This window comes from Thalassophryne amazonica, chromosome 8 (assembly GCF_902500255.1).
Source record: "Thalassophryne amazonica chromosome 8, fThaAma1.1, whole genome shotgun sequence".
In the NCBI taxonomy this organism is placed as follows: Eukaryota; Metazoa; Chordata; class Actinopteri; order Batrachoidiformes; family Batrachoididae; genus Thalassophryne; species Thalassophryne amazonica.
Window position 1 is genome coordinate 2,279,982 of NC_047110.1, and position 144,179 is coordinate 2,424,160.

Sequence of the window (144,179 nt, forward strand, 5' to 3'; positions counted from 1 at the left end):
TCTAAAACCTGACTGAAACTCTTCAAATAGACCATTCCTCTGCAGATGATCAGTTAGCTGTTTTACAACTACCCTTTCAAGAATTTTTGAGAGAAAAGGAAGGTTGGAGATTGGCCTATAATTAGCTAAGATAGCTGGGTCAAGTGATGGCTTTTTAAGTAATGGTTTAATTACTGCCACCTTAAAAGCCTGTGGTACATAGCCAACTAACAAAGATAGATTGATCATATTTAAGATCGAAGCATTAAATAATGGTAGGGCTTCCTTGAGCAGCCTGGTAGGAATGGGGTCTAATAAACATGTTGATGGTTTGGAAGAAGTAACTAATGAAAATAACTCAGACAGAACAATCGGAGAGAAAGAATCTAACCAAATACCGGCATCACTGAAAGCAGCCAAAGATAACGATACGTCTTTGGGATGGTTATGAGTAATTTTTTCTCTAATAGTTAAAATTTTATTAGCAAAGAAAGTCATGAAGTCATTACTAGTTAACGTTAAAGGAATACTCGGCTCAATAGAGCTCTGACTCTTTGTCAGCCTGGCTACAGTGCTGAAAAGAAACCTGGGGTTGTTCTTATTTTCTTCAATTAGTGATGAGTAGTAAGATGTCCTAGCTTTACGGAGGGCTTTTTTTATAGAGCAACAGACTCTTTTTCCAGGCTAAGTGAAGATCTTCTAAATTAGTGAGACGCCATTTCCTCTCCAACTTACGGGTTATCTGCTTTAAGCTGCGAGTTTGTGAGTTATACCACAGAGTCAGGCACTTCTGATTTAAAGCTCTATTTTTCAGAGGAGCTACAGCATCCAAAGTTGTCTTCAATGAGGATGTAAAACTATTGACGAGATACTCTATCTCACTTGCAGAGTTTAGGTAGCTACTCTGCACTGTGTTGGTATATGGCATTAGAGAACATAAAGAAGGAATCATATCCTTAATCCTAGTTACAGCGCTTTCTGAAAGACTTCTAGTGTAATGAAACTTATTCCCCACTGCTGGGTAGTCCATCAGAGTAAATGTAAATGTTATTAAGAAATGATCAGACAGAAGGGAGTTTTCAGGGAATACTGTTAAGTCTTCAATTTCCATACCATAAGTCAGAACAAGATCTAAGATATGATTAAAGTGGTGGGTGGACTCATTTACTTTTTGAGCAAAGCCAATAGAGTCTAATAATAGATTAAATGCAGTGTTGAGGCTGTCATTCTCAGCATCTGTGTGGATGTTAAAATCGCCCACTATAATTATCTTATCTGAGCTAAGCACTAAGTCAGACAAAAGGTCTGAAAATTCACAGAGAAACTCACAGTAACGACCAGGTGGACGATAGATAATAACAAATAAAACTGGTTTTTGGGACTTCCAATTTGGATGGACAAGACTAAGAGTCAAGCTTTCAAATGAATTAAAGCTCTGTCTGGGTTTTTGATTAATTAATAAGCTGGAATGGAAAATTGCTGATAATCCTCCGCCTCGGCCCGTGCTACGAGCATTCTGACAGTTAGTGTGACTCGGGGGTGTTGACTCATTTAAACTAACATATTCATCCTGCTGTAACCAGGTTTCTGTAAGGCAGAATAAATTAATATGTTGATCAATTATTATATCATTTACTAACAGGGACTTAGAAGAGAGAGACCTAATGTTTAATAGAGCACATTTAACTGTTTTAGTCTGTGGTGCAGTTGAAGGTGCTATATTATTTTTTCTTTTTGAATTTTTATGCTTAAATAGATTTTTGCTGGTTATTGGTGGTCTAGGAGCAGGCACCGTCTCTACGGGGATGGGGTAATGAGGGGATGGCATGGGGAGAGAAGCTGCAGAGAGGTGTGTAAGACTACAACTCTGCTTCCTGGTCCCAACCCTGGATAGTCACGGTTTGGAGGATTTAAGAAAACTGGCCAGATTTCTAGAAATCAGAGCTGCTCCATCCAAAGTGGGATGGATGCCATCTCTCCTAAGAAGACCAGGTTTTCCCCAGAAGCTTTGCCAATTATCTATGAAGCCCACCTCATTTTTTGGACACCACTCAGACAGCCAGCAATTCAAGGAGAACATGCGGCTAAACATGTCACCAGAGTTTGATCCTCGGCGGGTGTGTCGTCGAGTGGGGAAAAATGGTTAGAAATGTGAACGGGTTGGCGGTGTACACGGGGCTTCTGTTTAGAACTACGCTTCCTCCTCACAGTCACCCAGTCGGCCTGCTTTCCCGGCTGCTTGGGATCTGCCAGAGGGAAACTAACGGCGGCTAAGCTACCTTGGTCCGCACCGACTACAGGGGCCTGGCTAGCTGTAGAATTTTCCACGGTGCGGAGCCGAGTCTCCAATTCGCCCAGCCTGGCCTCCAAAGCTACGAATAAGCTACACTTATTACAAGTACCATTACTGCTAAAGGAGGCAGAGGAATAACTAAACATTTCACACCCAGAGCAGAAAAGTGCGGGAGAGACAGGAGAAGCCGCCATGCTAAATCGGCTAAGAGCTAGTAGCTGCGATAAGCTAGCGGATTGCTAAAAACACACAAAGTGAATAATGTGTAAATAATTTAGAGGTGATTCAGCAGAGGGAGTGCTTTAGTTAAGGCACGTGAAGATAACACTGTGAAACAAATCGTTATCTAGTTAACTAGATCAATCTAACTGTGAAGATTAAACAGCTAACAGATACAGAAAAACACCGCTGTGCTCCGGAACAGGAAGTGATACAATACCGCAGTGAGAGCCAACCACCAGTAGAGGCAAGCCATTTGTCACCGCATGTGATTGCTTCCACTGCTGTGTGAGTGAGATGTGGTCTCACACCTCTCACGTGCTCACACCATGTTCGCAAGCTCACACAAGTGTGCATGAAACTGTTGCTGTGGGATCCTCATGCCTGTCTGATCGTGTGTCCATCCCGACAGTGGCTGGAATTTTTTTGCGGTTTGCTAATTCATTCTTTTCTTACCCTGTTTTTGGCTGGTTTCTGCTTCTTTCACCCAACTTCGTGTTATGTGTGAAGGGGCCATTAAAGGTGGACAAATTAATTACTATCTGTGTCATTGCGAGTTTTCTCGACAGCACGTGCACGTTGTGACCACAGCCTGTGAAAAACAGCCTCATGTGTGTGAAGCTTTCCTGCAAAGGTCACATTGATAAATGAGGCTGTCCACCCTGCTAATGAAGAGATCCAAACTCTGATCAAATCCCACAAGAATCCATCCGATACATGTTTTTTGATTAGTCAGTTGATTTGCTTAAGAAGGTGCATATGTTTTGGCTCCAAGGGGGTTTTCTTTCTTTTTAATACATCAACACACTGCTTGACCTTAAACACATAAGTCCAAGGTGAATTTTGAATAAGTAAGCGCAGCTAAAAGACCTAGACTTTTTGTCTGGTGTCCAAGGACTTTGTCCTGAAAACTTCACCACTGTGTGGCTCTGTCACAGTGTTCCTTCACAGCTGTGTCTCATTGTAATCACCCCACCCATCTCTCATGTTCTCTGTGGCGCTATGGCCTCGATTAGACCTGATTAAATAGAATATATTAATCCTCTCTCAACCACAAAAACCCACTGGGACAAAGACTGCATTTCCACCTCAGTGGAGAAATTTCTAAGACATCTGGAGATCTTCAGATAAGGTTCGGAGACATCACCCCCTGGTCCAACACCACCTTCCAGAGAAAAACAAGGTTGTAATTCGTGAACTACATGACATGATAATGGCTTAATGTCAGAATATGAGCTTCTCCAGGACAGGAGAAACCCAAACCTTTATGGTCAAGATAAGACAGGACCTCTCCTCATCCAGGGGGGGACCCTTCCCCCACAACCAGATGGGCCATAAATCCTAGATTCTTCACACAACTAACTTTTATCTTGAGTAAAACAAAGAGAAGCCCTTTGGTTTGAAATAAGAATTTACATCAGTATGGCTCTCATTTATACCTAAAGACTTATAATGTTGTTGCATTTATTATTCAAACGAAATGCTTTGCATGTAGTCATTCCATTTATTGATGTGCTCATGTTAACTGATGTGTGTGTGAGACCTTTCTGCAGAATATAATATGCTGATGTTGAAGTACTCTGTTTATCCAAAGGATGTGCTTAAATGTCTCGTAATAATGTGTTCATTTGGGTGCCTTAGAACAAATAGTATTTCAAATTAATTCATGTGTTTAAATCGTTGAATCATTTCTGCCTGCTCTAAGACATGAAGTGTCTGTGAGATCACACACCCTCAATGGGCAGAGTTTAGTGACGAAAGTCCCCCTTTAAAAGTTAGAACAGTCTTTCTCTGCCCCTCTCTCTTTCTCTTCCCTTCTCCCCCGCTCAGCATGCTGCTTTTCCTCTGCTCTTTCTCTTTTCTTTGCAAACGCTTAATTCTGTTGTTTCTGTGTAGGCTCTCAGTTGTCCAGGTGGTTTCCATAGTAGAGAAGCTTGAATCTTCTGGGTTGCTTTACGCGAGGACGTTTCGCTTCAAATCACAGAAGCTTCATCAGCTAAAATTCTTGCTCTGGTAGTCTGGCTTCTGTCTTGACTCTTGTAGAGAAGAATAAAACAGAAGCCAACAAAAGCTGGAGTTTTAAACCTAACCAGACCCCTCCTACTGAGAGGCAGACTGCTATAGGCTGGTGACTAAACAATAGCTCTAATTAGCAACTATTGTGCTGTAGTTAGCACCCTCCTAATGGCAGGACAGCTGTCCCTCTAATGATGGGATTGACGCCTTTCTGATGTCTCCCTTGATGTCTCTGCATTCCAACATCAAGCATCCTGCGATCCTGCCAAGAGACAGTCATGTTTCAGCATCAAGCATTATCATGAGAAGGCATACCATCAAGGATGAGCAATATCCATGAATGAGCTTCATGGATATTTGTCGTGCTGTCATCCGGTTGTGGGGTTTGTTCATGTTTGCCCTCCCGAGTCTAGGATGTGTTTGAGTTCTGTCTGTATGTTACGTCTTTGTCAGCTGTTGTGAGTGTGTTTGTCTCATCATTTAAACCACAAGCATTTGTCTCCACAGTGAAAACTAAAAGTGTGTATTTTGTTTTGTCTGTTTGTATTGTTGGAACTGTTTCTTAAATTATTACTAAGTTAGTTGTAATGGCTGTCGTTTAACATTTGTATTTGCAGAGTTACACTTTAAGCAGCAGTTTCATCCTGTCTGAAGTGAAGTACGTCTAAAGTAAAACTCATTTTATTCTCAGATTCTGGTTTATCTGTGTTGTGCATCTGGTTGTTGTTTTTATTATGCATCTAGTGTCTTGGGTTATTCTTTGTTGACTGTCACAGTTATTTCCTTGGAGTTTCCTGCATTGTGTTTAACGCATCCTTTGTGGTGCTATTATGCAGTCTGCTGTCTTTGTACATGTGTGATTTTTGGGTCCTGAGTTATGGCTCTTGTGTTTTCTCTTATGGTCTATGTTTATGCATTGTTGTTCCTTTCTAGTGTCTTTAGTTCTCTTTGATTATTCTGTTAAATGTTTGTTTTCTTTTAGGTGTTTCATTGGTTATGGTTGGTTCTCTTATGTTAGATTCAGTCTTTTGAGGATGCCTTGGTTTTACTGCCTCTGTGTGTTCATTCTAAGTTCTTCACATGTCTTGATTGGCTTTGAATACTTGCACCTGCATTTCTTGAGGCTGCTTATTTAAACCATGCCTTGGTTGTCTTTCCTTTGTGGGTCCGTTGCTTGACTGTTACGTGGTTAGAGAGTCTTGCTGCTTCCTCTCAGTCTGGTTTGTAAGTACTGTGTTTTGTTCATTCCCTCTGTGAAGAATTGTATTTGTGTTAATTTTGGTATTTTTGGCTACCTCACCGTTATTCCAAATTATTGTGTATGGTTTTGTTAGTTGCCACCTTGGACTGTAATAAATCATCTGGGTTTTTTGACACACATCCTTCTGAGTCAGTCTGCTTGCTTTTGGGGTTCTCAATCTGCTTCATTCCTGGTTCCCAACCCTGACAGTGTTGGATTTTCAGATGCAGAAAGGTTGTTTCACCTCACATCTATGAATGTACAAAATGCACAAAGTTCAGAAGATGCACCAAGCAGCAAAGGATGGCATACCTCCTGGAAGAGCAGATGGAAACTACCCCACTATTCACCTACTGCAGAATGGACTGCTTTGTTCCTTTTTATGTCAAGGAAGGCAGAAAGGAGTTAAAGCACTACAGCTTGTTAATCACCTGCATGTGTTCCAGAGCAGTACACATTGAGATGCTTGATGATCTCACCACCGATGGCTTGATCCACACCCTACGTGCATTCACTGCCATCAGAGGTGCAGTTTGCCAGATAAGATGTGATCAAGGCACAAACTTCGTTGGTGCCAGAAATGAGTTTGTTGAAGGACTCAAAGAAATGGATCAAGGCAAACTCAGAAAACACCTCAGCATCAAGACATATGGGCAATGTCTGGGAAAGACAAAGCCACACTACAAGAAGTGTATTAGAATCTTAGAACAATCAGCCAAACAACTTGACAGCTCCTCTCTAAAAACATTCCTGTATGAAGTCATGGCAGTGAGGAACAGTAGGCCACTGACCACCAAACCATATAGTGACCATGAAGTCCACAGTCATCTCCCCACCTCCAGGAAAGTTTGTTAAGGAAGATCTTTATCTCTGCAAAAGGTGGCATCGTGTTCAGCTCCTTGCTAACACATTCTGGACAAATCAAATCAAATCAATTTTATTTATATAGCGCCAAATCACAACAAACAGTTGCCCCAAGGTGCTTTATATTGTAAGGCAAGGCCATACAATAATTATGGAAAAACCCCAACGGTCAAAGCGACCCCCTGTGAGCAAGCACTTGGCAACAGTGGGAAAGAAAAACTCACTCTTAACAGGAAGAAACCTCCAGCAGAACCAGGCTCAGGGAGGGGCAGTCTTCTGCTGGGACTGGTTGGGGCTGAGGGAGAGAACCAGGAAAAAGACATGCTGTGGAGGGGAGCAGAGATCGATCACTAATGATTAAATGCAGAGTGGTGCATACAGAGCAAAAAGAGAAATAAACACTCAATGCATCATGGGAACCCCCCAGCAGTCTAAGTCTATAGCAGCATAACTAAGGGATGGTTCAGGGTCACCTGATCCAGCCCTAACTATAAGCTTTAGCAAAAAGGAAAGTTTTAAGCCTAATCTTAAAAGTAGAGAGGGTGTCTGTCTCCCTGATCTGAATTGGGAGCTGGTTCCACAGGAGAGGAGCCTGAAAGCTGAAGGCTCTGCCTCCCATTCTACTCTTACAAACCCTAGGAACTACAAGTAAGCCTGCAGTCTGAGAGCGAAGCGCTCTATTGGGGTGATATGGTACTATGAGGTCCCTAAGATAAGATGGGACCTGATTATTCAAAACCTTATAAGTAAGAAGAAGAATTTTAAATTCTATTCTAGAATTAACAGGAAGCCAATGAAGAGAGGCCAATATGGGTGAGATATGCTCTCTCCTTCTAGTCCCCGTCAGTACTCTAGCTGCAGCATTTTGAATTAACTGAAGGCTTTTCAGGGAACTTTTAGGACAACCTGATAATAATGAATTACAATAGTCCAGCCTAGAGGAAATAAATGCATGAATTAGTTTTTCAGCATCACTCTGAGACAAGACCTTTCTAATTTTAGAGATATTGCACAAATGCAAAAAAGCAGTCCTACATATTTGTTTAATATGCGCATTGAATGACATATCCTGATCAAAAATGACTCCAAAATTTCTCACAGTATTACTAGAGGTCAGGGTAATGCCATCCAGAGTAAGGATCTGGTTAGACACCATGTTTCCAAGATTTGTGGGGCCAAGTACAATAACTTCAGTTTTATCTGAGTTTAAAAGCAGGAAATTAGAGGTCATCCAAGTCTTTATGTCTGTAAGACAATCCTGCAGTTTAGATAATTGGTGTGTGTCCTCTGGCTTCATGGATAGATAAAGCTGGGTATCATCTGCGTAACAATGAAAATTTAAGCAATGCCGTCTAATAATACTGCCTAAAAGAAGCATGTATAAAGTGAATAAAATTGGTCCTAGCACAGAACCTTATGGAACTCCATAATTAACCTTAGTCTGTGAAGAAGATTCCCCATTTACATGAACAAATTGTAATCTATTAGAAAAATATGTGTTGTGAAAGTGTAGGAACACGGACCCACAACAGGGGGCGCAATGAACGGACAATGGAGAGAGTAAATAACAAGATTTACTACAGAAACCAGCACGAGTAATACAACAAACACAATTTGGGGTCGAATCCGTTGGTGTCGTGTGGGCAGGCTCGAAGGTAGGAGACGTCTGTCTCAGTCGAACCGGAACCACCCAGATCTCCTCTGCCACCGAACCCTGGAAATACTGGAACCGCCAAGTCCCGAATTCCCAGGTGGCCACTGCCTCCGCTCGTCGGATCCGGTACTGCTGGCAGGAGAGAGCAACAACACACAGGAGTGGATGAACGCACCCCGTAACAGAGAGGGGAGAAGCCGCCTCCACCTCTTGGCAAGAATAGCAGGAAGGTGAGTACTTATCCCAAAATGAGGTGTTTAGTAGTCACCAGTCCTGAAAACAAGGTTTTAGTTGATAATGCAATGTGTACCTGCAGAGAATACTACCTTGGTCTTAGGCGATATCTCGGCACTGAGGTGGAGACGCCGTCCTCCTGATATACCTTGGTGCTGAGTAGAACAGCTGTGTCTGGTGATGGGTGACAGCTGTCACCCAGGCTACTCCCATGATGCGGCAGCGCCCTCTGGTGCCTGGAGCCCGCACTCCAGGCAGGGCGCCCTCTGGTGGTGGTGGGCCAGCAGTACCTCCTCTTCAGCGGCCCACACAACAATATGATTCAAACCACCACAGTGCAGTGCCTTTAATACCTATGGCATGCTCTAATCTCTGTAATAAAATTTTATGGTCAACAGTATCAAAAGCAGCACTGAGGTCTAACAGGACAAGCACAGAGATGAGTCCACTGTCTGAGGCCATAAGAAGATCATTTGTAACCTTCACTAATGCTGTTTCTGTACTATGATGAATTCTAAAACCTGACTGAAACTCTTCAAATAGACCATTCCTCTGCAGATGATCAGTTAGCTGTTTTACAACTACCCTTTCAAGAATTTTTGAGAGAAAAGGAAGGTTGGAGATTGGCCTATAATTAGCTAAGATAGCTGGGTCAAGTGATGGCTTTTATAAGTAATGGTTTAATTACTACCACCTTAAAAGCCTGTGGTACATAGCCAACTAATAAAGACAGATTGATCATATTTAAGATCGAAGCATTAATTAATGGTAGGGCTTCCTTGAGCAGCCTGGTAGGAATGGGGTCTAATAGACATGTTGATGGTTTAGAGGAAGTAACTAATGAAAATAACTCAGACAGAACAATCGGAGAGAAAGAGTCTAACCAAATACCGGCATCACTGAAAGCAGCCAAAGATAACGATATGTCTTTGGGATGGTTGTGAGTAATTTTTTTTCTAATAGTTAAAATTTTATTAGCAAAGAAAGTCATGACGTCATTACTAGTTAAAGTTAAAGGAATACTCGGCTCAATAGAGCTCTGACTCTTTGTCAGCCTGGCTACAGTGCTGAAAAGAAACCTGGGGTTGTTCTTATTTTCTTCAATTAGTGATGAGTAGTAAGATGTCCTAGCTTTACGGAGGGCTTTTTTATAGAGCAACAGACTCTTTTTCCAGGCTAAGTGAAGATCTTCTAAATTAGTGAGACGCCATTTCCTCTTCAACTTACGGGTTATCTGCTTTAAGCTACGAGTTTGTGAGTTATACCACGGAGTCAGGCACTTCTGATTTAAAGCTCTCTTTTTCAGAGGAGCTACAGCATCCAAAGTTGTCCTCAATGAGGATATAAAACTATTGACGAGGTAATCTATCTCACTCACAGAGTTTAGGTAGCTACTCTGCCCTGTGTTGGTATATGGCATTGGAGAACATAAAAAATGAATCATATCCTTAAACCTAGTTACAGCGCTTTCTGAAAGACTTCTACTGTAATGAAACTTATTCCCCACTGCTGGGTAGTCCATCAGAGTAAATGTAAATGTTATTAAGAAATGATCAGACAGAAGGGAGTTTTCAGGGAATACTGTTAAGTCTTCAATTTCCATACCATAAGTCAGAACAAGATCTAAGGTATGATTAAAGTGGTGGGTGGACTCATTTACATTTTGAGCAAAGCCAATCGAGTCTAACAATAGATTAAATGCAGTGTTGAGGCTGTCATTCTCAGCATCTGTGTGGATGTTAAAATCGCCCAATATAATTATCTTATCTGAGCTAAGCACTAAGTCAGACAAAAGGTCTGAAAATTCACAGAGAAACTCACAGTAACGACCAGGTGGATGATAGATAACAACAAATAAAACTGGTTTTGGGGACTTCCAGTTTGGATGGACAAGACTAAGAGTCAAGCTTTCAAATGAATTAAAGCTCTGTCTGGGTTTTTGATTAATTAATAAGCTGGAGTGGAAGATTGCTGCTAATCCTCCCCCTCGGCCCGTGCTACGAGCATTCTGACAGTTAGTGTGACTCGGGGGTGTTGACTCATTTAAACTAACATATTCATCCTGCTCTAACCAGGTTTCTGTAAGGCAGAATAAATTAATATGTTGATCAATTATTATATCATTTACTAACAGGGACTTAGAAGAGAGAGATCTAATGTTTAATAGACCACATTTAACTGTTTTAGTCTGTGGTGCAGTTGAAGGTGCTATATTATTTTTTCTTTTTGAATTTTTATGCTTAAATAGATTTTTGCTGGTTATTGGTGGTCTGGGAGCAGGCATCGTCTCTACGGGGATGGGGTAATGAGGGGATGGCAGGGGGAGAGAAGCTGCAGAGAGGTGTGTAAGACTACAACTCTGCTTCCTGGTCCCAACCCTGGATAGTCACGGTTTGGAGGATTTAAGAAAACTGGCCAGATTTCTAGAAATGAGAGCTGCTCCATCCAAAGTGGGATGGATGCCATCTCTCCTAACAAGACCAGGTTTTCCCCAGAAGCTTTGCCAATTATCTATGAAGCCCTTCTCATTTTTTGGACACCACTCAGACAGCCAGCAATTCAAGGAGAACATGCGACTAAACATGTCACTCCCGGTCCGATTGGGGAGGGGCCCAGAGAAAACTACAGAGTCCGACATTGTTTTTGCAAAGTTACACACCGATTCAATATTAATTTTAGTGACCTCCGATTGGCGTAACCGGGTGTCATTACTGCCGACGTGAATTACAATGTTACCAAATTTACGCTTAGCCTTAGCCAGCAGTTTCAAATTTCCTTCAATGTCGCCTGCTCTGGCCCCCGGAAGACAATTGACTAAGTCAATGACTAAGTGACTAAGATTGACAAAGTGGAAAAAGGAGTATTTGTTGAACCAACAAGGTAGACAGAAGTGGACGAAATAAATCAGAAATCCCAAGATCAGTGATATTGTCTTCCTGAAAGATGAGATAACTCCACGAAACCAGTGGAAACAGGCAAAGATTAGAGAGATGTATCCTGGAAAGGATGAAAGGGTGAGGAAAGTTAAATAACTTATGAGTGATCCAAACCTGTCCATGTGGAGAGTCCCATTCGTAAGACAGTTGTCCTGTTGGAAGTGTACTGAAAACACCCAACCTCACTGCCAAAGATATTAATAAATAGTTCATAATTCATACGAGCAAAGTGCCATGCAGCGGCACAAAGCTCGCTCTTATGGTAGACGAAGGCACAAACCAGAAATGGCACAAAAAAATCGCCCCAGTGGAGAAAAAGCCGGACAACATTGTTGTAAAAAGCCACAAACCGATTGTAGACAAGGCCGCAATCTGGAAATGGCACATAATGATTTGATCCACCCACATCAATAGCCTTTTTGCTTAATGATTTCCTTACTGGTCCTTCAGAGCGGCCATTGTTTTTGAGGGTCTTTTATTGGGAAAATGATCATTTCTCTACATTGATTGCAAATGCTGCAGCGGGTCTGTAATCAACCACTTCTGCAGCGGCTGTTCTTGAAGCGTGAACCAACGAAGCAATGCTCCGACCCACTGCTTCATTGGTTCATTGCTTCGCTGCTTTTCAGAAGCAACAAGCCCGCTTCTTAACTCCTTTAGGAGTTAACCCTCTGGGGCCGACACCGTCATATACAACAGCTAAGACCAAGCTTTACTAAATTATAAATAACTTTTTAATGATATGAGATAGAAACTTACTTTTTTTTTGCTGAAAAGTTAATTCTGCGCACTTTCAATCCACCGTCAGCCAACTTTGTACTCCTCATAGAAGCTGTGTGATGATGTGCACAATGTGAGTGTCCAATTGGAATTGGTTCACTGTCACATGGTTTTCCAAAATCCAATCGTAAGGCAGATTCACCTCACGTGAAAAGCCAAAGATCGTTTTCAGGATATGTTACTAGTTGGCCCATTTGAATAGCCCCCTGGGTGCTCCAATGAGTACATATTATTGGGCTCCAAATGCGCCCTGTGCCATTATGCACAGCGATCACTGAAAGCAGACAGAGAGACTCTGATTACAATCTCACATGCTCAAACAAAGAGTGTGTAACTATCAGGATTGCGCCACTAGTTTGCATGTGAATGTTACTGGATAACTCTGTTGCTTTTACCATGAAGACAAAAAAATGCATAGACCATTTTGTATATATTGTTCAAAATGTGCATTTATTGTTTGAGCCATTTTGTTGTACAGTCTTTCACACAAGACCTCAAATTACCTTTATAAGTGTCAAAACAGTTGTTTATTATAGTTTGCTATGTGTTTTGAATAAATGTGTGTGGAAAATTATTTCCGCTTTACTTTTTCCTTTCTTATTTCTGATTATAAACCTTTATTACACTTATAATTCACAACAAAAGTATATATTATGAAAGCACAGGTTGTCCTGAAAAAAAGAGACATAAAACTTGATTGTGGGATGCAGGGAGAGCTATTAACAGTAATAATAAAACATGTATGCCAGGCGAGTGAACTGTCCAAAAAATGCCCTCGGACCCCAGAGGGTTAACTTATGGTTCAAATTTTAACCAAACAAATTTTGGACAAGTTATTTAAATTATCGTCACGTCTGAAGTTTTATGAAGTGAAAATATCAGATATACGAGGGCTGTCCATAAAGTATAGGTCCTTTGTATTTTTTTCAAAAACTATATGGATTTCATTCATATGTTTTTACGTCAGACATGCTTGAACCCTCGTGCGCATGCGTGAGTTTTTCCACGCCTGTCGGTGACGTCATTCGCCTGTGAGCAGTCCTTGTGGGAGGAGTCGTCCAGCCCCTTGTCGGAATTCCTTTGTCTGAGAAGTTGCTGAGAGACTGGCGCTTTGTTTGATCAAAATTTTTTCTAAACCTGTGAGACACATCGAAGTGGACACGGTTAGAAAAATTAAGCTGGTTTTCGGTGAAAATTTTAACGGCTGATGAGAGATTTTGAGGTGATACTGTCGTTTTAAGGACTTCCCACGGAGCGAGACGTCGCACAGCGGTCCCAGGCGCAGTCATCAGCCTGTTTCAAGCTGAAAACCTCCACATTTCAGGCTCTATTGATCCAGGACATCGTGAGAGAACAGAGAAGTTTCAGAAGAAGTCGGTTTCAGCATTTTATCCGGATATTCCACTGTTAAAGGAGATTTTTTTAATGAAAGACGTGCGGGCGGATTGCAGATTGCTTGCAGCCGCCGCGATGCTCCGCCACAAGAAAAACACCTCCGTTGGAAGCCTTAAGGACAAGTTGGAACATGTCCAGCTGTTAAACAATTTCTCATATACGCACTCCACTGAAAGCCATCAAAAGCCGCCTGGATTTTACAAATGGTTATCAACACGGAGGTGTTTTTCCTGTGCCGCCGCACCGCGCCGGCTGCGTCCCGACGCGCGGACCCGTCCGCACGTCTTTCATTAAAAAAATCTCCTTTAACAGTGGAATATCTGGATAAAATGCTGAAACCGACTTCTTCTGAAACTTTTTCGAACCGTGTCCACTTCGATGTGTCTCACAGGTTTAGAAAAAATTTTGATCAAACAAAGCGCCAGTCTCTCAGCAACTTCTCAGACAAAGGAATTCTGACGAGGGGCTGGACGACTCCTCCCACAAGCAGTGCTCACAGGCGAATGACGTCACCGACAGGCGTGGAAAAACTCACGCATGCGCACGAGGGTTCAAGCATGTCTGACGTAAAAACATATGAATGAAATCCATATAGTTTTTGAAAAAAATAAAAAGGACCTATACTTTATGGACAGCCCTCGTATGTTTTAGTTTTAAAGTAATGCGCTAATTTTTAAGGTTTTAGTGTGGAGATGCTGTGCCCAGTACATTATAGGTAGGGTAATCTCAGTACGTTCACGACAGGAGAAATGCATTTGAGACGCTCTCATCAGGTGCCACATGGACAACAGCATTAAACTCTTTGTATATTGTGCCCAAAACTCTCATGAATATATTCTAAGTTTTCACGGTCTCTGCTGCCATTTACTGGCCAGTAGTCAACTTCAATCAATCAACTTTTTTCTTGTATAGCGCCAAATCACAACAAACAGTTGCCCCAAGGCGCTCCACATTGCAAGGCAAGGCCATACAATAATTATGAAACACAGTCTACGTCTAAAGCAACATAACCAAGGGATGGTCCAGGGTCACCCGATCCAGCCCTAACTATAAGCCTTAGCGAAAAGGAAAGTTTTAAGCCTAATCTTAAAAGTAGAGAGGGTATCTGTCTCCCTGATCTGACACCCAGTAGTGTTCATAACAGTATTTGCCCTGAAGCTGGGCAGACACTGGATGATATTTTCAATCACTGTACTCGGTTCCAGCTCAAACTGTACGACAGAACCGCATGGTGTAAAAGTTCGGAGCGCACAATTTATGTTCTCACACACATTGTATGTTCAAAAACCACACGTCAGATTCCTGTTTCCAGAAGCAAAACATAAACAGAAGCTTTTTTTTTCAAACTTAATTTACATTTCTTATTTTTTACAAAAACTCTCAATGGGAGACATCAAAGTTTAAAAAACAAAAACATTATAAGACTTTACATGAGTTGAAAATTAAGGGGGAAAGAAACAGAAGCTGCTCTGCCAAAGAGATGATCGCTATTATGCTCTCTCCGGTGTTTGCACATGCACAGTGTTGGTTTACATATACTCAACAAAAATATAAACGCAACATTTTTGGTTTTGCTCCCATTTTGTATGAGATTAACTCAACGATCTAAAACGTTTTCCACATACACAATATCACCATGTCCCTCAAATATTGTTCACAAACCAGTCTAAATCTGTGATAGTGAGCACTTCTCCTTTGCTGAGATAATCCATCCCACCTCACAGGTGTGCCATATCAAGATGCTGATTAGACACCATGATTAGTGCACAGGTGTGCCTTAGACTGCCCACAATAAAAGGCCACTCTGAAAGGTGCAGTTTTGTTTTATTGGGGGGGGGATACCAGTCAGTATCTGGTGTGACCACCATTTGCCTCATGCAGTGCAACACATCTCCTTCGCATCATCCGTGAAGAGAACACCTCTCCAACGTGCCAAACGGCAGCGAATGTGAGCATTTGCCCACTCAAGTCGGTTACGACGAGGAACTGGAGTCAGGTCGAGACCCCGATGAGGACGACGAGCATGCAGATGAGCTTCCCTGAGACGGTTTCTGACAGTTTGTGCAGAAATTCTTTGGTTATGCAAACCGATTGTTTCAGCAGCTGTCCGAGTGGCTGGTCTCAGACGATCTTGGAGGTGAACATGCTGGATGTGGAGGTCCTGGGCTGGTGTGGTTACACGTGGTCTGCGGTTGTGAGGCTGGTTGGATGTACTGCCAAATTCTCTGAAACGACTTTGGAGACGGCTTATGGTAGAGAAATGAACATTCAATACACGAGCAACAGCTCTGGTTGACATTCCTGCTGTCAGCATGCCAATTGCACGCTCCCTCAAATCTTGCGACATCTGTGGCATTGTGCTGTGTGATAAAACTGCACCTTTCAGAGTGGCCTTTTATTGTGGGCAGTCTAAGGCACACCTGTGCACTAATCATGGTGTCTAATCAGCATCTTGATATGGCACACCTGTGAGGTGGGATGGATTATCTCAGCAAAGGAGAAGTGCTCACTATCACAGATTTAGACTGGTTTGTGAACAATATTTGAGGGAAATGGTGATATTGTGTATGTGGAAAAAGTTTTAGATCTTTGAGTTCATCTCATACAAAATGGGAGCAAAACCAAAAGTGTTGCGTTTATATTTTTGTTGAGTGTAGATTGCTGTGTCAAGTAAAGTGTATAAAGATTAAAAAATAATAATAATAAAGTATTGCGCTTGTAAACCATGTTGAAAGGATGAAGGTCACACTCGGGGCAGTTCAGTTTTATTATTCAAACACAAATCACACCATAGGTCATGTCAAGTTGTGACACAAGAACAAGGTTTAAACTTTACCCAGCCCATGAGCAAGCAGACTGGATACAGTGGTAAGAAAAAATATTTGAACATACATAGGAAGAAACCAGAGGCAGACCAGAGTCAGATGGCTGTTACATGCTGTCTGTGTGTGCTGTCACACGGCCCGGTTAACACATCCTCACTGAATCCACCCTGTCCTTATCAATTCTGAGCCAAGTGCCGCACAGTTTATCAGGTGGCTGTCATGAACTTGGACCCATAAAGACTGGACACAAATGCAGGACTCAGACAGAAGTGTGGAATGAGTAAAAGATTTTACTTAGTAAGCTGGCGGAGGTCGGTACACAAATAGGCAGGCAAGGATCAGCAGCAGTATCCAAATCATGACACAAACACAGGAAACACAAATACCAGACATGTACATAGTGCCACATGACCGTGGGTTCAGCAATAAACTACAGCCAGAAAAACAGCCAAAAGTGTCCATGGATGTTTAAACACAGACTCACATATGCTCCCGCTGTGCGTGTGGGCGGGTCCACGCTTTGAAGTGAACCTCAATTTGTATAAGTTGGGAGAGAATTTGTTTCCTCTTTGTTTCTTGGTGTCAGGTTTCAGAACCATGGACAGCGACTTTTACATTGCATTCCCACACCAACGTATGCAGACAGCAGCAGCGCTGGTGTCACTGTCCAGCGTTCAAATTCTCAGTGGAAGCAAGTGTGGTGATTAGTGTTGTACAGTAACACTACCTCTAACCTTAGTGACATGAAATTTGGGGTTCCACAGGGGTCTGTCTTAGGCCCCCTGCTTTTCTCCCTTTATATAGCACCCCTTGGGCACATGTTGCGGCGTTTTGGGATCACCTTTCACTGGTATGCAGATGATACTCAGTTATATATGCTGATTGCTGGTAATCTAGTTCACATAAAATCCTTGGAAGATTGCCTTGCAGCAGTGAGAAGTTGGATGTCTAGAAACTTCCTACTTTTAAACTCTGATAAGATTGAAATGATGGTTCTTGGTCCAGTGAGACATCGGCATCAATTTGACCAGTTAACACTCAGCCTCGGCTCGTGTGTCATACATCACACTGACAAAGTGAGGAACCTTGGGGTAATTTTTGATCCTTCGTTGTACTTTGACCCCCACAGTAGAAATATTACTAGGACTGCTTTCTTCCACCTGCGAAATATAGTGAAGATTCGTCCCATCCTGTCTATGGCTGATGCTGAGACCCTGATCCATGCGTTTATCTCTTCTAGATTGGACTACTGCAATGTTCTATTTTCTGGTTTACCTCTTTCCAGCATTAGGGGTCTCCAATTGGTTCAAAATGCTGCAGCCAGACTTTTGACAGGAAGCAGAAAGTTTGACCACATTACACCCATTTTGGCATCTTTTCACTGGCTTCCTGTCCCAGTGAGATCAGATTTTAAGGTTCTGCTACTAGTCTAGAAAATTATTCATGGACTGGGACCTCCCTACCTAGCTGACCTAATTAAACCTTACGTACCGGCCCGGGCTTTACGTTCTCAGGGTGCAGGACTACTTTGTGTCCCTAAGGTGAATAAGAAGTCTGTGGGTCACAGAGCTTTCTCTTATCGTGCCCCTGTTCTGTGGAATGATCTCCCTGCATCAATAAAACAGTAAGATTCTGTGGAGATTTTCAAGTCTAAGACACTTATTTTCCCTTTCATATGGCTAGCATACTGGTACAGTTTTGTTTTATGCTTTTTACTCTTTTAATTCATTTTATTAGTAATTGGAGTGGGCTGCGACCTCAACTTTACATAAATTCTGGGTCTTTTACTGAAGTTTAGGGCTAGTGGCTGGCGATCACCTTAGTATTTCTCTGCTTTTCTTGTTGTTTAATGCTGACAAATTATACAGTATTTTTTGTCTTTCTGATGCCTGATTCTGTTTTTTTTTTTTTTCTCTGTTTAAGGTGCAGCTCCATCCAGAGATGGGAGTTGTGTTTGTGTTGGCGATCCTCCTGTTCTGTTGGTCAATAGCATTTCTTGTATATTCGTTTTGTGAATTGTTCTGTAATTTATGTCTGTATCATGGCCCAAGCAGAGGGTCACCCCTTTGAGTCTGGTTTGCTTGAGGTTTCTTCCTCAGAGGGAGTTTTTTCTTACCACTGTTGCTCTGGGGGTTGGTAAGGTTAGACCTTACCTGTGTGAAGCACTTTGAGGCAACTCTGTTGTGATTTGGTGCGATATAAATGAAAATAAATGAAAATAAATTGAATTGAAATTGTGATGATCTGAGTGTAACAGTGGTTTCAGATGATGTGAGAGCTGATCACCGGTCATACAGTTTGCAAGAGGTTGCAGGCTGACTCCAGTTGATTGTAACATGGGCAAAGGGCCTGGTGAGTGCACTCAGTCCGAGTTGGACCCTGGACATCTGGGGACAGGGCACCTCCCACCAGGTGGCTCTTACGATCGAATGTGGTCACATGGAGATTGATGGTGCTGCGCACTTAACCTTCACGTGACCAGCTGGTTGCTGCAACTCCTTGCAATCAATCACCAGCAGTGAGCCACTGTGATCACCAGCCAACCACCATGTTTTCCCTTGTTGTGAGGAGGTTGCCATCGTATTTTTACGCTTGTGTGACTGGGACATAAAAGCTGGAAGTTTCCAAAAGATGCTGAACATTATGCAGATGTCACCTGGTCACGCCGAGCCAATCTGTCCCACAGCAGACACATTTGTTTTGAGTGATCATTTTGTTTGTGGTGTGAAAAACTGAAAACTTAGTGGAGTGTGAGCTCACAGTCTCAGAGGTAAAAGAAAAGCTTTACTCGCTACAGGCTGAAACGGGTCAATACAAAAGCAATAATGATGTCTTCAGTAGACTCAGCACAGTCATCGTCCAGTCACTCATCAGACGTCCTCAGCCTGCAGCAGATCCAAGGCATTCTCAGGACCATGAAAACCTTCAAAATCAAACACCTTGATGGAGCCGTGCAGTCAACAACAATAAACAACTATCAGCTGCCAGAGACACGAACGCAAGAGAAATCTACATTTACACACCAGCCAGCAACTGTAGAGCAGCTGGGATCAGCTGGGATCAGCTGGGATCAAGCTGCCAGCCCCCCCCCCGTGCCTTGTCTCCAGTCCCATCACTGAGACCTTCCCCTGGGAACATCTTAGCCCCCCCCAGAAAAACCTGGAGCACCTTAAAAGAAAAGACAAGCAGCAGCTTTGGCGTCTACATCACAGTCAGCAGGAGCCCCCACCTGCTGAAAGAGAAGAGGTCAGGCCTTTTCAATAATCCAGTTAACTGAAATTTTTGGGGTCAGTGCTGCTGCAGTGATGAAGTCAGCAGTGCATGTTTTCAAACCAAGCTTGGATCCTGTGTGTGGGTAATCTCTTCCACACCGGTGATTCTCAGAAAGACAGCAGGGAGTGCACGTCAGACAACGTGCATGTGCCCACATGTAAGCCACAGCTTTTGGCCCAAATGGTGCAAAGTGACTGAGAACTCTGAGAAACAAATCTCATTCAGTTCATGATTTTAGGACAGCTGATGGGCTTGAACAGAAACTTGGTTAAATGACAGCAATGTGACACCTCCACCAACTTTCAATATACAGTTCAGTCCAAAAGTATTTGGCCACTTGGTATTTTTTGCATTTTAATTTGGTTATGCCATTTCCAATACAGAAAATAAAATAAAAAAAAATATATACAAATTTCTAAAATTCTAAAAGTCAAACGCAAAGCAAATCTCCACAACTTGATATAAATTAATTAAAAATATAAAAGCCATGATGATGGGCTGCATAAGGAATGGGTCCCTTTGGTATAATCAGGGGTGTCAGACTGGGGGGGTAAAGAGCCCAGAGCATGGGGGAGAGGGGCACAAAAAACTGGCATTAAATACATTTTTGTGTTACATGTTATCAATGTCCATACAATTCATGTTGTAAAAGAATATAATTAGAATGAATGTATAAATGTTGCAAAACATAATTCTGCTCTAACAATAATATTGAAAGATCTGTGAGGGCCCCTCCCACCCCTGCACAGTTGTACAATGGTTTAGTCCAGGCGCACAGGCGGCACTCTGCCACACACACACAGACACACACACACACACACGTCCCAAACGGGATCTGACAGAAAGAGGAGAGGTATTTTGTGGAGCTGACACAACTCATCGAGTTAAAAAAATAAAACTAATTTAGTCATCGATTACGTGCTAAATAACTTTGTTTTACCACAAATGTTTTGTTTCTTCTATATAACGCGGCTTTTCTTTGAATCTTGAACCAACGAAGCAGCAGATCAAAGCACTGCTTCGATCTGCTGCTGTGTGTCAGCTGGAATTTGGCACAAGTGAATGTTGGCAAACATTAACGACTATTAGCAAATGTTAGTGACAGTTTTTGCGATGATTAGCAACTGTTTGGCACTCACTGTTTGGGACCTTTTGCCAACTCCTGTCGAATCTTGGAATTGAAGCACTGCTTCTGTTTTACTTTGCTTTATCTTAATTTTTTCCTGCTAAAACCTAAATAGCATATGTCTGAGTAATATTTACCTTTTTTATGTTAAACCAACCTGTTGTGGTCTTCTGAAACAGTTGATAGATGCATTTTATAACTTAAAAACGGGGCCGATGCTAATGCTTTAGCATGTCTATGGCGTTTTCAATGTTAAAGTTAGCATTAAGCTGTTCACATCTCAGCACGTTTTTGTGCATTTGTTTTCTGTATAATAATTAATGGCTCAGCGTTTGTTGTCGTAAAAGTATCGTCAAAGTCGTCAAATGTATTATGAATTGTAGTATTTTTTATTTATTCTTATTTATATATTAAAAATAACAAGAAGAATAACAACAACAATAATAGTAATAATAACTAATAATGCTACAATACAATTTTAGAGAAAGAAACAAAACCTGATAAAACAAAACAACAGAAAAGATAAACCAACTAACAATAAACATAAATAAATAAATATAGAAATAAGTGTTTCCTGTGAACACCTAGTGACTCTTAAACCTCCACTTCATTCCTGTTTTATTTAAGTTTAATGACAATTTGTTTCAAACCACATCTAAGCTGTTTTAAACAAGAAAAAAATAAAATGAATTAAACTGCACATTTGTGTCTTTTTTCATGAAAATATCTTATTAAAGATCACATATTACACTTTAGTCAGGCCTTTAAAATACTTTTGTGGACTCTTGCTGTAATATGTTGTCAGTGGTTCAGATAGTTGCTGTAGGCATCTAAAAATGCTCATAATCGGGTGAAACCTGATGGAAATCTCTCTGTGGTGTGTCGGTGATGTATGTATGTGCAAAATAAAACAAAACACTACTCCAGGTATGTTTTTGACAAGAATATAACATCATAACTTTATTACAAGCTCAAACGATGTTGTGTGACAAAGGCCTTTTAATTCTTGCCATTACGTTTTGCCATTATTTCAAAGAAATAATGGCAAAACTCACATGTAAGTAAAAAAACAAACAAACAAAACGATTAATCAAAAAAATAATTGACCGATTAATCGATTACTAAAATAATCGTTAGTTGCAGCCCTAGTGTTTAGGCTGAAATAAGACATGTCTTATAAAAAAAAAAATCAAAGTCCAGAATTCAAAAAAGAAGAGAAAAAAGGACAAGGAAAGAAAACTGAGGGAAAACAGCTGCTAACCAAATTCTTTGAAAAGAGACGTGAGCTTGAAAGCTACCTATATTGAGTTAGGGGGTCTGGGGGACCAAATTGCACCATTTCTCTCGAAAGTACAATTTGGTGCATTCCTGGGCATTTTAACATTTTAAATCATGTATAGCTTAGATCACACCTGGGAGTCAGAACCCTTTTTAAAGTTGGGGGAGCAATATTGAGTTGGGGGGTCTGGGGCACCAAATTGCAATTGAAAAATTGTGCAATTTGGTGCATTCCCATGCATTTTAACAGACTGGAATGCACCAAATTGCACCATCAATTTGGTGCAGAACCTCACTTCCTGTCTCCTTCCTAACCCGTACACCCCCCAAGTAGTGACATACACACATTACAGGTACAGAGTAAAATAAAAACAAAGGGCGAAAACCAGGACGAAAACCACACTGCTCCTCCTGAAGCCAAGGTTCAACGATCGGTTGCATTCTCCTTTCCAGTACTCTGGAATAGACCTTACCGGGGAGGTTGAGGAGTGTGATCCCCCTATAGTTGTAACACACCCTCCAGTTCCCCTTCTTAAACAGAGGGACCACCACCCCGGTCTGCCAATCCAGAGGCACTGTTCCCGACCACCACGCAATGTTGCAGAGGCGTATCAACCAAGACAGTCCCACAACATCCAGAGACTTAAGGTACTCAGGACGGATTTCATCCACCCCAGGAGCCTTGCCACTGAGGAGCTTTCTGACCACCCGCACCATAGACAGTGCCGGTGGAGAGCTGCTTCCGCCTCCTGAGGCATCAAACAGTTTGCCAGAATTTCTTTGAGACCGACCAATAGTCCTCCTCCATGGCCTCCCTGAACTCCTCCCAGACCCAAGGTTTTGCCTCTGTGACCGCACGGGCTGCAGCACGCTTGGCCTGCTGGTACCTGTCAGCTGCCTCTGGGGTCCCACTTGCCAACAAAGACAAGTAGGACTCCTTCTTCAGCTTGACGGCATCCCTTACTTCCGGCGTCCACCACTGGGTTCGGGGATTGCCACCGCAACAGGCATCAGAGACCTTGCAACCACAGCTATGCGCGGCCGCATAAACAATGGAGGTGGAGAACATGGTCCACTCGGACTCCATGTCTCCAACCTCCCCCGGGATGTGGGAGAAGCTCTCCCGGAGGTGGGAGTTGAAGACCTCGCTGACAGAGGGTTCCACCAGTAGTTCCCAGCAGACCCTCATGATACGTTTGGGCCTGCCAGGTCTGGCCAGCTTCCTCCTCTCCCAGCGGATCCAACTCACCACCAGGTGGTGATCGGTCGACAGCTCAGCCCCTCTCTTCACCCGAGTGTCCGAGACATGTGGCCGAAGGTCAGATGATACAACTATGAGTTCTGGTGTCATGTGCACTTATGGACACGCTTGTGCTCGAACATGGTGTTTGTGATGGACAAACTGTGACTAGCACAGAAGTCCAACAACTGAACACCACTCGCATTCAGATCGGGGAGGCCGTGCTTCCCGGTCAGCCCCCCAGGTCTTACAGTCGCTGCCCATGTGGGCGTTGAAATGCCCCAGGAGAACAATGGAGTCCCCAGTCAGAGCACTATCTAGTACCCCTCCCAGGGACTCCAAGAAGGTCGGGTACTCTGCACTGCCGGCCCGTAGGCCAAGACAACAGTGAGAGACCTGTCCCCGACACGAAGGCGTAGGGACGCGACCCTCTCATCCACTGGGGTGAACTCCAACACATGGCGACTGAGCTGGGGAGCAATAAGCAATGCTACCCCAGCTCTCCACCTCTCCCAGTGGGCAACGTCAGAAAAGTGGAGCATCCAGCCCCTCTTCAGGAGTTGGGTACCAGAGCCCAAGCTGTGCGTGAAGGTGAGCCCAAGTATCTCTAGTCGGTATCTCTCAACCTCCCACACAAGCTGAGGCTCCTTCCCCCCCAGCCAGGTGACGTTCCACGTCCCAACAGCCAGGAACGCGGACTGGGCAGCCGGGCCACCCACCCTCGACCGCCACTCAATCCTCTCTGCACCCGACCCCCATGGCCCCCTCTGCAGGTGGTGAACCCACAGGAGGGCGGGCCCACATCACTCTTTCGGGCTGAGCTTGGCCGGGCCCCGTGATATTCATAAGTTTCTCTGATGAATATTGATTCTGAAAGGTTATTACTTGTTGCCCTGTTAACCCAAAAGCTCGTATTAGAAAATACAATTCAATTTGCTAAATTTTTCCTCACATTGGCAAAATAATCATTAAAATGATCTACTATAGCTTTCTTTTCCTTAACCACTGTATCAATATTTGAGTAAAGGTACACATATAATGGATAATCTTTGACAACTTCTTTTATTTTTGATTAATTTGTTTAAGAGCTTCTAAGTACCCTTGATGTTTGTTTTGTTTTTCCCAACAAATCACTATAATACTGCCTTTTGCAAGATCGCATAATATTAGTTTTTGTTTTTATATATGTCATATATTTAATCTCAGCTTCAATTGTTCTATGCTTTAAAAATTGCTTACACAATTTTTTTTGACATGCATTCAGTAGTCCTTTAGTGATCCAAGGTTTGTCAGTATTTCACTTGTTTACAACATTTAACATCAATGGACAATGTTTATCATCCAACTTGGAGATAATGGAGATAAATGATTCATATGATTGCTCAATGTCTTCAGTGTAGATGTCACACCAATCTTGGTGTGATAAATCTGTTCTAAGATTTGCCATATATTGCTCAGTTATTTTCTTTTGAAATTTGGAGTGTCAATATGATCAACTTTATCAAATAAAAATTGTACACAACAAAAACTGGTAAGTGTTCACTGAATTCACTAATAAGTAATCCACCCATTAAATTCCCAGCAATTACGTTTGTTAATATATTGTCAATGAGTGTTGATGTGTAGTGATCCTGGTTGGGTGCGTTATCGCTGGACATAATCCCATACAGATTTACTACTTCTGCTCACCTTGAAAACTGTTCTTTATGGATTAGAAAGTCATCTGAATATACCCACATAATAGGCATGTGAATCTCATCACTGACAACGATTCAATACGCTCCTTGATACACTACCAGTGACATTATACATATAGTGATACATGACGATACTGGACATAGGTATTAAAGGCATTGCGCTGCGGTGGTTTGAATCATATTTGTCTAATAGATTACAGTTTGTTCATGTAAATGGGGAATCTTCTTCACAGACTAAAGTTAATTATGGAGTTCCACAAGGTTCTGTGCTAGGACCAATTTTATTCACTTTATACATGCTTCCCTTGGGCAGTATTATTAGACGGTATTGCTTAAATTTTCATTGTTACGCAGATGATACCCAGCTTTATCTATCCATGAAGCCAGAGGATACGCACCAATTAGCTAAACTGCAGGATTGTCTTACAGACATAAAGACATGGATGACCTCTAATTTCCTGCTTTTAAACTCAGATAAAACTGAAGTTATTGTACTTGGCCCCACAAATCTTAGAAGCATGGTGTCTAACCAGATCGTTACTCTGGATGGCATTTCCCTGATCTCTAGTAATACTGTGAGAAATCTTGGAGTTATTTTTGATCAGGATATGTCATTCAAAGCGCATATTAAACAAATATGTAGGACTGCCTTTTTGCATTTACGCAATATCTCTAAAATCAGAAAGGTCTTGTCTCAGAGTGATGCTGAAAAACTAATTCATGCATTTGTTTCCTCTAGGCTGGACTATTGTAATTCATTATTATCAGGTTGTCCTAAAAGTTCCCTAAAAAGCCTTCAGTTGGTTCAGAATGCTGCAGCTAGAGTACTGACGGGGACTAGCAGGAGAGAGCATATCTCACCCGTGTTGGCCTCCCTTCATTGGCTTCCTGTTAATGCTAGAATAGAATTTAAAATTCTTCTTCTTACTTATAAGGTTTTGAATAATCAGGTCCCATCTTATCTTAGGGACCTCATAGTACCATATTACCCCATTAGAGCGCTTCGCTCTCAGACTGCGGGCTTACTTGTAGTTCCTAGGGTTTGTAAGAGTAGAATGGGAGGCAGAGCCTTCAGCTTTCAGGCTCCTCTCCTGTGGAACCAGCTCCCAATTCAGATCAGGGAGACAGATACCCTCTCTACTTTTAAGATTAGGCTTAAAACTTTCCTTTTCGCTAAGGCTTATAGTTAGGGCTGGATCGGGTGACCCTGGACCATCCCTTGGTTATGTTGCTTTAGACGTAGACTGTGTTTCATAATTATTGTATGGCCTTGCCTTGCAATGTGGAGCGCCTTGGGGCAACTGTTTGTTGTGATTTGGCGCTATACAAGAAAAAAGTTGATTGATTGATTGAGTTGACTTTGAGAAGTATCTGTTCACTGCATCGACTGGACCAAAGTCAGGTTCCTTAAATTCCACCTCCTGTGAAAAACCTCGTCACTCAGGTTCAGATGGGTCTCTGCAGAGTGAGTTCTTGTACCACAGCAGTGATATGTCCTGGTGCCTTCTTGTTGGCTCTGAGTGGATCTAATAGCTTTGGCAGTTTTATTGGCACGGTGCCTCACATTAATGAGGTGGAAATCATCAACATGTCCTTCACACACACTAGTGGATTTTTTTAAAGCTGTAAATGGGTGATTCTTAGACTACGGGCACTTATTATGTCCTTTGATCATATTGTATGAAAAACAGAAAAAAGGGGAAATTTCACACTTTTATAGTTATCTTTACAATGAAAGTGTGTTAAGAAATTTGTTCTAGTAGTCTATGATGACCTTTTCACCTTTTTTCAGCATCATTATATGCAAATATTGCCGTTTTGTGCTTGTCCCACACCCAGACTTTTGATCTTCAATGATAAAAATGAATGGTAAATTATCAGTAAAATATCAGTAAAATAATCAAAACATAATTGGGGTATTCAATGTCATACAACTGTTGTGACTTTTTTAAACAAAATGTAGTTGTCCCACACTATTGCCGTAATTTCCACAACACTGTAATGTCCCTTTAAACAGTTTGTATGAAAGATTGTTTGGGTAGTTTCTATGGAGATAAACAGTGACATCAGAGCACATGTATATAGCGCCAAATCACAACAAACAGTTGCCCCAAGGCGCTTTATATTGTAAGGCAATGGTGTGGTGGAAATTACATTTACAAGGCCAATAGTGCCCGTAGTTAAAGAATCACCCAAATGAGCAATTCCCTTATCCACAAACACTTTGTCTGTCTGTCTATTAGCATGATTACGTGAAAACTACTTGACAGCTTTTGACGAAATTTGCATCACAGATAGCTATTAGGCCATGGAAGACTCCATTAAATTTTGGAGGTGATCTGGATCTGGATTATAGATCAAGTTTCACTTAGAATAGATTAGACAGAAATTTAATGATCCCTTGGAAAGACTCCCTCAGGGAAACTGAGGTTCCAGCAGCATTGTATAGCAGCACAGAGTATCAAAAGTGAAAGTATTAAAAACAGTTTGTAAATATAAATACAAATACACAATATACTGTAAATACCAGACATACTGATTGCTACTGTCTTACTGGCTCCTACTGTTCCTCTCCTTCCCGTCCTCTGTCTTCCTGTTACTCCTCCTCCCCCTGAGTGAAGAGTTGTACAGCTTGATGGCCTGTGGGACAAAGGAGGTTTTCAGTCTGTTGGTCCTGTACTTGGGAAGGAGCAGTCTGTGGCTGAAGAGGCTCCTCTGGTTGCTGATGACGGTGTGCAGAGGCTGACTGGCATCGTCCAGAAACGCGGCAGAGGTGATGGTCTTGTGGTTAAAGGATTGGGCTTGAGACCAGAGGATCCCAGCCTGTTTGGAAAATCACTAAGGGCCCTTGGGCAAGGTCCTTAATCCCCCAGTTGCTCCCAATGTGTAGTGGGCGCCTTGCATGGCAGCAGCCTCACATCAGGGTGAATGTGAGGCACTGATGTGTAAAGTGCTTTGAGCGTCTGATGCAGATAGAAAAGTGCTATATAAATGCAGTCCATATAATATAATAATGTAATATAATAATGCAATCCATTTAACATTTATTATCCATAATGTCCAGCAGTTTGTCCAATGTTCTCTTCTCTGCCACTGTCACCAGAGAGTCCAGCTTCATGCCAGCCACAGAGCCAGCCTGCCTGAGCAGTTTGTCCAGCCTGGATGTGTCCTTCTTGGATGTGCCACCCCAGCACACCACGGTGTAAAAGAGGATGCTGGCTATTATGGACTGGCAGAACATCCACAGGAAGTTTCCTGCAGATGTTAAACGACCGCAGCCTCTTCAGAAAGTCCAGCCTGCTCTGTCCCTTCCTGTACAGGTGGTAGGTGTGGGTTGTCCAGTCCAGTTTGCTGTCCAGCCACAGCCCGAGGTACCTGTAGGAATCCACAGCCTCCACCTCAGCTCTCTGGATCAGATCTGGTCGTAGTGTTGGTCTGGACTTCCCAAAGTCGATGACCAGCTTGTACGTCTTTGAGGTTTTTATAGGCTTTTAAGGATTACATCAAAACTACTTCATGGATTCTCACCAAATTTGCACCACAGATAGATATTAGGCCATGGAAGAATCCACTGAATTTTGGAGGTGATCTAGATCTGGATTGGGGGACGTCAGAAATCTGTGATCGCTCTTGTTGTATTTATCATATTAATCAGATGATCCATGCTGCTTTGAAAAGCTGCATCCTGCTGCAAAACAATACAGCCGAAACCCGAATGATTAACACTGATGTGTTGTGGAAAAACAGAAAAGTATTGCAGGGAAATTTCCAGCTCGAGACCTTCTGGGTGTCTGCCGGATGTTTAGGAATGGACATGTTGGGGGATGGGGGTCCCTGGACCTGACTAGAGGTGATCTATGAACTACTGAAGTTCCAGGGTCTTCATTTATTAACCGTTCAGACTCACAGCTCTGACCATGTGTACAGACAGAACCTAGTGGTAGAACATGGTAACTGCAACTAGAAAGTATCACAGCAAGCAACTTCATTGTCATTCGTTCTTTATTCCCTCAAACGAATAAGTGCACAGTAAGTAATTATGTGGCTGGAAACATGTATCACCTCACTGGGGTCAAAACCTGCAAAACGCACCTGTGTGAACAGAACAGCAGCTTTTAAATAAAAAATAATGAAGACCTTTACTTTTACCTGCAACTAGAAGACAGAACGCAAACAGTTCCCTCACTGCAGTTTAAAATGTTAAAAATGGACCCACATTATTTTCATTACTCAGATTGTGGAGATAATGTCGTAATAAAAATGGCAGTGCAGTGACGCACCAAGGATTCTGACACAACCATAACGATAAATAATTGCCTACTTATTCTGTTAATTGAAATGTTTCATGGTCGCTACTGTGGTGAGCTTGTTAAAGCTTCTGAAAGTTTGCTAAAATTATGTCTGTAAATAATTTTGATGTCTAAATTAAGAAACATGTGACACAGTGACTGTAAAGTCGTGAGGAATGGTGGGGTTCAAAACTAATTTTGGACTCACCGTCGCCACCTAGAGTTGCCAATCACCACATTTATTTTGTCATCTCAGTGCTGTGACATCACACAAACACCTCGATCTCATTTCACAAATGTCTCTTACCTTTGCTCTGTTAATTGTTACAATGTGAGCAACACGAGCAACAGACAGATGTTTTGTGACTATTTGGGTAATTGAGGGTGTTTCTGAATGCAAATGACCATGAGCGTGCACGAGCATGTGCTTTAGGACGTGTGTTTTATCAGTAGCTGATATTTACTGATGTGTGTAAGAACAATGTGCATCTTTTTGATAAATACTGATTTTTTTTTTTTTTTGATACTTACACACATACTAACATTCTTCTTTGTCTGACATCATGCAGAACCTTTTCTGTGCACGGTTTGATAAATGAGGGTCCAGGGGTCTTGTGTACAAAGTGCGTGGACACACGAAAACATGGCACATGTCCATCTCTACGCCAACATTCAGATGTATCAAACGTGAAATGATTGTAGAAATGTGCGGTGCATCACACAAAAATCCTGGTTGCCGTACGCACGTTTCTACAGCTAGAGTTCTACTGGCGACACGCAGAGGTGATGCTGGGAACCGTTAATAGTGTGAAAACAAGAAGTCACCAGAGTGACGTGCACATCAGAGACACACTGATGAACAATTAACACACCCACGTGTTTGCAGTTATATGGGTGAATATAAAAACATGCGCGATGTGATGCGGAAAATGGCGCTAAGAGGGGCTGCGTTAAGCCCTGGTCCCACCAAATAATGAAGGATGAATAATGAGCCACGCAACATGTTTTTCTGGTACAAGTCCAGTTATTCAACAATCGTGGGAGAATAGTGGCTCTTAGAGGCAGAATATTTGGTTAATGAGGCTCATCTCGTGGCGCTAATTTCAAGAAGTTCAAAATTTAGCAACAACAGCGTGGAGCAGTTTGTGTGCGAGTTACTAACGAGGACTAACGAGGATTTTAAAGGCATGTTTGTGGTGAGGACGAGGCTGTTAGAAGCCCATTATCTGAGCACCTGGCAGCTACGAGGACAGGCAGGCTATTTGATGTGAATTGAAAACTCATACTTTAAAGGGACCAAGTATGGGAGGCTTGGACTAAACCCATGCATAAACATGCACCACCGTCACGTTACATGGCGCTACATGGGCCATATGTGGCTTGACGTGGATCATATGCAGCAACACGAGCCATTCGAGGCTGGATGGGCTCAAATGACAGGTCAGTCGTGGCTCATTAGAGGCTGATACCTGGCATATGCGAGGTACAGAGAGACACATAGAGGCTTCTTCATAGCGATACGTGATAGATTACAACGTGGATCATTAGTCAACTAATCACTGACAAATCCATACGTGGCTCATTATTCATGACTTTATTATTTGGTGGGACTGAGGCTTTAGTGTTGTTGGAGGACCTTTGCAAATGGTGCAATCTGATGTGAGCATGTATTCAGGGAACGCAAGGATTTACAATGTCAATTACCAAGGTCGCTGTTACTGGAGTTGTGCACAGAACTGCAGCCGGCCCAGCGTGCAATACGGCGAGGAGCCAGGGGTCGTCTGTGCCCACACAGGTGCTGACCACGCTGGGCTTCCTGGCATCAGGGGCATTCCAGGCCGATCAGTCAGGAGTGTGCCAGTCAACCTTGAGCCGAGCCGTGGCAGCAATGTGGAACACAATCATCCGAGTGTCATCCAGGTACATCACATTCCAACATTAAAGCACAATTTGCAGCGAGAGGCGGTTTCCCTTTAATGTGATCAGAGCTGTTGACTGCACACATGTTGCTATAAAGGCACCATCACATGATGAATTTGTTTTTGTTCATATGAAACAGTTTCATTCCATCAATGTTCAAATTATATGTGATTATATGTGCGATGGGGGGGGGGGGGGGGGGGGGGGGCTGCTTGGTGGTTAAACAGTTTGTCCATGTAATTGTTCCTAATGATAACCAGCGTGGGCACATTTGAGCGTGGGCACATTCAAATATGTTTTTTTGTTGTTATTATTATGAATGTGTTTTCTTCTTCTTGATGGTGGAACTGGAGCTGCAGAGCTTCTTAATGAGCCCCCGACTGTGTTCAGTGTTTGTCAGTAAAAGTGTGTGTCATGTTGATGTCACACAGTCAGCTGCTGTGCACCTAATATCTTTTTACTTCAGTGTGTGTGTGTGTGTGTGTGTGTGTGTGTGTGTGTTGCTCTGAGCCTCAGCATTTACACACACAGACACACTCATTTAATTTCCGTTTTACATCGCAGTAAGCCGCGTGACAGAATGGCGAGCGAGCCACAGCTTCTGTGTTTTTGCACGTTGTCTCCAAAAGTCCTTTAATTTTTACACAACAACACAGAGACAACGGCGGACGTCATCAAACACATGACACCTCACACTTATGGTGCCGTCAGCACGACACAACCACACCATATGAATACATTTGCATATTCAGATGAAGGCGTGGCCAGGGAGGAGTTTGGTGTGTGCGCTCATGTCACACACACACTTTGATACATCTGAATTTTTTGTGCTTGCGCCAGTTTCTGGGTTTTGGCGTACGCCATGTTTCAGTGGGAAATCCACACGTCTTTGTACACGAGGGTCGTGGAGTTCATAAACTGGCCTTTGGTGGTTGGTGATGTTCTTGTGAACAAGTTCTGCCTTTGTGTCAGTACTGTAAGATTCCCCCCCCCCCCCCCCCCCCCCCCACACACACACACACACACACACAATACATTAAATTAAGTCCACATTGACAGGAAATGATATTTGTTGTGTTTGGGGAAAAAAAGAGAAATCCACTGTCCTGTAGCAGTACGGTGACCCACCAACAGGGGGAGTCAGTGTCTGTGTCATCAACGCTTTGCATAGGAAGTAGTCACTGCTTTAGCAAAGTGCTCACAGTGGACCCGCCCATCAGGTCCAACACCCGCCTCCTTCAGCAGCTCATCCACTGAAAGCAAAGTGACACAGCTGTCAGTCATCATTGTGTCCGCTCTCTTCCAGAAGTGTCTCTGCTGAACATGGATCACACTGAGTTAGATGACATCAGAACAGAGCCTAACCAGGGACAGGACCCACAAACATGACTCACTACTGTTAGTGTCTGAATGAGTTTTTACAGGGCTCACAGCTCAGTGGGATATGAGCTGGACTACCAACATGTACACCTGGATTTGAGTCCTAGTCACACCAACCATCTGTGTCCTTGGACACTTTACCTGAATGGTCTCAGTACAGACCGCAGCTGGGGACCTAACAGTGATGGACCAGTAGCTTCTCATTTGCTTCCTGCTACAGGATCAAGGGACAAGCACCAGCACCAGCAGGCATCAGGACCTATACAGCTCTTTGGACAGACTTCAATATTTGCCCACAATGACTTTCCAAAAGCTGATAATTATATAATGCTGAGGTCTTGTTACTCCACACAGATATTATAAGTAACATCATCTACATAAAGGTAAGAGCTGTCATGGGTCACTATTTTGTGTTTTGGTTTGATGTCCACATTATTCTGTATTCTGGTGTTTATTCTCCATGTTATCCTGTATTCTGGTGTTTATTCTCCATGTTATCCTGTATTCTGGTGTTTATTCTCCATGTTATCCTGTATTCTGGTGTTTATTCTCCATGTTATCCTGTATTCTGGTGTTTATTCTCCATGTTATTCTGTATTCTGGTGTTTATTCTCCATGTTATCCTGTATTCTGGTGTTTATTCTCCATGTTATTCTGTATTCTGGTGTTTATTCTCCATGTTATTCTGTATTCTGGTGTTTATTCTCCATGTTATTCTGTATTCTGGTGTTTATTCTCCATGTTATTCTGTATTCTGGTGTTTATTCTCCATGTTATCCTGTATTCTGGTGTTTATTCTCCATGTTATCCTGTTATTCTGGTGTTTATTCTCCATGTTATTCTGTATTCTGGTGTTTATTCTCTGAGTTATACAGATCTGGCTGTATCCACTGTGGCGACCCCAAACAAAATGGGAGCAGCTGAATGGACAACAACATTCTATATTCCGTTTCATTTAATGTCTGACTCTACTGCAGTGATGTTATCTACTGTCGGTATATGTTTAGGGGTCACTGAGAAATTTAGTCCTTTTGCGAGCACCCTTTTCTGTCTGTGTAAGAACCCTGTTGGAGAGATTCTTTACCCAATTTTAACCCACCACAGAGAGGGTGCCCAGTGGACCTCAGTCTGCAGTTCATCTCCACCTTAAAGACACTAACCACAAGTTTGAGGACAAGGAAGTTAAAATCTTAGCCAGAGAAAAGAAATGGTTTGAGAGGGGAGTGAAGGAAGCTTTGTATGTGAAACAGTTGAAACCCAGCCTTAATCGGGGAGGGGGTCTGAGACACGATTTGTCCCATGTTTACAATGGGGTACTCAGGTCAAAGCAGTTTCAGTCTTTTGTTCATGGTAATGAGTCATTCATGCCATCAAGAGTCATCAGGAGAGGCGTCAGTCCCATCATTAGGAGGGACAGCTGCCCTGTCATTAGGAGGGTGCTAACTAGAGCACAGTAGGTGCTAATTAGAGCAATTGTTAGTCACTAGCCAGTAGCAGTCTGTCTCTTGGTAGGAGGGGTCTGGCTAGGTTTAAAACTCCAGCTTTACTGACTTCTGTTATTCTTCTCTAGAAGAGTCAAGACAGAGGTCAGACTACCAGAGCAAGAATTTTAGCTGAGGAAGCTTCTGTGATTAGAAGCGAAACATCCTCGCGTCAAGCAACCCAGTCCAGTTGAAGATTCAAGCTTCTCTACTTTGTATTCTGGTGTTGTTCTCCACATTATACTGTATTCTGGTGTTATTCTCTGAGTTATTCTGTATTCTGGTGATATTCTCTGTGTTATTCTGTATTCTGCTGTTATTCTTCATGTTATTCTGTATTCTGGTGTTATTCTCCAAGTTATTCTGTATTCTGGTGTTGTTCTCTGAGTTATTCTGTGTTATGGTGTAGTTCTCCATGTTATTCTGTATTCTGGTGTTATTCCCCATATTATTCTGCATTCTGGTGTTATTCTCTGAGTTATTCTGTATTCTGGTTTTACGAGGGCTGTCCATAAAGTATAGGTCCTTTTTATTTTTTTCAAAAACTATATGGATTTCATTCATATGTTTTTACGTCAGACATGCTTGAACCCTCGTGCGCATGCGTGAGTTTTTCCACGCCTGTCGGTGATGTCATTCGCCTGTGAGCACTCCTTGTGGGAGGAGTCATCCAGCCCCTCGTCGGAATTCCTTTGTCTGAGAAGTTGCTGAGAGACTGGCGCTTTGTTTGATCAAAATTTTTTCTAAACCTGTGAGACACATCGAAGTGGACACGGTTCGAAAAATGAAGATGGTTTTCGGTGAAAATTTTAACGGCTGATGAGAGATTTTGAGGTGATACTGTCGCTTTAAGGACTTCCCACGGTGCGAGATGCCGTCGTCAGCCTGTTTCAAGCTGAAAACCTCCACATTTCAGGCTCTATTGATCCAGGACGTCGTGAGAGAACAGAGAAGTTTCAGAAGAAGTCGGTTTCAGCATTTTATCCGGATATTCCACTGTTAAAGGAGATTTTTTTTAATGAAAGACGTGCGGACGGGTCCGCGCGTCGGGACGCAGCCGGCGCGGTATGGCGGCACAGGAAAAACACCTCCGTGTTGATAACCATTTGTAAAATCCAGGCGGCTTTTGATGGCTTTCAGTGGAGTGAGTATATGAGAAATTGTTTAACAGCTGGACATGTTCCAACTTGTCCTTAAGGCTTCCAACAGAGGTGTTTTTCCTGTGGCGGAGCGTCGCGGCGGCTGCGAGCCGACGCTGCAATCCGCCCGCACGTCTTTCATTAAAAAAAATCTCCTTTAACAGTGGAATATCCGGATAAAATGCTGAAACCGACTTCTTCTGAAACTTCTCTGTTCTTTCACGACGTCCTGGATCAATAGAGCCTGAAATGTGGAGGTTTTCAGCTTGAAACAGGCTGACGACAGCGCCTGAGAGCGCTGCACGACGTCTCGCTCCGTGGGAAGTCCTTAAAGCGACAGTATCACCTCAAAATCTCTCATCAGCCGTTAAAATTTTCACCGAAAACCAGCTTAATTTTTCGAACCGTGTCCACTTCGATGTGTCTCACAGGTTTAGAAAAAATTTTGATCAAACAAAGCGCCAGTCTCTCAGCAACTTCTCAGACAAAGGAATTACGACGAGGGGCTGGACAACTCCTCCCACAAGGAGTGCTCACAGGCGAATGACGTCACCGACAGGCGTGGAAAAACTCACGCATGCGCACGAGGGTTCAAGCATGTCTGACGTAAAAACATATGAATGAAATCCATATAGTTTTTGAAAAAAATAAAAAGGACCTATACTTTATGGACAGCCCTCATATTCTCTGAGCTATTCTGTATTCTGGTGTTATTCCCCGTGTTATTCTGTATTCTGGTGTTATTCCCCATGTTATTCTGTATTCTGGTGTTATTCTGTGTTATTCTGTATTCTGGTCTTATTCTCTGAGCTATTCTGTGTGCTGCTGTTATTATTTGTGTTATTCTGTATTCTGTATTCTATTGTTGTTCTCCATGTTATTCTGTATTCTGGTGTTATTCTCTGTGTTACGAGGTCTCTTAGAAAAGTAATGGACTTTTATTTTATGCAAAAAATATATGGATTTGATTCATATGTTTTTACGTCAGCCAAGCTTGAACCTTCGTGTGCATGCGTGAGTTTTTTCACGCCTGTCGGTTGCGTCATTCGCCTGTGGGCAGGCTTTGAGTGAGCACTGTTCCACCCCCCTCGTCGGATTTTTATTGTCAGGGAAATGGCGGAATGATTTGGGCTTTGTTCCATCATAATTTTTTCAGAAACTGTTAGAGACAGGCAGCTGGAAACCATTCAGAAAATTCATTTGGCTTTCGGTGAAAATTTTTTGGGCTTCACAGAGATTAAGGAGTGTTACTACCGCTTTAAGGAGGGCCCACAATGGCGCATGGCGCGCAGCGCTCCGAGCCGCGATCGACAGGCAGAAACGACCATTTCATTTCTAAACGGATCGCTGTATGGCTCCGGGACCATCGTGTGCAATTTCTCTGGTTATCACAAGAGCTGGACATCAGCTATTTTCCGGCAGATTTCACTTTTAACAAGAGACTTTGTCATGGAAAGCTGCGCGGAGGCTTCGCATGTCACGACGGATTCACTGATGGAGCGAGACAAAGAACACCTCCGTTCTGGAGTGTCAGAGGACAAGTTGGGACATGCCCAGCTCTCCACAATTTCTCTTATACTCACTTGACTGGTAAGCCACTGAAAGCCGAGATAGGCATGTCCCAACTTTGTCTCACTCCATCAGCGGCTCCGTCACGACACGCGAAGCCTTCGCGCGGCTTTCCATGACAAAATCTCTTGGTAAAAGTGAAATCTGCTGGAAAATCGCTGATGTCCAGCTCTTGTGATAACCAGAGAAATTGCACACAATGGTCCCGGAGCCATACAGCGATCTGTTTAGAAATGAAATGGTCGTTTCTGCCTGTTGATCACGGCTCGGAGCGTGGCGCCGTGCGCCATTGTGGGCCGTCCTTAAAGCAGTAGTAACACTCCTTAATCTCTGTGAAGCCCAAAAAATTTTCACCAAAAGCCATGTGAATTTTTGGAATGGTTTCCAGCTGCCTGTCTCTAACAGTTTCTGAAAAAATTCTGATGGAGCAAAGTCCAAATCATTCCGCCATTTCCTCGCAATGAAAAAACGACGAGAGGGGTGGAGCAGTGCTCACTCAAAGCCTGCCCACAGGCGAATGACGCAACCGACAGGCGTGAAAAAACTCATGCATGCGCATGAAGGTTCAAGCTCGGCTGACGTAAAAACATATGAATCAAATCCATATATTTTTTGCATAAAATAAAAAGGTCTGATACTTTTCTAACAGACCTCTATTCTGTATTCTGTTGTTGTTCTCCGTGTTATTCTGTATTCTGGTGTTATTCTGTATTCTGGTGTTATTCTCCATGTTATTCTGTATTATGGTGTTATTCTCCATGCTATCCTGTATTCTGGTGTTATTCTCCGAGTTATTCTGTATTCTGATGTTATTCTCCATGTTATTCTGTATTCTGATGTTATTCTCTGTGTTATTGTGTATTCTGGTATTGTTCCCCATGATATTCTGAATTCTGGTGTTGTCCTCTGTGTTATTCTGTATTCTGGTGTTATTCTTCTGAGTTATTCTGTATTCTGGTGTTGTTCCCCATGATATTCTGTATTCTGGTGTTATTCTACGAGCTACGAGGACAGGCAGGCTATTTGATGTGAATTGAAAACTCACACTTTAAAGGGACCAAGTATGGGAGGCTTGGACTAAACCCATGCATAAACATGCACCACCGTCACGTTACATGGCGCTACATGGGCCATATGTGGCTTGACGTGGATCATATGCAGCAACACGAGCCATTCGAGGCTGGATGGGCTCAAATGACAGGTCAGTCGTGGCTCATTAGAGGCTGATACCTGGCATATGCGAGGTACAGAGAGACACATAGAGGCTTCTTCATAGCGATACGTGATAGATTACAACGTGGATCATTAGTCAACTAATCACTGACAAATCCATACGTGGCTCATTATTCATGACTTTATTATTTGGTGGGACTGAGGCTTTAGTGTTGTTGGAGGACCTTTGCAAATGGTGCAATCTGATGTGAGCATGTATTCAGGGAACGCAAGGATTTACAATGTCAATTACCAAGGTCGCTGTTACTGGAGTTGTGCACAGAACTGCAGCCGGCCCAGCGTGCAATACGGCGAGGAGCCAGGGGTCGTCTGTGCCCACACAGGTGCTGACCACGCTGGGCTTCCTGGCATCAGGGGCATTCCAGGCCGATCAGTCAGGAGTGTGCCAGTCAACCTTGAGCCGAGCCGTGGCAGCAATGTGGAACACAATCATCCGAGTGTCATCCAGGTACATCACATTCCAACATTAAAGCACAATTTGCAGCGAGAGGCGGTTTCCCTTTAATGTGATCAGAGCTGTTGACTGCACACATGTTGCTATAAAGGCACCATCACATGATGAATTTGTTTTTGTTCATATGAAACAGTTTCATTCCATCAATGTTCAAATTATATGTGATTATATGTGCGATGGGGGGGGGGGCTGCTTGGTGGTTAAACAGTTTGTCCATGTAATTGTTCCTAATGATAACCAGCGTGGGCACATTTGAGCGTGGGCACATTCAAATATGTTTTTTTGTTGTTATTATTATGAATGTGTTTTCTTCTTCTTGATGGTGGAACTGGAGCTGCAGAGCTTCTTAATGAGCCCCCGACTGTGTTCAGTGTTTGTCAGTAAAAGTGTGTGTCATGTTGATGTCACACAGTCAGCTGCTGTGCACCTAATATCTTTTTACTTCAGTGTGTGTGTGTGTGTGTGTGTGTGTGTGTGTGTTGCTCTGAGCCTCAGCATTTACACACACAGACACACTCATTTAATTTCCGTTTTACATCGCAGTAAGCCGCGTGACAGAATGGCGAGCGAGCCACAGCTTCTGTGTTTTTGCACGTTGTCTCCAAAAGTCCTTTAATTTTTACACAACAACACAGAGACAACGGCGGACGTCATCAAACACATGACACCTCACACTTATGGTGCCGTCAGCACGACACAACCACACCATATGAATACATTTGCATATTCAGATGAAGGCGTGGCCAGGGAGGAGTTTGGTGTGTGCGCTCATGTCACACACACACTTTGATACATCTGAATTTTTTGTGCTTGCGCCAGTTTCTGGGTTTTGGCGTACGCCATGTTTCAGTGGGAAATCCACACGTCTTTGTACACGAGGGTCGTGGAGTTCATAAACTGGCCTTTGGTGGTTGGTGATGTTCTTGTGAACAAGTTCTGCCTTTGTGTCAGTACTGTAAGATTCCCCCCCCCCCCCCCCCCACACACACACACACACACACAATACACAATACATTAAATTAAGTCCACATTGACAGGAAATGATATTTGTTGTGTTTGGGGAAAAAAAGAGAAATCCACTGTCCTGTAGCAGTACGGTGACCCACCAACAGGGGGAGTCAGTGTCTGTGTCATCAACGCTTTGCATAGGAAGCAGTCACTGCTTTAGCAAAGTGCTCACAGTGGACCCGCCCATCAGGTCCAACACCCGCCGGCTGATGAGAGATTTTGAGGTGATACTGTCGCTTTAAGGACTTCCCACGGTGCGAGATGCCGTCGTCAGCCTGTTTCAAGCTGAAAACCTCCACATTTCAGGCTCTATTGATCCAGGACGTCGTGAGAGAACAGAGAAGTTTCAGAAGAAGTCGGTTTCAGCATTTTATCCGGATATTCCACTGTTAAAGGAGATTTTTTTTAATGAAAGACGTGCGGACGGGTCCGCGCGTCGGGACGCAGCCGGCGCGGTATGGCGGCACAGGAAAAACACCTCCGTGTTGATAACCATTTGTAAAATCCAGGCGGCTTTTGATGGCTTTCAGTGGAGTGAGTATATGAGAAATTGTTTAACAGCTGGACATGTTCCAACTTGTCCTTAAGGCTTCCAACAGAGGTGTTTTTCCTGTGGCGGAGCGTCGCGGCGGCTGCGAGCCGACGCTGCAATCCGCCCGCACGTCTTTCATTAAAAAAAATCTCCTTTAACAGTGGAATATCCGGATAAAATGCTGAAACCGACTTCTTCTGAAACTTCTCTGTTCTTTCACGACGTCCTGGATCAATAGAGCCTGAAATGTGGAGGTTTTCAGCTTGAAACAGGCTGACGACAGCGCCTGAGAGCGCTGCACGACGTCTCGCTCCGTGGGAAGTCCTTAAAGCGACAGTATCACCTCAAAATCTCTCATCAGCCGTTAAAATTTTCACCGAAAACCAGCTTAATTTTTCGAACCGTGTCCACTTCGATGTGTCTCACAGGTTTAGAAAAAATTTTGATCAAACAAAGCGCCAGTCTCTCAGCAACTTCTCAGACAAAGGAATTACGACGAGGGGCTGGACAACTCCTCCCACAAGGAGTGCTCACAGGCGAATGACGTCACCGACAGGCGTGGAAAAACTCACGCATGCGCACGAGGGTTCAAGCATGTCTGACGTAAAAACATATGAATGAAATCCATATAGTTTTTGAAAAAAATAAAAAGGACCTATACTTTATGGACAGCCCTCATATTCTCTGAGCTATTCTGTATTCTGGTGTTATTCCCCGTGTTATTCTGTATTCTGGTGTTATTCCCCATGTTATTCTGTATTCTGGTGTTATTCTGTGTTATTCTGTATTCTGGTCTTATTCTCTGAGCTATTCTGTGTGCTGCTGTTATTATTTGTGTTATTCTGTATTCTGTATTCTATTGTTGTTCTCCATGTTATTCTGTATTCTGGTGTTATTCTCTGTGTTACGAGGTCTCTTAGAAAAGTAATGGACTTTTATTTTATGCAAAAAATATATGGATTTGATTCATATGTTTTTACGTCAGCCAAGCTTGAACCTTCGTGTGCATGCGTGAGTTTTTTCATGCCTGTCGGTTGCGTCATTCGCCTGTGGGCAGGCTTTGAGTGAGCACTGTTCCACCCCCCTCGTCGGATTTTTATTGTCAGGGAAATGGCGGAATGATTTGGGCTTTGTTCCATCAGAATTTTTTCAGAAACTGTTAGAGACAGGCAGCTGGAAACCATTCAGAAAATTCATTTGGCTTTCGGTGAACATTTTTTGGGCTTCACAGAGATTAAGGAGTGTTACTACCGCTTTAAGGAGGGCCCACAATGGCGCATGGCGCGCAGCGCTCCGAGCCGCGATCGACAGGCAGAAACGACCATTTCATTTCTAAACGGATCGCTGTATGGCTCCGGGACCATCGTGTGCAATTTCTCTGGTTATCACAAGAGCTGGACATCAGCTATTTTCCGGCAGATTTCACTTTTAACAAGAGACTTTGTCATGGAAAGCTGCGCGGAGGCTTCGCATGTCACGACGGATTCACTGATGGAGCGAGACAAAGAACACCTCCGTTCTGGAGTGTCAGAGGACAAGTTGGGACATGCCCAGCTCTCCACAATTTCTCTTATACTCACTTGACTGGTAAGCCACTGAAAGCCGAGATAGGCATGTCCCAACTTTGTCTCACTCCATCAGCGGCTCCGTCACGACACGCGAAGCCTTCGCGCGGCTTTCCATGACAAAATCTCTTGGTAAAAGTGAAATCTGCTGGAAAATCGCTGATGTCCAGCTCTTGTGATAACCAGAGAAATTGCACACAATGGTCCCGGAGCCATACAGCGATCTGTTTAGAAATGAAATGGTCGTTTCTGCCTGTCGATCACGGCTCGGAGCGTGGCGCCGTGCGCCATTGTGGGCCGTCCTTAAAGCAGTAGTAACACTCCTTAATCTCTGTGAAGCCCAAAAAATTTTCACCAAAAGCCATGTGAATTTTTGGAATGGTTTCCAGCTGCCTGTCTCTAACAGTTTCTGAAAAAATTCTGATGGAGCAAAGTCCAAATCATTCCGCCATTTCCTCGCAATGAAAAAACGACGAGAGGGGTGGAGCAGTGCTCACTCAAAGCCTGCCCACAGGCGAATGACGCAACCGACAGGCGTGAAAAAACTCATGCATGCGCATGAAGGTTCAAGCTCGGCTGACGTAAAAACATATGAATCAAATCCATATATTTTTTGCATAAAATAAAAAGGTCTGATACTTTTCTAACAGACCTCTATTCTGTATTCTGTTGTTGTTCTCCGTGTTATTCTGTATTCTGGTGTTATTCTGTATTCTGGTGTTATTCTCCATGTTATTCTGTATTATGGTGTTATTCTCCATGCTATCCTGTATTCTGGTGTTATTCTCCGAGTTATTCTGTATTCTGGTGTTATTCTCCATGATATTCTGTATTCTGGTGTTATTCTTCTGAGTTATTCTGTATTCTGGTGTTATTCTTCTGAGTTATTCTGTATTCTGGTGTTATTCTTCAGAGTTATTCTGTATTATGGTGTTATTCTCCATTGGTTATTGTTGTTGTTTTCAAAGACATGCAGGCTCAGTGAATTAGAAACTTTGTAATTGTCCAGGTCTCCCTTTCCAAAGCAATCTCAATGGGACTAACCTGGTAAAAGAAAGGTTAAATTAAAATTAAATTACAATAGTTGGCATTTCTAATTACAATCTTATGTCAATCAAGTGACATAAGACTTGAAACTGTCTCAAACAAAGTGAGGCCTCATGCTGACAGTGGACAAATTCAAAGTCCAGGGGCTGGTCTGGACTTTGATCCCAAAAACTCCTGAATCTTTCTAATTAGTCCCAGGCTTCAGTCTGATCTTCAGTGTGAGGCTGTGAATAGTTATATACACGTGACTTCTTAGTTTTTATTTTTAATGAATTTGCAAAAAAACAAACAAACAAAAAAAAACCTTTTTAATGTTGTCATTATGGGATGTTGTGAGTTGAATTTTTAAAGAAAAAAATGAATTTACTCCATTTTGGAATAAAGCTGTAACATAACAAAATGTGGAAAAAGTGAAACAATGTGAATACTTTCAGGATGCACTGTGTGTGTGTGTGTGTGTGTGTGTGTGTGTGTGTGTGTGTGTGTGTGTGTGTGTGTGTGTGTGTGTGTGTGTGTGTGTGTGTGTGTGTGTGTGTGTGTAAGTATAGTATATATCTCAGAAGTCATATCACCACTAACAGAACAAACATTTTAAATTTGTTGCCCTCTAAACTAAGAATTACCATGAAAACATTTAAATAATGCTGCAAAACAAAATCTGATAAACATTATTATTATTTTAATTTTTTTGCAAAAAAATACATATTTCACAAAAGCGATGGGAAACATGAAAACCATAGTTATTTATTTATTTGAATGACAGATGAAACAGTGAGGAATGTGCTGGCGTGGACAGATGTGCGTGTCGTCTCACCTTCCCGGTCCGTCAGCTTCTCTCCCAGCCCCGTCAGTTTGGCCCGGAGCTCGGAGGCCAGGATGAAGCCTTTCTGATCCTTGTCTGCCATCCTCAAGGCTTCCAGGACCTCCTTCTGTGGCGCCTCCTGCTGGAACTGTCGGTACATGATGCTCAGGAAGCTGGAGAAATTCAGCTCCCCAGCCTGATCTGCAGCAGGAGACACAAAGACTGACCTTAAGCTGTCAGCGAGGCCAATCATTGCAAAAATCAAACAGGAAGTACCAGTCTGACAAAGCACCTCAAGACAGTAAACTCTGCTGATGAGTCCACAAGCCAGAAACCAGCACCAACAAACCACACTCACAGTCCAACCTCAGTAAAATGTATGGTGGCCATCCAGGGTGGCAGCATTATTTATTTGATCATAAAGATTCAGAATCAGAGTTGGACAAACACCAAAGGGAATGTGGTGAACTCGAACCCATGTTCATCCACGGACAGCTGTGCATGAATATGCACCACCTCTGAGATGCACCTCACGCTGACTGTGTGAGCACTGTGACACGTCCGAGGGGAATGCTCACTGACTGACGTATCAGCAGACATGTCCTCAGTCCAGTGTGTCACAGCTGAAGAAGTAATGACACCAGTTGATCAAAAATCAGTATTAATGTCTGAAGATTTAAATCGGTTGAGATGAAAAAAATTAAGCTTGTTTTTTCTCTCACACGCACACACGCACGCTCACACGCACACTCGCTCACATGCACACCACAACTCACACCTTCAGGGGAGCTTTTCTAGCATCTCTGTGGAGGTTGGGGACACTGAACCAGAATGGACAATGTTCAAAGCCTCCATTGCTGAAGCTGCAGCAGGGAGCTGTGGCCTGAAGGTCTTAGGTGTCTCAAAGGATGGCAACCCTTGAACACCGTAGTGGACACCGGTGGTCAGGGAAGCTGTCCGACTGAAGGAGTCCTTCCAGGATATGTTATCTTGGAGGACTCTGAAGGCAGTTGCGAGGAACTGACAGGCCTGAAGAGCGGCAGCCTCTGCTGTGGGGGTAGGCAAAATAGCAGGTATGGGAGGAGTTCGGAGTAACCATGGAGAAGGACTTTTGGTCAGCACCAAGGTGCTTCTGGCGGGCCATGATGCACCTCAGGAGGGGAAAAAAGGGAACCATCCAAGTTGTCTGCAGTAAGGATGGGACTCTGTTGACCTCAACTGAGGATGTAATCCAGCATTGGAAAAAAACACTTTGAGGAACTCCTGTCTTTTATAGTAGGGGCAGAGTTGAAAGTTGATGGAAGTCACTGAGGTAGTCAAACAACTCTGCAGTGGCAAGGCCCTGGGGGTTGATGAGATCCATCCAGAAACGCTGAAGGTCCTGGGTGTGAAGGGACTGTCTTGGATGAGACATCTCTTCAACATTGCATTGAGGTCTGGGACAGTGCCTAAGCAGTGGCAAACTGGGGTGGTGGTCCCCATATTTAATAAAGGGGACCAGAGAGTGTGTGCCAACTGCAGGGCCACCACACTACTCAGGCTTCCTGGTGAAGTCTACTTCAGGGTACTGGAAAGGAGGGTTCAGCGGATAGTCGAACCTCTGATTGAAGAGGAACAATGTGGGTTCTGTCCTGGTCGTGGAACAACTGACCAGCTCTTCACTCTCACAAGGATCCCGGAGAGTGCCTAGGAGTATGCTCATCCAGTCTACATGCCTTTTTTTGGACTTGGAGATGATGTATGATTGGGCACCCTGGGAGATACTGTGGGAGGTGGTGCGGAAGTATGAAGTGAGGGGGCTGTACCTCAGGGCCATCCAATCTTTGTACTCACAAAGCGAAAGCTGTGTTCGGGTGCTCGGCAGAAAGTCCGACTTGTTTCCAGTGGGGATAGGCCTCCACCAGGGCTACGCCTTGTCACAAATCCTATTTGTTCTTGATATTCATGGAGAGGATATCGAGGTGTAGTCGGGGGTAGGGCACTTTCCAGCTTGGTGGGCTCAGAGTCTCATCACTGCTTTTTGCAGATGATGTGGTCCTGTTGGCTTCATTGGCCTGTGACCTCCAGCTCTCACTAGACTGGTTTGCAGCCGAGTGTGAAGCAGCTGGGATGAGGATCAGCAACTCTACAGTTGTATGCAAAAGTTTGGGCACCCCTGATAATTTCCATGATTTTCCTTTATAAATCATTGATGGTCTTAAACAGAAATTTCAGTTAAATGTATCATATAGCAGATGAACACACTGATATTTGACAAGTGAAATGAAGTTTCTAGTATTTACAGAAAGTGTGCAATAATTATTTAAACAACATTAGGTAGGTGCATAAATTTGTACACCCTAGGGTTGCGTATCGAGAAACCGGTTCTTTTCGGGTATCGTTAAGAATTGATTTGATCCACCAACATCAATAGCCTTTTTGCTTAATGATTCCCTTATGGGTCCTTCACAGCAGCCGTTGTTTTTGAGGGTGTTTGTGGGGAAAATGATCATTTCTCCAATGAAATGAAGTGAAATAAAGTTTCTAGTATTTACAGAAAGTGTGAGTGCCAACATGGGAGCCTCGAAACAACTCTTAAATGACCTGAAAAAGACTGTTCAACATCATGGTTTAGGGGAAGGATACAAAAAGCTATCTCAGAGATTTCCGCTGTCAGTTTCCACTGTGAGGAACACAGTGCAGAAATGAAAGACCACAGGCACAGTACTAGTTAAGGCCTGAAGTGGCAGGCCAAGAAAAATCTAAGATAAGATGAACTGAAGGATGGTGAGAACAGTCCATAGTCAACCCACAGACCTGCTTAAAAGACCTACAACATGATCTTGCTGCAGATAGTGTCAAGTGATTGTGTCAGTGCACCACATCAGAGCGCAACTCGCCTGATCGATTATAATGAGATGTGAAATCGATCATAAACATACTTTTACAGCTACTCCTAAGAAGGAATGAACATGCAACTGTTTTACCAAGCTATTACAATATAAACATAACAATTACCTTTTAGGCTGTTTCAAATGTGTTCTCCACCTCATTCAGTGCACCAGAGAGAAAGAGAAAAAAAGCTGCAGCTGGAGCGCTCCTCTGTGATTCTGGAAACAATTAGAGGCATTTTCAACAGCCAACTCTGAGAAAAAATGATTAATTCACTACGAAATAATTATTTTATATATGCAGCGTCCAGCATCCAGCACACAACGTGTGGCACCCAGTGAAACAAAACACAGCATCAAGCTGGGAACACAGCGGGTGGCATCATCACAACAATGCCGGTGCAAGTGCGCGGATCAAATTTGTGCATGCCAGGGCACCTTTACTGTATGGTTGTGACACTTTCATGCTGCCTTGGGATGGGAATTGATAAGGTAATCGATCAGTAATCAGACTGATAAGAAAAATCACTAACAACATTGATAAAAATTTATCAATTCCTGATCAATTTCTTGTGTGACAAAATGTTGGCTAACGCTGGTTTTCAACATCAATGTAGTTGCGTCTGTTGTTGCTCGATGCAGATTTCAGATGTGACATGGTGGCATTTATGAGTAGAATTTTTTTTTTTTTTATGTCTGAATGCATGATTCCCACAGACTGAAAATTTTGAAAGCACTTCTCAATTGGAACCGGTTCTTGATTCCCATCCCTGATGCTAATGTGCGACTGGAACCAACAACGAGGAAGCCAGAGCACCTGGAGGGAACCACACAGACCTGGGGAGAACATGCAAACTCCACACAGAAAGGCAGAGGCAGAATGTGATCCCACAGCCTTCTTGCTGTGATGAGCCAACAGTGCTAACCACTAAGCCACTGCGCCGCCCACAGAGAATTCAATAACAAGAAAAATTGTAACAACAAACATCGTGAGGATGATTTCAGGGAAAGATTTCCAACCTGTACCAGAGAGTTCTGGCTGGTTCATGGTGTTAGTCCAGATTTTAAAGAGCACGTCCACCTCTGAATGCTTCCATAGAAACTAAATACTATAAAGTTCTGAGTTCAACTCCTCAAAAATGGCCAAATGTATTTTGTCAACTACATTGTGCAAAAATAGATGATCAGGATTGACGACAAATGTGGACAAAGCAAATAAATAAAAGATGAAGGGGTAGAGGTTGTACCTATGTTGTGGTTTAGCAGGTGTCGCTGGACCTCAGCGGGTGTGGGACTCGACCCCAGACAGCGCATGACTGTGATCAAGTCCTGAGCTTCTATTTTGCCTCTGTGTTGGCGGTCGTAGAGTGAAAAACATTCCTTAAACTCTGCAATGACACGAGCAAACCACAGAAGGCAAAAATCAGACAGCAAAGGTTTGGAAAGAAATAGTGAAGAAGACGCAGCGCCAAACAGTCAAAATGACACCTTTTATTAACTCCATTAACTCAACTAATGATGTCCATCACTTCTTACCAAAGCTGGAGCAGCTTTAACCTTTGCCCTGTGTATGAACTGAAACGGTGCCTTAGCTCTGTTAAAGGCTCTGACCTCCACCGCTTTACAATGGCTGAGCATTCATTTATTCATTTATTTATCTTCAGGATGATTGATACCCACAGAACCCCGCTTCTGTCCAGAGATGACTTCAGTGAATACATTCTAAGGGAATTTACAAATAATTGTGTCACATCATCTGCCTTCAACTTCTGCTGCTTTCTCTCTGAAAATAATCTGCCGGTCAGACACAGAGAGAAAAACCTGCTGCATCGACTCACAAACTTGATTTTTTTCCTCAGTCATTTTCAAAGATGAGTGTGCACCACACAAGGGGTGTGTGGGTGTGTGGGTGTGTGTGTGTGTGTGTGTGTGTGTGCATGCTGTGGTTTTGTGTCGCATTTGTCTTACCATTAATCTCATCTTGTGTCATGAACTTGGCCTGGGATGAAAACAGAAGAAATTAATGCTGAGCAAGCAGAACACAGGCTGCAGGTATAATCTGGATGATAATCTTGTGTAAGGAGCTCACCATCGTGTACGGGCAGCGGGCTGAATCCTTAAGGCTCTCACCGGAAACTGATCCAGACCCGTGTAAAGTGAGGACGGCGGTGGATTCTGACGTCAGTTTGACTGCAGTTACAACAACAGCACTCGCATTCCTCTTCCAAAGATAATCCTGGAATCTCACACTGGGATTGATGTTCCATGTTTCTCACAATACATCAACTCCCTTCATATATATATATATATATATATATATATATATATATATATACACTCACTGGCCACTTTATAAGGTACACAATTAATTTTAAAAGTAACTTAGACTACTAGTTACTGTATTAGTTACTTTCACTAGCTTCCAACAACACCCCCCCACCACCTCAACATGAAAATGACCCGTTTTGCCAACACCCATGTTATAGTCACCCTCTCTCAACTTCAATGAACATACTTGTTTTAAAAAAATAAAATAAAGACATCTTTCTTGACCTCATATTTAACTGTTGACAGCACTGTAACAGTAAAACTTACAATTTATAATCTGCATTTTTTAGAAATGTAACCATTAAATTCTTTGTAATATTTTTCCAACATTTGATTTTTTTCTAAACATTTCAGTTGTTGAATCACTCAACAAAAATATAAACGCAACACTTTTGGTTTTGCTCCCATTTTGTATGAGATGAACTCAAACATCTAAAACTTTTTCCACATACACAATATCACCATTTCCCTCAAATATTGTTTACAAACCAGTCTAAATCTGTGATAGTGAGCACTTCTCCTTTGCTGAGATAATCCATCCCACCTCACAGGTGTGCCATATCAAGATGCTGATTAGACACCATGATTAGTGCACAGGTGTGCCTTAGACTGCCCACAATAAAAGGCCACTCTGAAAGGTGCAGTTTTATCACACAGCACAATGCCACAGATGTCGCAAGATTTGAGGGAGCGTGCAACTGGCATGCTGACAGCAGGAATATCAACCAGAGCTGTTGCTGGTGTATTGAATGTTCATTTCTCTACCATAAGCCGTCTCCAAAGGCGTTTCAGAGAATTTGGCAGTACATCCAACCAGCATCACAACCGCAGACCACGTGTAACCACACCAGTCCAGGACCTCCACATCCAGCATGTTCACCTCCAAGATCGTCTGAGACCAGCCACTCGGACAGCTGCTGAAACAATCGGTTTGCATAACCAAAGAATTTCTGCACAAACTGTCAGAAACCATCTCAGGGAAGCTCATCTGCATGCTCGTCGTCCTCATCGGGGTCTCGACCTGGCTCCAGTTCATCGTCGTAACCGACTTGAGTGGGCAAATGCTCACATTTGCTGGCGTTTGGCACGTTGGAGAGGTGTTCTCTTCACGGATGAATCCCGGTTCACACTGTCCAGGGCAGATGGCAGACAGCGTGTGTGGCGTCGTGTGGGTGAGCGGTTTTCTGATGTCAATGTTGTGGATCGAGTGGCCCATGGTGGCGGTGGGGTTATGGTATGGGCAGGTGTCTGTTATGGACAAAGAACACAGGTGCATTTTATTGATGGCATTTTGAATGCACAGAGATATCGTGACGAGATCCTGAGGCCCATTGTCCAAGAACATCACCTCATGTTGCAGCAGGATAATGCACGGCCCCATGTTGCAAGGATCTGTACACAATTCTTGGAAGCTGAAAATGTCCCAGTTCTTGCATGGCCGGCATACTCACTGGACATGTGACCCATTGAGCATGTTTGGGATGCTCTGGACCGGCGTATACGACAGCGTGTACCAGTTCCTGCCAATATCCAGCAACTTCGCACAGCCATTGAAGAGGAGTGGATCAACATTCCACAGGCCACAATTGACAACCTGATCAACTCTATGCGAAGGAGATGTGTTGCACTGCATGAGGCAAATGGTGGTCACACCAGATACTGACTGGTATCCCCCCCCCAATAAAACAAAACTGCACCTTTCAGAGTGGCCTTTTATTGTGGGCAGTCTAAGGCACACCTGTGCACTAATCATGGTGTCTAATCAGCATCTTGATATGGCACACCTGTGAGGTGGGATGGATTACCTCAGCAAAGGAGAAGTGCTCACTATCACAGATTTAGACTGGTTTGTGAACAATATTTGAGGGAAATGGTGATATTGTGTATGTGGAAAAAGTTTTAGATCTTTGAGTTCATCTCATACAAAATGGGAGCAAAACCAAAAGTGTTGCATTTATATTTTTGTTCAGTATAAGTAGTATTAGTAGTGGTAGCCGTATGAAAAATCATCTTCAAAAGTGGACCTTTAATCTAGGGGTGTTGTGGGGGGTGCCTTGTTGAGGTCAGAGGAGAATGAGCAGACCGGTTGAATGCTACCCAAGGTCAAACAGCCGCTGCTTGAAATCAAACAGCGGTCTGAGGTCAAACAGTGGCTGAGCGCGACCTTCTTGTAACACTGTCTTTTTCAATCATGGACCTTTCATGTTTGTATTTTTCCTCAAAAATCATATTAGGGGCAGAAACATTCAGCACTTGACTCTGGTGGTCTGTGGTTTTTGGACACTTTCTGCTGTCCCGCTCCACACAGACCACCAACATGTCAAACTGTCCAGTGGACACCTCTTGACTGTCCTGTTTCGTGCTGGAGGTTGGATGGCTGGATTTTGTTTGTGTGCACCGCTGAGTGTGTCAAACAGTAAGTAATTAGCACACAACACCTGAGAGACAAACTCATAAATTACTCATGCCTGCAGGAAGTGCGGTGCTGCCGCGGCGGCTTTACGGTCGTGTCTGCAGGAGGAGGAGTCAGAGGTCAGTGCTGTAACTATCAAACATCACAGAGAAAACAGCAGCGGTTCGATCCCTCCGGTATGATGCGTAATCACATCATCTGTATTGATGAGCACCACAGGCGGTAACAGTAAATTATTCACACCCGCCTTAAACACAGTTTGGGGTTGTGACCTTCAAAGGCTCACAGCAAATCAAACAGCAGCTACAATTACGATGAAGCAGCTTCTCACTGAAGACCATTACAGGACACAATCCAACCTCAGTCTACCAGGATACCAGTGTCGGGGTCGATGCAGGGTCAACACAGGGGTCAACATGCAAAGCCGCTCCTATGGAGAAGTACACCACATGAACGCTCTGATGATAAAGACTCTGAAAAGATACAGCTCGGAGCATCTGTGACAGACTGTTCAGGAGTTCTGGGTAAAAACAGTGAAAAAATAAATAAAGGGACAAAGGTCGATTTCAGTTTGTACAGGGGTCAAAACTTAAAGTTGCTCCAATTTTGTAAAAAAAAAAAAAAAAAAAAAAAGGAATGGAAATAAAGCTCTGGTCCCACTGAATAATGAGCCACGCAGCATGTTTTCTTTGCTACCAGAGGGTTTCTTCAACTATGGTGGGAGTTTTGTGGCTCTGAGTGGCTCTTACAGACATTATCTTCAGTTACCGAGGCTCCTCTCTGAGCGTGGCGCTGATTTCAAGATGTTCAAAATTTAGCAACAACAGCGTGGCGCAGTTTGTGCACGAGGTTTTAGAGGCGTGTGCGTGGTGCTTACGAGGCTGCTAAAAGCCCATTATCCGTGTGCCTGGCAGCTACGCAGGACCTGAGAGGCTGTTTTTGGAGCAGCTGCCCTCTTTTCCACCTGCTCTGTGCGCTGGACGCTGTATATAAAATAATTATTTTGTAGCGGATTAATCATTTTCTGTCAGACCTTGGATGCTGAAAACACCTCTAATCACTGCTGGAATCACAGAGGACTGTTTCATCTGGACTCTTTGTTTCTTCTCTTTCCTGCTTTTTCCCCACTCGACGACACACCCGCCGAGGAACAAACTCTGGTTATTGGCGACTCTGTTTTGAGAAATGTGAAGTTAGCGACACCAGCAACCATAGTCAATTGTCTTCCGGGGGCCAGAGCAGGCGACATTGAAGGAAATATGAAACTGCTGGCTAAGGCGAAGCATAAATTTGGTAAGATTGTAATTCACGTCGGCAGTAATGACACTCGGTTACGCCAATCAGAGGTCACTAAAATTAACATTAAATCGGTGTGTAACTTTGCAAAAACAATGTCGGACTCTGTAGTTTTCTCTGGGCCCCTCCCCAATCGGACCGGGAGTGACATGTTTAGCTGCATGTTCTCCTTGAATTGCTGGCTGTCTGAGTGGTGTCCAAAAAATGAGGTGGGCTTCATAGATAATTGGCAAAGCTTCTGGGGAAAACCTGGTCTTGTTAGGAGAGACGGCATCCATCCCACTTTAGAGGGAGCAGCTCTCATTTCTAGAAATCTGGCCAATTTTCTTAAATCCTCCAAACCGTGACTATGTCGGACTAAACGGGCCTGGACATGTGCTGGCTTGAGCAGGGGGACCTTGCTGCCCTGCAGGATTTTAAACCATGACAGCATCATGTGTTACTAATGTAATCTTTGTGACTGTGGTCCCAGCTCTCTTCAGGTCATTGACCAGGTCCTCCTGTGTAGTTCTGAGCTTTCTCAGAATCATCCTTACCCCACAAACTGAGATCTTGCATGGAATCCCAGACCGAGGCAGCTCTTTGGTCTTGGCTATGGTGGACAGGTTGGAGTGTGATTGATTGTGTGAACAGGTGTCTTTTATACAGGTAACAAGTTCAAACAGGTGCAGTTAATAAAGGTAGAGTGCAGAATAAGAGGGCTTCTTAAAGAAAAATTAATAGGTCTGTGAGAGACAGAAAATAAAAATAATAAAATGACACCTCTTAACAACGTTGCAATACAGACAATAAATACAATCTACTAAAACGTTTTTTCCTCCCAAAATGAGATGTCTTGCATTCTTTATAAACCTGACCTGCAGCACATCTGCAAGAGCTCAAAGATATGGAAAGGAAATGCTTTTGACAAAAACTAAACTGTCCAGAGATCAAGGATCCACCATGTAGAGTTTATTATGTCCAGAGTTTAAGGATCCAGTAACCAATTTCATATTTATTTACCTTCTCAATAAAATGTTCAATTTCAACTTAATCAGCTTCTAAAGCGCCAAATTACAACAAAAGCCGTCTCAAGGTGCTTCACACAGAACAGTTCAACATAAAAAATTAAAACATAACAAAATCAAAACTACTCATAAGAAAGAGAATAAAAATAGGTTTTAAGTCTTGACTTAATGTCCACGGACTCCGACTAAGGCCCATGTACTTGGTAACCCAGAATGAGATTGTCCACTCGTCCACTCAACAAACGTCCCCAGCCTTCTGGACATGATGAAGGGACTTGGGCTGTCGTACCTGGCTTTTCCCCTTTGGGTTACCCTAGAATGGACAATTTTTAGCTTAAATTCTCAAAAGCTGCCCCCCTTCCGCACCACATCCCCCACCCTCCGGTGGCTTTGCTCCCTCAACATTACCACTACGCTAATATTTTATTCTAGCTAGAACCCTGTTATCTGTATATAATTTTTTTTTCTTTGAAATGAAAACGTCCCTTCATGAACAGCGACATGACGTCACCTAACCGGGCAAAATATTGATGAAGTACCCGGATGTTAATGCATTTTCAATGGAGATCTGCGACTGAACACACTCAGAAAAATGCTCGCAAAATACGTGTTAAAATGCCATTTTGACCTGGATATCGAGCCAGTAAAATTAAATGACATTAAATTATGTCAGGAAAGTATTAAACTTACTCGGACACACACACATTCCCAAATATTAGTGTTGAAAGTTACACAGATCTGTGCTGTTCCAGCTGCTGAGGCGTCCTGCAGCTGTGTTCAACGCAGCTCCTAAAACCATCACAATACATTTATATATATATTTTTACATAATTGTACTTTATTGACCAAGTTTCATTCATGAAGTCAGTGGTGTGTGTACACATCTCTGTGTGTGTGTGTGACTGTGAGCGGCACAGCGCGGGTCATTAGAATCTCATTATTTTAAGGTGCAAATAAAAATAAAAAAATCCCCCGTCTTGTCGAACAATTTTAATCACTAACGACAAGTATTTTAACTAGACATTGGTCTAACAGTGGAAAATATCAAGTACACATAAGTGAAGAGTTAATGGTCCGTGTCATCGGGTGACACAGGTACGTCAGGAGACAAACAGCTGTTTATCATCCAAATATCACGGACAAAGTGACAAGAAGAACCAAAACCACTTACTTATGGAAGGAAATATTGTCTCCCTTCTTCCTCCGTTTGTGACTTTGCCAACATGTGCAGCTTTCCGGCATATTCCACCTGTTTCTTGAACTTCTATTCACACAAATCACTAACTTGCCCGGAATTAAAATGGTGACCACGCCTCCTTACTGACAGGATTTACTTCATGGTTTTCATTATGCTTTTGTTCTTATTTTGAAAGTTCAATAAGTGGACTGATATGTTAAACATGGTGCGAATTTACTGAACAAGTAGTTGACTTTTTTTTTGTTTTGTATATTGTTCTGCCACTTTTAATTACAGATTCATCCACACACGCCTGAATTTTCATTATTCTTCATTTGTTTGGCATTTTTTTGTTGAAAATTTAGCAGGTGAACACTGGTTGTGTTTAAAACAATATTGTGGTGCTCTTAATTCATAATGTGAAGTAAAACAGTATGCCATGGAAAAGAAAGTTTGATTTTTGCTTAATAAACTGTACTATGTGGTCAAGACTATTTCTATTTAGTTTGTCTGTATTAGCATATTTGATATTGGAGTAATCCAGAAGTAACTGAAAGTAATCAAATTACATTACTTTAATATTATGGTACTTGGATTACATTACTGATTACATTTTTCAACAGGTAACTAGTAACTGTATCGGAACACATTTTTAAAGGAACCCCCCCAACCCTGCTTATTTTCCTCACTGTAGTTATGGTCATGTCTTTGTGGAGATACCTTCAAAATGCAAAGAGCCATTTCAATCAAACCTGGTGAATAAATTCAGTGGACAATCAGGTCACAGGTCCACAGTCTAAAATAAATTCATGACGTGGGCATTTCCATGTGACTCGGTGTTGTTTTTGGTCACTTTTCAAGTTATTTTTTTGTGTGCCTCACACACACACACACACACACACACACACACACACACTTTTAGACACCATTTCTTGCGTGCATGTGCCAGATTACACAAGGCGTATAAGATAAATCTTTACTCTTAAGTACAGCATGACTAGCGTTACACCAAATGTCCTTTGTTTGCTGAATAAACAAAAAAATTATACCTAGAAAACTGAAAATGCAAGTGAAACTCTGCTTAAAAAAAAAAAAAAAAAAAAACTTGCCAAATTTTCTGTTCAGCACGGAGATGCCCAGGTGTCTCAGTGAGACACAGAGATGTGGTTCGGTGCACAGGCGGAAGTGTCCCATGTGGGTTAGGACCAGAGATAAGCTGCTCACGTTGTCCCAAAAACTTGTGCAAATATTCAGCATCATGCTTAACGTTCTGACTGACAAAACGACTCCTCGTCATGACCGAAGGAAACACACAGCACGTGTTTACAGGAAGCTGGGATTTAATTCAACAGCATTCGTTGTACAGGAGAGACGTAAGTGACGTCTGTCAAAGTTTCCAACAAATGAACAATCTTTGGGTTCATGTCAGTAAACCAGAGAAAAGAGACAATGTTCTCAAAGTCTCCTTAAGAAATTAAAAAAAATTAAAACATTAAATAAAACTTAAATTCATATCTGAGCAGCACAATATCGCCACTTTTCAGGGTTTTTTTTTGTTTAATCATGTGATCAAATGGTTCCACAAACACTGAGCTTTAAACAGATACAATCAGGGGTTAGAAGGACAAAGACTGTTCAGTCAGAGTTAAAGTTTCCAGTGTGCAGTTATTAAACCCACCGTCCGCCTCGCGGCACCACAACCTACACAACACTGCTTACGTTTCCCCAAGATTTCCTCAAATCACCACACACAGTTTCCTGATTCATCTGGTATAAACGCCCTCACTTAAAAAAAATTAAGTTGGCATTTAAGTCCAGACAAACTGTACTTCCATATCTAAATCTGGTCTGGCAGGATGAACAGGTGGGAGCTTGAGACCTTCAGATACAGTCTGGGAGAACACGAGGTGTCGTCCGACGCCGCCGTCAAAGCAGCCGTCTACCAGGGAGGGGCGCTCTGTGTCCGAAACGTCATAGCTGAGGTTCCTTCACAATGTAAATGGTACCTCTCTCCCCAAATAAATGGCCATCGATGCCGAGCCTCAAGGACTGTCCTGACCTGCACATTTTCCATCTTTCCCCGCTTTGCCAAAAGCAAATTAGGTCTCGATTGACAGAGACAAAAAAAATGTGCAGGTCACAGTGTCCTTAAGGACCAGGATTGGGGACAATTGCCCAAAGTAACCACTCATTTGACACAAAGTCATTCCAGCAGTACTCAAGGTTCCGTCGAAGAGACCGAGTTACAAAGTCCAAGTCTCAGTGCCACACAGTAAGACAGACAAGACCAGGACCTTAAGGACTTGGACCTTTGTTTTCTCTCTTAACAGGCCTCTCTAAATTTCAAAGGCTGAGACACGACTGTCACTGCAGAGGCACGTTACAAAAATGACCAAGATCCTGAACGTCTGGTTTATGGTTTGAAGTCCTATAAATAGCAGTTTGGGTGAAAAAGAAAGAAAAACAATTGTACAAGACCACCCAAATACAAAGTTCTTTTAAAATATGAATTCCAGAAAACGTAAGTATAACTTCTGTCCAGCAGTTAGATTTTATTTTCTCTATTACAGATTAGCTAAACCTGGTGAAAACCTGTTTATAAAACAAAGTCCTGCATTTGAAGTCAGATCTGTGGGAGAAATCCAAACACACACACGCACACGTATGCAAACACACACACGTGCGATTAACTCGCTCACACTGCAGACGATCAGACATATGGCGTCATGTGAAGGATTCATGGCATGGAGATAAGGCAAAAGAAGAAGCAAAGGAGTTATGCAGAAATTCCTCTTTTCTGGTGAACTGTCAATCATTTGAATGAAGCTGCCAGCAGAGGGCGATGATTCGTAGCAAATTAATAGGTTTTTTTTTTTTGTTTTAAATAAAATGCTCCTAACCCTTACACAGTTAACACATCACACCTGAGCACCGTTTGCATTTGTTAGAAAACTAAGAATCTCGTTAAAAGAACAATGAAGTCTGCCCTTAATTTTTGTTTTAGTGGAACTCTACAAACTCCTCCAGGGTTTTGGGGATCTGGTTGCGGTAGGTGATCTGGTGTTGGAGGACGGCACGAGCTGCCAGGCACTTGAGGCTCATCTTCATTTGGGTCTTCAGCAGGATCTCTGACACACCAGTGGTGCTCTTGTCCAGGGGCGTCTTCTTCTGCTTGTTGGTCATGTCTGTGTGGGCGCCGGCCTCCACGAGGTTGATGATGATGGCGTGTAGTGTGAGGAAGTCACTTATTGGTCGGTTGTACTGAACGATGACGTGCAGCGGCGTGTTGCCTTCATGGTCGATGGCGTTGACCTGGGCGCCGCAGTCCAGCAGCAGCTTGGTGACCTGGGCGTTGGGAAAGTTGCAAACATCATTGGTGTGGAAGTCGTCCACCGGTGTGCTGGAGCTGATGGCCAAGTGGAGCAGCGAAGAACCCTCACGTGACCGCGGGTCCAGTTGAATCAGGTCGTAAATGTGCTTGTTGATCTGGGCGCGCGCCTCTTCGTCACAGACAGTCTTAGTGGAGATGCACGTCAGGTATAGGAAGGTGAAGATGTTGGACTCGTAATTGTCCATGGCCTGTGGCAGCTCAGCTTCAGTCGCCACCTCTACGCGACCTATGCTGCGCTGAATCTCCAACACACTGCAGCTCAGCACCTGCTCAACAGCTGTGGCAGACACCTGCTCCTTCAGGTGGACCATCTGGGAAAAAACTTGAGCAAAGCGCAGAAGGTCCTTGTGCGTATTGCGGTTTCCTCTTTGACGCAGACGAAGTGCGTGAAGCCACAACCTGATGCACTGTTCAAACTCCATGTTATCTGCATAGACTGCACCACGGTAGATAATGGGATGTGACACGTCAATGTTGTCTGAGCCCAGAATGCGCTCCCGGATCATCAGTCCCTCCATGTGCAGAGCATCCCTGTCCACCTGGATAGCCTCCAACTCCTGGAGTGTTCTGCACTCGCTCCGCCCCCCGTAGGCCTCAATGGCTGGCTGAAGCTCCTTGGTGATGATGATGTCTGGGTTGCGGTAGCGTTCCATCATCGCCATGTACAAGTAGTGGTAAGACTTCTGGATGTCATAGTTCTCCCGATCGTTGGCAAATGACGCGCCCAGTAGCTCCAAGGCTTCGATCCGGCTGTGCAGCTCACAGTCCACATGAACCAGCAGTAACTCCACCACATCAGCTTTACAGCTCTCAGCTGCAACATTTAACGGCGTCATTCCGTGTCCGTTCACTACCATGGCCGCCTGACACTGCACAAGCTCTTTCACGATGTCGAGATGACCCGCCTCAGCTGCAAAGTGCAGGGCCGTGGCACCACAGTGGGCCTTGGCATTGGAGTCCGCCCCCTGCTGCAACAGGAATTTTACAACGTCCGTGTGTCCCTTGTAAGCAGCAATCATCAGGCAGGTGTTGTTGTACTTGTTGGTGATGCTGATGTCTGCATTGTGTTCCACCAGGTAGCGGACGATATCGAGACGTCCATCGAAGCAGGCGGCCCGCAGCGGGGTGGAGTTGGTGATTGTGGTGTGGTTGACATTAGCATGATGGCTCACCAGAAGACGCACCACCTCAAAGTGTCCTGCTCCAGCTGCACACCAGAGTGCCGTGGCCCCGTCGATGACGTAGCTGCAGGACAGAGAAGGGAGACAACAGCAAATCTGAAACATTAGAAAGATCAATAGGGGCTTTCTAGACTAGCGCCGTGTGTCATTATTAAAATGATGAATTTTCTTTTGGATGTTGTAGATTATGTTTATTGTATGAAACATATTTCTGTTAGCAGGAACTGTCCGGGGCTTTCCAGAGCAGGCCATCAAAGGAATCCCAACTTACAAAATCAGGTTTGCCTGAAAAAAAATTGCAAGTACTTATTGTTTGTGTGAGGAAAAGTGCAAAGTTCCAGGTCTCAACTACTAGTTTTCTGAATATGATACACTTTATTGTCCCCAAGGGGAAATTTGTCTTTGGCTTCAAGTGCTCTGCGAACGTTTGTGGGGGAAAAAAAAAAAAAAAAAAAAAAATCAATAAATACAACAACAAACAGTACACTGCTTACATGGATGGAAAACTCATCAGCATATTGCACGTTACCCATAAAATAATATACAGTTAATACAGCATAATAAAACTCAAATAAATAAGCAAACAAATTAAAAATGGATGAACGTTTGTGTGTTTCCTAGAATTGTTTTAATGAAGGCCCACTTTAAAACCCACATTATGATTTTTTATTTTGAGTAAACATTTGTTACAGATTGTGGCACGGTGCCTCAGTGGCAGTGAGAAGGTTCCAGGTTTCCTTCCTGCCTGGTCCCTTCTCTGTGGGCTTTGTATGCCATATATTCACTTATCTGTCTTATCTTAGAAGTGTTTCAAAAATTAGACCCATTGACAAACAAACACACGAATTGCTTTTATGCCGGTAAAACCACTGCTGACATGGACATTCAAATTACTCTAAAGGGCCTTTCACACTGAATACTTCAGGCCAATCTGTCAATGCTTCCCAATCCGTCGGATTCGCTTCCAATGCGTCGGACACATCCGACGCATGACGTCAGACGCGTTGCTTTGGAAGCGGCAAGGGGGAGGAGATTGCTAGGTCACACTCTGGCTGTTTCCACAACATGAAAAAAGTTCAGTGATCACCATCTTGAATTTGCGTCACCTGAACCACAAAAAAAACTTTAAAAAAACAGCAGTAGAACGATTCTCCCATCACCCTGCTGGGAGAAGCTTTTTTTCAGCTACTTTTCGGAGTGACGGCGACCGAGGGAGGACTGACGACTTGGTGGGATATCGATCGAACTGCGACAGCGGGCCGACCCACACGGAGAAGCCGGCCTTCAGGTATCATCACTGGGCAGACCGAGGCAGGCAGCCGGGGTGATGGAGCAAACCCACTCAGTCCGAAATCTCCCACTTTTTGGATATATGTGAAGCCCCAGTTTGACCAACAGAGTTTAGTTCTGCAGCTTTTTCCCCACTCGGCGACACACCCGCCGAGGATCAAACTCTGGTTATTGGCGACTCTGTTTTGCGAAATGTGAAGTTAGCGACACCAGCAACCATAGTCAATTGTCTTCCGGGGGCCAGAGCAGGCGACATTGAAGGAAATTTGAAACTGCTGGCTAAGGCTAAGCATAAATTTGGTAAGATTGTAATTCACGTCGGCAGTAATGACACCTGGTTACGCCAATCGGAGGTCACTAAAATTAACATTAAATCGGTGTGTAACTTTGCAAAAACAATGTCGGACTCTGTAGTTTTCTCTGGGCCCCTCCCCAATCAGACCGGGAGTGACATGTTTAGCCGCATGTTCTCCTTGAATTGCTGGCTGTCTGAGTGGTGTCCAAAAAATGAGGTGGGCTTCATAGATAACTGGTAAAGCTTCTGGGGAAAACCTGGTCTTGTTAGGAGAGACGGCATCCATCCCACTTTGGATGGAGCAGCTCTCATTTCTAGAAATCTGGCCAATTTTCTTAAATCCTCCAAACCGTGACTATCCAGGGTTGGGACCAGGAAGCAGAGTTGTAGTCTTACACACCTCTCTGCAGCTTCTCTCCCCCTGCCATCCCCTCATTACCCCATCCCCGTAGAGACAGTGCCTGCTCCCAGACTACCAATAACCAGCAAAAATCTATTTAAGCATAAAAATTCAAAAAGAAAAAATAATATAGCACCTTCAACTGCACCACAGACTAAAACAGTTAAATGTGGTCTATTAAACATTAGGTCTCTCTCTTCTAACTCACTGTTGGCAAATGATATAATAATTGATCAACATATTGATTTATTCTGCCTTACAGAAACCTGGTTACAGCAGGATGAATATGTTAGTTTAAATGAGTCAACACCCCCGAGTCACACTAACTGTCAGAATGCTCGTAGCACGGGCCGGGGCGGAGGATTAGCAGCAATCTTCCATTCCAGCTTATTAATTAATCAAAAACCCAGACAGAGCTTTAATTCATTTGAAAGCTTGACTCTTAGTCTTGTCCATCCAAATTGGAAGTCCCAAAAACCAGTTTTATTTGTTATTATCTATCGTCCACCTGGTCGTTACTGTGAGTTTCTCTGTGAATTTTCAGACCTTTTGTCTGACTTAGTGCTTAGCTCAGATAAGATAATTATAGTGGGCGATTTTAACATCCACACAGATGCTGAGAATGACAGCCTCAACACTGCATTTAATCTATTATTAGACTCTATTGGCTTTGCTCAAAAAGTAAATGAGTCCACCCACCACTTTAATCATATCTTAGATCTTGTTCTGACTTATGGTATGGAAATAGAAGACTTAACAGTATTCCCTGAAAACTCCCTTCTGTCTGATCATTTCTTAATAACATTTACATTTACTCTGATGGACTACCCAGCAGTGGGGAATAAGTTTCATTACACTAGAAGTCTTTCAGAAAGCGCTGTAACTAGGTTTAAGGATATGATTCCTTCTTTATGTTCTCTAATGCCATATACCAACACAGTGCAGAGTAGCTACCTAAACTCTGTAAGTGAGATAGAGTATCTCGTCAATAGTTTTACATCCTCATTGAAGACAACTTTGGATGCTGTAGCTCCTCTAAAAAAGAGAGTTTTAAATCAGAAGTGCCTGACTCCGTGGTATAACTCACAAACTCGTAGCTTAAAGCAGATAACCCGTAAGTTGGAGAGGAAATGGCGTCTCACTAATTTAGAAGATCTTCACTTAGCCTGGAAAAAGAGTCTGTTGCTCTATAAAAAAGCCCTCCGTAAAGCTAGGACATCTTTCTACTCATCACTAATTGAAGAAAATAAGAACAACCCCAGGTTTCTTTTCAGCACTGTAGCCAGGCTGACAAAGAGTCAGAGCTCTATTGAGCTGAGTATTCCATTAACTTTAACTAGTAGTGACTTCATGACTTTCTTTGCTAACAAAATTTTAACTATTAGAGAAAAAATTACTCATAACCATCCCAAAGACGTATCGTTATCTTTGGCTGCTTTCAGTGATGCCGGTATTTGGTTAGACTCTTTCTCTCCGATTGTTCTGTCTGAGTTATTTTCATTAGTTACTTCATCCAAACCATCAACATGTTTATTAGACCCCATTCCTACCAGACTGCTCAAGGAAGCCCTACCATTATTTAATGCTTCGATCTTAAATATGATCAATCTATCTTTGTTAGTTGGCTATGTACCACAGGCTTTTAAGGTGGCAGTAATTAAACCATTACTTAAAAAGCCATCACTTGACCCAGCTATCTTAGCTAATTATAGGCCAATCTCCAACCTTCCTTTTCTCTCAAAAATTCTTGAAAGGGTAGTTGTAAAACAGCTAACTGATCATCTGCAGAGGAATGGTCTATTTGAAGAGTTTCAGTCAGGTTTTAGAATTCATCATAGTACAGAAACAGCATTAGTGAAGGTTACAAATGATCTTCTTATGGCCTCGGACAGTGGACTCATCTCTGTGCTTGTTCTGTTAGACCTCAGTGCTGCTTTTGATACTGTTGACCATAAAATTTTATTACAGAGATTAGAGCATGCCATAGGTATTAAAGGCACTGCGCTGCGGTGGTTTGAATCATATTTGTCTAATAGATTACAATTTGTTCATGTAAATGGGGAATCTTCTTCACAGACTAAAGTTAATTATGGAGTTCCACAAGGTTCTGTGCTAGGACCAATTTTATTCACTTTATATATGCTTCCCTTAGGCAGTATTATTAGACGGTATTGCTTAAATTTTCATTGTTACGCAGATGATACCCAGCTTTATCTATCCATGAAGCCAGACGACACACACCAATTAGCTAAACTGCAGGATTGTCTTACAGACATAAAGACATGGATGACCTCTAATTTCCTGCTTTTAAACTCAGATAAAACTGAAGTTATTGTACTTGGCCCCACAAATCTTAGAAACATGGTGTCTAACCAGATCCTTACTCTGGATGGCATTACCCTGACCTCTAGTAATACTGTGAGAAATCTTGGAGTCATTTTTGATCAGGATATGTCATTCAAAGCGCATATTAAACAAATATGTAGGACTGCTTTTTTGCATTTACGCAATATCTCTAAAATCAGAAAGGTCTTGTCTCAGAGTGATGCTGAAAAACTAATTCATGCATTTATTTCCTCTAGGCTGGACTATTGTAATTCATTATTATCAGGTTGTCCTAAAAGTTCCCTAAAAAGCCTTCAGTTAATTCAAAATGCTGCAGCTAGAGTGCTGACGGGGACTAGAAGGAGAGAGCATATCTCACCCATATTGGCCTCTCTTCATTGGCTTCCTGTTAATTCTAGAATAGAATTTAAAATTCTTCTTCTTACTTATAAGGTTTTGAATAATCAGGTCCCATCTTATCTTAGGGACCTCGTAGTACCATATCACCCCAATAGAGCGCTTCGCTCTCAGACTGCAGGCTTACTTGTAGTTCCTAGGGTTTGTAAGAGTAGAATGGGAGGCAGAGCCTTCAGCTTTCAGGCTCCTCTCCTGTGGAACCAGCTCCCAATTCAGATCAGGGAGACAGACACCCTCTCTACTTTTAAGATTAGGCTTAAAACTTTCCTTTTTGCTAAAGCTTATAGTTAGGGCTGGATCAGGTGACCCTGAACCATCCCTTAGTTATGCTGCTATAGACGTAGACTGCTGGGGGGTTCCCATGATGCACTGTTTCTTTCTCTTTTTGCTCTGTATGCACCACTCTGCATTTAATCATTAGTGATCGATCTCTGCTCCCCTCCACAGCATGTCTTTTTCCTGGTTCTCTCCCTCAGCCCCAACCAGTCCCAGCAGAAGACTGCCCCTCCCTGAGCCTGGTTCTGCTGGAGGTTTCTTCCTGTTAAAAGGGAGTTTTTCCTTCCCACTGTAGCCAAGTGCTTGCTCACAGGGGGTCGTTTTGACCGTTGGGGTTTTACATCATTATTGTATGGCCTTGCCTTACAATATAAAGCGCCTTGGGGCAACTGTTTGTTGTGATTTGGCGCTATATAAAAAAATTGATTGATTGATTGATTGATTGATTATCTCAGCAAAGGATTAATGCTCACTATCACAGATTTAGACTGGTTTGTTAACAATATGTGAGGGAAATGGTGATATCGTGTATGTGGAAAAAGTTTTAGATCTTTGAGTTCATCTCATACAAAATGGGAGCAAAACCAAAAGTGTTACGTTTATATTTTTGTTGAGTTTAGTTTTTCAGCATCACTCTGAGACCAGACCTTTCTAATTTTAGAGATATTGCGCAAATGCAAAAAAGCAGTCCTACATATTTGCTTAATATGCGCACTGAAGGACATATCCTGATCAAAAATGACTCCAAGATTTCTCACAGTATTACTAGAGGTCAGGGTAATGCCATCCAGAGTAAGGATCTGGTTAGACACCATGTTTCTAAGATTTGTGGGGCCAAGTACAATAACTTCAGTTTTATCTGATATTATTTAGGGGAGGTGATGGTCTAGTGGTTAAGGTGTTGGGCTTGAGTCCAGAAGATCATGGGTTCAAATCCTCGCCTGACTGGAAAAAAAAATCACTCAGGGTCCTTGGGCAAGGCCTTTAATCCCCTATTGCTCCCGGTGTGTAGTGAGCGCCTTGTATGGCAGCACCCTGACATCGGGGTGAATGTGAGGCATAATTGTAAAGCGCTTTGAGCGTCTGATGCAGATGGAAAAGCGCTATATAAATGCAGTCCATTATATCTGAGTTTAAAAGCAGGAAATTAGAGGTCATCTTTATGTCTGTAAGACAATCCTGCAGTTTAGCTAATTGGTGTGTGTCCTCTGGCTTCATGGATAGATAAAGCTGGGTATCAATTTAAGCAATGCTGTCTAATAATACTGCCTAAGGGAAGAATGTATAAAGTGAATAAAATTGGTCCTAGCACAGAACCTTGTGGAACTCCATAATTAACCTTAGTCTGTGAAGAAGATTCCCCATTTACATGAACAAATTGTAATCTATTAGATAAATATGATTCAAACCACCGCAGCGCAGTGCCTTTAATACCTATGGCATGCTCTAATCTCTGTAATAAAATTTTATGGTCAACAGTAGTACAGAACAAGCACAGAGATGAGTCCACTGTCTGAGGCCATAAGAAGATCATTTGTAACCTTCACTAATGCTGTTTCTGTACTATGATGAATTCTGAAACCTGACTGAAACTCTTCAAATAGACCATTCCTCTGCAGATGATCAGTTAGCTGTTTTACAACTACCCTTTCAAGAATTTTTGAGAGAAAAGGAAGGTTGGAGATTGGCCTATAATTAGCTAAGATAGCTGGGTCAAGTGATGGCTTTTTAAGTAATGGTTTAATTACTGCCACCTTAAAAGCCTGTTGTACATAGCCAACTAATAAAGATAGATTGATCATATTTAAGATCGAAGCATTAAATAATGGTAGGGCTTCCTTGAGCAGCCTGGTAGGAATGGGGTCTAATAGACATGTTGATGGTTAATATATAACATATACCTTACTGAATTTTCATGAACACAGGGAGAAGCTGCAGATGTGATCTGACCATTTTTTGTGGGTTTTTTTTTTTTTGGACTGTTATACAAAATGCAGTTTTAGCAGCTGGGCTGGGGGGGGGGGGGGGGGGGGGGCAACAGCCTCCCAGGGTTTAGCAGAAGCCCCTTTCACACCAGCGCTGCTTTGAGTTGCTTCATGTTGCGTCATGATGATGCAGGAATGTCTGCATCAGGTGTGCGCAGCAGGGGGGCAGAGAGGAGGTAACAGTGCACAGTCTGACTGCAGGCAAAATGTGCACTCTGATTTCTCTTCTGGTTTATATTTGTTCTTGTGCAGGGCTGCAGGTCTACGCTCTGAGTTCTGTTATATTTTATTTTTCTTCCTTTGACCGCGAGCTGCGTGCACACGAACGAACCATCCATGTGTAAATGTAGAGATGCCTGGAGTTATACTTGATGGGGACATGTCCTGTCTCTGGCAATCAGTCTTTCAGCAGGACTTATGTCCTTTTTGTCCTTTATTTAACACAATGATTTTTTGCTAAAGCTTATAGTTAGGGCTGGATCAGCTGACCCTGAACCATCCCTTAGTTATGCTGCTATAGACTTAGACTGCTGGGGGGTTCCCATGATGCACTGAGTGTTTCTTTCTCTTTTTGCTCTGTATGCACCACTCTGCATCTAATCATTAATGACTGATCTCTGCTCCCCTCCACAGCATGTCTTTTTCCTGGTTCTCTCCCTCAGCCCCAACCAGTCCCAGCTGAAGACTGCCCCTCCCTGAGCCTGGTTCTGCTGGAGGTTTCTTCCTGTTAAAAGGGAGTTTTTCCTTCCCACTGTCGCCAAGTGCTTGCTCACAGGAGGTCATTTTGACCGTTGGGGTTTTTCTGTAATTATTCTATGGCTTTTGCCTTACAATATAAAGCGCCTTGGGGCAACTGTTTGTTGTGATTTGGCGCTATATAAATAAAATTGATTTGATTTGATTTGATGATGAGAGAGTTTGAGGGGAGAGCGAGTAAGTGCCTGCAGCCAGCCAGTTTTTTTTTCTTTTCATTGTTAACATGTGCGCGTGAATGAATCTTCCATGAGTGGAGTGGAGATGTCCGGACTTTTTACTGGATGTGGACATGTCCTGTCTCTGGCAATCAGTCTGTGAGCAGGACTTTTATGGACTTTATTTAAACACATTTGTGAGAGAAGAGCGAGGAGCTGCAGCAGCTGCCAGGCGGCAATCAGCATTTTTTTTCTGTTGCATTGTGTACACGGTATAAAAACAATCCTGCATGATTTATACTTCAGGAACAATGGAACACAGCAGGAATCATAAATTGGCATCTGGTAACGTATTGTGAGCGAGTGGCTTCTAGTCCCGTTGCGTTGCTCTGACTTGCGTTGAAACAACTTCCTTTCTGCATCCTGTTCTGCAGAAAAAAATTAAACATGTTTAATTTTTGGTGTCCGATTCGCTTCGTCTTTTGTGTCCCTTACGCTGTTGGGGCGTTGAGGTACATCGTCTCAGCACTGGGTTGCTTCCACGTGGCATCGTCATGACGCCGCACGACGCAACTCGAGGTGGGCCCGGAGTGAAAGGGGCTTAAGAATCACTGAATGGGACCTGCACAGCTGCAAATATGGCTGAGCTGTTAAAGAACATATTGAAAATAAATTCAGTGTGGATCATCACAAATACTTTGAGAAGTACAGAGTAGTCACACAGTGAGGAAAAAGAAAGATCTAATATAGAAAAAGACAAAAAAACCACGGCTCAGACATTTCCAGAACCCGAGGCATATCTGATGCCAGGGATGAGACAGTTATAGAACCTGAACCCACCGCTACAGCACAGACGGTTACAGAACCTGAACCCACCGCCACAGCACAGACGGTTATACAACCTGAACCCACCACCACAGCACAGACGGTTATACAACCTGAACCCACCACCACAGCACAGACGGTTACAGAACCTAAACCCACCACCACAGCACAGACATAGAACCTGAACCCATCGCTACAGCACAAACAGTTCTAGAACCTGAACCCACCACCACAGCACAGACGGTTACAGAACCTGAACCCACCACCACAGCACAGACAGTTACAGAACCTGAAGTGTACCCACCTCCACAACTCATGCACTTCCAGAATCTGAACCCACTGGCACAGCTCAGACACTGACAGAACCTGAAGTGTACCCACCTCCACAACTCATGCACTTCCAGAACCTGAACCCACTGGCACAGCTCAGACAGTGACAGAACCTGAAGTGCACCCACAGCACAGACGTTACAGAACCTGAACCCACTGGCACAGCTCAGACAGTGACAGAACCTGAAGTGTACCCATAGGCCAGACAGTTACAGAACCTGAACCCACCGCCACAGCTCACACAGTTACAGAACCTGAAGTGTACCCACCGCCAAAGCTCAGATGGTTACAGAACCATGTCCATAAAAATCATAGAGTGATATGTTTTGCAAAAGTAATACCCATTACTATATTGGATGATGTTGAAATTGAGGATAGCCCGCTGGCTGTTTCAACAATATCAAACCTCCAGGCATCTTATATATGCTACACCCCTAAACCCAAAGAGTCCAATTGTTGAACCCACTGATGTCATTTGTTTGGGTCTCATTTACATCAGATCATTGTCCTCAAAATCAATGTGGATTAATGATCTAATTGTGAATCATCACTTACATATGATTGGGTTATCAATCAATCAATTTTATTTATATAGCGCCAAATCACAACAAACAGTTGCCCCAAGGCGCTTTATATTGTAAGGCAAGGCCATACAATAATTACGTAAAAACCCCAACGGTCAAAACGACCTCCTGTGAGCAAGCACTTGGCGACAGTGGGAAGGAAAAACTCCCTTTTAACAGGAAGAAACCTCCAGCAGAACCAGGCTCAGGGAGGGGCAGTCTTCTGCTGGGACTGGTTGGGGCTGAGGGAGAGAACCAGGAAAAAGACATGCTGTGGAGGGGAGCAGAGATCAATCACTAATGATTAAATGCAGAGTGGTGCATACAGAGCAAAAGAGAAAGAAACACTCAGTGCCTCCCATTCTACTCTTACAAACCCTAGGAACTACAAGTAAGCCTGCAGTCTGAGAGCGAAGCGCTCTATTGGGGTGATATGGTACTATGAGGTCCCTAAGATAAGATGGGACCTGATTAATCTGGTTATGTGTTGCTTTTTTTTTATATGAGCGAAGCGTCGCGCGCCACAAAGCTCACTCATGGTACAGGAAGTGCCATTTTTCAAATCCACAGTAAAACAGGAAATGTTCAAATGTCAAACACTTCCTGGACTGACAGAGGAGATCCCATGGAATCTCACAGGAACTTAGTGGCAAGCTCACACTCAAACAGGAAGTGCCAATTTATCAGTCACAGTGAAACAGGAAATGTTCAAATGACAAACACCTGCTGGCATGGGCGGAGCTAGAGCGGAGGCCGGCGTTTCACTGGACTCTCCTGAAATCTGATTGGACATAGATGATTGACATGTCACGGCACCACACATCTGGTTGAAAGAGCTGCATTTTCAAATCAGTGAGTCACATTGACTACTAGGTTCCTCCTGTCCAGCAGTTGGTGCTGTGTACCACAAAAAGTTGTAATCCACCTTAGAAGAAGAAGAAAAATGTTTGCTTCAGATTTGAACTGAACACTTCATTTGAACTATGGACTTCTAATCACACCAAACTTATATTGGTGAGTAAACGACCGTATTTTATATCAGAAAAGAGGGCCAGGTTATTAAAAGCAGCATTTCTCCTTTAATTCGGGTTGTCTTATACACATGTTTAAGCTAACAGACAGCAGCTGGTTCATGCTCTGTTGGCTTATTAGCGCAGCAGATAACTTAAACAATCCTTCAAATGGTGATACAAGCATCAAATTCAGCACAAATACAGCTGGAGCAAAATTAATGGAGCAACTTTAACTTTTGAGCCCTGTACAAACTGAAACTGGCCTTTGTCACAATTCTTGCTGCTTTTACCTCATAACTCCATAACATTCAGTGACATATTGTCCAAACCATACCTTTTTGGAATCTTTATGATCAGGCAAATAATGAGTTGTAGTTTTCTATATGATTGTTGCATCTTTTAATTTAGACCAGGGGTGGGCAACTTGTTCCAGAAAGGGCCAAGAGGGTGCAGGTTTTCTTTGCAGCCACCGATTTCACCAGGTGATTTCACAGATTAACTGATTCCATCTGCTCAAAATGATATTAATCAGCGAAATCACCTGGTGAGGTCACTGTCTGCAATGAAATCTGGCAACCTCTAGGCCCTTTCTGGAACAAGTTTCCGACCCCTGATTTTGACCCCTGTGTAATTCTTCAATTGACCACTACCTGGCTGCCTATTGAAAATTCAAGTGGCCAATCAGTTTTTTTTTTTAAAGAGTTCATGTCTCTGGATTATTTGTGCCATTTTTGATGTTTGTATCACCATTTACAGGATTCAACTCTAAATATTTTCTTATCTGCTGCACTATATATGAGATGTAAGATGCTGCTCCTCAGTGTTTCTCAATTGTCCTCAAAAGTATTAGAACACTTGGTATTTCACACATTTTAATTTCTTTATTCCATTTCAAATAGTTTTTTTTTTCTAAAATTATCTTCCTGAAACTCAAACTCTACAATTTGATATAAATGAATTAAAAATATGAAATCCAGCTTCCTGATGAAGTGGTGTAGAGGAGGATTTTCTTAAAATGAAGACCTGAAAATTCAGCTACAATTTGACAGAAAGTACATTTGAGATGAAAGCCGAGATTTGATGTTTTGGTGAAAGAAATTTATTAATAATTAATAATAAATTTATTAATAATTAATGTAAATAAGTCCAAGACATATTCAGTGACTTGGAAATGTTCATGTTTCCATCCCCTGACTTGTCTAAAGAAAATATGCATATGTCCGTGACATATGCATATTATAAATCTAGGTTTACCTTATTAGCTGCTCGGGGTCACAAATATAACCCCCCGCCCCGGTCGATACTGTGAATTCTTAGATGAATTTGGTGTGTTCATCTCTAACTTGTCAACTAGTGCAGATTAGACATGGGCCGATAACCGGTTTTGCAGTATGAAAAAGCCACGGTATCAAAACCACTACAATTTTCCATTATATCGTCCCTATGTTATGAGCGGGTTATGAGAATTCTTGACAGGCAGAGCGGAGGCAGCTGCTGCTGCCCTTCCCCTGGCGTGCACCTCTGTCTCTGTTTACAAACAGGCAGCTAACGTTAGCTAACTCTGCATCACGGCTGAAGGAGGCGAAGCCTGCACTGAACTTTTCCCTCCGTCTAAAAGGACCAAGTCAGCTTTTTCATTTTGTTTTCTGCGGAATAGCCCTTCAAGCCAAAAACGGTGGCAACAAAGCACCGTAGCTATGGCCTGTGTCGGACACGGAGCGATTCAAGATACCCGCAAAGGATTACATGGAAGAAGTAAACTTTATCCCATCCTTGAAACCACTGGGAAGTACAAGCGGTGGACTCGAGTCATGCTTGTGGTCAATCAAGTTTCTCCCACAAACATGTCAAGAAGGACAAATGCATCTATTCCAAGCACTTTGTTGGTGAAGCTGGGCCAAGTATTGAGCATCCGGAGTTCCGGATGTTATTCCAGCCATGTTTCTCCCTAAGCAAGTAAGTAATGTTTCCCACTGGGCAGATGCTACATGTCTAAAAGCGTGACTATTATTTTGGTATTTTCTCTAAGGTTATCAGTGGTATAGTGTTCGTAGTGGTGGACATAGCATCAATCAGTGTGCCTGAATCACACGCGCTTCATAAGCAAATAGCCATACTGTTGTTAAAGCACATTTTAAAGCTATACATAATACCGTGAACCCACGGTATTTTTGCTCATGGTTATCATACCGTCCAAATCTCATACCGGCCCATGACCGGCGCAGATAACATTTTGATTATTGGTGATTTTAATATTCATATAAATAAGCCTTCTGACCTCCTCTGCAACTCATTTATGGAAATTGTGGATGCATTAGGATTCCAGTGGTACATTCAGGACTCGACGCACATTAGTGGAAATACCATGGATTTGGTTCTCGCACGTGGTTTTGCTGTCACGAATATTGACATCTTTCCTCTTGCATTGGTGGTCTCTGATCACTCACTTATTAGGTTTACATTTATGCTACCGTGTTTAGTGGAGCAGCAACCTTGTTTGTAATAATCGGTGGACAGTCTTGTGAACAGTTTAAATTCAGTGTTCAAAAATACACTTGATAAGATTGTACCACCTCTTTTAAAATCACGCCTTCCCAAAGCACAATCGCCTTGGTCCAATGGTTACTTGCGTGACCTCAAGCAGAAGGCTAGAGGTTTAGAATGGAAATGGAATAGCTCCAAATTAGAAGTATTCCACCTTGTGTGGCGTGATGCTATTTTAGATTATAAGCATGCATTACTGGCTACAAAGTGGACCTATTACTCTGATTTGATTAATAAAAACAAACATAACTCAAAGTTCTTTTTTGACACGGAAGTAACACTCATTCATGGACAGCCCTAGGTCACTCTCCCTTTTCAGCACAGGACTTCTTGGATTATTTCAAGAAGAAAATAGAAGACATTAGGTTAAATATATCCTAGCATGCCTTAATCCAGTCACTACACCCTGCTATTGAGAGGGGTGCTACCACTGAGGTGTTACCAAGATTTACAGAATTTGATAGTATCTCACTACGCATGCTGACAAAACGCGCAATGTCTACAAAAAGCACAACCTGCTTATTTGATCCCATACCAACAAAACTATTTAAGGACCTGTGGCCCACTCTTGAGCCGACTGTGCTGGAAATTATTCATCTCTCACTAACCTCTGGATCTGTTCCTAAATGTTTCAAATCTGCAGTGATTAAACCATTACTTAGAAAGCGAAGCAGTGTGTTTGCGTATTAAACAGGGATGGGTATCGAGAACCGGTTCCTTTTGGGTATCGTTAAGATATTATTCGATCCATCGACATCAATAAGCTTTGTGCTTAACGATTCTGTTATCGGTCCTTCAGAGTGGCCGTTATTTTGGGGGGTGTTTGTCAGGAAAATGATAATTTCTCTACACTGATTACAGACCCTGCAGCGGGTCCGTAATCAACTTTTCTGCAGTGTGGCTTTCCTTTGAACCTTGAACCAATCGAAGCAATGGTTTGCAGATTGAAGCAATGTTTCGATCTATTGCTTCGTTTATTCTTTTTTTCTTTCGCTTAATTTTCAATTCAATTCAATTTTATTTATATAGCGCCAAATCACAACAAACAGTTGCCCCAAGACGCTTTATATTGTAAGGCAAGGACATACAATAATTACGTAAAAACCCCAAAGGTCAAAACGACCCCCTGTGAGCAAGCACTTGGCGACAGTGGGAAGGAAAAACTCCCTTTTAACAGGAAGAAACCTCCAGCAGAACCAGGCTCAGGGAGGGGCAGTCTTCTGCTGGGACTGGTTGGGGCTGAGGGAGAGAACCAGGAAAAAGACATGCTGTGGAGGGGAGCAGAGATCAATCACTAATGATTAAATGCAGAGTGGTGCATACAGAGCAAAAGAGAAAGAAACACTCAGTGCATTATGGGAACCCCCCAGCAGTCTCAGTCTATAGCAGCATAACTAAGGGATGGTTCAGGGTCACCTGATCCAGCCCTAACTATAAGCTTTAGCAAAAAGGAAAGTTTTAAGCCTAATCTTAAAAGTAGAGAGGGTGTCTGTCTCCCTGATCCGAATTGGGAGCTGGTTCCACAGGAGAGGAGCCTGAAAGCTGAAGGCTCTGCCTCCCATTCTACTCTTACAAACCCTAGGAACTACAAGTAAGCCTGCAGTCTGAGAGCGAAGCGCTCTATTGGGGTGATATGGTACTATGAGGTCCCTAAGATAAGAAGGGACCTGATTATTCAAAACCTTATAAGTAAGAAGAAGAATTTTAAATTCTATTCTAGAATTAACAGGAAGCCAATGAAGAGAGGCCAATATGGGTGAGATATGCTCTCTCCTTCTAGTCCCCGTCAGTACTCTAGCTGCAGCATTTTGAATTAACTGAAGGCTTTTCAGGGAACTTTTAGGACAACCTGATAATAATGAATTACAATAGTCCAGCCTAGAGGAAATAAATGCATGAATTAGTTTTTCAGCATCACTCTGAGACAAGACCTTTCTAATTTTAGAGATATTGCGTAAATGCAAAAAAGCAGTCCTACATATTTGTTTAATATGCGCATTGAATGACATATCCTGATCAAAAATGACTCCAAGATTTCTCACAGTATTACTAGAGGTCAGGGTAATGCCATCCAGAGTAAGGATCTGGTTAGACACCATGTTTCTAAGATTTGTGGAGCCAAGTACAATAACTTCAGTTTTATCTGAGTTTAAAAGCAGGAAATTAGAGGTCATCCATGTCCTTATGTCTGTAAGACAATCCTGCAGTTTAGCTAATTGGTGTGTGTCCTCTGGCTTCATGGATAGATAAAGCTGGGTATCATCTGCGTAACAATGAAAATTTAAGCAATGCCGTCTAATAATACTGCCTAAGGGAAGCATGTATAAAGTGAATAAAATTGGTCCTAGCACAGAACCTTGTGGAACTCCATAATTAACCTTAGTCTGTGAAGAGGATTCCCCATTTACATGAACAAATTGTAATCTATTAGATAAATATGATTCAAACCACGGCAGCGCAGTGCCTTTAATACCTATGGCATGCTCTAATCTCTGTAATAAAATTTTATGGTCAACAGTATCAAAAGCAGCACTGAGGTCTAACAGAACAAGCACAGAGATGAGTCCACTGTCTGAGGCCATAAGAAGATCATTTGTAACCTTCACTAATGCTGTTTCTGTACTATGCTGAATTCTAAAACCTGAGTGATACTCTTCAAATAGACCATTCCTCTGCAGATGATCAGTTAGTTGTTTTACCCCGCTAAAACCCTAAAGAGCATACGTCTGTGAGTATTATTTACCTTTTTTTATGTTAAACCGACCTGTTATGGTCTTCTGAAACAGTCCATAGATGTATTTTATAACTTAAAAACGGGAGCTATGCTAACATGTTAGCATGTCTATGGCATTTTCAATGTTAAAAGTTAGCATTAAGCAGTTGCAGCTGTCATCATGTTCGGGTGCATTTGTTTTCAAATTGTAATATTTCTTAAATTTATTTTTGTTTATATATTAATAATCTAATGATTATTATATACAATATACACTTATTATATACAATTTTAGAGAAAGAGAAAAAAAGAACCTGAATAAAAACACAACAGAAAATATATCAATGAATATAACAATGAACATACATAAATAAACAAATAAATAAATAAATACAGAAATAAATGTTTCCTGTGAACACCTAGTGACTCTTACACCTCCATTTCATCCCTGTCTTATTTAAGTTTAATGACAATTTGTTTCGGTCAAATCATATTTTCAATGTGTTAATTTCTTCAGTGATTTCCTCCAGAACTATCTGCCAAACTAGAAAACTGCTGCATCCTAGTAAGAGCAGAATACTACTGGAATGAATTAATAAGTTGTTTTTTTTTCTGACCTAAATGGATGCTGCACTCACTGCAGTTTATTGTCTGGAACAGTCCCAGATTGCATTTCAGAGCTTCTAGAATTCAAACATTTTCGTGCAGGTGGTGTTGGGGGGTAATTTCGGGTTTCAGCTCTTTTTGTTTTTCACCACTTTCATCCCTGAATATGTCAATCGTGAGTCACTTTTGTGCGGATTAAAGTTACTAACTGGGACTCCTGTCTTGTTGCGAGAAAGAAACGAGAATCGTCCTCCGTTCTGTTCACACAGCTCCAAACGCTGCACGGCTCTCTGCCAAGTCAAGTTAGAACGATAGAGTCCAGTCTGAATTAATAACTTCAAAGCAAAGCACCGTTTTGTTTATTTTTATTTATGTCCAGAGATCAAGGATACAGTGACCAATTTCGTATTTATTTACTTTAAGACTCAATGAAATACATAGAAAACCTGTAAAGCGTACTTTTAGTATCGATAAGGGAATCGATAAGGAATCGGATCGATAAGCAGAATCGGTAATGGCATCGATAGATAAAATCTTATCAATACCCATCCCTAGTATATAAAAAAAAAAAAACACACACACACATGGTGTGCTCTACATGGGGAGTGACTATTGACCCAGCAGCCAGCTGCTGTCTCTCTCCCCAGTGTGAGGGGAGCGCTGAGCCCCTCACACCGGGCGAGTCACAGCTCCGTCCCCGGCCACACTGACAAACAGTCTCTGAAAGAAGATCCTCTCCGCAAAAGTCCACTCTTTCTTCTGTGTTCTGTTCAGACTCGCACTGAGTGTTTCGCTTTTTACTTTTCACTTTTTTGGGCAACACACAACGCATCACAAAAACTGTAACTTAAATAAAATAATAATAAAAACTGACTGCGAGGCTTACATGTTCAACCTCCAGCTGAAATACATCTGCTGAATCACAGAGAAAGAGGGATTAAAAAAAAAATTCACGCAGGGACCCAGTCCACCAACCTTAAAAAAAAAAAAAACGAAAAAGGTTAAATTTTACAAGTTGGGGAAAAAACAAAAAGAGAAAGCCGCATCTCATTGCCATTTCAGCAAAATGTCAAGCAGGCATCGACATTAAAGCTTGTCCGATTTTCTGGGACAAGTGTAAAATGTGATCAGACACGCAATATTCTCTAGTCGCTGTCCGACCGGACAAGTGACTTTTTTTGGTTTAAAACATTCAAATTCTTTATTTTCATCGCTTGGAACCAAAATACCTGACCGCTGCCTTTTTATTTACTTATTTACATCAGGTCTTGTCTGCACCTCGCACGAAAGCGTCTTCGGTTTTTCCCCGCCACTCTCCACGCAGCGGACAATCGGAAAACATGAGAACAATGTGTGTGTGAGACCACTGTATGGAGTGTGTGTTCGCAGTACAGGCTGACATTTTTTGGGGAATCCCACGGGATGGGAATCAACTTTTCTGTTTATCACGTGATTGGAACAATACGGGATGAAAAATTCACTGGAGCAAATGGCAGCGGGAACCAAGGTTTTAGGCAGCGAGCCGTCCTGCTGTCATTTGAGCGGTCAATTTTCGAAAAAAAAAAAAAAAAAAACACTGAAAAATAGCGTGCGGCTTTGCTTAAAGCCGTCTAAAATTAAGACTGGGTCCGAACGCTGCAGCCGTGTGTGTGTGTGTGTGTGTGTGTGTGTGAGTCGGCTGGCTGTGCGGAGGGAGAGGAGGTGGGAGAGGCGCGTTGAGCACAGAGTGAAAAACACAAAACACCTTTATTTCTCTCTGGAGTGTTCTGACGGTTCGTCCTGTTCACACCGTGTGCACGTGTCGGTGAGTTAGACTGAAATTACGAGATGAAATAAATTGGTCAAAATTCCTTAAAATGAGAACATATGAATGAATAGAATAAAAATCACACACACGTGTGTTTAAAAAAAACAAAAACATGATGTGTAGAAACTCTGCAGTGATGTTCAGAAGCAGAAATCACATAAAGCAGCTGAGAACTCTGAACTTTAACAGGCTGTTATTTTACAAAGATATTTATTTTAGATGACTTCATGTAGTTGTTTTATGTTCAAGCACAAAACGTGACTGAGGAGGAGAAAAAAGAGGAAATGAACTCTATAGTCAGAATAAAAGTACAAGCTGACGATTTTTATTTTTCAAAGTTATTCAGCTGCAGTTCTGTTTCATTTATTTCAAAGAAAGTTACTGCTTATTATTTTCAAAAATCACGAGTCAAATCAGTTTGCACTGTTCAGTTTTTCCTACGTTTGTGTATTTTTTCCTTCTTTATAAGAGTTTGGTTTTTGCATTTGTTCTACAAAGTTTGAGAAAAACAATAAAATGTTCACACTTTTCCTTATAGCAGTTCTTTAATTTCAGAGATGGAACAGAAACAACCACAATTAAAAAAGTAGGGACTGTATGTAAAATGAAGATAAAAATAAAAATGTTGTTATATTCCCAGTTTCTCCACTCACACCCACAGAAGCCAAACATTCTTCCAAAGTTGTGTCTTGGTGGCTTCCCTCACTTGTCTTCTTCCAGCATGGACATTTAGTTTTTTGAGAACTGCCTACCTGACACAGATTTACCATAAAGTACCACACTGTTTGTATTTCTGAATGATTGATATAAATGAAGTCTAAGAAATATTCAGTGACTTGGAAATGTCCATGTTTTCATCCTCTGACATTTCTCAAGAAAACTGGCTGTAAATATTATTAACTAATTCTTCCATTAACAATAAACTGCCTTGTCCCAACCTGTTTTTCTTGGAAAATGCTGCAGGCCTCAAATGTAGGAATGGATATATATTAACAAAAAATAAATAAAAATAAATCTCATCTCACAAAACATGAAATATGTTGGTTTCATACAGTCTGCAGTTACAGAAATAGAAGACAAAGTAAATGTCAGGATCATTACGTGTCCATCACCACCACATTTTGTGTCTTTTAGTGACTTTTTTTTTTTTGGATTAAGGCAATAAGTGCCTCCCTGTATTATAACAGATAAACTGTTTCTGTTGCCACATCTTCTGAAATAAAACTGAAAAATTTTACCACCCACACAGGAGAGTAACAGTATTAACTTTTTCATGAAGTGATATGTCACAGCAAAGTAGATGTGATAAATATTTAATCTGAATCTCAGTCCCAGAAAATGTTGAAATGTAATGATTTTTCTATTTCAGCTGCAATTCTTATGTTGGAATATTAAAGTTAAAGTTCTTACAAACAAAAGAAGTATGACAGGTTTTTATTAAGTGACAAGTCAGAGGAAAGTATATGTGATAAATATTTAATATGAATCTTACTCACGGGTTGTCTGGACAACCAGCTTTTAGCATATAGTGTGAATTTGGTCGAAGTGCACACGAAGAAGGAATCGTATGTAAAACTTGTAAATTCAGAGCTGCCTCAAATGCCTCATACACCTGTTGCTACAACTATTTGCGCACACAACCATTTGAAAGACAGAGTGTGCGCTGTGCAAACCCACTGAACCCTCTCGTAGCAGGTGTCGGCCAAATTCCAGCTGACACACACGAACATCTAATATGGCTCATTTGGCACTTAGAAAATGTGTGTCCATTTGTACTATCATCACGAAAACACAACACAACCACTGTTGAGCTGGATGTGAAATTTGTGTAAGTGCCCCACGACTGTGGAGTTGCCGAGTGCAGAGTGTCGGCTCCCCCCACAACACGTGTGAGTGTGTCGCGCGTTCCACCCCGCTCTCCACCCCAAATGCGTGCATGCGTGTGGTTCGCGCGCACTGCCCCGCAGGCAAGGCGCCTCTCATCTGATCACAGAGTGACATCTTGGTTTGTGTGCTGAACGGACGGGGGCGTGGCAGCAGTTGACAACTCTGGTCCTCGACATCACAGCTGCATAACATGCACCGTGTTTTGACGGACAGGTGTATGTGCATGCTTGCAGTCTTCACATCGAAATACATAAAAACATATATTGCTTCAGCAACAGGCTGGAGAGCGTGCACATTAACAGGCTGTTCTAGCTGAACCAGACCACCAGTTCATGTGGACATGCAGCAGGCAATCTGAATGTCACGTCTGTCTGACAGGACAGTGAGCGGCACGCCGCAGGACCATATAACAGGCCAACAGCATGAGAAATACGCTACTTTCAGTCGCATAACAGCAGAAATGCACCGTACCAAATGCTGTTTGGTCAGTTATCACAGGCTGCGCTTTTTTCTTTTTTTTTTAGAAAATATGTTTATCTGCTTGTTGATTTTAACCATTTCATGCTCCTGTTATGAGACAGTGATTGTGGCGCAGTGGTAAAGTTTCCGTCTGATAATCAGAGCATGTGGGTTCAAATCCCATGGGTGGCATTTTTTTTTTTTATTTAACCAGGGTTGTTTAACCATGGGGTTCTGTATATTATGTATTATTTATATCAACCCATCAGCGCAATGTTTTGTGGTGCACCAATTCGAATTGTTTTACCGTAATTCGACCAAATTTGCCCTATGTGTGAATGGGCCCTTCGGGAGAGCCCTGGACTGTTGATGTTGTTTAAATGCAAAAGTACTTTTTATCCGATTACTCACCAGAATAACCAAAAGAATACTTGATTACTAAAATAATTGAAAGCTGCAGCCCTAGATCTTAGTGCTGCGTTTGATACTGTGGATCATCGACTTTTACTTGACAGGCTCGAGAATCATTTTGGGATTACTGGAAGTGACCTTGCGTAGCTGACGTCATACCTGTCCAGTCGTTCTCATTGTGTCTTGTACAATAACACTACCTCCAACCTTAGTGACATGAAATTCAGGGTTCCACAGGGATCAGTCCTAGGCCCCCTGCTTTTCTCCCTTTATCTAGGACCCTTTGGGCATATTCTTGCTGGGTTTTGGGATTGCCGTTCATTGTTATGCTGATGACACTCAATTGTACATGCCAATAACTGCTGGTAACCTCATTCACATAAACTCTTTAGAAGATTGCCTTGCATCAGTGAGACGCTGGATGTCTAGCAACTTCCTACTTTTAAACTCTGATAGAACTGACATGATGGTTCTTTGTCCAGCGAGGCATCGGCATCAATCTGACCAGCTAGCGCTTATCTTAGGTTCATGTGTCAATCACACTGACAAAGTGAGGAACCTTGGGGTAGTTTTTGATCCTACATTGTCATTTGATCTCAACATCAGAGATATTAGGAGGACTGCTTTCTTCCACCTGTTAAATATAGCGAAGATTCGTCCCATCCTGTCTATGGCTGATGCTGAGATTCTGATACATGCATTTATCTCTTCCAGATTGGACTATTGCAATGCTCTATTTTGTAGTTTACCGCAGTCCAGCATTAGGGGTCTTCAACTGGTTCAAAATGCTGCTGCCAGATAAGGCACTCGGCTGAAGTCTTGACTCAAGACCCATTTGTTTTCCCAGTCTTAATATACTTCAGTATATTATGTTTTTATGTGCGTTTTGAATAATTTTTTTATTCTTTTATGTTTTTACTCTGTTATTGTGCCTTTTGATCTTTTAATTCATTTTGTTGTTTCTCATGTTGTGTTGTGTGAAGCACCCTGAGGTGACTCTGTCCTGAATTAGTGCTATACAAGTTAATAAATTGACAGTGGATATTTTGCAGGACCCGGCAAACTTACAGCTAGCGATGTTTTGCCGGACCTTCTATCTGATTGGCTAATTCAAATGACGTCATCGGTACCAGAACCTGTGATGAAATCAGCTCCGGCAAAGTTGAACTGGGCGATATTTCGCTGAACGCGGCTTGCGCTGTTTTGCCAGCCGTCTAAATTTATTCACGACGGAATGGCTGCGGTCGGGCGGGAACTTAAAGGCGATCGGAGTTTAAGATCTCCTTATTTCACATTCATGATAGTAGCTCAATATTGGTGATTTTCATTATTGAAAATTGGCATATTTTGCCATTCACTATTTTCAGGGGTGGACTGATGGAAATTTTGCAGACATGACACTGACAGAGAAAAAGCAGGATAAACTCATGCCCATGTGGACTTCTGTATTTTCGTTTTTATTCTGTCTTGAATTTGCAGGTTTTGAAAATCACAAATATAGAGATTATTACAAATCTAAGAGATTATTTCTGTTACCATGGCATTTTGAATGTTTTATCACGTTAGCTACACAAAATGAGGTCACTTATACCCTCAACGATGATGTCATTTGAACTAACCAATCAGCGAGGAGATCCGGTCAAATATCGCCAGGTGCGTGTTTGCCGTATCCGGCAAAATATCCACTGCCTAATGAATTTGATTTGAGAACCTGAAGTGTGCCCACCCTCACAGCTCACTTACGGAACCTGACGCATTCAACACAACAGATGAGGGTGTAACTCTGGTTCGGAGAGATGGAACCGAACATATTTACCAGAAAAGCTCCGGCGGGTGAGTGTGGACCTACCCGTCAAACCGAATGGTGCCGGTTTGTTCCGTATCCACTCGGTAGTGATCCAGCAGCAGCCGGACCACCTTGTCGTGTCCGTTCCTGGCAGCGATGATGAGAGGGGTGGATTTCTGTCCGGCCACCTGGGTGACATAACTGAGTAAGAAGCGGGTCTCGACCTCGGGCTGGTTGAGCAGCAGCGCGGCCAGCGTCAGGACGCGGCCCTCGCTGGCTGCCTTGTACACGTAGCCGGCCAGAGACTCCATGTGAGCCTGACAGCGAGCCGGGAACGCTGCCTTCTAAGCAACAGTCCACTCCACAGCAACCCGCCTCCCATTAAAAAGTCCAAACAGGCCCCGAGGTTTCACATGAAAACGATTCGCGGCCACCTTCCAGAAACGTCCAGCACGGAGCCGCCAGTCCTCGGCTAATGGGCGAGCTAATCAATTAGCATCAGAGGCGACAGCGTCTAAATGTAAAATCTGTCCTCCGACACTCACCGCAAAACTAAACACACTTGTCTGTTCCGTCTAAAATCTAAAACGTTGAACTATACCTAAAAAAAAGTAAAATAAAAAACAACGAAACGCCTTCACCTGGAGCGACGAAACTGGGTACAAGCAACATTACAACTTAAAAATACCTCCGACCGGAAACAACGGCACAAAACAACAATTCCGAGTTTATTCGTTCCGACTGACGTTTACTGTGAAAATCCAAAAATGTAACTATTAACCAACAGTACTTTACTGTGAAAATTATAAAAAGTAACGATTAATCAACACTAATTTTCACAGTAAAGGACTGTTGGTTAATAGTTACATTTTTGGATTTTCACAGTAAAGTACTGTTGGTTAATTGTTACTTTTTTGGATTTTTACAGTAAAATGCTGTTGGTTAATCACTGTGAAAGTTACAAAATGTAAAGATTAACCAGTAGTCCTTCACTGTGAAAATCCCAAAATGTAATGATTAACCAAAAGCATTTTGCTATGAAAATCCCAAAATGTAATGATTAACCAAAAGCATTTTGCTATGAAAATCCCAAAATGTAAAGATTAAACAACAGTACTTTACTGTGAAAATTAAAAAATGTAATGATTAACCAAAAGCATTTTGCTATGAAAATCCAAAAATGTAAAGATTAAACAACAGTAATTTACTGTAAAAATAATAATAAAAAAATTTAACTATTAACCAACAGCATTTTACTGTGAAAGTCCCAAAATGTAAAGATTAACCAACAGTACTGTGAAAATGACAAAATGTAAAGATTAATCAACAGCATTTTACTGTGACAATCCCAAAATGTAAATATAAACCAACAGTACTTTACTGTGAACATTAAAAAATGTAAAGATTAATCAACAACATTTTACTGTGAAAATTACAAAATGTAATGATTAACCAACAGCATTTTACTGTGACAATCCCAAAGTATAAAGATTAAACAACAGTCCTTCACTGTGAAAATCCCAAAATGTAATGATTAATCAAAAGCATTTTGCTGTGAACATCCCAAAATGTAAAGATTAACCAACAGTATTTTACCGTGAAAATCCCAAAATGTAAAGATTAACCAACACTATTTTACCATGAAAATCACAAAAATGTAAAGATTAACGAACAGTACTTTGCTGTGAAAGTTACAAAATGTAAAAATTAACCAACAGTACCTTACTGTGAAAATCCCAAAATGTGAAGATTAACCAATAGTACTTTACTGTGAAAATCCCAAACATGTAAAGATTAACCAACAGTACTTTACTGTGAATATCCCAAAAATGTAACAATTAACCAACAGCATTTTACTGTGAAAATCGCAAAATGTAAAGATTAACCAACAGTCCTTTACTGTGAAAATCCCAAAATATATAAAAAAAATAACCAACAGTACTTTACTGTGAAAGTTACAAAATGTAAAGATTAACCAACAGTACTTTAATGTGAATATCCCAAAATATAAAAAAAATAACAAACAATACTTTAATGTGAAAATTACAAAATGCAATGATTAACCAACAGCATTTTACTGTGAAAATCCCAAAATGTAAAGATTAACCAACAGTACTTTACTGTGAAAATCCCTAAATGTAATGATTAACCAAAAGCATTTTGCTGTGAAAATAACCAACAGCACTTTACTGTGAAAATAAAAAAATGTAACGGTTAACCAACAGCATTTTACTGTGAAAATCTCAAAATGTAAAGATTAATCAACAGCATTTTACTGTGAAAATCCCAAACTGTAAAGATTAACCAGCAGTACTTTACTGTGAAAATCCCAAAAAGTAATGATTAACCAACAGTACTTTACAGTGAAAATTACAAAATGTAATGATTAACCAACAGCATTTTACTGTGAAAATCACAAAATGTAAAGATTGACCAACAGTCCTTCACTGTGAAAAACCCAAAATATAAAAAAATAACCAACAGTACTTTACTGTGAAAATTACAAAATGTAATGATTAACCAACAGCATTTTACTGTGAAAATCTCAAAATGTAAAGATTAACCAACAGTCCTTCACTGTGAAAAACCAAAAATATAAAAAAAAATAACCAACAGTACTTTACTGTGAAAAATCTAAAATGTAAAGATTAACCAACAGTCCTTTACTGTGAAAAATCCCAAAATATAAAAAAAATAACAAACAATACTTTAATGTGAAAATTACAAAATGCAATGATTAACCAACAGCATTTTACTGTGAAAATCCCAAAATGTAAAGATTAACCAACAGTACTTTACTGTGAAAATCCCTAAATGTAATGATTAACCAAAAGCATTTTGCTGTGAAAATACAAAAATGTAAAGCTTAAACAACAGTACTTTACTGTGAAAATTAAAAAAATGTAAAGGTTAACCAACAGCATTTTACTGTGAAATTCCCAAATTGTAACAACCAACAGTACTTTACTGTGAAAAAAAATGTAAAGACTAATCAACAGCATTTTACTGTGAAAATCCCAAAATGTGAAGATTAACCAACAGTACTTTACTGTGAAAATCCCAAAAATTAATGATTAACCAATATCATTTTGCTGTGAAAATCCCAAAGTGTAAAAATTAAACAGTACTTTACTGTCAAAATTAAAAAAATGTAACGATTAACCAAGAGCATTTTACTGTGAAAATCTCAAAATGTAAAGATTAACCAACAGTACTTTAATGTGAATATCCCAAAATATAAAAAATAACAATTCTTTAATGTGAAAATTACAAAATGCAATGATTAACCAACAGCATTTTACTGTGAAAATCCCAAAATGTAAAGATTAACCAACAGTACTTTACTGCGAAAATCCCTAAATGTAATGGATTAACCAAAAGCATTTTCCTGTGAAAATCCAAAAATGTAAAGCTTAAACAACAGTACTTTAATGTCAAAATTAAAAAATGTAATGGTTAACCAACAGCATTTTACTGTGAAAATCCCAAAATGTAAAGATTAACCAACAGTACTTTACTGTGAAAATTAAAAAAAAGTAAAGATTAATCAACAGCATTTTACTGTGAAAATCCCAAAATGTAAAGATTAACCAACAGTTCTTTACTGTGAAAATCCCAAAAAGTAATGATTAACCAAAAGCATTTTGCTGTGAAAATCCCAAAATGTAAAGATTAAACAACAGTACTTTACTGTCAAAATTAAAAAATGTAAAGATTAATCAACAGCATTTTACTGTGAAAAACCCAGATCAACAAACAGTACTTTACTGTGAAAATCCCAAAATATAAAGATTAACCAACAGCATTTTACTGTGAAAATCTCAAAATGTAAAGATTAACCAACAGTCCTTCACTGTGAAAAACCCAAAATATAAAAAAATAACCAACAGTACTTTACTCTGAAAAATCCAAAATGTGAAGATTAACCAACAGTACTTTACTGTGAAAATCTCAAAATGTAAAGATTAACCAACAGTCCTTCACTGTGAAAAACCCAAAATATAAAAAAATAACCAACAGTACTTTACTGTGAAAAATCCAAAATGTGAAGATTAACCAACAGTACTTTACTGTGAAAATCCCAAACATGTAAAGATTAACCAACAGTACTTTACTGTGAATATCCCAAACATGTAACAATTAACCAATAGCATTTTACTGTGAAAATCCCAAAATGTAAAGATTAGCCTACAGTACTTTAATGTGAATATCCCAAAATATAAAAAATAACAAACAATACTTTAATGTGAACATTACAAAATGCAATGATTAACCAACAGCATTTTACTGTGAAAATCCCAAAATGTAAAGATTAACCAACAGTACTTTACTGTGACAATCCCTAAATGTAATGATGAACCAAAAGCATTTTGCTGTGAAAATCCAAAAATGTAAAGCTTAAACAACAGTACTTTACTGTGAAAATTAAAAAATGTAACGGTTAACCAACAGCATTTTACTATGAAATTCCCAAACATGTAATGATTAACCAAGAGCATTTTACTGTGAAAATCTCAAAATGTAAAGATTAACCAACAGTCCTTCACTGTGAAAAACCCAAAATATAAAAAAATAACCAACAGTACTTGTTGGGTTTGCACCCTGTTTTTAAAGAAATGAGAGGCACAAACACTGAAAAGAAACCAGTCAGAGAGAGACAAATATATATTTTTTGCTCTGCGCAGAGGAGGAGAACAATGAAGCAGCTTGTAAGTGCTCAGCTACAAAGCTCTCCTAAAATCTCCTCCTCTGGCCCAGCCTTTTATTTAGTTCATCAACATGAGAAAAAACAAACAAGGACAGTCGGGAGAGGTTACACATGAGTCATGTCTGCAAGAGGGAGATATTGGGACAAGGTGACTGCTGGAACCTTCCATTCCTGCAACATGAACCTTGCGGCTCCCACAGCAGGATAAGGCACTTATGTAAAATGAAAAATAGTTTGCTCACTCATGAAGAATGCAGTCAACAAGTCTTTCTTTCTAAAATCTCCTCTTCTCACAAAGAGGAAAAATAATAAGCATAAACTATAAGAAAATAAATAATAATAATAATATAAGCATAAACTAAAGAAAGTAAATGATAATAAGAGCATGAACTATATAAAATCCTTGACAACTTTACTGTGAAAATGCCAAAATGTGAAGATTAACCAACAGTACTTTACTGTGAAAATCCCAAAAAGTAATGATTAACCAAAAGCATTTTGCTGTGAACATCCCAAAATGTAAACCAACAGCATTTTACTGTGAAAATCTCAAAATGTAATGATTAACCAACAGCATTTTACTGTGAAAATCTCAAAATGTAATGATTAACCAACAGCATTTTACTGTGAAAATCACAAAATGTAAAGATTAACCAACAGTACTTTACAGTGAAAATCACAAAATGTAAAGATTAACCAACAGTACTTTACAGTGAAAATCACAAAATATTAAAAATAACCAACAGTACTTTACAGTGAAAATTACAAAATGTAATGATTAACCAACAGCATTTTACTGTGAAAATCACAAAATGTAAAGATTAATTATCAGTACTTTACTGTGAAAATCACAAAATGTAATGATTAACCAAAAGAATTTTACTGTGAAAATCTCAAAATGTAAAGTTTAACCAACAGACCTTCACTGTGAAAATCCCAAACATGTAACGATTAACCAAGAGCATTTTACTGTGAAAATCTCAAAATGTAAAGTTTAACCAACAGACCTTCACTGTGAAAATCCCAAACATGTAACGATTAACCAAGAGCATTTTACTGTGAAAATCTCAAAATGTAAAGATTAACCAAGAGTACTTTACTGTGAAAATGCCAAACATGTAACGATTAACCAAGAGCATTTTACTGTGAAAATCTCAAAATGTAAAGATTAACCAACAGTCCTTCACTGTGAAAATCCCAAAATATAAAAAATAACCAACAGTACTTTACTGTGAAAATTACAAAATGTAATAATTAACCAACAGCATTTTACTGTGACAATCAAAAAATGTAATAATTAACCAACAGCATTTTACTGTGACAATCAAAAAATGTAAAGATTAACCAACAGCATTTTACTGTGACAATCTAAAAATGTAAAGATTAGCCAACAATACTTTACTTTGAACATCCCACAATGTAATGATTAAAACAGCATTTTACTGTGAAAATCCCAAAATGTAAAGAGTAACCAACAGCATTTTACTGTGAAATTCCCAAAATGTAAAGAGTAACCAACAGCATTTTACTGTGAAATTCCCAAAATGTAAAGAGTAACCAACAGCATTTTACTGTGACAATCAAAAAATGTAAAGATTAACCAACAGTACTTTCCAGTGAAAATTACAAAATGTAAAGATTAACCAACAGCATTTTACTGTGAAATTCACAAAAAGTAAAGATTAAAACAGAATTTTACTGTGAAAATCCCAAAATGTAACAGTTAATCAAGAGCCCTTTACTGTGAAAATTACAAAATATAACAGCTAACCAACATTACTGTGAAAAATACAAAATGTCATGACTAGCCAACAGTCCTTGACTATGAAAATCCCAAAATGTAAAGATTAACCAACAGCATTTTACTGTGAAAATTACAAAATGTAAAGAGTAACCAACAGTCCTTTACTGTTAAAAATCCCAAAATGTAAAGATTAACCAACAGCATTTTACTGTGAAAATTATAAAATGTAAAGAGTAACCAACAGTCCTTTACTATGAAAAATCCCAAAATGTAAAGAGTAACCAACAGTCCTTTACTGTGAAAAATCCCAAAATGTAAAGAGTAACCAACAGTCCTTCACTGTGAAAATCCCAAAATATAAAAAATAACCAACAGTACTTTACAGTGAAAATCACAAAATGTAATGATTAACCAACAGCATTTTACTGTGAAAAACCCAGATCAAAAAACAGTACTTTACTGTGAAAATCCCAAACATGTAATGATTAACCAACAGCATTTTACTATGAAAATTACAAAATGTAAAGAGTAACCAACAGTCCTTTACTATGAAAAATCCCAAAATGTAAAGAGTAACCAACAGTCCTTCACTGTGAAAATCCCAAAATATAAAAAATAACCAACAGTACTTTACAGTGAAAATCACAAAATGTAATGATTAACCAACAGCATTTTACTGTGGAAATTACAAAATGTAAAGAGTAACCAACAGCATTTTACTGTGAAATTCCCAAAATGTAAAGAGTAACCAACAGCATTTTACTGTGAAAATCCCAAAAAGTAATGATTAACCAAAAACATTTTGCTGTGAAAATCCCAAAATGTAAAGATTAAACAACAGTACTTTACTGTCAAAATTAAAAAATGTAACGATTAACCAAGAGCATTTTAATGTGAAAATCTCAAAATGTAAAGATTAACCAACAGTACTTTAATGTGAATATCCCAAAATATATATAAAAAAAAACACACAATACTTTAATGTGAAAATTACAAAATGCAGTGATTAACCAACAGTCCTTCACTGTGAAAATCCCAAAATATAAAAAAATAACCAACAGTACTTTACTGTGAAAGTTACAAAATGTAAAGATTAACCAACAGTACTTTAATGTGAATATCCCAAAATATAAAAAAATAACAAACACTACTTTAATGTGAAAATTACAAAATGCAATGATTAACCAACAGCATTTTACTGTGAAAATCCCAAAATGTAAAGATTAACCAACAGTATTTTACTGTGAAAATCCCAAACATGTAATGATTAACCAAGAGCATTTTACTGTGAAAATCTCAAAATGTAAAAAATAACCAACAGTACTTTACAGTGAAAGTCACAAAATGTAATGATTAACCAACAGCATTTTACTGTGAAAATCCAAAAATGTAAAGATTAAACAACAGTACTTCACTGTGAAAATCCCAAAATATAAAGATTAACCAACAGTATTTTACCGTGAAAATCCCAAAATGTAAAGATTAACCAACACTATTTTACGATGAAAATCACAAAAATGTAACGATTCAAACAGCATTTTACTGTGAAAATCCAAAAATGTAAAGATTAAACAACAGTACTTCACTGTGAAAATCCCAAAATATAAAGATTAACCAACAGTATTTTACCGTGAAAATCCCAAAATGTAAAGATTAACCAACACTATTTTACGATGAAAATCACAAAAATGTAACGATTCAAACAGCATTTTACTGTGAAAATCCCAAAATGTAAAGATTAACCAACAGTATTTTACCGTGAAAATCCCAAAATGTAAAGATTAACCAACAGTATTTTACCGTGAAAATCCCAAAATGTAAAGATTAACCAACACTATTTTACGATGAAAATCACAAAAATGTAACGATTCAAACAGCATTTTACTGTGAAAATCCCAAAATGTAAAGATTAACCAACAGTACTTTACTGTGAAAATTACAAAATGTAAAGATTAATCAACAGCATTTTACTGTGAAAAACCCAGATCAAAAAACAGTACTTTACTGTGAAAATCCCAAAATATAAAGATTAACCAACAGTACTTTACTGTGAAAATTACAAAATGTAAAGATTAATCAACAGCATTTTACTGTGAAAAACCCAGATCAAAAAACAGTACTTTACTGTGAAAATCCCAAACATGTAATGATTAACCAACAGCATTTTACTATGAAAATTACAAAATGTAAAGAGTAACCAACAGTCCTTTACTATGAAAAATCCCAAAATGTAAAGAGTAACCAACAGTCCTTTACTGTGAAAATCCCAAAATATAAAAAATAACCAACAGTACTTTACAGTGAAAATCACAAAATGTAATGATTAACCAACAGCATTTTACTGTGGAAATTACAAAATGTAAAGAGTAACCAACAGTCCTTTACTATGAAAAATCCCAAAATGTAAAGAGTAACCAACAGTCCTTTACTATGAAAAATCCCAAAATGTAAAGATTAAACAACAGTACTTCACTGTGAAAATCCCAAAATGTAATGATTAACCAACAGTATTTTACCGTGAAAATCCCAAAATGTAAAGATTAACCAACAGTATTTTACCGTGAAAATCCCAAAATGTAAAGATTAACCAACACTATTTTACGATGAAAATCACAAAAATGTAACGATTCAAACAGCATTTTACTGTGAAAATCCCAAAATGTAAAGATTAACCAACAGTACTTTACTGTGAAAATTACAAAATGTAAAGATTAATCAACAGCATTTTACTGTGAAAAACCCAGATCAAAAAACAGTACTTTACTGTGAAAATCCCAAAATATAAAGATTAACCAACAGTATTTTACTGTGAAAATCCCAAACATGTAATGATTAACCAAGAGCATTTTACTGTGAAAATCTCAAAATGTAAAGATTAAACAACAGTCCTTCACTGTGAAAAACCCAAAATATAAAAAAAATAACCAACAGTACTTTACTGTGAAAATCCCAAAATGTGAAGATTAACCAACGGTACTTGACTGTGAAAATCCCAAAAAGTAATGATTAACCAAAAGCATTTTGCTGTGAAAATCCCAAAATGTAAAGATTAAACAACAGTACTTTACTGTCAAAATTAAAAAATGTAACGATTAACCAAGAGCATTTTAATGTGAAAATCTCAAAATGTAAAGATTAACCAACAGTACTTTAATGTGAATATCCCAAAATATAAAAAAATAACAAACACTACTTTAATGTGAAAATTACAAAATGCAATGATTAACCAACAGTATTTTACTGTGAAAATCCCAAAATGTAAAGATTAACAAACAGTACTTTACTGTGAAAATCCCTATATGTAATGATTAACCAAAAGCATTTTGCTGTGAAAATCCAAAAATGTAAAGTTTAAACAACAGTACTTTACTGTGAAAATTAAAAAATGTAACGGTTAACCAACAGCATTTTACTATGAAATTCCCAAAATGTAAATATTAACCAACAGTACTTTACTGTGAAAATAAAAAATGTAAAGATTAATCAACAGCATTTTAGTGTGAAAATCCCAAAATGTGAAGATTAACCAACAGTACTTTACTGTGAAAATCCCAAAATGTGAAGATTAACCAACAGTACTTTACTGTGAAAATCCCAAAATGTGAAGATTAACCAAAAGCAATTTGCTGTGAAAATCCCAAAATGTAAAGATTAAACAACAGTACTTTACTGTCAAAATTAAAAAAAATGTAACGATTAACCAAGAGCATTTTACTGTGAAAATCTCAAAATGTAAAGATTAACCAAAGTACTTTAATGTGAATATCCCAAAATATAAAAAAATAACAAACAATACTTTAATGTGAAAATTACAAAATGCAGTGATTAACCAACAGCATTTTACTGTGAAAATCCCTAAATGTAATGATTAACCAAAAGCATTTTCCTGTGAAAATCCCAAAATGTAAAGCTTAAACAACAGTACTTTACTGTGAAAATTAAAAAAATGTAATGGTTAATCAACAGCATTTTACTGTGAAAATACCAAAATGTAAAGATTAATCAACAGTTCTTTACTGTGAAAATCGCAAAAAGTAATGATTAACCAAAAGCATTTCACTGTGAAAAACCCAGATCAACAAACAGTACTTTACTGTGAAAATCCCAAAAATATAAAGATTAACCAACAGTATTTTACTGTGAAAATCCCAAACATGTAACGATTAGCCAAGCGCATTTTACTGTGAAAATTAAAAAATGTAATGGTTAATCAACAGCATTTTACTGTGAAAATACCAAAATGTAAAGATTAATCAACAGTTCTTTACTGTGAAAATCCCAAAAAGTAATGATTAACCAAAAGCATTTTATTCTGAAAATCTCAAAATGTAAAGATTAACCAACAGTCCCTCACTGTGAAAATCCCAAAATATTAAAAATAACCAACAGTACTTTACAGTGAAAATTACAAAATGTAATGATTAACCAACAGCATTTTACTGTGAAAATCCCAAAATGTAAAGATTAAACAACAGTACTCTACTGTCAAAATTAAAAAATGTAACGATTAACCAAGAGCATTTTACTGTGAAAATCTCAAAATGTAAAGATTAACCAACAGTACTTTAATGTGAATTACCCAAAATATAAAAAAATAACAAACAATACTTTAATGTGAAAATTACAAAATGCAATGATTAACCAACAGCATTTTACTGTGAAAATCCCAAAATGTAAAGATTAACCAACAGTACTTTACTGTGAAAATCCTTAAATGTAATGATTAACCAAAAGCATTTTCCTGTGAAAATCCCAAAATGTAAAAAATGTAACGGTTAACCAGCAGCATTTTACTGTGAAAATTTAAAAAAAAAACAGTAAAGATAAATCAACAGCATTTTACTGTGAAAATCCCAAAATGTAAAGATTAATCAACAGTTCTTTACTGTGAAAATCGCAAAAAGTAATGATTAACCAAAAGCATTTTACTGTGAAAGTTACAAAATGTAAAGATTAACCAACAGTCCTTCACTGTGAAAATCCCAAAATATTAAAAATAACAGTACTTTACTGTAAAAATTAAAAATGTAATGATTAACCAACACCATTTTACTGGGAAAATCCCAAACATGTAAAGATTAACCAAGCGCATTTTACTGTGAAAATCTCAAAATGTAAAGATTAACCAACAGTCCTTCACTGTGAAAATCCCAAACCTGTAACAATTAACCAAGAGCATTTTACTGTGAAAATCTCAAAATGTAAAGATTAACCAACAGTCCTTTACTGTGAAAAACCCAAAATATAAAAAAAAAAAAATAACCAACAGTACTTTACTGTGAAAATCCCAAAATGTGAAGATTAACCAACAGTACTTTACTGTGAAAATCCCAAAAAGTAATGATTAACCAAAAGCATTTTCCTGTGAAAATCCCAAAATGTAAAGCTTAAACAACAGTACTTTACTGTCAAAATTAAAAAATGTAACGGTTAACCAACAGCATTTTACTGTGAAAATTAAAAAAAATATATAAAGATAAATCAACAGCATTTTACTGTGAAAAATCCCAAAATGTAAAGAGTAACCAACAGTATTTTACCATGAAAAGTCACAAAAATGGAATGATTAAAACAGCATTTTACTGTGAAAATCCCAAAATGTAAATTAATAAACAGCATTTTACCATGAAAAGCCCTAAAATATAAAGATTAACCAACAGTACTTTCCTGTGGAAATTACAAAATGTAATGATTAACCAACAACATTTTACTGTGAAATTCACAAAATGTAATTATTAACCAACAGCATTTTACTGTGACAATCAAAAAAATGTAAAGAGTAACCAACAGTCCTTTACTGTGAAAAATCCCAAAATGTAAAGATTAACCAACAGCATTTTATTGTGTTAAATCCCAAAATGGAATGTTTAACAAACAGCATTTTACCATAAAAAGCCCAAAAATGTAAAGATTAACCAATAGTACTTTCCTGTGAAAATTACAAAATGTAAAGATTAACCAATAGCATTTTACTGTGAAATTCACAAAATGTAATGATTAACCAACAGCATTTTACTGTGACAATCTAAAAATGTAAAGATTAACCAACAGTACTTTACTGTGAAAATCCCAAAATGTAATGATTAAAACAGCATTTTACTGTGAAAATCCCAAAATGTAAAGATTAATCAACAGAATTTTACTGTAAAAATCCCCAAATGTAACAGTTAATCAAGAGCCCTTTACTGTGAAAATTACAAAATATAACAGCTAACCAACATTACTGTGAAAAATTCAAAATGTCATGACTAGCCAACAGTCCTTGACTATGAAAATCCCAAAATGTAAAGATTAACCAACAGCATTTTACTGTCAATTACAAAATGTAAAGAGTAACCAGCAGTCCTTTGCTGTTAAAAATCCCAAAATGTAAAGAGTAACCAACAACATTTTAGTGTGAAAATTACAAAATGTAAAGAGTAACCAACAGTCCTTTACTGTGACAAATCCCAAAATGTAAAGATTAACCAACAGCATTTTACTGTGAAAAATCCCAAAATGTAAAGATTAACCAACAGTACTTTCCTGTGAAAATTACAAAATGTTATGATTAACCAACAACATTTTACTGTGAAAATTACAAAATGTAATGATTAACCAACAACATTTTACTGTGAAATTCCCAAAATGTAATGATAAACCGACAGCATTTTACTGTGACAATCTAAAAAATGTAAAGATTAACCAACAGTAATTTACTGTGAAAATTGCAAAATGTAACAATTAACCTACAGCATTTTACTGTAAAAATTACAAAATGTAGAGTAACCAACAGTCCTTCACTGTGAAAAATCCCAAAATGTAAAGAGTAGCCAACAGTCCTTTACTGTGAAAAATCCCAAAATGTAAAGATTAAAACAGCATTTTACTGTGAAAATCCCAAAATGTAAAGATTAAAACAGCATTTTACCGTGAAAATCCCAAAATGTAAAGATTAAAACAGCATTTTACCGTGAAAATCCCAAAATGTAAAGATTAATCAACATAATTTTACTGTGAAAATCCCCAAATGTAACAGTTAATCAACAGAATTTTACTGTGAAAATCCCCAAATGTAACAGTTAATCAAGAGCCCTTTACTGTGAAAATTACAAAATGTCATGACTAGCCAACAGTCCTTGACTATGAAAATCCCAAAATGTAAAGATTAACCAACAGCATTTTACTGTGAAATTTACAAAATGTAAAGAGTAACCAACAGTCCTTTACTGTTAAAAATCCCAAAATGTATAGATTAACCAACAACATTTTACTGTGAAAATTACAAAATGTAAAGAGTAACCAACAGTTCCTTACTGTGAAAAATACCAAAATGTAAAGAGTAACCAACAGTCCTTTACTGTGAAAAATACCAAAATGTAAAGAGTAACCAACAGTCCTTTACTGTGAAAAATACCAAAATGTAAAGAGTAACCAACAGTCCTTTACTGTGAAAAATACCAAAATGTAAAGATTAACCAACAGCATTTTACTGTGAAAAATCCCAAAATGTATAGATTAACCAACAACATTTTACTGTGAAAATTACAAAATGTAAAGAGTAACCAACAGTTCCTTACTGTGAAAAATACCAAAATGTAAAGAGTAACCAACAGTCCTTTACTGTGAAAAATACCAAAATGTAAAGAGTAACCAACAGTCCTTTACTGTGAAAAATACCAAAATGTAAAGAGTAACCAACAGTCCTTTACTGTGAAAAATACCAAAATGTAAAGATTAACCAACAGCATTTTACTGTGAAAAATCCCAAAATGTAAAGATTAACCAACAGTATTTTATCATGAAAAATCACAAAAATGGAATGATTAAAACAGCATTTTACTGTGAAAATCCCAAAGTCTAAAGATTAATCAACAGTACTTTACTGTGAAAATCCCAAAATGTAAATCAACAAACAGCATTTTACCGTGAAAAGCCCAAAATGTAAATTAACAAACAGCATTTTACCATGAAAAGCCCCAAAATGTAATGATTAACCAACAGCATTTTACTGACAATCAAAAAATGTAAAGATTAACCAACAGTACTTTACTGTGAAAATTGCAAAATGTAACAATTAACCTACAGCATTTTACTGTGTAATTCCCAAAATGTAATAATTAACCGACACCATTTTACTGTGACAATCTAAAAATGTAAAGATTAACCAACAGAATTTTACTGTGAAAAATCCCACAATGTAAAGAGTAACAAACAGTCCTTTACTGTGAAAAATCCCAAAATGTAAAGATTAACCAACAATACTTTCCTATGAAAATTACAAAATGTAAAGATTAACCAACAGTACTTTACTTTGAAAATTACAAAATGTAAGGGCCTGCCCACACTTGTGCACGTATGCTGTACGAATCACACGAAGCAGGAAAACAAACATAATTGGAGCTGCAGTCATATGGGACAGACATTTGCATAGACGTGTACGAATGGCGTACAAATATCGATGCCAGCGTGAAAGATTCCCACTATTCGGAGTGCGGCCTGGAACACAGCACAAATCCTCCCAATGACTGCAAGCTGTGGCAAGATCATGCAGAATGCAGCCTGAGTGACAGGAGTCTACCCAGACTGACCTGAATGTCCGGCTGACTTGTAAATGGCGTCCGACACCTGCCAGGGTATCAGGGTAACAGATATATACCGTACACACAGAATGGGCTGAAGGGAGCGCAAGAAATGCGGTCGCCATGTTGGAGCGGTCACTGGACTCCAAGTGGAGTAGCAGAAGGAAGATGCCAGAACGCTGTGTGGCATTTTCCTGTCCAAATCGGCGACCCGTCAAACAATGCAGGGGGAATTACCTGTCACAAGGAGGTGTGAACATCGTCAGTGGCTGCATATTGATTACACATCTCTGTGGACTTTGTCACAGGACTTCCAAACTTGCATGGCAACATGGTCATTTTGACAGTGGTGGACCATCTCTCCAAAATGGCACAATTCATTCCTTTGCCTAACTTACCCTCACACAAGGAAATGGATGAGGCAGTGAATAATCATCTTTTCAGGTACCCTGGTTCCCCACAGGATACCTGTGACCGAGGGCCACAATTTTTGTCTCGATTCCGGTCTGAGTTCTGCCAACTCCTGAGAGCTTCACTTAGCCTGCCTTCTGGCCATTACCCCCAGTCCAAAGGTCAACCTGAATGGATTAACCTAGAATTAGAGAATAGACTTCGCATCACGTCTGCTCAACACCCCATGACCTGGTCAGAACATCTTGCACACAACACCTTACCATCCTCATTAACAGTCTGTCACCATTTCCTGTTGTCCATGGCTTTTAACCGTCTCTGTTTCCAGCCACAGACTCTGATTCCCCGGTCCTGTCTGCCATGGCCCTGGTAAGGAGATGCAGGAACAGCTGGGAGCGGACCTGCCAGTCTCTCATCAAGTCATTGGCCATCTACAAGACAGCTGCAGATCACAAGACGACACTCGCTCTATCCTATGTTCCGGGTCAGAGAGTTAATTGTCCACAAAGCACTATGGGTGGACTCTGAAGCTTGCTCTCATGTTTGTTGGACCCTTTCCTTTTTCCAAGGTTGTTAACCCCACGGGTGTCAGGCTCAAGATCCCCAGGGCCATGTGCATCCATCTGATGTTCCATGTCAGTCAGGTCAAGCTAGTGAAAACCAGCACGCTTTGCCCTCTGGCTGTGCCCCCTCCATGTGCCCGGTTCATGGATGGCAGTCCAGCGTTCGCTGTGTGGTGGCTCCTGTCTGCTTGTCGTCAGATCATCTCATACTCAATATACTAAAGGAAGAAACTTATAAGCAACAATTAGCAGACCTGTCACATAGTATAGCAGAAACAGAAAATTTATATGCCAATTCTCCAGCACTAGAGCTCAACAGGAAGAAATTATTGTTTAAAACAGAATTTGATAACCTATCTATTTAACAAACAGAACAGTTATTTTTCAAATCAAAACAAACATTCTATGAGCATAGACACAAAGCTGGAAAACTATTAGCCCATCAAATCAGACAATCCAAAGCCGCAAATACTATCCCCAAAATAAACATGTCAACAGGGTAAAATCTACCAACCCTGATGACATTAATAGTCAGTTCAAACAATTCTATTCCAGTCTTTATACGTAGCTCAGAATCAAACAGAGATTTGTCTCAAATCGGCAACTTTCTGGACAGCTTAGCTATTCCAGAAATATCACCGGAAGACCAAGTGCACAGACACGTATCAACAGAGGAGGTGATACAGGTGTTAAAATCCATGCAAAGTAACAAAGTGCCCAGCAAGGACCCCAATTCCAATTAACATTGTGTAAAACGGAAATAAAAACAGAATACAATAATTTTCAAATCTTCTTCAACATATATTCAATTGAATACACCACAAAGAAAAGATATTTAATGTTTAAACTGATAAACTTTATTGTTTTTGTGCAAATATTTGCTCATTTTGAAATGGATGCCTGCAACACGTTTCAAAAAAGCTGGGACAGTGGTATGTTTCCCACTGTGTTACATCACCTTTCCTTCTAACAACACTCAATAAGCGTTTGGGAACTGAGAACACTAATTGTTGAAGCTTTGTAGGTGGAATTCTTTCCCATTCTTGCTTGTTCAACAGTCATGATTTCCAAAAATAATATGAAATGTGGACTCATCAGACCACAGCACACTTTTCCACTTTGCGTCTGTCCATTTCAAATGAACTCGGGCCCAGAGAAGGCGGTGGCGTTTCTGGATGTTGTTGATGTCTGGCTTTCACTTTGCATGGTAGAGTTTTGCACTTGTAGATGTAGTGACGAACTGTGTTAACTGACAGTGGTTTTCTGAAGTGTTCCTGAGCCCATGCGGTAAGCTCATTTACACAATGATGTTGATTTTTAATGCAGTGCCACCTGAGGGATCGAAGGTCACAGGCATTCAATGTTGGTTTTCAGCCTTGCCGCTTACGTGTAGAAAGTTCTTCAGATTCTCTGAATCTTCTGATTATATTATGGACTGTAGATGATGGAATCCCTAAATTCCTTGCAATTGAACATTGAGAAACATTGTTCTTAAACTGCTGGACTATTTTTTTTCATGCAGTTGTTCACAAAGTGGTGATCCTCGCCCCATCTTTGCTTGTGAACAGCTGAGACTTTTGGGGATGCTCCTTTTATTCCCAATCATGACACTCACCTGTTTTCAATTAAACTATTCACCTGTGGAATGTTCCAAACAGGTGTTCTTTAAGCATCCCAGTCTTTTGTTGCGCCTGTCCCAGCTTTTTTTGAAATATGTTGCAGGCATCCATTTCAAAATGAGCAAATATGTGCACAAAAACAATAAAGTTTATCAGTTTGAACATTAAATATCTTCTCTTTGTGGTGTATTCAATTGAATATAGGTTGAAAAGGATTTGCAAATCATATTCTGTTTTTATTTACATTTCACCCAATGTCCCAACTTCATTGGAATTGGGGTTGTATAAAGAGTTTACAATGAAATTGGCACCATTACTTAAATCATTATATCAAGAGATATTTGTTTCCAAATATTATTAACCCCGATCAAACTGGATTTATACTGGGCAGACAGTTTTATTATAATATGTGTCATCTAATTAACATATTGTACACACCTCATTGAGAACACTCAGAGGTCGTGATACCCTTAGATGTCAGGTCAAATGGCAATGTCTTTTCGCTGTCTTGGAAAAGTTTGCATTTGGGTCCTCTTTTTTATCATGGATCAAAATCCTACATAACTCCCCAAAAGCTTCAGTATAGACAAATATTACAGTCTCGGACTATTTACAACGTTATGGGGTTTGCAGACAAGGTTGTAGTCTCTTCCCTTACCTCTTTGACTTGGTGATTGAGCCGCTTGCAATAGCTCTTGCAGGCAAAGGAAATATTAAAGGAACCACTCAGGGGGTGGGTGGGTGGGTTTGGGGTGGGGGGAGTAAATCCCATAAGATGTCACTTTGTCGATGACCGCTTGTTATATATATCTCGCCCAGCAGAATCTATACCAAAATTATTACATACTCTGGATGATTTTGGTTGTCTGTCAGGCTACAAATTAAACTATTCAAAGAGCATGCTTTTACAATTAATGATATGGACAACAACTAGGGAAGTGGTGGCATAATGGTTTTCACATTGGACTGGGATGCCAGCGATCTGGGTTCACTTCCCGATTGCAGCCATGCTCCCAACTGGCATGCTCAACAACAGTGCTGGGGAGGAGTGAGAGACATGCCGTGGGCCCTTCTGGAAACAAGCTTTGTGCTTTTGTTGGCTACCCACGTTAAATATGATCTTCTTCTTCTTGTATTCTATTCTCCCATTCAAAGTGGAAAAAAATAGTTTACATATTTAGCAGACAAAATTACTTGCTCGATACAAGGTTTGTACAAAAATAATTTTAATAATTTTTTTTAATTTAAAGACATTACTACACAAGACGACCCTAGCTTTAAAGACTTTGTCAGCACTGCCAATTTCTTACATTGTGAAGATGACAGTACTACTGTTGTATGGCTGGGGGGGCCTGGCTGCCTTTTGTTTCTGTTTTCTGTCCTATCTTTTGTTTTTCCTTCCAGGTGGCTTGCATTTGGGACTGAGTGGCTGTGTAGCTGAGTTTATCAGGACCTCACCCTGATCATCTGAGGCTGATCACCTGCGGCTCGTCAGGACTCACAGCTGTGGTGCATCTACATGGATTGGAACATGGTAGCATTTAAGACTGGAGTACACAGTGTGTATTTGCCAGAGACTCGACCTTGTGACCAGACGGGTGAGATCGTCGTCTCGAGAGCCATCTCATCATCAGTGGATGCAGAGAACGTCCAGGTTTGATGCATGGTCTGTGAAAGAGGAGGGGGTGAGGTCTCACGCTCGTCAGCACACTTCCTGAGGTACGTTAGATTTTGTGACTAACATTTTTACAGTCAGTAAATGTGGTGTCCCTCACACCTTATTATATTGAGCTGTATGTTGGTCGTTTAAATCAGCTTCCACTGCAGTGGAGTTTTGTGAACAGGGTGTTCTATGCCTGCAGGGTGGGAAGCTGATTTGCAATTAAGCCAGGAAGTGTTTGCTGTTTGTGCACCTTTGAGCGGTCCCTCTGTGTGTAGAGTGTGGACTCGCATAATGATTTCTTCTTTCACAGACTCGGTTTGTCGCGGCCACCTGGGGGGTGTCGGCGGGGTACTTGGGTCCGAACTGGTTCTGGCTCCGGACCGTTTTGTGCTGCTGGGAGCACACCGCAAATCCGCCACGCCAGACCGCGCACTTATTTGTTTGTATTTTTTCACATCACTGTTATGTTTATTAAACTCAGTTATCCTTTGTACCGTGCTCTGCTTATTTTATACTGGGTCCTTCAAACGCTGGTCGTTTCTCCGGGCTGCGTCCGACACATAACAACTACACCGATTTCTCTATCTTTTTCAGATGATCCCAGTATTCATACCAAAGACAACTTTTCAACTGCTAGATAGGTTAATTGCATTGTTTATTTGGAACAATTCGAAACCCAGAATGAAGAAAATATATTTTGAGGTGCCTAAAGAGTCAGGGAGGCTCGTTTCCTTACCTGCCATCTAAAAGCCAATGAGACAGCATCATGGAGCTTGACCCCTTTGAGAAGAAAGATAATCCGATAATGAAAACTTTATGTTTGATAATTATCGGTTATCGGAACTGTGCCCACCACTGAACAGGATCACATCATCTGCGAAAAGCAGTGATGAGACCCTGAGCCCACCAAACTGGAATCCCTTCTCCCCCGACTACGCTTCGATGTCCTGTCCATGAATATAACAAACAGGATTGCTGACAAGGCGCAGCTCTGGCGGAGGCAAACCCCCATCAGAAACTTACTGTTGAGCACCCGAACACAGCTTTTCCTTTGTTAGTACAGAGATTGGATAGCCCTGAGAAGGAACCTCCTCACTCCATACTCCTGCAGCACCTTCCACAGTATCTCCTGGGGTACCCAATCATACACCTTCTCCAAGTCCACAAAACACATGTAGACTGGATGGGCATACTCCCAGGCACCCTCCAGGATCTTTGTGAGAGTGAAGAGCTGGTCAGTTGTTCCACGACCAGGATGGAACCTGCATTGTTCCTCTTCAATCAGAGGTTCAACTATTGGCCAAACCCTCCTTTCCAGCAGCCTGGAGTAGACTTTACCAGGGAGGCTGAGTAGTGTGATGCCCCTGTAATTGGCACACAGTCTCTGGTCTCCTTTTTTAAATATGGGGACCACCACCCCAGTTTGCATTCCTTAGGCACTGTCCCAGACCTCAACGCAATGTTGAAGAGACGTCTCATCCAAGACAATCCCTCCACATCCAGATCCTTCAGCATTTCTGGAGATCTGATCAACCCCCGGGGCCTTGCCACTGCAGAGTTGTTTGACTACCTCAGTGACTTCCCCCAGGGAAATTGATGAAAATCCTCTATCAGCTTCCAGCTCTGCCCCTACTATAGAGGGTGCTCCTGTCTTATGCAGGAGTTCCTCAAGGTGTTCCTTCCAGTGACATATTATGTCCTCAGTTGAGGTCAACAGAGTCCCATCCTTACTGTAGACAGCTTGGATGGTTCTCTGTTTTCCCCTCCTGAGGTGCCTCACGGTCCGCCAGAAGCACCTTGGTGCCGACCGAAAGTCCTTCTCCATGGTTGCTGCAAACTCCTCCCAGACCCTCTGCTTTGCCTCCCTCACAGCAGAGGCTGCTGCCGTTTCGGCCTTTCAATACCTTACAACTGCCTCCAGAGTCCTCCGAGATAACATATCCCGGAAGGATTCTTCATTCAGAGGGTTTCCCTGACTAAATCAAATCAAATCAATTTTATTTATATAGCGCCAAATCACAACAAACAGTTGCCCCAAGGCGCTTTATATTGTAAGGCAAAGCCATACAATAATTACGGAAAAACCCCAACGGTCAAAACGACCCCCTGTGAGCAAGCACTTGGTGACAGTGGGAAAGAAAAACTCCCTTTTAACAGGAAGAAACCTCCAGCAGAACCAGGCTCAGGGAGGGGCAGTCTTCTGCTGGGACTGGTTGGGGCTGAGTGAGAGAACCAGGAAAAAGACATGCTGTGGAGGGGAGCAGAGATCAATCACTAATGATCAAATGCAGAGTGGTGCATACAGAGCAAAAAGAGAAAGAAACACTCAGTGCATCATGGGAACCCCCCAGCAGTCTACGTCTATAGTAGCATAACTAAGGGATGGTTCAGGGTCACCTGATCCAGCCCTAACTATAAGCTTTAGCAAAAAGGAAAGTTTTAAGCCTAATCTTAAAGTAGAGAGGGTGTCTGTCTGTCTCCCTGATCTGAATTGGGAGCTGGTTCCACAGGAGAGGAGCCTGAAAGCTGAAGGCTCTGCCTCCCATTCTACTCTTACAAACCCTAGGAACTACAAGTAAGCCTGCAGTCTGAGAGTGAAGCACTCTATTGGGGTGATATGGTACTATGAGGTCCCTAAGATAAGATGGGACCTGATTATTCAAAACCTTATAAGTAAGAAAAAGAATTTTAAATTCTATTCTAGAATTAACAGGAAGCCAATGAAGAGAGGCCAATATGGGTGAGATATGCTCTCTCCTTCTAGTCCCTGTTAGTACTCTAGCTGCAGCATTTTGAATTAACTGAAGGCTTTTCAGGGAACTTTTAGGACAACCTGATAATAATGAATTACAATAGTCCAGCTTAGAGGAAATAAATGCATGAATTAGTTTTTCAGCATCACTCTGAGACAAGACCTTTCTGATTTTAGAGATACTGCGCAAATGCAAAAAAGCAGTCCTACATATTTGTTTAATATGCACATTGAATTACATATCCTGATCAAAAATGACTCCAAAATTTCTCACAGTATTACTAGAGGTCAAATTCAAATTCAAATTTATTAATTTATATAGCGCCAATTCACAACAAAATTGTCTCAAGGCGCTTCACAACATAAAAAACAATTAAAAATTTAAAACACAATAAAAACAACCATAAAAGAAAGACAGCAGTAAAAGAATACAAGATTAAAAACACATCATAACACTAATGATAAAACAGGGAAAATAAATGAGTCTTTAAACATGATTTAAAGGTCTCCACAGTGTCCGACTGCCGAATGTGTGCCGGCAGATCGTTCCACAGAGCTGGGGCACGATAGGAAAAAGCTCTGTGACTTTTTATTCACCCTGGGAACACACAGAAGTCCTGCACCCTGAGAACGCAGGGCCCAAGCTGGTACATAGGGGCTTATGAAGTCAGCCAGATAGGGAGGTGCAAGTTAATTTTATGAACTAAAATCAGTACTTTAAAATCCGATCTTGCAGAAACAGGAAGCCAGTGCAGGGACGCCAAGATTGGCGTAATGTGGTCAATGGTCAGCGTAATGCCATCCAGAGTAAGGATCTGGTTAGACACCATGTTTCTAAGATTTGTGGGGCCAAGTACAATAGCTTCAGTTTTATCTGAGTTTAAAAGCAGGAAATTAGAGGTCATCCATGTCTTTATGTCTGTAAGACAATCCTGCAGTTTAGCTAATTGGTGTGTGTCCTCTGGCTTCATGGATAGATAAAGCTGGGTGTCATCTGCGTAACAATGAAAATTTAAGCAATGCTGTCTAATAATACTGCCTAAGGGAAGCATGTATAAAGTGAATAAAATTGGTCCTAGCACAGAACCTTGTGGAACTCCATAATTAACCTTAGTCTGTGAAGAAGATTCCCCATTTACATGAACAAATTGTAATCTATTAGACAAATATGATTCAAACCACCACAGCGCAGTGCCTTTAATACCTATGGCATGCTCTAATCTCTGTAATAAAATTTTATGGTCAACAGTATCAAAAGCAGCACTGAGGTCTAACAGAACAAGCACAGAGATGAGTCCACTGTCTGAGGCCATAAGAAGATCATTTGTAACCTTCACTAATGCTGTTTCTGTACTATGATGAATTCTAAAACCTGACTGAAACTCTTCAAATAGACCATTCCTCTGCAGATGATCAGTTAGCTGTTTTACAACTACCCTTTCAAGAACTTTTGAGAGAAAAGGAAGGTTGGAAATTGGCCTATAATTAGTTAAGATAGCTGGGTCAAGTGATGGCTTTTTAAGTAATGGTTTAATTACTGCCACATTAAAAGCCTGTGGTACATAGCCAACTAACAAAGATAGACTGATCATATTTAAGATCAAAGCATTAATTAATGGTAGGGCTTCCTTGAGCAGCCTGGTAGGAATGGGGTCTAATAGACATGTTGATGGTTTGGAGGAAGTAACTAATGAAAATAACTCAGACAGAACAATCGGAGAGAAAGAGTCTAACCAAATACCGGCATCACTGAAAGCAGCCAAAGATAACGATACATCTTTGGGATGGTTATGAGTAATTTTTTCTCTAATAGTTAAAATTTTATTAGCAAAGAAAGTCATGAAGTCATTACTAGTTAAAGGTAAAGGAATACTCGGCTCAATAGAGCTCTGACTCTTTGTCAGCCTGGCTACAGTGTTGAAAAGAAACCTGGGGTTGTTCTTATTTTCTTCAATTAGTGATGAATAGTAAGATGTCCTAGCTTTACGGAGCAACAGACTCTTTTTCCAGGCTAAGTGAAGATCTTCTAAATTAGTGAAATGCCATTTCCTCTCCAACTTACGGGTTATCTGCTTTAAGCTACGAGTTTGTGAGTTATACCACAGAGTCAGGCACTTCTGATTTAAGGCTCTCTTTTTCAGAGGAGCTACAGCATCCAAAGTTGTCTCCAATGAGGATGTAAAACTACTGACGAGATAATCTATCTCACTTACAGAGTTTAGGTAGCTACTCTGCACTGTGTTGGTATATGGCATTAGAGAACATAAAGAAGGAATCATATCCTTAAACCTAGTTACAGCGCTTTCTGAAAGACTTCTAGTGTAATGAAACTTATTCCCCACTGCTGGGTAGTCCATCAGAGTAAATGTAAATGTTATTAAGAAATGATCAGACAAAAGGGGGTTTTCAGGGAATACTGTTAAGTCTTCAATTTCCATACCATAAGTCAGAACAAGATCTAAGGTATGATTAAAGTGGTGGGTGGACACATTTACATTTTGAGCAAAGCCAATCGAGTCTAACAGTAGATTAAATGCAGTGTTGAGGCTGTCATTCTCAGCATCTGTGTGGATGTTAAAATCGCCCACTATAATTATCTTATCTGAGCTAAGCACTAAGTCAGACAAAAGGTCCGAAAATTCACAGAGAAACTCACAGTAACGACCAGGAGGACGATAGATAACAACAAATAAAACTGGTTTTTGAGACTTCCAATTTGGATGGACAAGACTAAGAGTCAAGCTTTCAAATGAATTAAAGCTCTGTCTGGGTTTTTGATTAATTAATAAGCTGGAATGGAAGATTGCTGCTAATCCTCCGCCTCGGCCCGTGCTACGAGCATTCTGGCAGTTCGTGTGACTCGGGGGTGTTGACTCATTTAAACTAACATATTCATCCTGCTGTAACCAGGTTTCTGTAAGGCAGAATAAATCAATATGTTGATCAATTATTATATCATTTACTAACAGGGACTTAGAAGAGAGAGACCTAATGTTTAATAGACCACATTTAACTCTTTTAGTCTGTGGTGCAGTTGAAGGTGCTATATTTTTTCTTTTTGAATTTTTATGCTTAAATAGATTTTTGCTGGTTATTGGTGGTCTGGGAGCAGGCACCGTCTCTACGGGGATGGGGTATTGAGGGGATGGCAGAGCAAGAGAAGCTGCAGAGAGGTGTGTAAGACTACAACTCTGCATCCTGGTCCCAACCCTGGATAGTCACGGTTTGGAGGATTTAAGAAAATTGGCCAGATTTCTAGAAATGAGAGCTGCTCCATCCAAAGTGGGATGGATGCCGTCTCTCCTAACAAGACCAGGTTTTCCCCAGAAGCTTTGCCAATTATCTATGAAGCCCACCTCATTTTTTGGACACCACTCAGACAGTCAGCAATTCAAGGAGAACATGCGGCTAAACATGTCGCTCCCGGTCCGACTGGGGAGGGGCCCAGAGAAAACTACAGAGTCCGACATTGTTTTTGCAAACTTACACATTGATTCAATGTTAATTTTAGTGACCTCCGATTGGAGTAACCGGGTGTCATTACTGCCGACGTGAATTACAATCTCACCGAATTAGCCTTAGCCAGCAGTTTCAAATTTCCTTCAATGTCGCCTGCTCTGGCCCCCGAAAGACAATTGACTATGGTTGCTGGTGTCTCTAACTTCACATTTCTCAAAACAGAGTCACCAATAACCAGAGTTTGTTCCTCGGCGGGTGGGGAGTGGGGAATCAAATCACATACATGCGATACTGTGATAAGAAGTGTATTACAGCTGTGACAGCCTGTCCAGCCATGCCTGGTGCAGTGTCACTCTGAGACGCACATACTCGCTGCGCAGCTCACCTGACTGGGCTGTTACAGATACGCGGTTATTCTTCTATCCAGTTTGATGGTTGTTTTCCTTTTCTTCCACACTGTTGGATTTATGTATATATGGATATGTCAGTTATCACACATTCTTTTATTATACATTCTTCTAGTCTATATTCCTTATATTATACATTCTTTTATTAATACTTTAGTAATGGAAATAAACTCATTGTATCTGTTAGAAGTCTGTTGCTGACTTCTTGATGACCTCTTGATAAAGTATGTTACAAATGAATGATTACATGAGTTGTTTTTATCCTTGCAGTTAGAGAGAAAAAGGAACTTATGTGATGTCGCAAAGCGAGGTCAGAAGAGTTGATGTCCAAAACAACTTATCAAACCATTAAAAATATAATAAAATATAAAATAAATAATAAGGAATGAAAATGTTTGTATATGATCATATGAATTGCTTTTGTGCAAAAGAGTTGTAAAGATTGAATATGATTCCAAAAGAAAGTATGCTGTATTGCAAATTGTGTTACTAGCTGTGTTGCCAAATGATGTTTCTACTGCACGCATGTGGTTTCAACCACAGGAAAGAACAAAAGGTTAACCGACATGTGCTGACTGAAGATAACACCTGAAGAACGGAGCCCAGGAGAGAAGTCCTGACCGCACCTTCCCCAAACCAGTAGCCTGAGGTCGCAGAAACCAGAAGTCGCAAATTTTGCTCAACTGTAGTTGCAAGACCTGTTTATGATTGCTCAACTGCTTATGCCACGTATGCTGACAACCGCACCTGTATGACGTCCTAATAAAAAGAGCGAGAGTGCAGCCAGAGTTTAGTGCAGTTTGGAGATTGTTAGAATAGTTTGTCTCTGTGCTGCACTCCTCGCGAGCATTTACAATTGAATTCTACTCTCTGACTCTTATTTGACTGTTGTGTCTTTCTCTGTTACAGTTTTATGATGTTTAGGTGGTTTTAAACCTAACATTACTTTGGTCCTTCGAGCCGGAGGTCAACATACCTGAAGGGTTCCAGCGGACGAGACTGACACCAGGAAAATCCTTGGCCAAGGTACCGAGACCCTTTGACGGGACTGGCTCGGTCCGCCGGCTGGGATCCGGAAGGTTGAAGACTAATCCGTGAGGGGAAGACAGCGGTTGAGTGAGTAGAATTTTAATTGAAAAACAAACTATAAGTATGTGTGGTGACAGGTAGTCACATAAACGGACAGGACAGTGAATAGTGACAGGAAGTCATGTTAAAACCCTGAGAATTCTAAACAATGTCAGGTAATGTTAAACGCAGTTAAACCCCGTAAGGATGAACAGAATCCTCTAGTATCGAACTAGTTAAACTCTGTATTAGGAGGCACGGGCTCCTCTGGCGTCTAAATTAATACCGGTGAAAAAGTGTGACAGTGTAATAAAGGTGACTGAATGAGAGTGACGGGTCATTAGATCCTCCTCTATATAAAATTACGGGAAAGTAAACAGCGACCACTGGTCAGAGGCAGAGGCAAGGATTTCCCGCTTCCTTCGGGGAGGAGAAAGGGAACTCACTGGCTGGTGGAAAATTAAATTCGCTGTCCCGTAAGAAGCACATAACCAGTGTTTAGAACACTGTAGGTGTTGAAAACCCACTGGTCTAAATTTTATCTTTATAAAAACAAAAAAGATAAAAATAACGTAAAAATGGGGAAGTCAAACAGTAAGACACAAAGGCAGGCTCCGCGGGACCGTCTAGGTAACAAAGATTGGAAATTTATGGAACAAAAAGATCCTACACATGTCTCATATTTAGACACATGGATTACAAAACATGGATTCGACGGCCAAATAAACAGACCATCATTGTCAAAATTAAGAGAATCTATTAAAAAGAAAAACAAAAATGATGAGTGGAAAATGATGAAGGAGGGATGGAACAAAATTATTGCATGGGAGGAAGCTGCAGATCAAAGACGAGAAGGTGAGAGGAAGAGTAGGGAGAAAGACAGGGAAAAACAAAACAAGACTGAAGGAGGAAATTCAGAAATTTTCTTGCACAAAAAGGAGGACGATGAAACCACCTGTCCACCCATAAGAGTGCAAGTGTATGTTGAAGAAAGACGCGGAGAAAAGGAACAGATAAATGACACCAAATCAGAATCAAAACAAACTGAAAAAATTACTGATTCTACAAAACCAAGTCTGTATCCAGACCTGGAGCAACAAACGGATGACAAACCACCAGCATATCACTCACCGCCGCCCCAGAGACCAGTTACAAGGTCCTTGACACGATCTCGAGAAATTCTGTCCCCTCCCAGTGCACCTGAAGCATCAGGGTGGGATTGGGTTAAACTAAAGGGCTCAAAATCACCACCCGTATACTCACTTGATGGTACAGAACAGTACCCCATGATACAAGTAGCTAATCCAAATGTGGCGGTGGATCAAAGACCTACACTTTTGGTCTACCGCACTTGGACAATGGACGACATAAAGTCCGCATTAACAGGGGTGGCGGATCCTCAGGAAGATGTTGAACAGTGCTGTCGAGATTTAGAAAACCTCCGTGGTTCATATAATTTAGATGGCACGGAGGTCCAGCAGGTTTATATGGGAGCTTTAAAGAAATACTGGGGGGTTGTAAAAGGGGATTGGTCACCTGCAAGTGGCGACGGCACAGCTTTACCACATAATAGCGACATACTGACCCAGCGAGTGACAGCGTTACAAAAACGAATCAAAGAAAAATTCAAAAAACAAGCTAATTATGCTGATATTAATCGTACTAAACAAAAAGACGATGAACCTTTTGAAGATTACAAGTTAAGAATGGAAAAGGTTTTCCGTGCAAACAGTGGTCTAGTACCAGAGCAGGAAGAAGGAGTATACGAACAACAACTCAAAAACGCCCTCCATCAAAACAGCAAACAGGGAGTTAAACATTGGATTGAAAAACACATGATAAATTTTCCCACATCCACGTTAGATAACTATGTTGACCATGCTATGCATGCTGATAAGGTCCAAAGTCAGAAGAAAAATACAGGGAAAACACCTGCTGTTTTCCTGGCTGACCTGACCGATGATCCAAACGAGGACCTCTATTATCAAAGAGGATACCCGGATCGTGGTCAACAAGGCCGAGGGAATTTCAAGGGAAGATTTCAGGAAGGACGCCGACACATAGAACAGAGAGGTGGACCTCCACGTTGGAGTCAAAATAGCGACAGATTCAATGACAGGGGAAATCAGAAGAGACAGGACTTTCCACCACCAACAGGGCCGCGACAGTGTTGGATCTGTAATGAGGAAGGACACATCTCTCGGGACTGTCCTCACAGAGGACAAAACACACATCAGAGTAAATGACTAACCGACCAATCACCAAAATTAGGTCCAGACATGCCTGTTGATCTTGATCTGCAGGAACTCATGTCAGTTGAAAGTGTCCGACCAGAAATAACGCTTTTGGTGAATGGACACTCTGTGTCCTTCTTGTGCGATTCAGGTGCCTGTAAGACAACCTGTAATGTGAAGATTCCTGGTGTCCATCGCGGAAGCGAAATATATTGGGTTCGATCAGCAAATGGGAAAATTACACCAGTCCCACTGTCTGACCCAATATGGCTGCGGGACCCTGAGGGACAATCATGTTACATGCCTATTTTACTGATGCCTGAATGTCCAGTTAATCTGTTGGGCAGAGATGGACTTTGTCAACTGAGACTAGTGTTGGATTTATGTATATATGGATATGTCAGTTATCACACATTCTTTTATTATACATTCTTCTAGTCTATATTCCTTATATTATACATTCTTTTATTAATACTTTAGTAATGGAAATAAACTCATTGTATCTGTTAGAAGTCTGTTGCTGACTTCTTGATGACCTCTTGATAAAGTATGTTACAAATGAATGATTACATGAGTTGTTTTTATCCTTGCAGTTAGAGAGAAAAAGGAACTTATGTGATGTCGCAAAGCGAGGTCAGAAGAGTTGATGTCCAAAACAACTTATCAAACCATTAAAAATATAATAAAATATAAAATAAATAATAATGAATGAAAATGTTTGTATATGATCATATGAATTGCTTTTGTGCAAAAGAGTTGTAAAGATTGAATATGATTCCAAAAGCAAGTATGCTGTATTGCAAATTGTGTTACTAGCTGTGTTGCCAAATGATGTTTCTACTGCACGCATGTGGTTTCAACCACAGGAAAGAACAAAAGGTTAACCGACATGTGCTGACTGAAGATAACACCTGAAGAACGGAGCCCAGGAGAGAAGTCCTGACCGCACCTTCCCCAAACCAGTAGCCTGAGGTCGCAGAAACCAGAAGTCGCAAATCTTGCTCAACTGTAGTTGCAAGACCTGTTTATGATTGCTCAACTGCTTATGCCACGTATGCTGACAACCGCACCTGTATGACGTCCTAATAAAAAGAGCGAGAGTGCAGCCAGAGTTTAGTGCAGTTTGGAGATTGTTAGAATAGTTTGTCTCTGTGCTGCACTCCTCGCGAGCATTTACAATTGAATTCTACTCTCTGACTCTTATTTGACTGTTGTGTCTTTCTCTGTTACAGTTTTATGATGTTTAGGTGGTTTTAAACCTAACATTACTTTGGTCCTTCGAGCCGGAGGTCAACATACCTGAAGGGTTCCAGCGGACGAGACTGACACCAGGAAAATCCTTGGCCAAGGTACCGAGACCCTTTGACGGGACTGGCTCGGTCCGCCGGCTGGGATCCGGAAGGTTGAAGACTAATCCGTGAGGGGAAGACAGCGGTTGAGTGAGTAGAATTTTAATTGAAAAACAAACTATAAGTATGTGTGGTGACAGGTAGTCACATAAACGGACAGGACAGTGAATAGTGACAGGAAGTCATGTTAAAACCCTGAGAATTCTAGACAATGTCAGGTAATGTTAAACGCAGTTAAACCCCGTAAGGGTGAACAGAATCCTCTAGTATCGAACTAGTTAAACTCTGTATTAGGAGGCACGGGCTCCTCTGGCGTCTAAATTAATACCGGTGAAAAAGTGTGACAGTGTAATAAAGGTGACTGAATGAGAGTGACGGGTCATTAGATCCTCCTCTATATAAAATTACGGGAAAGTAAACAGCGACCACTGGTCAGAGGCAGAGGCAAGGATTTCCCGCTTCCTTCGGGGAGGAGAAAGGGAACTCACTGGCTGGTGGAAAATTAAATTCGCTGTCCCGTAAGAAGCACATAACCAGTGTTTAGAACACTGTAGGTGTTGAAAACCCACTGGTCTAAATTTTATCTTTATAAAAACAAAAAAGATAAAAATAACGTAAAAATGGGGAAGTCAAACAGTAAGACACAAAGGCAGGCTCCGCGGGACCGTCTAGGTAACAAAGATTGGAAATTTATGGAACAAAAAGATCCTACACATGTCTCATATTTAGACACATGGATTACAAAACATGGATTCGACGGCCAAATAAACAGACCATCATTGTCAAAATTAAGAGAATCTATTAAAAAGAAAAACAAAAATGATGAGTGGAAAATGATGAAGGAGGGATGGAACAAAATTATTGCATGGGAGGAAGCTGCAGATCAAAGACGAGAAGGTGAGAGGAAGAGTAGGGAGAAAGACAGGGAAAAACAAAACAAGACTGAAGGAGGAAATTCAGAAATTTTCTTGCACAAAAAGGAGGACGATGAAACCACCTGTCCACCCATAAGAGTGCAAGTGTATGTTGAAGAAAGACGCGGAGAAAAGGAACAGATAAATGACACCAAATCAGAATCAAAACAAACTGAAAAAATTACTGATTCTACAAAACCAAGTCTGTATCCAGACCTGGAGCAACAAACGGATGACAAACCACCAGCATATCACTCACCGCCGCCCCAGAGACCAGTTACAAGGTCCTTGACACGATCTCGAGAAATTCTGTCCCCTCCCAGTGCACCTGAAGCATCAGGGTGGGATTGGGTTAAACTAAAGGGCTCAAAATCACCACCCGTATACTCACTTGATGGTACAGAACAGTACCCCATGATACAAGTAGCTAATCCAAATGTGGCGGTGGATCAAAGACCTACACTTTGGTCTACCGCACTTGGACAATGGACGACATAAAGTCCGCATTAACAGGGGTGGCGGATCCTCAGGAAGATGTTGAACAGTGCTGTCGAGATTTAGAAAACCTCCGTGGTTCATATAATTTAGATGGCACGGAGGTCCAGCAGGTTTATATGGGAGCTTTAAAGAAATACTGGGGGGTTGTAAAAGGGGATTGGTCACCTGCAAGTGGCGACGGCACAGCTTTACCACATAATAGCGACATACTGACCCAGCGAGTGACAGCGTTACAAAAACGAATCAAAGAAAAATTCAAAAAACAAGCTAATTATGCTGATATTAATCGTACTAAACAAAAAGACGATGAACCTTTTGAAGATTACAAGTTAAGAATGGAAAAGGTTTTCCGTGCAAACAGTGGTCTAGTACCAGAGCAGGAAGAAGGAGTATACGAACAACAACTCAAAAACGCCCTCCATCAAAACAGCAAACAGGGAGTTAAACATTGGATTGAAAAACACATGATAAATTTTCCCACATCCACGTTAGATAACTATGTTGACCATGCTATGCATGCTGATAAGGTCCAAAGTCAGAAGAAAAATACAGGGAAAACACCTGCTGTTTTCCTGGCTGACCTGACCGATGATCCAAACGAGGACCTCTATTATCAAAGAGGATACCCGGATCGTGGTCAACAAGGCCGAGGGAATTTCAAGGGAAGATTTCAGGAAGGACGCCGACACATAGAACAGAGAGGTGGACCTCCACGTTGGAGTCAAAATAGCGACAGATTCAATGACAGGGGAAATCAGAAGAGACAGGACTTTCCACCACCAACAGGGCCGCGACAGTGTTGGATCTGTAATGAGGAAGGACACATCTCTCGGGACTGTCCTCGCAGAGGACAAAACACACATCAGAGTAAATGACTAACCGACCAATCACCAAAATTAGGTCTAGACATGCCTGTTGATCTTGATCTGCAGGAACTCATGTCAGTTGAAAGTGTCCGACCAGAAATAACGCTTTTGGTGAATGGACACTCTGTGTCCTTCTTGTGCGATTCAGGTGCCTGTAAGACAACCTGTAATGTGAAGATTCCTGGTGTCCATCGCGGAAGCGAAATATATTGGGTTCGATCAGCAAATGGGAAAATTACACCAGTCCCACTGTCTGACCCAATATGGCTGCGGGACCCTGAGGGACAATCATGTTACATGCCTATTTTACTGATGCCTGAATGTCCAGTTAATCTGTTGGGCAGAGATGGACTTTGTCAACTGAGACTAGCACTGGTGCCTCAGGGGAATAATATGATTGTGAAGCGAAAAAATGATTTACAACCTACAGATCTTAATGTCCTGACCACTGATGCAACTGATAAGTTTTATTACACATTGGATATTCCAAATGTTGAACCGCAAAACTTTGCTTCTTTACTCCTAAATTGGGGAAGGGACACCCTAACACAGGTCCAGGACGAAATGTCAGCAGAACAACTCCACATAACTATGTGGTACAAAAATACGCCAGGTCCCGACTTGCAATATGAAACCACCTTACGCACTCTTCCTACTCCACGACCGTTGGTGACCTATATCTACAGTGATGGGATCTCCAACGCGGCGTGCGGAGTGGAACAGTTATCGGACGCTGTGATGCATTTGTACAAACAAAGCGGGCCACCACACGTTTCCCTGTTCAAAGATTCTGTTGTCCCTTGGCATTGCTTATCAGCACTAGTGGACATGGGACAAAAAACCACCAATTGGGTGAGGAAAACTAGGGATATTTGGGAAAGCCCTCAGACAGGGTTGACTAGGACTCAAATTTATCTTCCAATCGACGCTCCTGTTGGAGTTCATACTGATGATAGCTCTGATGCATGAAATTTTGTACTAACTCAAGAAGAGCAGTCACTCCTTACGGAAGTACCGCCACATTTGTGGTCTTCAGGGCCAACTGATGTTGGACTAGTCAAGGGAGCACTACCTGTAGTCATCAGGCCAAAGACTGAATACAGACCTTGTATCAGACAATATCCATTAAAACCCGATGCATTGGAAGGCATCAAACCCGTCATAGCAGATCTTATTCAAGCAAAGGTCATTGTGGAGTGTCCTGATTCACCATGCAACACTCCAATTTTTCCGGTGAAAAAGGCAGCTCCTTCCACTGGTTGGAGAATGGTCCAGGACTTACAGGCTGTTAATAATGCTGTAGTCCAGAGGGCACCTTGTGTACCTGACCCACATACATTGCTGAATTCTCTTCGACCTGATGCTACGTTCTTCACGGTTGTGGACATCAGCAATGCCTTTTTCTCCGTTCCTGTAGACAAGGATAGTCAGTTCTGGTTTGCTTTCACCTTTGCGGGAAAGCGATACACGTTTACTCGCCTACCGCAGGGCTATTGTGAAAGTCCCACAATTTATTCGCAAGTAATGTCTGCCAGCATGGCATCCTTTGTTCCACCAGGAAACAGTCAAATTCTCCTGTATGTTGATGATATTTTGCTGGTCTCACCCGATAAAACAACATGTGTAGGAGACACTCTTGCTCTATTATTCCACCTGGCGAAAGAAGGTCACAAAGTCAGTAAGAATAAATTGCAGTTGTGGAAAAATGAAGTAAAGTATTTGGGTCACAATTTGAGTTGTGAAGGACGAACACTCGTAGCAGACAGGAAAACAGCCATTCTACAGGCCCCCAAACCACTGACTAAACGACAAGTGATGTCCTTTTTGGGCCTGACAAACTATTGCAGAAGTTGGGTGCCTGACTATGCACAAATTGTGCACCCTTTAAACAGATTAATGTACACTGAAGACATTTCAATGAACACAACTGTTAAATGGACCTCTGAAGCAGAAGACGCATTTTCAAAAATAAAACAAGCATTAACCTCTGCAGCTGCTTTGGCACTTCCAAATTATAACAAAACTTTTGTACAAATGATTGACTGTAAGGGCCACTTTATGACTTCCGTACTCACACAGCAACATGGAACCAAACTCCGCCCAGTTGCGTACTACTCTGCCAAATTGGATAGTGTGGCTTGCGCCCTCCCCCATTGTGTACGTGCTGTTGTGGCAGCATCAATGGCTGTGGAATGCAGTGCTGGCGTAGTCCTCTTCCACCCACTAATCCTCAAAGTGCCACACGCAGTGTCGGCATTGCTGCTACAAACCAACATGACCTTTTTATCACCGGCACGCCATCTGTCTTGCATGGCCACGCTGCTGTCCCAACCGCATGTCACAATCGAACGATGCACCACACTGAATCCTGCAACTTTGATTCCACTTCCTGATGACGGGGAACCACATGACTGTCTAGATTCGACTCAGACTGTAGCAAAATCCAGACCGGACTTACAAGACACGCCCCTGACACTTGGCGATGTAGTTTTCGTGGATGGATCTTCTAGGAAGAATGATATGGGCATAACTTTAACAGGTTATGCTGTAGTCACAAATACTCGCGTTCTGCGAGCCGAGCGCCTGCCACCGCATTTCTCGTCTCAGGCTGCAGAGCTAATTGCTCTCTCACATGCCTGCACCTTATATAAAGACAAACCAGTCACTGTTTACACTGACAGTCAATATGCATTTGCGTCCGTTCATGTATTTGCTCAACATTGGAAAAACAGGGGGATGGTGACCTCCACTGGTAAACCTGTCACACATGGAGAACAACTAAACCGCCTCCTGGCTGCTGTTCAGTTACCCTCCAAAATTGCAGTATGCAAATGTGCAGCTCACACAGGGAAATCTGACTCTGTATCTCAAGGAAATCATTATGCAGATATTTCTGCAAAGGCTGCTGCAGCAGGAGAGCTTAGTGTACTCCATGTTGACCCAGTACAGGACGTCACACTTCCTGTTGACAAAAACAGTTTGTCTTCTCAAGTTCTCTCTGATATGCAACATCAGAGTTCAGATGTAGAAAAGGACTTATGGACTAAACGCGGAGCTACTATCCGTGATGGCATTTATTGCTGACCATTGGGGAAACCCATTTTACCTAAAAATTTGTATAGATGGGCTGCCATATTGAGCCATGGAATTTCTCATGTCTCCACAGGGGGGATGATGAGCCAGATTAATGCCATCTATACAACCTTTGGATTTAACACGTACTCTAAACATTTTTGCAGAGCATGTCTCACGTGTGCCAAACACAACTCCCAAGGCAATTTGAGACCTAAAAGAGGAAAATTTCCCACTCCACAATATCCTTTTCAGGTTATACATATGGACTACATTCAACTAAGTAAAAGTGAGGGCAAAGAATATTGTTTAGTAATTGTGGATGCCTTTTCCAAATGGGTAGAACTTTTTCCAACCAAACGACCTGATGCATTGACTGTAGCCAAATCGTTATGCAAAAACATCATACCCCGCTATGGCATACCTGAACGAATCTATAGTGATAATGGCGCTCATTTTGTAAATGAAGTCATTAAAAACATAGGAACTATGTTTTGCATTGAACTAAAAAACCACTGTGCGTACCACCCTCAGAGCGCAGGATTAGTAGAAAGAACAAATGGAACAGTAAAAAACCGACTCAAAAAGACAATGGAAGAAACAGGGAGACCATGGACTCAGTGTCTTGAACTAGTACAGCTGTACATGAACATCACTAGTACTATAGGATTGACACCATTTGAGACCCTTTTTGGAAGACCATTTAAATTGCCTCACTTTAAAAGTCCCTGGGACATAGAAGATGAACCTAACCTAGCAGATTATATGAGAAAAATGCTCGAGAAACAGAAAACACCCACTGACGAAGAAACCCCCATCTCTCCACAGGACGACCTGTTGGTGAAACCGGGTGACTGGGTTCTAATCAGGAGCATCAAGAGGAAATGTTGGCATTCACCTAAGTGGGAAGGACCATATCAGGTCCTGTTGACAACCCCAACAGCCCTTAAAATAGCAGAGAGAGGAACTTGGGTACACCTCACACATGTTAAAAGAGTCATCTGGGCAAACCCGGTAATCAAGTAAGGGAAGTGAAGCAAAGTCTGGTAATAGTGTGGGATTCTGGTGTTAAGATCCAGGGTTGACACGAAAGCCAGTGAAGTTTTTACTGCCACTGACCTGAACTTAGGCTGACACCGGCTTTGACAAGATGGCCTTACCTAAACTGATGTGTATCACAGGAAGTATACAGGTGGTACTCCTGTTACTTATCTATTGGGGATGGTACTCATGGATTTCACAACGGTACTCGTGTAAAAGAATACCCCTAAGGGGGAAATTGGCTGAAAATTGGACAATTGACACTGTAAATAGAACTGAACAGGTGATCCATGAGTATGATCCTACGGTTAACAATTATGATTATGACCCTGCAATTGATGATTATAATCGCAACAGAGTGAGACGCTCTTTTTGTAGGGGAGGATGTACTGGGACTGCTGGGGCCAGACAGTTCACTAATCCTTGCTCCCCGACTACAACTGATACAGTCATTACCAGAGACCTTTATGTCTGTTACAATGCCACTCAGTTTGTTTCAAAAATTGTTATACCTTTTTCAATCATACGGGTGGGAGGACAGGCCACTCCAGAAATGAGTTCCGGCACTCACTGGAAATGGCATGAATGGTATCTCTCCAGTGTTGATTGGGACCAAGATTGGGGAACAATTTTTACGTATACTGGTAGTGACTGGACACCATATCCTACCACCCAGCATGCCAAAGAGTGGAAGCGTAGACTAACTCTGACTCGACATGATAACCATCTCCTGCTGTCGTTTAATACTACCGATCAGCCGCTTCTAGAAAAACCTCCCAGAATACACTCATATACAGAGGCATCTTGTTATCATTTAACATTATTTGTGTACAGGCCCGGTGTTTACACTGACCCACATACCGACTTCTCAATTTGTACTAACATAACAAAACGAACTGACTCTTCTCCGACGACACCCACAGCGGTAGGACTGTCATTGGGTCCACAAACGTCTGTGACAAAAATTCAGATCATAAATGGGAAAATTGAAACCGATGATTGGTTTTTGGTGACCACAGGAATTAGTGGACAAAGAAACAATTGGTTGCTCATGGCAGAGCAGGCAGCAAAACCTGCCAAAAAAGACTGTGTAGTGTGCTTAGGGCCTCGTCCAATACTGCGTGTAGTACCAGCCCCTTTGACCTCCGATTGTTTGCTTGAAATTATGGTGAACACGTTCATTCCTTTGAATCACAGGTGCATAAGTTGGGATACCATCTATCCTGTGGCCAACATGGCCAAAAATAAACCCCTGTTCTCTGAAGATGTGGCAGAGGGAAATTTTACCTGTGTTAAGCTTCCAGGTACTGGTCAAAAGTTAGGGGAACTAAATGAGACCGTGTGGTGTAGCCACACTCTCACACCACCAAGCCCTTTTAAACCCATTGCTAGAAGCGATGTGTGGTGGTGGTGTGGAGATAATAGGATTTTTGATAGATTACCAAACGATGCCTCGGGTCACTGTACTCTAGTATCATTCCTTTTGCCTGTACAAGTGTTGCCCATGACTGGTGAAGAACTAACTTTAAATGCCAAAGCAGTCGTCCCTGAACATTGGACCCGCACTAAGCGAAACGCATGGAAGACTGCTGGAGATCCAACTTACATTGACGCCATAGGGGTCCCTAGAGGGGTTCCAGATGAGTATAAATTAGCTGATCAGATCGCAGCTGGTTTTGAATCCTCTATTTGTTGGTGGTGTACTGTTAACAAAAATGTAGATAGGATCAATTACATCCATTACAATGTTCAAAGATTAAGCAATTGGACTGAGGAAGGATTCCGAGCAGTGCGCTCCCAACTAGCCGCCACATCCTTGATGGCATTCCAGAACCGCATAGCCCTTGACATGCTGTTGGCTGAAAAGGGTGGGGTTTGCGCCATGTTTGGAGAACAGTGTTGTACGTTCATTCCAAACAATACAGCGGCTAATGGCAGCCTGACCCTGGCTATCGAGGGTCTGCGCACCCTGAATCATAAAATGAAGGAGCACAGCGGAGTTAACACTGCGTTTTGGGACTCGTGGTTGGATATGTTTGGGAGATATCGCACGTTAGTCTCATCTGCACTCATTTCTATTGCTGTCTTTGCTGCTATTTTGACCTTGTGTGGATGTTGTTGTATACCCTGTCTACGATCTCTAATCACTAGAATGATCACCACTGCTATCTCACCAGCAGGAAAAGACAATGCTCAGATGTACCCCCTCTTAGGAGACAACCCTGACACAGATGATAAAGAAGGCTGCTGTCATGATGACTTTGATGACAGCGTGCACTTGCCCGACCTGTTCCCAGACCCAGGTGACTACGGTGAACCTGATGACGACAATGACCTCCAAGCCTCCCGAGTGTAAATGCACCCTTACCACTGTTGGATGATCCCACAACTGAAAATCTGAAAAGAAGTGGTTGTTGGAATAAATTTTGTTCATGGGTGAATGTTCTATACCGTAAGAATGCATGATAAACAGGGGGGAAATGTTGGATTTATGTATATATGGATATGTCAGTTATCACACATTCTTTTATTATACATTCTTCTAGTCTATATTCCTTATATTATACATTCTTTTATTAATACTTTAGTAATGGAAATAAACTCATTGTATCTGTTAGAAGTCTGTTGCTGACTTCTTGATGACCTCTTGATAAAGTATGTTACAAATGAATGATTACATGAGTTGTTTTTATCCTTGCAGTTAGAGAGAAAAAGGAACTTATGTGATGTCGCAAAGCGAGGTCAGAAGAGTTGATGTCCAAAACAACTTATCAAACCATTAAAAATATAATAAAATATAAAATAAATAATAAGGAATGAAAATGTTTGTATATGATCATATGAATTGCTTTTGTGCAAAAGAGTTGTAAAGATTGAATATGATTCCAAAAGAAAGTATGCTGTATTGCAAATTGTGTTACTAGCTGTGTTGCCAAATGATGTTTCTACTGCACGCATGTGGTTTCAACCACAGGAAAGAACAAAAGGTTAACCGACATGTGCTGACTGAAGATAACACCTGAAGAACGGAGCCCAGGAGAGAAGTCCTGACCGCACCTTCCCCAAACCAGTAGCCTGAGGTCGCAGAAACCAGAAGTCGCAAATCTTGCTCAACTGTAGTTGCAAGACCTGTTTATGATTGCTCAACTGCTTATGCCACGTATGCTGACAACCGCACCTGTATGACGTCCTAATAAAAAGAGCGAGAGTGCAGCCAGAGTTTAGTGCAGTTTGGAGATTGTTAGAATAGTTTGTCTCTGTGCTGCACTCCTCGCGAGCATTTACAATTGAATTCTACTCTCTGACTCTTATTTGACTGTTGTGTCTTTCTCTGTTACAGTTTTATGATGTTTAGGTGGTTTTAAACCTAACACACACGTCTCTGTTTTTTTGTCCATTTTAAAGTATTGGAGATCATTGTAGATGAACAGCCTATAATTTTTTTGCACCTGTGTATAAGTTTTCCCCTCTCCAATCAACTTTTTAATCAAACTATGCTGTTCTTCTGAACAATGTCTTGAACGTCCCATTTTCCTCAGGCTTTCAAAGAGAAAAGCATGTTCAACAGGTGCTGGCTTCATCCTTAAATAGGGGACACCTGATTCACACCTGTTTGTTCCACAAAACTGACGAACTCACTGACTGAATGCCAAACTACTATTATTGTGAACACCCCCTTTTCTACTTTTTTTTTTTACTAATAGCCCAATTTCATAGCCTTAAGAGTGTGCATATCATGAATGCTTGGTCTTGTTGGATTTGTGAGAATCTACTGAATCTACTGGTACCTTGTTTCTGATGTAGCAATAAGAAATATATTCAAAACCTGGATTAATCTTTTTAGTCACATAGCACTACTATTATTCTGAACACTACTATATAATGCCCATCATAATGTTAATAGTGCTCCTAAAAAAACCTCTATCTCACTTCCAGGGATTCCAAATACATTTCATGGCGTGAGTCGTTTCCACTCAATATTTCCTCTTATCAAAATAAACCAGCCTTCACTTATTTCAAAGGGTTTTTTTTTAGTTGTTGTTTGTTTCAAAATGCAGTTTGAGAGAAGAACAGAAACTCTCCATCAACTGGATTCAAATGAGGAACAATGCATGTTAAAAACCCATTCCTTTTAGTTTTTCATGTTCTTTTTGATTTCCACAAGTTTCATTTTTATTTCTTCATTTTGGTTAAAACTGTACTGTGTTCAATTGGGTTCAACAGTCTGTGTTTCCATGACACTGAAAATAGAATAACCTGTTTTAATATATGACTGCAACCCACACGCACTCTGATTGGCCGGTCTGATATTTTCCCATATCAGACTGGTTACCATGACAATCAGCCCAAATGTATCACATTCGTGACAAACCACAAAGCTAAAAACATTATTAGAAAAACATATATATATATGTAGACATAGATATACAATATGCCTCTTCCTTCACTTTTGCTCATTCTCTCTTCACCTTACGCTCCATCTCCATTTACTCATGTCTACTTTCTTCATCTCTCCAACAATATAAATTCTTTTTCGTCATCCTCTTTCTCCTTATTTCCTGGTCATTTTCTTTCCACCATCAAGTCTTCTTGCCTTCCTTCCTCTGTCCAGACGTCACACCCAGTACCTTCCTGTCTGTCTCCCTCACCACATCTGCAGTACTTTTCCAGTTGTCCAAAATCACTTCCCCTCCTCACATGCTGACTGAATTTCACGCAACAGTCTTCCTCCTTCAGCTTCCACAATCTGATCCTTTGTTGTGAGAAATTGTGCATGAGCTGGACATGCCCCAACATGTCCTGTGAGGCTTCATCACGGCGTTGCTTTGCGCCATACGTCTCCGCTGCGACATGCGGAGTTCCTCTGCACGTCTGTCTTAATGTGCCGAAAAAGTGCTGATGTCCACGTCTTCTGCAATTCCTGTGCTAGTCAGATGACATACCGGATCAAGACAGCGTCCAGTTTAGAAATGAACGGCACATTCCACTGTTACAGGAGTTTTTGTCATGGAAAGAGGAGCGGAGGAGAGGAGGAACTCCGTGCGTCGCGGCGGAGCTGCATGGCGCAAAGCAATGCCGTGATGAAGCCTCACAGGACATATTGGGGCATGTCCAGCTCATGCACAATTTCTCGGATACTCACACAACTGAAAAGCAACCGGAAGCCGTCTGAGCCACCTGAAAGCCGTCCTGTGAGACCAACACGGAGGTGGTTTTGTTCTGCGCCATGAGCGGCATGGTGGCGCAATCCTCCGCTGAAAAAAACTCCTGTAACAGTAGAATGTGCCGAAAAAGTGCTGATGTCCACGCCTTCTGCCTTTTTTGTGAAAGTTAGACAACGTCCCGGATCAACAAAGCCTTCACGTTGGAAATGATCTGGTTGTTTGAGTGGGGTTTGAGTCTGTCGATTGGCGCTCGGAGCGCGCCGTGCTCTCAGACGCTGTGGGCGATCTTTAAACCGGCTGGAGCACTCCTTAATCTGTGTAATACCCATAAAATCATCGCTGAAAGCCATCTAAATTTTCCGAGTGGTGTCCACCTGGAGGTCTCTCACAGTTTCTGGAAAAATTTGATGCAGCAAAGCTCCAAATCATTCAGACATTTATTCGCAATAAAAATCCGACGAGAGGGGTGGACCAGTGCTCACACAAAGCCTCCTCACAGGCAAATGACGCAACCGACAGGCATGAAAAAACTCATGCGTGCGCACGAAGGTTCAAGCTTGGCTGATGCAATCACACGTGATTCAAATCCATATGTTTTTTTGCAAAAAATAAAAAGGTACGATACTTTTTGGACAGATCTCGTAGTCCACCTGTGTGCACGTTCCTCCACTCTTATATCTCACCCTGTGCTCCTCCTTTTTCTTAAAGTAGGTATTCACCACAGCCATTTCCATCCTTTTTGCAAAATCAACTACCATCTGTCCTTCCCCATTCCTATCCTTGATACTGTAGAAGAATTTTTAGGTCCTTATTTGAACTATGATGAACTATCAAGTGTCCTGATCCGAACTGTATGTCCTCTGGTTGAACTAGCAGGTGTTCAACCCAAAAAAAAGGGCTCTATTAGTCATTCAGTCTGTCAGGGGCTTTCCAAGGCCTCTTAGGTGCTTTCCCGCAGGCCACGTGCGAGGGGCCTCAGGCCAGCTGCACCTGTGGCTGAGGCCACGTGCGGGGGGCCTCAGGCCAGCTGCACCTGTGGCTGAAGGTCTTTTAAAAAAATCAGTTGTAAATCCTTCACGTTTTAATGGGAGCGTTTGTCACATTGAAATAATGGCCTAACACCTGCTTAGGGTTCACTAGAGGACGCTTCCAATAGAAAGCCATGTCTTGGGAATTAAATAAATAAAAAAGTCAAAGGAGGAGCGATGCCCGCGGGTCTCCAATAAATAGATGAGCGCGGTTGTCACATATTCAGTCTCTCTAGAGGACTCAGTTTGTCTAAGCTCTGTGTCGAAGGCTTAAATAAACTTAAAAACTCTGCATTTTATCTTGCTTAAGGCTGAATTATTCTAAAGTGTTGTGTCCTTTTCTAGCATATCACTTGCAATTAGTTTGTGTTATCTAAAAGACAACATCCCGAGAAGACTAAAGACGAACCACGACAATACCATATCTACCCATTACTTCCTCATCACCTCTGTTCCCTTCACCAACATGCCCACTGGGGTTTGCTCCTATCACCACTCTTTCATGCTTGGGCACACTCTCCACCACCTCATCTAACACACTCCAGAAATCTTCTTTCTCCTTCATCTCACAACCTACCTGTGGGGCATATGCACTGATGATATTCATTATCACCCCTTCAAATTCCAACTTCACACTCATCACCCTGTCAGACACTCGCTTAACCTCCAACACACTTTTAACACACTCTTCCTTTAAAATGACCCCAACACCATTTCTCTTCATGTTCTCACCATGATACGACACCTTGAACCCCCCCTTCAATGCTCCTGCTCTTACTTCCCTTCCAGTTGGTCTCTTGCACACACAGTATGTCTACCTTTCTCCTCTCCATCATGTCAGCCAGCTCTCTCCCTTTACCACATTCAAAGTCCAGACTCTCACTTCCACCCTTCTAGGTCTCCTCTTCTCCTGAAGTCTCTCAACATGTTTTCCTCCTCCTCTTCTTCTTCTCCCAGCAGTAGCCCAATTTCCGTCAGCATCCTGTTGAACAACGGCACCGGTGGCGGTTGTTGTTAACCTGGTTCACAACCGATCCAATATGGAAATTCAATTTGTTATCTGCATCTTTAATTTTGGCACATTTTAGTCGGGATGCCCTTCCTGACACAACCCTCCTGATTTATTCGGGCTTTGACCGGCACTCAGAATGTACTGGCTGCACACCGCATGTGGCTGAGTTGTAATGACATCAAATCTTTGTACAAAATTCCACAACAATCAGAAAAACAAATTTAATAATCACACGGGATAACTTTTTAGATGAAAGCTACTGGTTTACTTTTTTGTGTTTCTGGCTTCATTCTGAAACAGTGGACTGAAAACAGCAGCAAACCAGTCAGAGTGGGTAAACTGAAAGCCTCCCGGTGCTGTGGCTCTGAAAGAGAACAGAATGCACCGCTTCACACGCACATGTGGGTTGGCTGTCATCTTCACTCCAACAAAACGCTAAAAATACCTGCTCCTGTGGGGGGGGGGGCGTCACACGGCAGAGTCAGAACAAACACAAAAATAACACACATGCTTAATTCATACACTTATGTATTTACAAAAAGCTCGGTCTTATACAACTTTGTACAATCAAAGTGCATCAACTATCAATCAAGAATTAATATATAAAGTGTTTTTACATTTTATAAAAAAGGAATGAAGAGTGTTGAGCCATCATAGGAAGGACAGCGCAGACACCCCCACACAGTCTGAGCCGCTCCGTCGGCTTCAGAGCTCCTCAGCGGGCGCAACACAAACAAACAAACAAACAAAAAAACAGAAAACACACTGGCTTGGGGCAGTGACAAAACAAAAAACCCAAATCACTCTGATATAATGCTGCTGTTCACATTCTCTAGAATCTTTTGTTGTTGTTGTTTGTTTGTTTGAAAATGTTTTGTAAAGTTGAAAAGCTGCTTTGATCTTCTTAGAAGTTATTCTTGAAAAATCTTCATGACCTCCACTCAGATTTACGTCATCCATAGTGTTTGTTGTCCTGTTCATCCAGGAATTTGTTTCTGTTTTATTCAGCTGGTCTCCCATTGCAGATTTGTGGCTCTGATTGCCTTCCTGAGTCCAAGAATAATGAAATCCAGCCTGATTTATTCCAAAAGCATACTAAGGTTGTGGGTCATATTATCATACAGTGGGTTCGTGCTGGAGCTTTTGGCATGCTAATATCTGTGGTTAACATAAGACGTTTTCCCTGTGCTAAAATGTATGCGTTAACATCTAAAAACTGTCTTCTGCTGATGAGTGCAATGTGCTGTTCATGGGATTGTGGATTTATATTATATTTCCAGAAGAGTATTAAAAAGGTCAGTGAACCGAGAGTCTTTGAATGCACCACACAGAGAATGAAATCAATCTGTACTATATTTTAATTTTAGTTTCCACTTAAACCTGCATCAAAATAACTGAGCAGTCAGTGGAGCCAATCAGAGGAACAGATAAGGTGATGGGCCAGTTTTTTTGTTTTTTTTTTTATAATAATGTGCTCTACAAGCACTCCAACCACACTCCAGCATCCCTGAACTGCTCACATGCACCTTTACTAAGTATTATCACACATCCTCACAATTATATCCGACTATTCACTTTTATGGATCACAATGTGTCCCCACATCACTCATTATTTTGAAAATGTGTAAATTTTTCCAATAGCTGAAAATCATCTACAGGCCAATCGGGTGTCAAATGTCAGCAGTGTGGGACCTGCTTCAGTTCAGTCAGATATGCCAATTGTGTGTATCTTTATGAAGTCCAATAAAATTAATGTTCAGACTTTTTAGGAAAACAAAAAGTGTCATATGTACTATAAAATGCCTGCAGCCACATGCACTTTGGTGCAGATGTGTTTTCCTGTTGTGGAGGAAATATATACGAGATAAGTTCATGTGGGTGCAGGTACTGCATGTGCATGTACTGCATGTGTGTGCATGTACTGCATGTGTGTGCATGTACTGTATGTGTGTGCGGGTGCTGCATGTGTGTGCGGGTGCTGCATGTGTGTGCGGGTGCTGCAGGTGTGTGCGGGTGCTGCAGGTGTGTGTGGGTACTACATGTGCAGGTACTGCATGTGTGTGTAGGTGCTGCATGTGTGTGTAGGTACTGCAGGTGTGTGTGGGTACTACATGTGCAGGTACTGCATGTGTGTGTAGGTACTGCAGGTGTGTGTGGGTACTACATGTGCAGGTACTGCATGTGTGTGTGGGTACTGCAGGTGTGTGTGGGTACTACATGTGCAGGTACTGCATGTGTGTGTAGGTACTGTAGGTGTGTGTGTAGGTACTGCATGCGTGTGTAGGTACTGCATGTGCAGGTACTACATGTGTGTGCAGGTACTGCAGGTGTGTGTGGGTACTACATGTGCAGGTACTGCATGTGTGTGTAGGTACTGTAGGTGTGTGTGTAGGTACTGCATGTGTGTGTAGGTACTGCATGTGCAGGTACTACATGTGTGTGCAGGTACTGCAGGTGTGTGGGTACTACATGTGCAGGTACTGCATGTGTGTGTAGGTGCTGCATGTGTGTGTAGGTACTGTAGGTGTGTGTGTAGGTACTACATGTGTAGGTACTGCATGTGTGTGTAGGTACTGCATGTGCAGGTACTGCATGTGTGTGTAGGTGCTGCATGTGTGTGTAGGTACTACATGTGTAGGTACTGCATGTGTGTGTAGGTACTGTAGGTGTGTGTGGGTACTACGTGTGTAGGTACTGCATGTGTGTGTAGGTACTGTAGGTGTGTGGGGGTACTACATGTGCGGGTACTGCATGTGTGTGCGGGTACTGCATGTGCAGGTACTGCATGTGTGTGTAGGTGCTGCATGTGTGTGCAGGTACTGCATGTTACCACGTTATGTTGTGGGGGGGGGGGGGGGGTCTCAGACAACTTCATTATTCTTCAAAAATAAAATACTTTCTGTTCTTTATGTTATGCTTCACATGGAGCCTGGCTGGTTTCAGCAGGGGCGGAAAATAAAGACATTTATTACAAAGATTAAGACTAAGGGCCCTGTCCCACTGGTGTTTAGGAGGACTTGTGGATGGAATGCGCACAAAAGTGGCCCACAACCGTAATAACCGTGTAACATTCCTGTATGAGTCGGCTGCCATCCGAACACGTCCGTGATCATCCGCAGAGGCACGCATGTCCGCAGCAGGATTTTTGAGCTGCTCAAAAATCCTGCTGCAGATGAGATCCACATCACTGCCTGAACTCATACGCAGGACATACACAACCAACGCGCCGCATATCCCCTGTCATCCGCTGATATCCGCAACCGACGGGTTGGTGCAGCTTGGCGGCGGACCGGGACAGCGTGCAAAACAGATATGACGTGTGCCCAGCACGGCCACATCACGGTTGCAAATGGTATGTCGCGCATGCAGACAGAGTGGGCACGGATGAAGCGAGTGCATCACGGCCGCTGTGCCCCTCATGGGGGCGCCTCCGCGGTCGCCTTCGCTTCTGTTCCCTGTTATATCCGCTTTTCTTCTTCATGTATTCGCTGATCCACCCCGGGACATTTGTCATTTCCGCCGACCTGTATTGCGGACGCTCAGCTTTTGTCTCCTCATTTCATGCACAAATCCTCCTAAATGCCAGTGGGACAGGGCCCTAAGAAGCGACACTTTGCAAAGTGTAAACTATGAAGACAAATGACTTCAGTGCTGAAGAAGTTCTCCCTCCACACCACCGCCCATGTGCTGACAGAAGAGGTGTTTGTTTTGGTTGTTGTGTTTTTTTCAGACTGAGTTATGTGGGTGTAGTTCAGGTTCGACCTGTTTTTGTACCTGTGCTGTCTGTGTGAGGTAAGCAGCAGCCGTCTGGCACAGACCCCAGACCGGCCGCAGTGCAACAGGAGGCGACTTGGACGGAGCTGGACTGAACAAAAACGACACCTGGCCTATCTCAGACCTCAGGTCTGGTCTTGGTTCCTCAGTGAAGATGCTAAGCCAGATGAAGAGTAAAATGAAGGATGCTGCAGACTGAAGACGGCTCGTTTTCAGTTTGGTCTTTACTCTTTACAGCTCATGTGAATGATGAGCACATGAAGGGGAAAACACCTCAGTCACCACTGAAGACCCGATGCAGCTGCAGAGTCTTGGTCCTTACAGCTCCTCTGCTGCCTTTCCATTGGCCACAGGCTGCTCCTCTTCCTGCCTCCTCTGTCTTTTGAAGAAGCCGAGCTGAGAGGAGACAGAGCAGGTTTAAGGTTCAACGTTTGAGGTCTCTGATCCTCAACAGCTCAAACACCTTCATCGGGAGTTTGGTTTCCCTCAACAATGCTGTTTGAACTCCATGATACAAAATGCAGGACTGCAACTGTGCTTGACTGACTGATTACAATATTTTCTGCAGAATAAGTCACATCTCTCAAAAGTCAGTGAGTCCAGTAAACCGTTAAACTAATCAAAGTCACAGTTCACGACATGTTCCACTCACTGACATGGTTTTTAATCAAATGTGATACGTAAGAAAAAATGGGTGGTTTGATTCTCTTTTTGTGTTTCTAACAATGAAGAAGCGAGTACCCAGGTAACGAAAAAATATTCCCACAACGTTATCAGAACATAACCAGAAATGTTCCCAGAACATTACCAAAATGTTTGCAGAACGTTCCCATGGATGGTTTTGTTGACGTCCTTCCAACGTTACTAAATACGTTATGGGAACGTTACAAGAAACATGAGGAGAACCCCAGGAGAACGTGATAGGTATGTCCTTGCAAGGCTATGGATGTTCCTGTGTAGATGCTCTTGAACCTTATTGTAGCACTGCATTGAAAGTTGGGGCAAAGCTTTATGTAACCTTGAGGAAATAACCTTGCAGAACTACATTGATGATGGAAATCTTATATCATGTTACAAACAGATTTGCTTCCTCGTGTGATATAAACAATCCAATGTCAGTAACCTCGCCATGTGCACAAAATGTTACCAACTGATAAAGTCCAAGGCCACTATGTGAAAGCTGGTACATAATATTTGGGATTGATGTTAAGAACATAAACAATTGGTATAGTTCCAGAAATATTTGTGTGGGGCAGGAGATGTCACACAACTCTAAATATTATTTACTCTACATCCATTAATACCACCAGAATTATGTTTTCTACACCTAAGTGTACTGTAACCATTTGTTTGCATTGTACCCCAATTAAAAAAAATAGCTCCATCCATTTTTAAAGTATTTCAAATCTTTTGCCTCTAGAAGTGCCCTCAAATATTTCTGTAACTGGTTAAATAAAGCAACAAGACACTTGTACCAAATTACATTTTTAATACCACGTTGCTGCGTTGCATAGTGTTGAACTTTCCTACTCGGCTCCCGGACCGTGGTTCAGGAGCGTAGGGGAAACCACTCGGCTGTCCTCCAGGGCTGAACTTGCTTCAGGTACATTGACCCAAATAACTGTGCAGGGCAGCCAGGGAACAGATGGACGGACACCTCATACCCTTCTAAACCTTATATGTATTTACAGCATTTCTAACCGAAGACTTCTTCCACTACAGTCACACTTATTCCTGATATTTCTCTCTCTTTGCTAACCTGCTCTGCTCCACTCTCATCTTCTCCCGCTCAGCCCGCACACACGCTGACATGCAGCCGCAAACACAGTCTTGATTCTTGCTTCATACGGCTTGATTCTCAGATGTTTCCACATGATTTGTACACTGATGCTGAATCATATGTATACATATTAAATATACATAAATCAAATCAATTTTATTTATATAGCACCAAATCACAACAAACAGTTGCCCCAAGGCGCTTTATATTGTAAGGCAAAGCCATACAATAATTACGTAAAAACCCCAACGATCAAAACGACCCCCTGTGAGCAAGCACTTGGCAACAGTGGGAAGGAAAAACTCCCTTTTAACAGGAAGAAACCTCCAGCAGAACCAGGCTCAGGGAGGGGCAGTCTTCTGCTGGGACTGGTTGGGGCTGAGGGAGAGAACCAGGAAAAAGACATGCTGTGGAGGGGAGCAGAGATCAATCACTAATGATTAAATGCAGAGTGGTGCATACAGAGCAAAAAGAGAAAGAAACAGTGCATCATGGGAACCCCCCAGCAGTCTAAGTCTATAGCAGCATAACTAAGGGATGGTTCAGGGTCACCTGATCCAGCCCTAACTATAAGCTTTAGCAAAAAGGAAAGTTTTAAGCCTAATCTTAAAAGTAGAGAGGGTGTCTGTCTCCCTGATCTGAATTGGGAGCTGGTTCCACAGGAGAGGAGCCTGAAAGCTGAAGGCTCTGCCTCCCATTCTACTCTTACAAACCCTAGGAACTACAAGTAAGCCTGCAGTCTGAGAGCGAAGCGCTCTATTGGGGTGATATGGTACTACGAGGTCCCTAAGATAAGATGGGACCTGATTATTCAAAACCTTATAAGAAAGAAGAAGAATTTTAAATTCTATTCTAGAATTAACAAGAAGCCAATGAAGAGAGGCCAATATGGGTGAGATATGCTCTCTCCTTCTAGTCCCCGTCAGTACTCTAGCTGCAGCATTTTGAATTAACTGAAGGCTTTTTAGGGAACTTTTAGGACAACCTGATAATAATGAATTACAATAGTCCAGCTTAGAGGAAATAAATGCATGAATTAGTTTTTCAGCATCACTCTGAGACAAGACCTTTCTGATTTTAGAGATATTGCGTAAATGCAAAAAAGCAGTCCTACATATTTGTTTAATATGCGCTTTGAATGACATATCCTGATCAAAAATGACTCCAAGATTTCTCACAGTAGTACTAGAGGTCAGGGTAATGCCATCCAGAGTAAGGATTTGGTTAGACACCATGTTTCTAAGATTTGTGGGGCCAAGTACAATAACTTCAGTTTTATCTGAGTTTAAAAGCAGGAAATTAGAGGTCATCCATGTCTTTATGTCTGTAAGACAATCCTGCAGTTTAGCTAATTGGTGTGTGTCCTCTGGCTTCATGGATAGATAAAGCTGGGTATCATCTGCGCAACAATGAAAATTTAAGCAATACCGTCTAATAATACTACCTAAGGGAAGTATGTATAAAGTGAATAAAATTGGTCCTAGCACAGAACCTTGTGGAACTCCATAATTAACTTTAGTCTGTGAAGAAGATTCCCCATTTACATGAACAAATTGTAATCTATTAGACAAATATGATTCAAACCACCGCAGCGCAGTGCCTTTAATACCTATGGCATGCTCTAATCTCTGTAATAAAATTTTATGGTCAACAGTATCAAAAGCAACACTGAGGTCTAACAAAACAAGCACAGAGATGAGTCCACTGTCCGAGGCCATAAGAAGATCATTTGTAACCTTCACTAATGCTGTTTCTGTACTATGATGAATTCTAAAACCTGACTGAAACTCTTCAAATAGACCATTCCTCTGCAGATGATCAGTTAGCTGTTTTACAACTACCTTTCAAGAATTTTTGAGAGAAAAGGAAGGTTGGAGATTGGCCTATAATTAGCTAAGATAGCTGGGTCAAGTGATGGCTTTTTAAGTAATGGTTTAATTACTGCCACCTTAAAAGCCTGTGGTACATAGCCAACTAACAAAGATAGATTGATCATATTTAAGATCGAAGCATTAAATAATGGTAGGGCTTCCTTGAGCAGCCTGGTAGGAATGGGGTCTAATAAACATGTTGATGGTTTGCATGAAGTAACTAATGAAAGTAACTCAGACAGAACAATCGGAGAGAAAGAGTCTAACCAAATACCGGCATCACTGAAAGCAGCCAAAGATAACGATACGTCTTTGGGATGGTTATGAGTAATTTTTTCTCTAATAGTTAAAATTTTGTTAGCAAAGAAAGTCATGAAGTCATTACTAGTTAAAGTTAATGGAATACTCGGCTCAATAGAGCTCTGACTCTTTGTCAGCCTGGCTACAGTGCTGAAAAGAAACCTGGGGTTGTTCTTATTTTCTTCAATTAGTGATGAGTAGAAAGATGTCCTAGCTTTACGGAGGGCTTTTTTTTTTATAGAGCAACAGACTCTTTTTCCAGGCTAAGTGAAGATCTTCTAAATTAGTGAGATGCCATTTCCTCTCCAACTTACGGGTTATCTGCTTTAAGCTACGAGTTTGTGAGTTATACCACGGAGTCAGGCACTTCTGATTTAAAGCTCTCTTTTTCAGAGGAGCTACAGCATCCAAAGTTGTCTATTGACGAGATACTCTATCTCACTTACAGAGTCTACTCTGCACTGTGTTGGTATATGGCATTAGAGAACATAAAGAAGGAATCATATCCTTAAACCTAGTTACAGCGCTTTCTGAAAGACTTCTAGTGTAATGAAACTTATTCCCCACTGCTGGGTAGTCCATCAGAGTAAATGTAAATGTTATTAAGAAATGATCAGACAGAAGGGAGTTTTCAGGGAATACTGTTAAGTCTTCTATTTCCATACCATAAGTCAGAACAAGATCTAAGATATGATTAAAGTGGTGGGTGGACTCATTTACTTTTTGAGCAAAGCCAATAGAGTCTAATAATAGATTAAATGCAGTGTTGAGGCGGTCATTCTCAGCATCTGTGTGGATGTTAAAATCGCCCACTATAATTATCTTATCTGAGCTAAGCACTAAGTCAGACAAAAGGTCTGAAAATTCACAGAGAAACTCACAGTAACGACCAGGTGGACGATAGATAATAACAAATAAAACTGGTTTTTGGGACTTCCAATTTGGATGGACAAGACTAAGAGTCAAGCTTTCAAATGAATTAAAGCTCTGTCTGGGTTTTTGATTAATTAATAAGCTGGAATGGAAGATTGCTGCTAATCCTCCGCCTCGGCCCGTGCTACGAGCATTCTGACAGTTAGTGTGACTCGGGGGTGTTGACTCATTTAAACTAACATATTCATCCTGCTGTAACCAGGTTTCTGTAAGGCAGAATAAATCAATATGTTGATCAATTATTATATCATTTACCAACAGGGAATTAGAAGAGAGAGACCTAATGTTTAATAGACCACATTTAAATGTTTTAGTCTGTGGTGCAGTTGAAGGTGCTATATTATTTTTTCTTTTTGAATTTTTATGCTTAAATAGATTTTTGCTGGTTATTGGTAGTCTGGGAGCAGGCACCGTCTCTACGGGGATGGGGTAATGAGGGGATGGCAGGGGGAGAGAAGCTGCAGAGAGGTGTGTAAGACTACAACTCTGCTTCCTGGTCCCAACCCTGGATAGTCACGGTTTGGAGGATTTAAGAAAATTGGCCAGATTTCTAGAAATGAGAGCTGCTCCATCCAAAGTGGGATAGATGCCGTCTCTCCTAACAAGACCAGGTTTTCCCCAGAAGCTTTGCCAATTATCTATGAAGCCCACCTCATTTTTTGGACACCACTCAGACAGCCAGCAATTCAAGGAGAACATGCGGCTAAACATGTCACTCCCGGTCTGATTGGGGAGGGGCCCAGAGAAAACTACAGAGTCCGACATTGTTTTTGCAAAGTTACACACCGATTTAATGTTAATTTTAGTGACCTCCGATTGGCGTAACCGGGTGTCATTACTGCCGACGTGAATTACAATCTTACCAAATTTACGCTTAGCCTTAGCCAGCAGTTTCAAATTTCCTTCAATGTCGCCTGCTCTGGCCCCCGGAAGACAACTGACTATGGTTGCTGGTGTTGCTAACTTCACATTTTGCAAAACAGAATCGCCAATAACCAGAGTTTGATCCTCGGCAGGTGTGTCGTCGATTTGGGAAAAACGGTTAGAATTGTGAACGGGTTGGCGGTGTACACGGGGCTTCTGTTTAGAACTACGCTTCCTCCTCACAGTCACCCAGTCGGGCTGCTTTCCCAGCTGCTCGGGATCTGCCAGGGGGTAACTAACGGTGGCTACGCTACCTTGGTCCGCACCGACTACAGGGGCCTGGCTAGCTGTAGAATTTTCCACGGTGCGGAGCCGAGTCTCCAATTTGCCCAGCCTGGCCTCCAAAGCTATGAATAAGCTACACTTATTACAAGTACCGTTACTGCTAAAGGAGGCCGAGGAATAACTAAACATTTCACACCCAGAGCAGAAAAGTGCGGGAGAGACAGGAGAAGCCGCCATGCTAAATCGGCTAAGAGCTAGTAGCTATGCTAAGCTAGCGGATTCCTAAAAACACGCAAAGTGAATAATGTGTAAATAATTTAGAGGTGATTCAGCAGAAGGAGTGCTTTAGTTAAGGCACGTAAAGATTACACTGGGAAACAAATCGTAATCTAGATAACTAGATCAATCTAACTGCGCAGATTAAACAGCTAACAGATACAGAAAAACACCGCTGTGCTCCGGAACAGGAAGTGATACAATACCGCAGTGAGAGATGGGACCTGATTATTCAAAACCTTATAAGTAAGAAGAAGAATTTTAAATTCTATTCTAGAATTAACAGGAAGCCAATGAAGAGAGGCCAATATGGGTGAGATATGCTCTCTCCTTCTAGTCCCCGTCAGTACTCTAGCTGCAGCATTTTGAATTAACTGAAGGCTTTTTAGGGAACTTTTAGGACAACCTGATAATAATGAATTACAATAGTCCAGCCTAGAGGAAATAAATGCATGAATTAGTTTTTCAGCATCACTCTGAGACAAGACCTTTCTAATTTTAGAGATATTGCACAAATGCAAAAAAGCAGTCCTACATATTTGTTTAATATGCGCTTTGAATGACATATCCTGATCAAAAATGACTCCAAGATTTCTCACAGTATTACTAGAGGTCAGGGTAATGCCATCCAGAGTAAGGATCTGGTTAGACACCATGTTTCTAAGATTTGTGGGGCCAAGTACAATAACTTCAGTTTTATCTGAGTTTAAAAGCAGGAAATTAGAGGTCATCCATGTCCTTATGTCTGTAAGACAATCCTGCAGTTTAACTAATTGGTGTGTGTCCTCTGGCTTCATGGATAGATAAAGCTGGGTATCATCTGCGTAACAATGAAAATTTAAGCAATGCTGTCATAGATACATAAACTCACGTATACATAGTACATACCTAGTTTTGTTGGTTCAAATAATATAGGTAGAAAGATGGCGATCATGACAGGCTGCGACTGCATGTATCCTTGCAGCGGCTGTTTGATTTCTTGTGCATATGCAAAGCTTACAAGTAGCATGCTGGTTTGGACCACTGATCTCTATATAACACTGGATCACTCATTGGCCAATATTTTTGAAGCAAACCGGCCACCATATTCCCACTCCGATGTCCCGCGCCTGAACGCTTTTTTCTATTGATCTTTAATGAGGCGCATGCAACTTTATTCTTTGTGATTTTGTTAAAAAATACCTTCATGTGCAGCTATAAACTGCACAAATCTCCAGATCAAAGGCTGTGGACGAACATTTCACCTGTGAGTGTGATTGAAATGGGAAGTAATGAACAATAATTTTAAGTTTAAGGTTAAGTTTAATCCCTTATTCCAGCATAAAGGCAAAGATAAAAATAAAAATAATAATAATAAGTGGCTTTTTGACTCAACATGTGAGCCACATGTTGTCTTTGTGTTGGACAAACTATTTTAAGACATTTATTAGGTTACTTGTGCATAGTTTTGGAGCTTTAGGCATTGTTGCTTCAAGTTTTATTAGTTATATTAGTCTGAAGCTCATAGAGCTGTGTGGAATAAATGTTGTCACTGCAGAGAAAACTAACTCTCCTGTAGCCAGTTAAATAAAAATGGTAAATGGACTGCATTTATATAGCACTTTTCCTGCTGCATCAGACGCTCAAAGCCCTTTACAATAATGCCTCACATTCACCCCAATGTCAGGGTGCTGCCATACAAGGCGCTTACTACATACCGGGAGCAACTAGGGGATTAAAGACCTTGCCCCTTAGTGATTTTCCAGTCAGGGTGGGATTTGAACTGAGGATCTTCTGGTCTCAAGCCCAACACTTAAACCACTGGTGGTGTTTTATTCTTTTAGTGCAACTATTTAAAAAATTCCACTATTTCTATATTATCCATCATGACTTTTGTTATACATCCACTTTTGTTCATGATATGGTACCAACACACACACACACGCACACAAAATGACAAGGATCCACTCAGCTGTTTTATATATATATATATATATATATATATATATATATATATATATATATATATATATATAGACTTGCTGATGATTCCACAAAACTTGTATAAACTTTGATTAAAAAATTATAATTTTTAGAATTGAGTATTTGTCCCAGTGAGTAAGTGAGAAGGGAAGACAGTGTCAAAGTCATAAAAGAAAGAAAGAAAATAAATCAAATGGGTAATCATGACAGGCTCAGATTAGGAGGGATCAATCTTACATTATCCGAAGACAAAAAATAAGTAAATGAGAGAATCACCTCATTTATTACTTGAAATTGCTAACGTTCTAATAAGCTGTCTATGTGAGGGCTGCATAAATTGGGAGTGGTAAGATGGCCGCCAGTTTGCTTCAGCGGATTGGACGGACTGTGTGGGCGAATGAGTGATCAAGAAACATATACAGATCAGTCGTTTCAATGCCTAAAGTTCTCCCGCTGCTTGCATGGTATCACTGTGGTGCACTTGTTAGAAGCCTTTATTAAAAACCAAAAAAGCTCCAGTGTGTTACAAGAGAACATGTAAATACTGAATATGAAGTCAAATGTCTATAGCTCTGGCTCTTATTTAAGCATGGAATCTATACACGTACATATATATATATATATACATATATATATATATGTATATATATGTAGTCATGGTAAAAGCAGCAGCTGCTCTCCACTGTGAGAAGACTTGGTACTTGGTGCACATGCACGTTGATTAGTCATGAGCCTGTTATGGGCCTGTCACACCTTGACAGTTTAGCCTGCGAATGTCGACATATTAAAAATATGCCTGATCTGATAAGTTATGGGTAAGTTTTGTATAAGTTAAGAGCACATTGAAGAACGCTGATATACGTCATAGTATGGCGATGTTGTTGAAAACGTGCACAATATCTTTGACGCATGCCAGCATATGGCTCATACATCCTGCAAATGTGGGACATAAGTTGTGCGGTTGTTGACACACATCATTTGTAAGTTACTCATAATTCGTAATATGTCGTGATAATGTCTAGCCTACACAACACATATGAGTAACTTACTTTGAACCTATGTTTATCTTATATCAAACTAATCTGCAATGCATATGTACATAAGTAGATGAATTTGATGTGTTCCAGACAACCACAGAACCTACTGAGTGTGTCAGCTACCATATAATGGGGTATTGTGTGTTTCCACATCCAGATAGGAACAGGTACTAAAATAACTGCCCCGTACTGTACCATTTTCTTGACACCCTTCAGCTGGGGTCCCAAAATTAAGGACTGGTTACAAAAGGGAGGTGCTAACCCGCTGCTGTGCATTGATTGACTCAGCAGCTAAAGTGAAAGCTTCAGTCCTCATGTGAACAGTTCAGACTGTTTCAAAAATTAAAACCATTTGCACACAGAGTAAATATAAAGTCTTAGTCTGACCTGTTCGTTTCAGTCTGTTTCATCATCACAGCCTGAGGAAACCTTATCCACATAAAGCCTCCTGATTTTGGAAAACAACGTCTGGAAATACTTTAGAAATGTAGCATTTTTAAAGAAGTCCCTCTGTGTTTGTCTGCTCCCCGTGCGTTTCTCAGCCTGAACCAGAGAACACCACCACTCTGTGCCACAACAAGAAAATTAACTTATTTTAAAAGTTGAAAAGGTTCAAAGCGCCTCATTCATTCACGTCAGCTTTTATCACAGACATCAGTCGACTCTTCAGCATTCTGCATGCGATGAAAATAAATCCCATGATCCACCAAGACAAAAATAAAATAAAGTAAAAAAAACGTTAAATTACACTGTTTGGACTCTGTGTGGAGGGGAGAGACCACGCGTCACTGTACGCATGCTCAATGACATGCTTGTCAACATCGGCATGCTCCACCTACCAAACAAAAGGGTTCTGCTGGTGGTGGAAACACAAGACAAGGCAGACTTAACTGTTTGACCCATACCATACTGTGCTGTACCGATCCTTTCTGCTCAGTGGAAACTGGGCTGGCTGTCCATTGGCATACGCTGGCTAAATTGTCAAGGTGTAACAGCTACTTAACTTATTTGATGTAGCCAGCATATTCGCCAAATTTTTCAGATGTCAGCATACGATGGCTAAATTGTCAAGGTGTGACAGGCCTGTTCAAAACTGTCTGCTCAAGGCTCAAAGTCCATTATCGCCTGAAATTAATGTATGCTGACTTTCTCCAATGTAAGAAACACAACTGCATGTTCAGGCAGCCTGTAAAAACTTTGCCGTACGTGTGTCTGAGACATTCCACATGTTCACGATGGCAGTTATAACGAGGTTAAAACATCGCCCTGTGTCACAGACAGCAGACTCGGCACGTTAGGATCTAAAACCCACAGACTCTCTCAACGAATGAAGAGTTTTGGGGTGAAGTGTGTCATCTCTTCTCTCCTGTCTGCCATTGTGCTGTTTCCGTGTTTGCTCAAATTGATGTCACCTGCCAAGAAATACCGTGTGAAATGTTTTCAAGAAATAGACCTGCCGACTCACCGGGTGAGAGGTTTAAAAGTAACAGTAAAGTATGTGAGCGAGCACGAATCATGACCGCATGTGCATGGATAAACTGACAATCACAAACACTTTGATGTTGTCGCGACATGTCCGTCACACGAGAATCATCTGTCTGGCTTGTTGTACTGAAACAGCCAAACCTCGTACAATGTGTTAAAAAACTTATTGATAGTGAGTTAACAGTCTGAAATGTAAAAGTTTGATCAGTTACTGACACACCAATGCAGAGAAATCAGTCAGATTTCCACAGAGTAGGTGTCTGACTGATTTCTCGCGGGGTCAGAGCAGCGGCGGCTGTTCATACCTTCCACAGAGCCAGGACCAGTAAGGCCAGTAAGAGGAGGCCTCCCAGAGAGCTGCCCAGGATGATCCAGGTGGGGACGCGGTAAACCTCCTCCTTCCTCAGCTCCAGAATGATCTGTGACAGTGTCAGACGGCAGAAAGTTCCACACACATACACATGAGAGGGCCTAATGTGTTCTGTGACCTCTGACCTCTGCCCTGTCACCACAGTCACATAAGTGAATGAAGAAGTGGTTCTGTCACATCAGTGTGATTGACAGCTGAAATTTAAGGGACGAGTCAGCCGCAGTACCGACCTGTGCACGTGCACGTGTGTCCTGGAAGGAGGACGGTGACACCCCCCCCAACAATTCTGAAATACTAGTGCCAAACATGAAGTAGAAAACCCCAAATCTACTAATAATAAAAACCCTGCAGAGGCCTTTACTGTGATTTCTGTTTCATTGCAGACAGTATGAACCCAAAATAGTTTATGTTTTTATGACCAACTTTGATGTTTGACATTAATGCACAGAGTTCTGAGTAACTGAAAAACTCTATTCATTATGTATTCATCCTGGGGATGGGGGGAGGAGTTACACAGTCTGATTGCCACAGCTAGGAAAGACCTCCTGTGGTGCTCCGTGGTGCACCTTGGTGGTCTCAGTCTGTGGCTGAAGGGGCTCTGACAGGACGTCAGTGTGATGTGCAGGGGGTGGGAGGTGTTGTCCCGGATGCTGAGCAGTTTCCTCAACATCCTCCTCTCTGACACCTTCACCACCGACTCCAGCTCCATCCCAGGACAGAGCCGGCTCTCCTGATGAGCTTGTTGAGTTTATTCATGTCAGCTGCCTTCAGCGTGCTGCCCAGCACACTACAGCGTAGAAGATGATGCTGGAGACCACCGAGTGGTAAAACATCTGCAACATATTTCTGCAGACATTGAAAGATGAGGAAGCACAGTCGGCTCTGACCTTTCTTATACACAGCATCTGTGTTTACAGTCCTGTCCAGTTTGTTGTCTATGTGGACACCCAGATACTTCGCTGACAGCAAATGGATCCGGGCCTGGTGTAGTCTAACATCCGGTACCAATACTGAAAACAGATCCGGTCCAGACAATTTCTGAACCCTGGCCCAGATCCGGCGCAGCACCACTTTACAGTTCTGGAACAGATCTGGACAAGATCTCAACTGGAGCCACAAAAAAACAAATGTTTACAACCCATGTCTGGACCGGATTCATTTTCAGTATTGGTACCGGATGTTGGACTGCATTTGGCCCAGAGCCATTTGCTGTCTGGGTTGTAGGAGTCCACAATGTCCACCTCAGTTCCATTAATGGTAACTGGGTTCGGATGGGTCTCTCGTCTTCTGAAGTCCAGCATCAGCTCCTTCATCTTAGATATGATGAGCTGCAGGTGGTTGAGTCCACAACACTCCACAAACCTGTCCACCACACTCCTGTACTCAGCCTCCTGGTCACTGCCGATGCAGACCACAATGACAGAGTGGACTGTGCCTCAGGACCTCCACACAGTAGGTCACTGGCCGAACTGCTTGAAATCTGGTACGTGAGTTAAGCTATGAATTTGGTCCACATTATGCTAGAACCCTGAAAGTAACTGGGGTTAGAAGAAGACCACTTTTTCCCTATGGTACGTAGGTTCGGATGGGTGTTGCCTGGTCCATGCCTGAATTACATCATGAACAGGCCAGAGAACTGAAAGTTATTGGGGTCAGAATCATACACCTCCTCCCAAAAGGGAATGTTTTCAACCTATCAATGCTTCTACATTTCTGGTCAAAATACAACCTGCATTTATCTATAAATCTGGGCTTCTTATGTACAGGATCATGACGTGCATATGACATGCAGGATCATGATGTGCACCAAACATTTCTACTTTCTATATCTACATTCGGTTTCATTTGTTCTGTCACATGTCACTGAGTTGTACACCGTTTTATGTCAGGTGACGTAAGTCACTGCACAAAGTGGTCATCAAAAGCACAAACGCTTTGTTGCGATGGATGACAGGAATGAGGAAACATGAGCACCGGCTGTGAAAAAGACACCTGCATCATTAACAGTGACACTTGCTTCATTAGCAGTGACACCTGAGTCATTAGCAGTGAAACCTGGGTCATTAACAGTGACACTTGCTTCATTAGCAGCGACACCTGAGTCATTAGCAGTGAAACCTGGGTCATTAACAGTGACACTTGCTTCATTAGCAGCGACACCTGAGTCATTAGCAGTGAAACCTGGGTCATTAACAGTGACACTTGCTTCATTAGCAGCGACACCTGAGTCATTAGCAGTGAAACCTGGGTCATTAACAGTGACACTTGCTTCATTAGCAGCGACACCTGAGTCATTAGCAGTGAAACCTGGGTCATTAACAGTGACACTTGCTTCATTAGCAGCGACACCTGAGTCATTAGCAGTGAAACCTGGGTCATTAACAGTGACACTTGCTTCATTAGCAGCGACACCTGAGTCATTAGCAGTGAAACCTGGGTCATTAACAGTGACACTTGCTTCATTAGCAGCGACACCTGAGTCATTAGCAGTGAAACCTGGGTCATTAACAGTGACACTTGCTTCATTAGCAGCGACACCTGAGTCATTAGCAGTGAAACCTGGGTCATTAACAGTGACACTTGCTTCATTAGCAGCGACACCTGAGTCATTAGCAGTGAAACCTGGGTCATTAACAGTGACACTTGCTTCATTAGCAGCGACACCTGAGTCATTAGCAGTGAAACCTGGGTCATTAACAGTGACACTTGCTTCATTAGCAGCGACACCTGAGTCATTAGCAGTGAAACCTGGGTCATTAACAGTGACACTTGCTTCATTAGCAGCGACACCTGAGTCATTAGCAGTGAAACCTGGGTCATTAACAGTGACACTTGCTTCATTAGTAGCGACACCTGAGTCATTAACAGTGACAGTTGCTTCATTAGCAGCGACACCTGAGTCATTAGCAGTGAAACCTGGGTCATTAACAGTGACAGTTGCTTCATTAGCAGCGACACCTGCATTGCGACTTTGTCTGTTGGTAAAGAAGGTTGTTCACAGGCCCAAAGGTTACTGGATCAATCCCTGGATCGATGATTAAACTTTAAAGTTGATTTAACACAAATGAAACATTTGAAGAAACAGTTTGGTTTGAGGGTTTGAAGTTATGAGTTTTCATGAATGAATGTTTCAG

General features: G+C 41.3%; 3 protein-coding genes and 1 long non-coding RNA gene across 4 annotated transcripts in view; 1 reads left to right on the forward strand and 3 right to left on the reverse strand.

The window, feature by feature from the left end:
* The first annotated feature begins 20,127 nt into the window (after window positions 1-20,127).
* LOC117515009 lies at window positions 20,128-32,036 on the forward strand. The gene is made up of 3 exons (XR_004561988.1): window positions 20,128-20,221; window positions 29,216-29,225; window positions 32,027-32,036. It is a non-coding gene; the product is annotated as an uncharacterized LOC117515009 (long non-coding RNA).
* Window positions 32,037-32,295: 259 nt separating this feature from the next.
* LOC117515010 (calmodulin-like protein 4) lies at window positions 32,296-48,447 on the reverse strand. Its single transcript, XM_034175569.1, has 5 exons — window positions 48,384-48,447; window positions 48,307-48,343; window positions 47,586-47,726; window positions 43,481-43,669; window positions 32,296-32,511 (listed from the first exon to the last, which is right to left on the reverse strand). Exons 2-5 carry the CDS (start codon window positions 48,326-48,328, stop codon window positions 32,414-32,416), a joined length of 450 nt encoding a protein of 149 aa, XP_034031460.1. The 5' UTR covers window positions 48,329-48,343; window positions 48,384-48,447; the 3' UTR covers window positions 32,296-32,413.
* A 7,434-nt stretch (window positions 48,448-55,881) lies between these two features.
* On the reverse strand, window positions 55,882-82,631 carry fem1b (fem-1 homolog b). Its single transcript, XM_034175679.1, has 2 exons — window positions 82,038-82,631; window positions 55,882-59,195 (listed from the first exon to the last, which is right to left on the reverse strand). The coding sequence occupies exons 1-2, from the start codon at window positions 82,283-82,285 to the stop codon at window positions 57,560-57,562; spliced, it is 1,884 nt and encodes a 627-aa protein (XP_034031570.1). The 5' UTR covers window positions 82,286-82,631; the 3' UTR covers window positions 55,882-57,559.
* A 47,197-nt stretch (window positions 82,632-129,828) lies between these two features.
* The window catches only part of itga11b (integrin, alpha 11b), a 267,605-nt gene continuing 253,254 nt past the window's right edge, over window positions 129,829-144,179 (reverse strand). Inside the window, exons 29-30 of the mRNA XM_034175778.1 lie at window positions 140,981-141,094; window positions 129,829-130,278 (exon numbers count right to left, since the gene is read on the reverse strand). Coding sequence (XP_034031669.1) covers window positions 130,201-130,278; window positions 140,981-141,094 — 192 coding nt within the window. The 3' untranslated portion in view covers window positions 129,829-130,200. The remainder of the gene's footprint in view (window positions 130,279-140,980; window positions 141,095-144,179) is intronic.

Bases quoted from the DNA above. Each gene is read 5' to 3' on its own strand.
- LOC117515010 (XM_034175569.1), bottom strand. From the start codon at position 48,328: ATGACACAAGATGAGATTAATG. The intron at 47,727-48,306 runs GTAAGACAAATG...GTGTCATTGCAG, and splicing joins GACACAAGATGAGATTAATG to AGTTTAAGGAATGTTTTTCA. The intron at 32,512-43,480 runs GTGAGACGACAC...CTTTGCTTTCAG, and splicing joins GAAGCTGACGGACCGGGAAG to TGGATGAGCTGCTGAAGGAG.
- fem1b (XM_034175679.1), bottom strand. From the start codon at position 82,285: ATGGAGTCTCTGGCCGGCTACGTGTACAAGGCAGCCAGCGAGGGCCGC. The intron at 59,196-82,037 runs GTAGGTCCACAC...TCTGTCCTGCAG, and splicing joins GGCACCATTCGGTTTGACGG to CTACGTCATCGACGGGGCCA.